The sequence below is a fragment of the Delphinapterus leucas genome, chromosome 16, assembly GCF_059928025.1.
Source record: "Delphinapterus leucas isolate spDelLeu-1000000601 "Yukka" chromosome 16, BTC_Dleu_Yukka2, whole genome shotgun sequence".
NCBI classification, from domain to species: Eukaryota; Metazoa; Chordata; class Mammalia; order Artiodactyla; family Monodontidae; genus Delphinapterus; species Delphinapterus leucas.
In genome coordinates, this window is record NC_143144.1 from 50,038,232 (window position 1) to 50,182,410 (window position 144,179).

The window sequence follows — 144,179 nt, forward strand, 5'->3', positions numbered from 1 at the left end:
CAATTCTAAAATTTTTTACAGGTTATCTAACACCAAACCTCCTCTGCCCAGTGCAGACACAGGGGCTGCTTACATGGTAGGAAAGAGACTGGTTAGAGAGTAGGAGAAAAACTCTTCTTGTTTGTTTGTTTTGTTTTGTTTTGTTTTGTGTTTGCTTGTTTGGTTGTTTTTTGCTTTTAGCTAGGTGGAGATCTTAAATGAGACATTGTTTTTCTAGGCTCTAGTTGAAAGGATTGGAAACAACATGTTCTGTGTTTCCTGCCAGTTCTAATATGCAATTTATAGAACAAGGTAGAGAAAATTTAGGAAAGCTAAAACAGTAACTGGGAATGAATAGCATTACAGGTGTTGTAGTTGGATGATGCAGGGGCTTTAGGCGCTTTATAGGGATGCTTATATGACTGGGTCATTGCACCATTGTTGGGTGAAAATTATTTTCTGAATGGAGAGTCTACATTCTGCTGAGAAGCTTTCAATCCATTTAGCCCTTGAAGCACACAACTCAGGGACTGGCTTGGCAGGAGCAGGGACTTTGGTCCGTTACAACTCTTTTTTCATCACTGGCTAAGAACTCACCTAACAATGTTGTCTGGGTAGCATGTGTTGCATTTCAAGTCATGATTAATGTGCCTCCAGTTGAGAAATTTCTGGTTTTCAAGTCATGATTAATCTGCCTCCAGTTGAGAAATTCCTGGTTGCAACATGTTCTGGGCTGTATCAAACAGACCATGCTCTATTGACCGCTGCCTCTGAAAGGAGCTGAAATCTATCTGAAGCTCCCAGGACTTGAAGACAGATGCCCGGAGACTTCAGAGATTGGGTAATGACTATTGATCTATTTGCAGAGTCTGGATCATGCTATTTCAGTGAGACATGGAAAATATTTGGAGGTACAGAACTTTAATTGTTTGTGAGGAACATCGTGTTTTGATAGCAAAACATAGCAAGAGTAGAATGTGACCACTCCAGATGGAGAAGATACACTGGAGAGTTTTCCAGGCATGTTAAGATGAGTTTTCCCTTTCAGAAAGCTGTAGTGGTTAACAAAGCAGACGTTGCTATTTTTGAATCTCAGTGAGAGGTGATATCACATATCGATACCTGGAAATACTAGTGAAAGATACTTTTAAGAATTTAAGAGATCTTTCTTTGGGATTGCATCTAGGACTTTGGGAAATAATATTTAAATAATGTTTTAAAAAATGTTTAGCGTTTTCAAAAAGCCCTTTATTTTCTCATTCCAATGGCCTTGAGCCTGAATATTCTTAGGAGCAAGGTCATCTGCAGGGAACTGTGGCAGGAATTGGCAGGAATCACTGTACTAAGTGATACGCCTGCTGATGGACCCTTATGATCTGTGAAGTACCTGCCGTTTCCTTCCCCCTGCTTCATAGTGAATAGCCTTGCTGAGTGTTGTGTGAAAAAGTGGTTCATATTAATGTTGATGTTATTTAAGAGTACATGCTCTTCCAGTCCTCATAATTGCAGACCTGCATTCAAGTCTAGGGAGATGAGGACGAGCCAACCTGATGGACTAATATGCCCCCGCCAAGACGTTGAGAGATCAAATGATTGTCCTTTAATTCTATATATCAAAGTCAAAAGGTTGTTATTTTTTGTTTGGTTGCTTTTACAATACACTTATTCTTTCTTTCTTTCTTTCTTTTTTATTTTATTTTTTTGCGGTACGCGGGTCTCTCACTGTTGTGGCCTCTTCCGTTGCGGAGCACAGACTCTGGACGCACAGGCTCAGCGGCCGTGGCTCACGGGCCTAGCCGCTCCACGGCATGTGGGATCCTCCCAGACCGGGGCACGAACCCATGTCCCCTGCATCGGAAGGCGGACTCTCAACCACTGCACCACCAGAGAAGCCCTTTTTTTTAAAATACTTATTCTTTATTTTCTCTTTCTAGAATTAAGAAAGAAGTTGTCACCAGATTTTCCTCATGTCTGAAAAAGGTATATAATCACATATATCAAATATATAGTCACTTTAGCACACAACACTTCAGGCAGGAAATATGATAGTGTGGAATTAAATTTGGGGATAGGAACATGATATTAAAGGAGTCATTTTACTATAAAGCAACTTGCTTTAATATTTCTTCATTGGCATATCTTATGTCTAAAAAGAAATTGAGGGAAATTTTATTTCCTCCACAGCTCCTCTTTTGCTATTTATTTTATATTAAAATTTTTAACGCAGCAATCTTTCAGAGGCTATTTTGCCAAGCAGAACAAGTGCTTCTTCCTTAATATTGTAGAAGAGCCATGAAAATTAGTGCCTTCTATATATTTGCTATTTATTTTTCTTTTCTCTTTTGTTTCTGTTCTTCCCCATTCACCCTGGTACTCCTTTGTCTTCTGATGCCTCTGGGCTTGGAGCACAGAGCAATAGCTCTGGACTCTAAAAAACCTCTCAGTGCTATTTGAAGATCCTATCACAGCTGCCTACTCCTTCTTCCTCTGACACAAAAATACTTAATCCTCAAATCTGAAATTTTCAGGCCTGGACATCTGATTGTGCAATCATGTCCTTTCTTTCACTTGTTCATAGCCTCATTAATCTTCCTGATTCATTAACTCTTTCACTCTGTGGGTGGGGGAATTCAGAAAACAGAGAAGTAATTTAAATCTAGATTCTGATTAACTTTGCTACCAATAGTTGTGTAACCTTGTGAGTCACTATACTTTGGTAACAGATGAGAATATCAGAGTTTTGTGAAGGATGCTGAGGTAAGGGCAAGACAGAATCTAAATTTTTGTAAACACTCTAATCAGTTTTAGATTAAAAGTGTCAGCTAGAAAGAGAAATTGTGTCAGAGGCCAAGATATTTTAAATGACAGACAGCAGGCTTCTGGCAAACCCAGTTATTTGTGTCACTGACAAAAATCTCATTATTAAGAAAAACTATGAGGAACTGCCAAAATGGTTATAACAAGGTAGAAATACTAAAACTTGTGGACTTTGCCCCATAAGCTTCTAGAGCCTTTATTCAGAGTTCACTGCATTTAAATTTACAGCTAATTATTTCTAAGTATTCTTATTTAGTGTAAGTATATTATTATGTTTTATATCATAAATATTCACTATAATAAATATTTTAGTATATTTTTATTGTGAGAATAATTCAAACTAATAAAGTCATTGAGGAAAATATGTAACCAAGAAGTAAATTAGTAGAAGGAAAATTGTTATTCCTACTATTTGGATATAAGCATTATCATTTTGCAGTAATTCTTCCAGTTTCTGAAGATCATACTTTTTTGATTTGCTTATTTGTTTGAGATATTCAAAAAATGAAATTGTAGTTGCTTAAAATTTGGTTTTACTACTATAGGCCCAAACAAATTTTGCAAAACTCTATAAATGTTTACATATTTTTAGGCTGATGTATGAAAAATTTTTATCATAATTCTAAATAGTTTCAAAGGATGTACTTTAAGGTACCTCACAAACATTGCCAGTTTAAATTGAAATTGTTATACAATTTAAAAAATATATTCAATAGAGTAGTTTTTTAATATCCAAGATTATCCATTGAAAAAAATATTTTAATTAATGGATTAAAATTTTATATCTTTTGCTTTCTTATTGAATTCATATTTCCATTCCACTTTTTTCTTACAGGTGTTTTATATATTTCCATAAATATATATTCTAGTGTCATTTATTTATATGCTTAAAAAGTCTTTTATTGATCAATTGATTTTTCTTCTCTGGAACTAAAAAGTGGATATACATTAAAATTTAAATTGTTTTCACTTCTTATAAGGTTGCATTTTTCTTTTAATTTTTTAATGATTTGTCTTTGTAATTTTTATTAGAATACAGTTGGTCAAAGGATCATAAATATATTAAAAGTTCAATGAATAATTATTAAGCATTAAAATCAAATTTTAGTAGCAATGAATCTCTTAATGACATGAATGAAACATTTTCTTTTAATTCATACACACAATGACAATTATTATTTATTCACAGATGACACAAAATTTAGAATCAGTTCTTTTCCATTTATTTGACAGATGTAAATTGCTGAAAAACCATGTTTACCTAATGCCATTCAGCTCTGAACTTTTTGAAGCTCTGTATCACAAATCACAGTGATGCATCTACAAAAATAATTTTTAATGATTTACCTCCTAACAACTCAAGTAGATCTTTTTTCAGTGTTTTGAAAGCAAAGAATTACAAACTACAAGATTTGCAGAGATAGTTGCTTTTGAAAAAGGATTGATACTTGATTAAACTCTCCTTTTCCCAATACCCATGTCAATATTGTGAAGTGTTCCTTTGTGAGGGGCCTCGGAATTTTTTACAACCTGGGACAATTCACCATAGTTAAGATTCAAAAGAGGAGAGAGTTTCACCTTACCTTTGTAAAGTAGAGTTAGAAAATGAAAACCTCCTTGAAGTTAGAAATCTCGGGCCATATGAATTTTAGGAGAGAATATATATGAGAGTAAAAGATCTAGAATTTGATTTTTAAAAAACTAGTTATGTGTGTATGTATTTGTGGAAAGTCTTTGCATACCCTAGCATGAAGACTAACCCTTCCTCCAAACAATAATTTTTTCCCCATTTAACATAATATTACAAGTTTGTTTTCATGTTATTATATAGTCTTCATATACATTTTAATGGCTTTATCTACAAAAGTTATTAACATAGTTTATTTAAGCAACACTTTATAACTAAAAATCTGTTTTTAATTTTTTATGATAAATAACAAGCATTAAAGTAATTTTATACAAAGGGCTCTCCTCCACATTCAAACTGAGAATTTATCCTCTTAGTATAAACTTATTGAGCAGAACCTCTGGGACATAAGATAAGGATGTTCTTAAAAACTCTGTAAATATAACAACACTGTTCTTAGTATTTTGGTGTTTTTTTTTTCTTAATTGTAACAATTTCTTCCTTAAATATTTTTAAAATAAATTTATTTATTTATTTTTGGCTGTGTTGGGTCTTTGTTGCTGCGTGCAGGCTTTCTCTAGTTGCGGCGAGCGGGGGCTACTCTTCCTTGTGGTGTGTGGGCATCTCATTGCAGTGGCTTCTCTTGTTGCAGAGCACAGGCTCTAGGTGCATGGGCTTCAATAGTTGTGGCACGTGGGCTCAGTAGTTGTGGCTTGTGGGCTCTAGAGTGCAGGCTTAGTAGTTGTGGCACACGGGCTTAGTTGCTCCGTGACATGTGGGATCTTCCGGACCAGGGCTCGAACCCGTGTCCACTGCATTGGCAGGAGGTTTCTTAAGCACCATGTCACCAGAGAAGTCCTTTTAATTCACTTTCATCACAGTGTATAATGAATAGAAAAAGAAATAAATATCAAACTAGAATTTCCCAAGTGTATTCTTTGGAAAATATGGGTCAAGTTATGTTTAATTGGTGTTATTCAAATGATAAAATTCTAAGAGCAAATAAAACTATGGAAGAGTAAATTAAATAAGTTAAACAGAGTCTTGATTGCAGGACCATATTGAGTCTTAATTATGATATTGTAATTTAAGACTCTCCAAGCAAGTCATGTATATAGCTTGTATATATACATATATATAGTCTAAAAAACATATATTTATGTCCAAATATTGTAATGTATGTTTTCCATGAGTTCTTTTTACAAATAGCATCTTATGAGAGTCATGTTTTATAGGAAAGCAATGTGAAATGCTTTAGAGTAATAAAGCAATATAGTCTGTGTAGATTACATATATATATATATATATAAACCTATAATAAATAAATCTATATTGATTTAGTCTGGGTTCTTGAAGATAAGGGTCTCCTCTTTAAGGACTAAAAGTCCCCTGGAATTTACGACGCCTTCTCTCTTCTTAGTCAAACATCCATATATACATTAGTGTGAATTAGCAGGAGGTCAATGTAGGATGCATTCATCAGGAAGCTATCCTAGAAACAGGTCAAAGAGATTAGAGGATTGTTGGAGTATCATTAAGTAGAAGTGCCTGAATCAGGTGGATTTACCCAACAATGATAATAAAATGATAATAAATATTGTGAGGCTCAGATCAGGCAGAGCAGGTAAACATGTTACAGAGTCCAAGCTCACTGCTCGCCACACGACAGGCCAATAAATCGGGAGCCAAGGTGTTGAGGCAAGGAACAGCGACTTTATTCAGAAAGCCAGGCATCTGAGAAGATGGTGGACTAGAGTCCTAGAGAACCATCTTACCAGGGTCTGGATGCTAGCTTCTTTTATAGAACAGAGATGGGGGAGGTGAGCAGGTAAAGTAAAAAGGCCATAAGTCTTGCATAATATCTCCTGGTTTCACCAGACTCAGGGAGGGGATGTGTTAATTTCTTCTTTCCTACAGCCATTCACAGGTGAGCAGGGTCAGGATGTTTCCCTGTGAGGTGAACAAAGGTAGTTTAGTTTAACATTCAGGCAGAGGGGGCAGGGTTCCCTGAGACAGGTCATTATGCATGCTTATAGCTATAGACAACATCCTTTCAGTGATTACAGTAACTTGCAACAAAAGCAACAGAAAGCAAAGGTTAAAGTAAAAGAAACAGATCCAGCATGGAGTCAGATTTGTTCTTCCCTATTACAAACACACGCCTAGAAAGCACAGGTAAGCACAGCCCTGGTGAGAAGTGCCTGAACAAAGTCTGTTTGGTTAGAACATGCTACTCTTTAGAAAACATAACACAGAGACACCTCTTGCCTGGGTGTGTCACCTTTCCACACCCAGATCCATTACACAGAAGAACAAAACAAAGGTAGCTGAATGGGCTTTATGTCATGGCTGCAAAATACAAAGTGTCATGACTAGTACACATTCTTGTTCCATCGCTGGGGACTAGACTTCAGCTCTTCCTATAAGCAGCACACAGCCCTCCTCCCTGCATCATTACAAGCCACACAAGCTCTCCAGCCTGCCCTTTTTAGAAGAGGGTCAGATCTGCTCTAACTCAGGGGTCCCAGGGTCACTTGCCAATGATTGTAACCCAGAGGCCTCAAGTATCAATCACTCAACAGATGTTGGAGCATCTAAATTGTAAATGTCTTGAAAGAAAAGACTAATTTTTTTAAATTGCCCTACTACCTTCCTGTAAGATACAGACCTGAACTAAGGTATTAATCAGCTCTCACTGTCAAAAAGAGAGTAGCAATGCAGTGGGGTAAAATGAAAGCAGGCAAGAAAGATATGATACAAAATAGTGAGTCAATTTGGGATAGTCTTTAAGATTAAATGATGTACTCATTCTCTCTTTCATCCATCTGTCTATTTGGCAAACATTTATAGGAAGTGTCGACTAAAAGATATATACACAACCTAAAAGTTGAGAGTTATGTTTTATTGAGTGGGCATACTGAGGACTTCAAGCCCAGGAGGCAGCTTCTCAAGTAACCCTGAGAAAACTGCTCCTAGGAGGCGAGGGGGGAGCTAGGATATATAGGAGTTTTGCAACAAAGAGCAGGTAGTAGGAACAAAAGAAACTGTTAATGAAAGAAAACTAGACCTCTCAAGTTAAGGAATTTAGAACGTTTCTATTTATGGGAAGATGCAAGAGTCTGGACTCACTGAAATCATTCCTTTGATATGCACCTCAGCTATCTGGGGCCAGTATCCTGTGTTTCCACATGCTGAGTTTCCTCAGGGCTCACTTTTGGAATGGCTGCAGTCTGATGCCTGCTAGATGGCAGGTATTCTTTGTTTCCTTCCTGAGTTCCCTCAGGACTCACCTGCTCGCCATTGAAGGGCTGCAGTCGCTGATGACTGTGACATCCTTTGTTTACTGACATGACAGGCAATATTTCATTTCTCAAAACCTTCATGTTGGGTCTCAGAGAGACAAAAGTGAGAATGAAACATTTTCTCCTCTCAAGGAATCCAGTCAGTCTGTCTTTCACAGGTTGGGAATGCACATGAATCCCTTGAAATGAGGGTTTAAAATGCAGATCCCTGGCCACACCCCCATAGATGCGCATCCGGTTTGGCTGGGGTGGGTTCTAAAAGTCTATATTGTTTTTAATGGTGATTATGATCGCTGTGGTGTATAGGCCACAGGTAACCCTAAATCAGGTGCTTAGCAGAGAACCCTAGCATGTCTATTCTGAATGGACTGAGTGGTTAAGAGCATAATGATTCAGAGCATTTCCTTTAGAGTCAGACAACCTGAGTTCAGATCCTGGCTCCATCACTACCTCTTTGACCTCAGGCAAATGACTTGAACTCAAGACCCGGTTTCATTTGAAATAAAATTGGAATAATATTTCTTATCCCTTGGGATTATTTTGAGAATAAAATGAGATAATCACAATCATGTCTGATACTTTACTTGGCACATAATAGGTGCTCAAAACAAGTTGTAATAGTAACAATAATTATTGTGGTGGTATTATCATCACTATCATATTATAATAGAGTTTCACCAGAATTTGGCTATATTAATCAATATTAGTTATATATAAATATATTACATTAATATAAAATTACATATGTACTACCTAATTCATATATAGTTAATCATATTAATTATGGTATAGATTAATTATATTAATACATATAGTCAACAGAGATTATGACTTGGATAAATCCAAGAGAGGAGCTCATGGAATTTTCTGTAACAGAAAAGTGAAGGCATAGTCTGAAAAATCCTTCCGTTTCCTACAGGGTGAGATTTGCCATCTCTCTTATATGTTAATTTGATATAAAAATCTATTCGAAATGTAGAATTGGAGCAATTTGACAAAGAAAGCAAAAAGAAAAAAAGGAAGTAGGGGAGGTGGCGTTGAAAGCACAGAGAAGAGAGAGAGGTGACTGTTCTGCTTTACAGAACCCCATAGTAGACATTCAGCGCTTCGTATCTGTGAGCTCCACATAGAAAATATTCAGAAAAATAATTCCAGAAAGTTCCAAAAAGCAAAACTTGAATTTTCCATGTGTTACAACTATTTACATCGCATTTATACTGTATTTACAAACATTTATATAGCATTTACATTGCATTATAATACTTACATATTATAAGTAATAAAGAGATAATTTAAAATATCAGAAGGTTGTGGATAGGTTATATACAAATACTATGACAATTACATAAGGGACTTGAGCATCTGTGGATTTTGGTTTCCATGGGGGAGGTAAGTGGGGGAGTTCTGGAACTCATCTCACCCGGATACCAAGAGAAGACTATGTGTATACACAATTCTTATTTGCCTGACCTAAGCAAACGCATGATCCTGTCATAAGGGCATTCGCTTTGGAGCTAAACTTACTTTGGCTTAAATTTTGTCTTTATCTCTTTCTAGAGGAAAATAAAACAGATTAGCAGGTAGTGTGTTTTCTAACATAATTTGAAGATCTTCATTTTATATAGTAGTTAATGGGAAGTATCCTGCAAAATGTCCCCCTCTGTTACTTTTGCAGTTGTTGTTTGCTTTTAAACTGAAGTAGTTTCAAAGCCAAATGAGGAAAAAAAAAAAAAAAGCCAAATGAGGAATACATGTCATCTTTTCACCCCATAATTTTCACAATTTTCTATTTGAAAAATAACTTCCTTCTTATGATAAAATAATACTGGATATAGAAAATTTAGAAAGTATGGAGAATCCTTTAAAAATGAGAACATAATCACCCAAATAGTTACCACCTAGATATAACCATAATTAAAATTTGATGCTTAGTCCTTTTTTTTCTCGTTATATTTTGTTATCAAAATGTATGTACAAGTTACATTGTTTTGCCCTTAATATTATATAATAGGAATTCACATGTCACACAAAAACATAATACTTGGTGGCTGAATAATTCCTTTCTTCTTTCCCCATAATTTATTTTATCAATGTCTTATTTTGGCAAATTTCACTATGTTAACATAGACAATAAGGGATAATTTTATAAATGATGCTTGTATATATATTTTTTCTTTTGGATAGACTTTTGGAAATAGAATTATACTGAGTGAGGGGTATAAATATTTTAAAATTCACAATGCATGTTAATAAATCTCTTTCCATTAAGGTTGTGCCAATGCTCACTCCCACCATCAGAAGAGTACTAATTTATCTGATAACTAGAGATATTAAATGTGCTTTGATTAATACATTTGCCATTACATTTTTCTGTGAATTATAAATCTCCTTTTGTTTGATTATCTATTGGAGATTTAATTGATGTTGGTTTCTTCGTTTCTTCTTTCCTCGTTTTTTTCTTTCGTTTTTTTCTTACTAAAAAGTCACCATTTCAGATTTTTCATGGGATGAGTCTTGAATAATTAAGTATATTACTTGTTAAGACACAACCTAGAAACATCTTTCTACTCCCTCTCTCAGTAGTGTTATAGAAAGATTACACTGAGTTTCACTTGTAGAATTCTCTTTGATGACAAATATATTAATATTTCCTTTCCCAGGCAGATTCCAAATGCGGCAGCTTTTAACAGCAACATGCTGGATGATGCTTCTTGGACCTATATATGGTAGTCAAAATGAAGGAAGCTCAACAAATCCAGAAGCTAATATGAATATTGTGAGTCACTCATTAAGGAAAAAGACTAAGAGAAGGAATTATTAAGCTATTGTCATTTTAGATGCAATTGGTATGCCTGTCTAGTTTTTAAAAATTCTAAACTGATTAAGTCTGTGTTTCCTCCCTTGTCCCTTGGCATAGCTACCTAACCAAAGAGTTGAAAGACCTGACCCAAATTGGGGCAGTAATACTCCCTTTGCTGGTAGTTTGAGCTACCATCTCATGGTGGTTTCCTGAAGAGAAGGTTCATGAATTCCTACTGATGATCTCTATGGAGTATACTTGAGCTCTTCCGGAGGCTCTTTCTAGAGCAGTTCCTTTAGTTTGTGAACTATATCCATGTACATTTTCAGTTTAGTAAGCCAGATTTTGTTTGGGTTGCTTATAAACAAAAGTGTCTTAACATGCAGGAATTCATACCAGAAGTGGACTGGAATGAAGTGAAACCGAACAGATCTAGGCAAAAAACAAAACCAAGACAAATGACAAATGTTTGCTAAATGCTTCATTCCAATGGAAATGTACAATTTCTTGTGTACATTGTGCACCCTGAAGTCCTCACCCATACCCAAGTTTGTATTAGAACTTTAAGAATGGAACTGTCGATGTTTTTTAGTTAGTGTCTCTTCTCGTTTCTCTCTCCTAAGTATCCAGCAGGTACTCCTAAGCTTCTACCACACTACTGAGCTCACATTCCATGAAAATATTTTCCTCCTCCTTCCACATTCACAGACACTTTCTTCCTCCCTGGTCTGGCTGCTTTTTGGCTATTCCCTAATGATAAGAAGAAGAATAAACATTTATAGAGCACTTACTGTGTGTATAATCATCACAACATATCTGTGAAGAGATACTATTATTATCATCTTTATTTTGCAGTTCAAGTAAATGAAGTACAAAGGAGTTAAGTAACTTGCCCAAAGCTGCATCGCTAATAAGAGGAAGAGCTGGAATTCAATGCCATACAGCTTGTCTCTATAGTCTGGGCTCTCATAACCAGTGCTTTATATAGCTGCACAATATGTGCACACCTCTTGTGAGCGCCCGGCCTGGGAAAATGCATAATCCTGTCATAAAAGCATATGCTTTTGTGCTAAACTAACTTTGACTTAAATTTTGTCTTTATCTCTTCCTAGTGTTCAGTCTTGGATAGATTATTATTCTCCCTGAAATTCAGTTTTCTCAACTTTAAATGGATATAATTCTATCTCAAAGACCTGTTATATGGATTAATAAAACAAGGGGTGTTAACCATCTTCTATGTGGAAGATGACCAATAAACGGTAGTTCCCCTCTTCCTTATATATCTGTGGATGAGGTATCTTCTGTTTTAACCCCTTTAGATCCACTCTCTAGTCTTTACACCTTTCTTTCTGCCCTGTAAGAACTAGGTCAGTTAAATTCCTTTGACCTTTGGTTTTCAGTTCAGTTCAGCCAATGGACATATTGAGCAGGAGATCAGAAGGTGGGAGAGGAGCGAGACCAGATGATTTACTGCCCTGGTTCCGTCCATAAGTCATCTTGGGCAAGTTGCCTCCCGCTGCTGAAGGTCACAGCCCCTCTCAATATGGCCCTCTTTACTTGACTTTCTCATTCAGGGTCTTGTAACCACTCTCTCCCATCTCCCTTCAGATCTAAGGTTGGTAACAACCCACTTGTTACTAGCCACAGGGTTCTGCACAATGCCGTATGGTTTCCTTCGTAAGATGAACATGCCATTTTCCATCAAACATTTGGAGAGTGAACTAGAGTGCATTAATAATACCAGGCCAAGAAAACCAGCATGTATGGAAACCCACCACCTTGCCTTATCCATGCCTTTGCATGCATCCTCCTTTTAAAACCCTCCTCAAGTTATCCTGATTTTCCTGCTACATTCTGTTCCAATACAGAGATGAACAGTAGGTTGTGACTTAAAGTACTATATTGAAATGTGGGTGTAAAAATCAAGAGATTACATCATGAGGTATACCTTTCCGTTTCCTCTTTTTAGAGCCAGATTATTTCCTACTGGGGTTATCCCTATGAAAAATATGACATTGTGACAAAAGATGGTTATATCCTCGGAATTTACAGGATTCCTCATGGAAGAGCATGTCCAAGAACAGGTGGGATTTATTTCATTAAGAAAGCAATAGTGCCTAAGGAGAGATTCCTGGATGCGATGATAGCAGCAGGGCAGCTTTTATTCTGAAATAGAGCCTATTCTCTCCCATAAGTGGAGGCAAATCATCACCACCACCTCTACTATTTCATTTGCGTAACACTTTGGAGTTTTTAAAGCATTTTCACATACACTATTTACTCTTTCCTTTCCTCCATCACTTTGTCCTCTTTCCAAACAAACACAGAAACAAACGAAAACTTGGTCTTACTCTAGAGATACCACTTTCCAGGCTTAAAAACCGAAACTCTAGGGTCATTTTGGTACTTTTCTCTCCCACAATTCCTATACACAGCCAATAACCAAGACCTATCAATTTTGCCTTCCAAACTTCTCTCTAATCTGAAAACTCTTAGCTTCAATATTGCTCAGGTCCAGGCTTCAACTTCACCATTATCTTGTGCTCCAGCTACTACAACAACTTTCTAACTGGGATTATTTCATTTGTAATTAGTTCTCTATGCAAGTCACTGGGATTTTATTTTTTAAAGTAAATCTAACCCTATTAGTTCTATACTTCAATGCAGTTAGAGCCATTTCTAGCTCCCTACAATATAGGTTGATATCTATAGAGAAGAGAGGAATCCACTTGGCAAGAACTGTTTGCTTTCTTCTCTCATTTCTTAGCTCCTTTTGTTCTTTGGAGCATTGTATAACCAAAATTTCCAATATCAGAAGGGTTAGATATTTAAAGAGACAATCTAGATTTTAAAAAAGAGAGAGAGGTGGAACAGTGCTGTTCACTTTATAGAACTGGCCATCCCCTAAAATAACTCCATTACCTTTGGAAATACTCACAAGAGCTTTGTTTCCACAAACTTTTATCTTATCAGTTCTGCCAGGTAGCTGCCAAAAGGCATGCGATGAAAGCTGTCTCTGCAATGAGAAGCTGCCTAAGGGCTCAGATTAGAAAGGGGCTATGGATTATGACAGCTCTTTGGCTGTAATTTAGCAGAATTAGTAACACCTCTTCTTTCTCTTTTTCCTCAAAAGATGGATTAATGGATATAAACTTTATCCTCACTTCCAGACGGCTGAGGCTTTCTGAGAGGCCAATCTAGCCTACTCAATCTCAGGAAACTGGTCTAGCTCCAAAGGTGACCTAAGGGAAAGTCCTTGGGTACCAGCACAGCATCACAGACCATTTATAAAAGACAGAAATATCCTAGTCACTCCTCTTTCTCTTCTCTATGTTTTCAGCACCACTTCCCTGTCTCCTTCTTTTTTTCTCTTTCTTTAGTCAAATTGTTCCAATTCTACTTGTGAGTAGGATTTTTACGTCAAATGAACAATTTTACCTTGTGTAAATTTCACTTAAAACCTTGCATTTTGCTTTCTGACAATGCAAATTAACTAGCATAATGCCGGGCATTCAGGAAACATTCAATAAATGGCATTTTTATTGTCTTTGTTATTATCTTGCAAAAAGCTTAGTTTTGTCACCAGATGCTTTTTGAGGAATAAAATGTCGTTAATGTGAATAACTGTAGAGCAAATATTTATTGTGTATTTTACTATGAATTTTGTGTATTTTAATTCTAATTTAATTCTTATAACTACACTATAAGATAGCAATTTTTATTATTCCCCATTACAAAATAAGTTAACTAAGGCACAAAGAGGTTAACATGTAGCGGAAGAGATTTTAAATCAGGGCAATCTGACTCCAGTAGCTGTATAACAATACAATACACTGCACATAATTCCGATTTCGCAAAGAGAAAAACAAGACACAGAGAAGATAAATAACTTGCCCAGCTTCAGAAGTAGTTCAAAACCCTAGAACCTCGGCTTGCCTGGTGCCAAATTTCATCTCTTAACTTTCCTTCTGTATTGCAGGGAGTCAGGAAAAAGAATTTTCTGGTAAGCACCAAGGAAGTTCATAGAAAAAACTCCTGTTACTTGTATTTTGCAGCTGCAAAGCCTGCTGTGTATCTGCAGCATGGCTTAATTGCATCTGCCAGTAACTGGATTTGCAACCTGCCCAACAACAGCTTGGCTTTCCTTCTGGCAGATGCTGGTTATGATGTATGGATGGGGAACAGCCGGGGAAACATCTGGTCCAGAAGACACGTGAAATTGTCAACCACATCACCAGAATACTGGGCCTTCAGGTAAGGAGAATACTACCAATGAATAAAGTGTGTACGCTGCTCATTTATATGGATGACTGCTCTTTGAATTTTCCCTTTCCGTCCAAATGCACACTATGGAATCTACAAGAAGGAAATGGACATTTCTTTTTCTACGCAGGTTTTCTTCACAAGCTCTGAAGAAATGCCCTTATTATTGCATCGAGAGTTGTTTTAAATACTCCACTTGGCGTGTGTGTATGTAAAGTATATACGCAAGAAAAAAAAAATCAAGATGTAAAGGTCAACTTTAGAAAGGTTAATTCCAGGACTATCATATTGTCAGTGTGCACCCCAGAAATTTACTTGGTACCCTTACTAAAGAGGAAAAATGAAACTGATCAAGAAATGGGACCAGAATCAAGGCTCTGGTTGAAAATCCTGGGAAACAGACATTCATGATAAGCCAAGATGAGCCAAGCCCTTTAGCATAGATGACACTCCAATTCACTGAGTAGTAAAGGAACTCTACCCTCCATAGGCCGGTGGTGCTGAAATCTGTCCCTGGAGCTGAGTTGCCAGCAGACCCTGTGGACACTGTCTTCCTTAGAAGTTAGGCCTGCTGAGTCACAGAGGCAAACCCCGCACCTGTAGTGGAGCTAAGAACCATTCCTTGAAGGTCACTAAAGCTGTTTGTTCCTTGGCCTCATTCCTGGAAGCCAATTTGCATTCCCTAATTCCACATTCCAGGGCAGTTGTGTCATGGCACAATTGCAAATAACATCATGATTCCCTAGATGAGTGTTTTCCCAACTACATACAGGAAAGAAGCACCTGAAGTGCTTGATAAATATGCAGATGACCAGGCCTCTTCCCTGGACATTTTGATTCAGTCTGTCTGGGCTGAAGTCTGCAAGTCTCTTTGTTTTATTCTGTTTTTAAAATAAGCATTCCAGGTAATTTTTCTTTTCAAGGGAGTTTGGTAAATCTGCTATAGAATTAAGTGAAAATCCTCTGGAGGCTTTTGCAAGTCAGATTTTTCTGATTTCAGTTTCTTAACAAAGTTATTCTTGCAATCAAGGTGATATCCTCAAAAGTTGCACAGACGCATGATATCACGTATTGATTCCAGTATTACATTTAACAAAAGCTAAACATCTAGGTCTGCAATGAATATGTTTAAGTATTGCAATCCTAAAAATGAGATGGGTTTTTTTTCCAATGTTGTTGTTCTTTTTCTTTGGCAGTTTGGATGAGATGGCTAAATATGACCTTCCAGCCACAATCAATTTTATCATAGAGAAAACTGGACAGGAGCGACTCTACTATGTGGGCCACTCCCAAGGCACCACCACTGGTGTGTTTGGGGCAGGTGTGATCTGAAAGTGTCAGGGGATCTTCTTCATATTCAAGAAAGGGGTCAGGATTTCTTCCCTCTGTGCAGTCTCTAGCTTGGGGACTCTGAGCTGGGAAACAATCTTGTCTGGCTGGCTTCTAAAGAGTAAATAAATAAAGTGTGGATGACTGAGGGATTTTCCCCCCAGGACTAAATCTGGAGATTGATGGATAAGCCTGAAAGAGAAACAATTATTTATTTATTCATTTGTGTACCCAACAACACTTGACAGACACCAGGTTAGATACTGGGGAACCAAAGATAAATAAATATGGTATGTATCTTTGCCTTAAAGAGCTCACAGTCTAGTGAGGGACACTAAAAAAAAAGCAGAGAATTACAAATCTCAGTGATTATATGTCACAACCAGTGTGACTTTTAGTCAGTTCCCAGTGGGTGCTGGGATAGGCTAGATGTGTGTGGGTGGGCTACGTTGGCAGTGCCATAAGGCACTCCATTCTCTTCACTGCTCTCTGTTCAGCTAGAGACCTTGACAATACCAACAGCATTTACACCAGTTATTTGAGAGCATTGTCATCCATATTTTACAAATGGCTGAACTTAGGAATCCTTTCTAATGGTGATAAAGCCAATTAGAAAGTGTGTGTATATATATATATATATATATAATCTAACCTTCAAAAGAATTATTCTATAAGGATTCTATTTTCCATATTTATATATAGAGAAAACTGAGACTTATACAGGGGAGGTTAAGTTGCCCAAGTTTTCACATAGCTAGCAAATGGGAAGCCAAAATTATAGCCCAGTTTTGTCTGATACCAAAGACTATCGTCAAGCTAGAATGGCCCTTGGAGTTTACCTAGACATGCCCCACACTGTATGTTATTTTTTTTTAATTTTTTAATTTTTTGCGGTACGCGGGCCTCTCACTGTTGTGGCCTCTCCCGTTGCGGAGCAACAGGCTCCGGACGCGCAAGCTCAGCGGCCATGGCTCACGGGCCCAGCCGCTCCGCGGCATGTGGGATCTTCCTGGACCGGGACACAAACCCGCGTCCCCTGCATCGGCAGGCGGACTCTCAACCACTGCGCCACCAGGGAAGCCCCCACACTGTATGTTTGAACCCTTTCTGCAACATTCTCTATAAGTAGATTTGCATCCTTCAGGGACAGGAAACTCACTTTATTCTGAATTAGCCAGTTCCACCTTCAGAAATTTAAAAATCCTTCCCTAAAAATGGCACTTACTCTGAGTTTCTTTGTTTTATTTTTTAAATATAACTACTTTTACTATCATTTAAAATGAATTAAGAATTGTTCTAAATCTATGAATTAGTATCTTCTTCCCTTTCAGCTTTCATAGCATTCTCTACTAATCCAGAGCTGGCTAAAAGGATTAAGATATTTTTTGCATTGGCTCCAGTCACCACTGTGAAATACACCCAAACTCCTATAAAAAAATTAACAACTCTTTCCAGAAAAGTAATCAAGGTATGTGACAACTTTCCCCCAAGTTTAAATCTGTAGTAACTAAAACTAGCCCTATTTCCATTGATTTCAAGAGAAGACAGCTTGAGACAAATAACATTTTACAAACATCTAGGAATGCTCGAGGCACACATGTAGGTTTCCTGATGATGTACAGTTTTGCCAACAGGGTTCAGGGTGCTCACTCTGCTGCCATTCTACCCTGCTGTCTTCATTTTTAACTTAGAGGCTTGTCTCTCATGTCATTCCTCAGTCACAGATACAGCAAGAGCTGATTTGATTGATTGATTGGTTTAATCTAGTAGGTTAAATTTCTCTCTGGTGCCCCCTAGTTTATCAGGGACAGTATAGTGTAGTAGTTGAGATCACAGCATGTGATTTTAGGGTGCCTGTGGGTAGAAATGAACTCAGGGTCTTCCTACTCCACTATTTTGCAGACTCCCCTCTGCACTAGTGCGTTTTAAATGTGACCTATTGTCTACACAGCAGTTCTACTTAGTGCATATTAATTTTCTATTTTATAGTTGAAGAAATTCAGGATAATAGAAATTAAATACTTTCCTAAGGTATAAGAGACAGAGTCTAGAATCAAACCAAGGCAACCCTGACTCCAAAGGCTTACCAATTTCCTATGGGGACTAGTTTTTTAGGGGAAGTCCCAAAAAACACTCCAAGTAAAAGATCTTGGGTTTTTCCCAAGCTTTTTGCTTGATGGTGTCTTAAATCGATCTTGCAGATGTTGTTTGGTGACAAGATGTTCTATCCTCACGTATTTTTTGACCGATTCATTGCCACCAAGGTGTGCAACCGGAAGATATTTCATCATATTTGCAGCAACTTTTTATTTACTTGGAGTGGATTTGACCCCAAAAACTTAAACATGGTACGTGTAAGTAGTCAGATCCAGGAAAGCAATTGTTTTGTTGCACAGAGGTAAGGAGAGTACATTCTAAATTGCATGGAAACCACATTTCAAAGTCTCCTTTTTGTCTCCTGGAATGTAGCTGGCATGTTTACGGCTTCCAACCAAAGCTGAGAGTCCACCTGCTTTAATGGGAGGATTTGAGAAGTCTCTGCCACTGAAAATTGTCACCAATTCTTGTTGGACAAAGTGCCACCATTAAAGAGTCCTTCACTTAGGCTATGGTTTTGAAATTTATCTTGCTATGCCTGAGCCCTATCTCAGACCTACTGACGTAGAATTTCAGGGAGTGAGCCCAGCCATCTAATTTTTAACCAATTTTCTACTTTCATAGGTGATTTGGACATAGTCATTTTGTGAACGACTTATGTCTTTTATCCAAAGGGGTAAAGGAATGGCTCTTCAATAACAGCTACAGACTCACCGTTCAAGTGATATGGAGAGGGATAATTGTTGGGGTTCTTATCAAGTCCTTTCCAACTTAACTGAGAGCCTTTCCTTTCTTAGCTACCTCTAACTGATCCGAAGGGTGGGAGGGAGAAAAAGACGAAGCTACTGTCCCCAGCTAGAGTGGAGACAGGTTTGAAACCAGGGGTGGGACAAAGTTGAAGTTGGTCTCCATCTGTCTCACAGACTTCTGCCTAGAGCCTTGCCTCCCTCAGTGGATAGTGGTGATTAATATTTTCCTTGATTTCAAGCAAGATTTATAAAAGGCTGTTTATGCAAAGCATGCCTTAGCCACTGCCTTTCACATGACTTTCTTACTTTCTCAATTTACTAGGGAAACCATGCTTGCCTTTCGCTTAGATGGAAGTGTACCGTGTAGAGCTAAGTAAAAAGACCTTTAAGCAAACTCAATAGAGACAATTTCAAAAAACACCCTCTCAACATGGCCTAAGAGTTTGCTAAAGAAAAACTTCACAAAATGACATCCTAGAACATTCGTGGGATGCCCTCATTGTACATTTATATAGTCAGATTGCCCATTTTCTCTCTCTGTTGTGGACTGGATTATAGAATATTACAGTGCCTGCAAGGATGTTTACTTTAGTGGAGCATAACCAGGGCTACATAAGTAGAGTTTGTAGAGCTTTCAAAAATTACACATGTCCAGAACTCAACCCTAGAGATTTTGGTATTGTTTCATAGGTTTGGGTAGCTCATAAGTAGTAGCTCATAAGTAGCTCTTCTTTGGTTAATATGTCTTTAGAGGGTATGGTACATGTTTATTCCTTGAGAGAGAGAGGAGAGAAAGAGAGAGAAAAAAATACTCAGATTTACTTGTGGTGTGATTATATGATTAGCCTTCAGGTAAGAATCTTTTTACTTTGCAGAGTCGCTTAGACGTTTATTTGTCACAAAGCCCTGCGGGAACATCTGTTCAGAATATGCTGCACTGGGCCCAGGTACATGCTCCCTGTTCCTGATATGACACACACATATCTCTGCAAGATCCCTGAGGAGCACTCCCAAGAGAGCTCACTGCAGGGTTTTGTAGGTTCTGCTACTGTCAGGTGGATGTTTCTGGAATCAGCATCAACTCATGTTGATTTCCTTTACTCCTGTCTATTCTCCATGTCCTCTGTATCTGGTGTTTGGGTTCCCAGGTGTTCTGACTAAATTCTGACCTTTAGATTACTCTGAATTGCCTTTTTTAGGAAAAGCTTGTGTTTCCTCTTTTGCGAAATCATTAGCTCTAATAGAGCTTTATATAACATGATACAGGCTATTCCAAAAAGATCTGTTTATCCTCTAATTGGGATATGGGCGATTTCAGAGTGTGGAAATATTGCTTAATTCAGAGGAAATTAAATGTTAGAGAGAGATTAAAATAGATTGTTTCTGTTTTTACTCTCAGTTTAAGGGTTATGGTTTTTTTTGTTACTATATTACTCAATACTTGGCAAGTCAAATTCTGTTGGTATAGCTTTCTGAGCCAAGTATGTATGAGTGTGTGTATGGGGGGAAAGGTCTTCCCAAAGTTTTAATATTTAATTACACATTTTGAGTTTTAAATACTTTAAAACATTTAATAGGGATCTGAGATCACTAGGAATTTGAATTTTAACCTACACCCTGATGAATTTGTTCCATGCTTTAAAGTTGAGAATCACTGCTATAGATAGTCTGAAATACTAGTTGAGGATTTCTGAAATTCTTTGAAGAGTTCCACGCCCAGAAGATAAGCCTTCAAGTTCCTACAGGAAGAAAGATATTCTGGACACAGAGCCTCCTACTGGTGAGGAGACAGGTAGACTCTGATAGGCATGCCTTTCCAGGAAATACAACTTCAATTTCACATTTATTGAGCACTTATTATGTGTCCTTGTTGTCCAAATATACGATTTAATTCTGTCTCATTCTTTCTTATGAATTCTCATAACAATCTTTCAATGAAGGCATTGATATTCCCATTCTACAGATGTCATAACCAACCCTTTACACATCTCACAGCTGACTCTTCTTAAAGATATCTCTTCTTCTTTGACAGAAAGTTCTCTTCAGAATAGAAATAACTGGGCGTGGGGAGATAAAACATTTGGTCATAAGTTATGTAGAGAGCTAAGGCACAGATGATGATGATATGAATAAAAAGAATGATTTCTTGACCATTCCAGGGGCCACATGCTTTTTATGCATGACCATATTTAATCTTCACAACCCTATAAGAAAAATGTTATTGTCATTTCCATTGCACAGATGAGACAGTAGGTTTAGAGAAGATACATATCTTGCCTGGATCACAGACTTAATAATCCATTAAGCTTGGATTCAAACAAGGTCTGTTTGATGCTAGAATCCAAGTTCCTAACTTGTACACTCTTTTGCCTCTCATTGCTGAAAACCTACAGAATTTCAACAGCTGCAGACTACTGCCTCTGTCAATATAAATCACAATGAGAACCATTTCAAACATAAAATCAGAACGAAATCAATGTCAAAAAAAAAATCTGAGATTCAAGTTAAGGGAAAAACTAAATCCTTGGAGTAGTCTGAGAATAATTTAATGAAGTGCTTGAGGTAAAGGTAAAAATTATCTGCCTCCTCAATCCAACATGGGTAGCAAATAACAGAAAAAGGATCCCCTAGAAGTATTAATGCTTCTACTCTAATACCTGAAGTCTAAAATTTAAAATGAAAACAGGTTACATACGCTGTCTCAGACACTCAGTCCATGGCCATATTACTGACAACATGGCGGGCTGCTTGGCTCTACAGACAGGAGACAGACAGACAGAGGCTATACCTCAGAAAGCCCTGAGGGTGTTCTTTGAGTGAGCATTCCTTTCAAAAGTAACAAAAATGTTTAAGAATAAGGAATATAATCATAATATCCTAGACCATCTGACAAGGATGATATGGCATAAAGTTTTTAAATAATAACAGCAGTCATTTTTTAATGTAGGAAATGTATAGTTGGTGCCTTTTAAAAATAAATATATATAAATTCCTGAAGCCAGGATATTCAAGAATCATTCAATTTAGCATCTTTCAAACATTTTCTATGTATACAACATTGTAATATTTAAAGCCCTCACTGCTTGAGGATTTTTGTTGGAAAAGTATAGAGGGGAAAAAAGGATTGTAAGTCAGTTCCATGAATTAGTATCAATTTTTATCATTTTTATTATTTGACTTATTAAACTTTATTGACTTTTAGCTCATGTGCTAAAGAGTGGGACACTATGTCAAACGATTTTGTAAATTTTTTGTTAACTGTCTTTAAATGTATGTTGTTTTCTTGCATCATTTTAATATGTTTGTTATTTTTATCTTATTATAGGCTGTTAATTCTGGTCAGTTCCAAGCTTTTGATTGGGGAAACCCTGATCAGAACATGAGGCACTTCCACCAGGTATAATATCAACAATGATGAAACAATTGCATACTGCAAATGAATTTAAAAAATAGTATCTACTCATCAAGCACCTACTAGGCCCCATTCACTATGCCAGATATTTTGTATAGATCAGATGTTGCTTATTGGGTTCTTACCATGTGCCATAACATTATTTTTGATCCTCAGAATGACCTTCCAAGGTAAATATCATTGTCTCTATTTTTCCAGAAGCTCAGAGAGTTTTAGGTAAATTGTCAAAATTATTTAGCTTATAAAGAACAAGAATATGACACAGGAGTTCCTGGGTCAAAAGTCCATTCTTCTTCCACTACACTTATTCCTTTTCAAAAAATAGAAATTCTCAGCACTTAATTAAGACCATATTTTAAAGAAAGAATTAAAGATACATAATTTTGTTTCTGGAGCATATTCTCTGGCTTCTTAACTGTCTCTCATTAAATGAACTAACATTTTCCTAATAATTCTTTGGGATGTCATTTACTAGTCATTTTATAAAAGTACATGAATTATTAGAGATATTCCAGACAGGAATATCACCTTTAGGGAGAAGCAGTCCTATCTGCCAGATAATGATATGTCAAAATATTTCTTGACATTATACACGAAAACTTTTGGAGCAAAAACTCTATATTAAAGCAAATAGATGTCGTTGTTATTATTATTTTTTCAGTATGTAAGGAAATCCAATGATGGCTTTGGCCTCTTGCTGATAGACTGAGCTTAAATTAAACAAATAGTCATCAAAGATACATGGGTTTTTCAAATCAAGGATATGGACGGAAATTTGGAAAATTTTAAAAAAGCAATTTCAGTGCCACCATAATAACTACAATAGTGAAAATGCATAATTTCAACTAGTGTGAAAAATCTGATTTTTCTCCTAAACTGCTACAGTTATACGTGTGTGGGGTGGTGTGTGCCCACACACACAAACTCACACACCGTGCCAAAGTACTATTTACTCTTGTAATTAACCAATTCCTTGTCCTAGCAAGAGTACATAGTTGCTTTAAGAAAAGCTTTTTAGATGATGACCTTACCCTATAAGACTCAAATACCTATTTGAATGAGAGTTGAATCACAAGTACTAACTTCGTCACTGTGCTTGCAGATTCTATCAAAATACATGGCCATTCAGGTTCAAATATGAATCTTTTGCTTGGAACTTTGGGGGAAAAAGAGAAAACCTAAAACAGACTGAGGGTGAACAATATACAAGTTTTAAACATCAGTAACTTTTGTCACAACTGTAAGTAAGAGCCCCATAAATTAGGCAGGTGTGATTACCAATATAATCACCAATCCTGTAAAACTAAGAAAGTAAAAAAATTATTTCTTGGCCAAAGGCCACCATATATCATTTGGATCTTGATCTTGATGTTCATTTTTGCTTTGCCATCTTCTGGGCTCCCCCATTCATTCTTAACAGGGTATTAAATTATTGCAGTAAATGTATTCTCATTTCAGAGGCCCCTGAGACCCACTTGTGCCTTAAAACTTGCTAATATTTTTGCCACTCTGTGCTGTGTTGTTTTTCTATTCTTTATGTCTCTCTATCCTTGCATTTGAATATTTATGCTTTGTATTATTCTGCTGAGAAAACTGTCAAGTCAGGAAGAGCATGCCTCTCTTTTCATCAGTTGCACTTTTGCACTGGGGCCTTGCACCAGGCTTTTCTGAGTTCACCCTTCCCTCGAGTGCACTACTGGTCAGTGCTAATCTGCACTCATTTCCTTCTTTGCCCTTCACATTGCCTTCTCATAGCTACACATTCCCATTTACCACTTGCTCCTAAGCCCAGGTCCAAGGCCTCCCAGTATTACAGGGTAGGGGAATTATACTTGATATATTTGGTAATGCAAAGACCCATCCAGTGACAGTGAAATGTGGAATGACTATACCAATGCGCTCTGCCTCACATCTCTCTACTAGGAGAACTCAAGGTGCAGAGTCACCGAGTCAGGGGTCTCCCCCAGGCACATTTCTAGTCCTCTTAGAAACATTTCCCGGCCAATGTTACTGTTTCCTAAGGATTTATAACCTGGTCCATGTTACCTTTCTTCCTAGTCTTGCTGTCAAAATTAACTAGGGTGTATTAATCTCCTTGGGCTACCATAAAAAATCCCATAGACTGAGTGGCTTAAACAACAGAAATGTATTTCTAAGAGTTCTGGAAGCTGGAAGTCCGAGATCAATGTGCCAGCACAGTCAGGTCCTAGTGAGGGCTCTCTTCCTGGACTGCAGAAAGCCACCTTCCTCATGTGTATCCACATAGCCTTTCCTCTATGTGGTTGACGAGAGAGAGAGACATTAATCTCTCTCTCTTCCCCTTCTTATAAGGCCACAAATCCTATTGGACTGGGACCCAAACCTTATGGCCTCATTTAACCTTAAATACTTCCTAAAAGCCTTGTCTCCAAATACAATCACTTTGGGGTTAGGGTTTCAACATATGAATTTGAGGGGAACACAATTTAGTCCATAGAATATGCAACTCTTTCCATTGTAAGTAGTAGAAATCAACTTTATTTTATATTTTAAAAAAATGTTTTAGTTTTACTGAAATAAAAGGTATAGTGGTAAATGCACAATAGCCAGGAACTTATATACCGTTCTCAGGCTCTCTCTTTCTCTCTCCCTCTCAGTCTCTTTCAATTCTGCTTGCATGTGCTGTTTCCATTCTTAGGCTATTTCCAAGATAGTAGTACAATGGTAACGGTGTGTACCTAGCTCATGAAGCTTTTTTTAACTGCAAACTCAAAGAAAATGGCAATATTTTCTCAATAGCTCTGGTAAAAAGTTCCTGAGAGAACTCTGACCCAATTTTAGTAATGTGCCCATTGCTCATACAATTGTACTGCGGCCAGAAGAATGAAGGACTAATTGACCAGGACTGATCACCCTGGACCACTCTGGAACTGGGGTTTTGGGATTTGTTGAATCAGCACAAGAAAGGTTGTGTTACCAGAAAGAAGGGAAACTTGCCAGGGGATTAGCATCATAGCCACTCTATTTCTCTGTAACGGGCTGGCTCCTTTTAAACATTATTTTCAAATGTCTTTTTTGTACATTAGTCTCAATGCCCCCTAAAGAGTCTTCTCAAGTGTTACTAACTCCCCTGAGCCCAGATTTCTGCATATAAGAAGGGGTATTTATATTTATTCTATCCAATATTTTGTTTGAAATTGATACACTCTCAACCCAAGTGCTACTAGAAAGATGGTCCCCCATAGAAATGAGAGCCTCTCTTACTCTGGGATCCTTTTCTTTTTTCCCAAAAGTGAAAATCAGGAATATAATGGTTGTCTTTTTTTAATCCACAATTCATATTATTGCACAAAAGTACTTTCAAATATTTTTAACATGTTAATGTTTATATATCATTAAGTATGTACTAATTGCACATTTTTAGCATTTGAAGAACTTGCTTAACAACTGACAGTTAACGTTACTTCTATAGTGTGGTTTTCTGTGAAAACTATTTTTCTCTCTCTTCAATTTTATTTAGCGTACACCTCCCCTATACAACGTTTCTAAGATGGAAGTTCCAACAGCAGTGTGGAGCGGTGGACAGGACCCTGTGGCTGATCTCAAAGATGTTGAGAATTTACTTCCTAAAATTACCAGGCTTATTTATTTCAAGTTGATTCCACACTACAATCATGTGGATTTTTACCTTGGACAAGATGCACCCTATGAAGTTTACCAAGACCTAATTAGATTGATGGAGGAATGTTTGCAAAATTAAATACACTTTCCTTTCTCTAAGGAAGCGGGTTTTTGTCATAAGAATATGGAGCACAGACCCTAAGGTGACCCCTCCAATAATTTTCACCTCCCAGTGTCCATGAATTTGTGTAATCCTCTCCCCTTGAGTGTGGGAGGGACCTGAGACTTGCTTCTAGACAAGAGAATTGGCAAAGGTGATGGGATGTCACCCACTGATTACATTCTATTATGTAAGAATCCATCTTAGCAGACCGGAGCAAGAGATTCTCCTTGTTGGCTTGAAAAGGCAAACAGATATGTTGAGGAAACCCACATGGGAAGGAACAGTGTGTGACTTCTAGGATCTGCAGGTGGCCTCCAGCTGATAACCTGCAAAAGATTGGGACTCTCAGTTATACACCTATGAGAAAATTAATTCTGCCTAAAACCTGGATGAGCTTGGAAGCCCATTCTTTCCTAGTAAATCCTCCAGTTGAGAAAGCAGCCTGTCTAACAGCTGGATTGCAGCCTGGTGAGACCCTGAACAGAGGACCTAGCTATGCCATGCTTGGACTACTGACCCATGGAAAGTGAGATAATAAATATATGTTGTTTTAAACCACTAAATTTGTGGTAATTTGTTATCCACAATGGTAATAAACTACTACAATTATTATTAATAATAAATTATTATTAATATCATTATTATTATTGTATCTCTGGTTAGAAGCTTGAAAAACCCAGCTTCTTATTTCCATTATTTCCCTGTGTCTTATTTCTCTTGTCATGATGAACTTCCTTGAATATTTCTTGTTTTGCAGATCGCTAATGCTCCATTCTCTCAGTGTTTTGTCTAAGAGTCAATTTTGCATTTCTTTCTTTCTTCCTTTCTTTCTCTTTTTTCTTTCTTTCTTTTTCTTTCTTTCTTCCTTTCTTCCTTCCTTTCTCTTTCTTTCTTTTTTCTTTCTTTCTTATTATTGTAGTAAGGACACAACGTGAGATTTACCCTCTTAATATATTTTTAAGTGGGTCCTCTACCCAGGGGTGCAGGCCTTGACTATACTGCATCTTCACCCCTCCTTCCTGTCTTGTTCCTTTTTTATATCTTTATTTGTGGAAAATATTTTCTGGTAGCTTTCAGGTCATTATCATTGACAGTTGTTCTATAAATAGTTGTATTTTGGTGTGCCCATGGGAAGCGTAGAGCTCAGGGTCTTCCTACTCTGCTATCTGGGTCACTCCCCCCTACAACATTATATTTCTTAATCAGGTAGGGTTTTCTTGTTTTTATTCCTACATCTTAAAAATATTCTATCTTAATTTATAATTTATTTTCAGTAGGAGTCTCAAGGTACATCACCATCATTCTCACCAATCAGATCAATTTAATACTTTTACATTGCTTTTGTATTTCATGTTCAGGAATCTGAACTAGCAGCTTCTAGAGAGGAGAACACTTTAACATGGAACCATTTTTCAGTTCCACTATAAGCCCACTTTGCACAGGACTTGGGGAGTCACAGTCTCCTTGGTGATAGGGTGTCTTTGTAATCCTTACCAGTCGTTGATATAAAAAAATTTACTCTGCACCTTTTGTGTGTTAGAGGCTGGAGATATCTGATGAAACAAGGAAAACATGGTTCTTACCCTTTAAATTTATATTGAGTTGAAAATATGCTGGGGAATTTCAATCCAACAGAGATGTAATAAAAATAACTAACATTATTTGGCACTGGTTAACTTGTTTAGCATTTATCAAAGGCAAGGCCAAAGCCATCTATTTCTGCCACATCTCTGTGATACAGGTACCATGTTTATCTTATTTTAAGGAATACCACTGATGCTCAGAAGACTTAAATACTAGCTAAGGTCAAATATTTAAGAATTATAATCAAATCTGGATCTTGAGCCCAGAGTTACCTGAGTCCAAATTCTAACTCTTGTTACTTCTTTGTTTTGTTCCCCTAAAGTTATAGATGAGGAAACCCAACGTAGATTGTCCTGGTTGGGCAAGGTCCTGCTTGTTAGAGAATTTCTGAGGCTCTGTACAGTGGGTAAGGCCAGAATTTAATACATTTTTATAGTAAACAGGGACACTAAAGCAAAATCACCAGAGCAACAGAAAGGAGTGGTTGAACCAGAAACAGGGACAGGGTATGAGATGGGTAATGTCAGGACAGAAGAGGAATGTGGGTGAGTATGTGAAACAGGCTACCCAAGTTGAGTCAAAACCAGGTTGGCCCAGAGCAAAGTCAGGTCTGGCAGCCTGGTTGCTATTTATCTGACAATCTGTTGATAGATGTGTTTTTATAGCTTTTCCATAGTCACAACACTTTAAGGAGCAGAGTCATGCATTTGACCCTACCCAATGTAATTCATATCAATGAAGCCCGTCCTGCAACACTGGAGAATTACCCAACCCTCAGCATAACAATCCTCCTTTCTATATTTAGTAGAATCAGAAATTTTGGAAAGTCACTATTCTTTGTAAGAAAAGGCCTTTCCTTTGTCTTCAGACCTGAGATTTCCTACATGAGGCTGAACATTTCACACTTTTTAAGTTCCATCCTCCAGATCTAGTCCTTTCAGCGTTGGTTCCAACCAATGCGTCCTGCACACCAATATGGTGTTAGATGGATACATTTGACTTAGTGAAATGAACTAGTTCTGTTAGCCCTTCCTTTAAAGGACATCAAGGATAATACAAATAGTTATAAAGATAATCATAACAAAAATCACTCTCATTTCTGAACCACTTCATGTTCTATTCAAAGTGCTTTCACAGCTGTAATTACCTTCCTTTTTATTTTTGAGAGGTAACAAGGAATGGCTATGTATAAATGCTCATGTTAGCATTAGCCATTGGAAGTTCCAGATCTAACTCCACAACTGATTAGCTATGTGACCCCGAAAAAATCATTTATCACTGATTCCAGCAATTTCCTTTTCTATAAAATGGTGACACTCTTTTCTGCCTACCCCATTTTCTGTCATGGAGACCAAAGATGTACATGAATCATATTTGCATAGCCCAGCACATGGGCCTTGAAGTCACACGGTTTAAGTTTGGCTCCTAGCTCCATTATTATCTTTATATCCATAGACAAGTTAATTAATCACTCTAATCCAAATTTTCCTATCTGTGAAATGGAGATAATGTTAGTACCTTTATTATTGAGTTGTTATGAGATAATGCATTAAAAAGATTTAACATAATGCCAGTTACATAGAAAGAGGTTAATGAATATTTTTATAAAATGCTATATAAAGATAACTGCTTGAAATTTTATTCATGAACAAATTCCCATATGGAAAAATAGTAACTTAATTTACATAGGAATTAAGTATTGCAAGACATTAAATGACATATGCAAAGTCATATTTAATCATAAGTCCTATTTTCTTGCCCTCTTGAGATTTTAATACATTTATCTGAATAACATTAAAAATAGAAATCATCTCTACCTATTATTTTGAAACACTTAACATTTGCCAGGCATTATACTACGTGCTTTCTATACATTATCTTGTTGGATTCTCCTAATAGTCCTGAAGATGAACTCCATGTGGCCTCCATTTTACACGTAAGAGACTGGATCTTTGAAAAGTTAATAACTTCCTGAAGTGGTAGACCCACTTTTTTTGGAGGTGGGGAATAACTCCAAAGCTGCATTACTATAGGGGCCAGTGCTGTTAGTTAACCATGATGCTATACTACTTCTCACAATGCAGTATTGCCAGAATATTAGTATTTGTTAGTCAATTATTCTCCATTTATTCACACAATCAGTTAAATAACCTCTAATATTTTATCCAATGATGTGATCAAAAAATAGTTGTTGAGTGGCTGGGAATGCCATCTTTGTCCTCCAGACACTTGATTGGGTCCTATGGAAACTGGAATACTTTTAAGACATGTAATTAATATATATTTGACTAAGACTCATTTCTCAAAATTTTCCTAGCGTACATAAATAAAGGGGCTGTAGAAGTGAGGGGGAGGGTATTAAATAAGATCTGAGCCTTGACAGGGGAATGCTGGCTGGCAGGGCACCTAAGGGCTTCACAGGGAGGCACCTCTTCGGTGACTATGGCATACCAGACTGGCCAATCCCAACACTTGACCTTGTCAGTGTCCTAGAAATAAATTGCACTTACACATGCTGAGTCATATAACTGAAGCTTACAGGAAGCTGCAAAGTATAAACCAAAGCATGTCTTTATAATTTACATTTAAAACTATAATTGTTAAGAGAACTATATCAATTTTTTTTGCCAAAATAGTTCATTCTTTCCCTTTAATAAAACACGTGGGAAGTTCTAGTATAAAAATGTTACTTGCTTGTGCAAGGGAATAAAACACAGAGGAAGTATGTTGTTTAACAAAAATCATCACCTACACAATCATTCAAGTACACTGAGCCTTTTTCCATGAGGAAATAACAGTGTAAGCACTTTACACGAATTATCTTATTTAATCTTAACAATAACTTTATAAAATGGTACCTTTCTTATCCCTACTGTATAGATTAAGGAATTGAAGTTTGGAGATATTGGGCCACTTGCCCCAAAATATCATTCTCTAATTCTGGAATCTTGACTTTAGATGCCAAACTCTTAATCTTTATGCTATAATGTTGTGAGTATTTATTATGAAGTAGCTAGGCATTCAGAACATGAAGAGTAATAAGGTAGACACTGTTCCTTCCCAAGTGGAACTTACAGACTAATGAAAAAGGCAGATATTCTACAGCTGCTTACTCACATAATGAAATCTTTAATTATAATTGTAATGAATCCACCAATAAGAAGACCACTCTCATCAAGGGGGACAGGGAATTATTCTTTGAGGAAATGAAATTTTGGCTGAGATCTGTAAAATCTGCCAGATGGGACTACAGGCAGGGGACTAGCTCAGGTGGCAAGGAGCTAGATTTACCAAAGGAAACTAAAGAAGCACAGGGAGCCAGGTTGGAAATGGGACGAGATGAGTTTGAAGAGGTAGAGCCTAGTTTTACACCTTCCTAGCCACTCACAGAATTTTGAATGTTAAGCCATTAAAGAATTTTAATCTCAAAAGCGCTTAAAACAGAATCAGATCTGTGATTTAAAATGATGACAGGGCTTCCCTGGTGGCGCCGTGGTTAAGAATCCGCCTGCCAATGCAGGGGACAAGGGTTCGAGCCCTGGTCCGGGAAGATCTCACATGCCGCGGAGCAACTAAGCCCGTGCGCCACAACTACTGAGCCTGCGCTCTAGGGCCCGCGAGCCACAACTACTGAGCCCACGTGCTGCAACTACTGAAGCCCGTGCGCCTAGAGCCCGTGCTCTGCAACAAGAGAAGCCGCTGCAACGAGAAGCCCGCACACAGCAAGGAAGAGTAGCCCCTGCTCGCCACAACCAGAGAAAGCCTGCGTACAGCACCAAAGACTCAACGCAGCCAAAATAAATAAATAAATAAATTAAAAAATATATATATAAAATAAAATAAAATGATGACAATAGGTACAATATGGAGAATGAATGAGGTGGTTGTGGGGAATCTAGTTGGAAGGTTGCAGTGGTCCAGCTAGTGATGAAGATAGCTTGGGCTATTATGTGGCTATTGAACTAACCATGAACAAATAGTTCAATATTGAGGAATCAGCGCTCTTTTGGGGACAATTTGTGTTGATACCTATGGTCTCAAAGCAAAATCTCTCAAGTAAGCTGCTATGTTACTTATACACATATGTATTTGTTGCTCTTTATTCAATCAACACTCTCAGAAGCATTAGATCCAGGAAGCTGTCGAACGTGTAACTGATTTTAAAAAATAACAATTATTTTGGTGACATTTTCTCTATTAGGAAATGTTAAATCATCAAAAAAAAACTTTTAAATAATAGTTTGGCATTTGTTATTGGATAGAGTCAGTGTAACAAGCCATCCTTCCAGGTTTAGCGACTTCAAGAACAGTGGTGGATATCATGCTTTTGATAAAGGACTATAGCTAAATAGTTGTGCATATGTCTTTTTGCTGGACAATAAGAACTCAAAGCTCATTTGGGGAGCAGAGGTCAAGCACTTGAGAAGGTACGTTTGATGGTTCAAATAGTAGGAAGTTTGATAGGCAGATATTCAATTCAGGTCAATCTATGATACAAAGTTATATATTTGGGATGAGTACTATATGAAACAATAAAGAATGTGGTTGAAGAAACATTTCAACAACAAAAAGAAAAAGCAGCATAAGGCTGAGAGCACACAGCTACACTCTCCAATACATGCCATTAGTTAGATGTGGCTATTTAGCACTTGAAATGTGGTTAATACTAATGGAGATGTGCTATCACTGTAACATAATATTCAGATTTCAAAGACTTAGTGCAAAAAAAAAGAATGGAAAATCTCTCATTAATAATGATATTGATTACATGTTAAAATGATAATATTTTGGATCTATTGGTTTAAAAGAAATAAAAATAGAATTAAATTTTATTTATAAAATGAATTATAAATAAAAATTTGATTTCATCTGTCCTTTATGCTTTAAAAAATGTGGCTGTAAGAAATTTTAAATTGTATATGTAGTTCACATTACATTTCTATTGAACAGCACTGGTATAGAGAAAAGAGTAAAGGTAATTATCCCCAAAGAAATCTGGTTATTTGTAGAAAATTTTAAATAATTCTGCATTTATAAGATTTTTAAATATATAGAGAAAATGAGAGAATATAGATTGTGTGAAAGATATCAGATTGTGCCATAGCACTTACCAAGTTTAAGGATAATTTGGAGACTGAACAGCAGAAAAATTATTATTGAGTAATAATCTGTTATTGTATTAGTGTGCAATGCAATTTATGAATAATAGTGGATTTATTCCAGATTAGTACGAAGCAAGATTGTTCATTCCTATGAATTTACTGTAAAATTTATTATGTAACTTGTATAAAATTTACTATATTTATATTAAATTACTATTAACTACTATATATTGATGTTAAGAAAAATGTCCTTTGAAACATAATTAAAAGGAAAGAGACCTAGTAGAATTTGCAGCCAAGCTGGCAGTGTCTCAAAGTAAAACATCTGACGTGAAGTAAATACTCAATAAATAATTAAGAATTGTTAGTAATAACTTTATCATATTCCTCAGTAACTAAGCAATATTCTCTGGACGCCTAGATTCATCCACTAATTCATTTATTTACTCAGCAAATTTTTGATGTTGATGGTGATTAGGAAAAGGATGAAACACAGATACTATGATATTAAAAGCCATTTACCCATTTTTCAGTAGTGCTGGGGGCATTTGAGGTGATTTAACTGTAATTTAACCAAATAAAAATTCAGGAAAGAAACAGGAGCATATATCAAAATAGCCAGTGTTACCTTTTTACATACTCTAATCATCATTTATTTACCTACATAAATTGATGAAACTATTAATATATATAAAACTAGATTCAATTGGAATTTTCGGTAAGCATTCTCTGTGTGTTTAAAAAGAAAATCTCTATTTGAATATACGTCCTACAGGAATTCAAATACAAAATGAGCTGTAGAGCATACCATACATAAACTGTGCACATTAAGTAAGCAGTTAAACCTACTTGGAGGAATGGATGGTATAAATTTCCTTCTATTCAGTTGTATTACCCTTCCTCTCCATTCTCACAAGCTTTGACTTTGGCCACCAATTAAGTTCTGATCCTGCCACTCCAGGACCTGGATGTCCTTAAAGACAACCTCCTGAACTTTTGGCTTTTGGTATTAACTTCTCTTTAAATGTAAGTGATCTTTCCTTTGAGCATTTTGGATTGTGACGGGTGTACACTGGATTAGCTTATTACTGCCTCTTTTCAAAAACCTTAATATTTCAGTCATTTATGACAGACAGAACTTTGTCATTTCTCTCTGTGCCTCTTTGTCATAGCCATACTGTGTTTGAAGGCGGGTGTAATAAAGTGGAGCTGAAATGGGGATTCATTGACACCAACCCTGAAGAGAACATGTTCTATACTCTAGTAGGTAATCTGAAAAACAAACATCATTTCTTATAGATATCATAAACACTGCCAACCTTGCTTTATGAGTAAACAAAATTTTTAAATGTAATTTAAAGTGCCTTTTCTAAAGCCAAAGTGTGCTAATCTATCATTTTACACACACATACACACACACTCACACACACACACACACACAAACACACCACTTATGGCTTTCTTGAGCCCTGTCTGAATTTTAGGATGCATAGTGGATTAGATAAATTATCTAGTGGGCAAGTGACAAGTTCCATGTTCCTGTTCATGCAAGGTATTTTACTCAGGGCAAAATCTGTCTCAAAGGTGTAAGATTTTAAATTATTTCTTTTCCAAAATTCTCCTTAGTTTCTATTTTGTTGGTTATAGCCTAATCTTTTTAACTTTACATTGTTTTCAAGGGGAAATTATGCCCCTTTTGATACAAAGTCATGTGTTAAGGAAAAGCAGTCTTTGGGGAGAAAGAAGCAAACTAGTAAACAAAAAAATGAGACATTATAATAGCAAATGTATTTTGAATTAGAGCATTGGAAAGAAAATAACAATCATTTTCATAAATAAGACACCAAGTTCAAAGATCTATGTTCAACAGTCTATTTTCAGCCATCTTGATAATGAACTGGGCAGCCACCATTAACAATTTGTGATATGATCCTTGGGTCAAGATATCAGAAATACCACAGGCCTTCTGAAAGGTTGTCCCTTAATCTACATTTTGCTCAAGATCCCTTTCCAGTTCTAATATCATCTAGTTTTATGAAAAAGAAAAAAAAGCAGGGAAAATTTGACCCTCTAGAGAATAGGAGTTATCATTTTACATTTTGCAGCACGAAGGAAGAAGTTTCAATGTCTTTTGTTTTAATTCATTTCAACATATTGAATACTTATTCAAATAGCAAGGTTACATAAGAAGAATGACGAAAGCATTTGGAAAAGACTAGCTTCATTTATTTGAGACAACTTTGTGTCTGTACAAGAAAACAGATTGAAAGAATTCTCCAGATTATTTAGATAAACCTCAAAGTTGAGTAAGAATATGAGAAGACAATGGTGTAGAAATTCTTCTGAGTTTTAAGCTAGTCTACAATCCATAAAGCCCTGAGAAGTTTAACTATAGTCATTCTATTTCCACATAAAGTCATGACAACAAAGCAACATTAATAATCTTCACATTGTGCTCCCTAGAACTCTCCAAAGAGTCCACTGAAATTTTCTTAGAAGGGATTGTTTTTAAAGTCCTCACCCATGAGAGGATCCAGGCAAGTCCACACCTCTCTGCCATTGACACATACCTTTGCGCATTGTCATTCAGGGCAAAGCGTGGTTCGTCTTTCATCAAAAAGACTGAATGAGTTTGGACTGGTACATAAGCTTTCCACCTATCCCAGCAAGCTGCATGCTTCCTTTCACTCCATATTTGTTTAATTGGCTCAAGTGGAACCGATCTTAGGATTTGGACATACATGAATGTTTGTTTTTGAAAGGGGTTGAGTCCAAACTAATAGAACTGAAACTTCTTCATGCTGGGTAGCAACTGACCCTTCTTCCCACTGGGAGATGAAAGAGATTCAGTTACTCCTTGGGCTTTACCGGCATAAAAAGTGAAGTAGAGGGCTTTCCCTGGTGGCGCAGTGGTTGAGAGTCCGCTTGCCGATGAAGGGGACGCGGATTCGTACCCCGGTCCAGGAGGATCCCACATGCCGCGGAGCGGCTGGGCCCGTGGGCCATGGCCGCTGAGCCTGCGCGTCTGGAGCCTGTGCTCTGCAATGGGAGAGGCCACAACAGTGAGAAGCCCGTGTACCGCAAAAAAATTGTGAAGTAGAAAATGGTGGCATTTCTGCCTCCATTATCCAGTATTTCTGGTGGAGCTTATGTTGCAGCAAAAAATAGAAATGAAGTTTTCCCTCTCCTGAGAACAAGGAAAATAAAGGGACCAGTGAACAGGCTAGAGAAGAAACATAAACTGGCCTGAGGTAATCAATCCTAGTTTTAACTGTTACTAATCTGTAGCGTCTGTAGTTAGATTTGTCCTTCACAAAGCTAACCTGTCACCTCCAATCCTGTGTAATTTAGGCAATTTACATTCTGCCCCTGGTATTTGCTCCCCCTGTAATCTCTTGTAGCAAATCACCCCTTGTAGCTGTTTGCATTTCAGAAAGGAGGTCTCAGACTGTTAACCCAGAGACTACCGGACCCAATTACTGGGTTGCCCGACTCCAGCAGTGACTGTTTTGAAATAATGCAAGAAGAAGAAGACTGCTAGACGTTCACCATTTTGATCCTTATCACTCACTTCGGACTGAGAACTTCCCTATAAGAATCCCTGTAATTCCACAGGAAAGGGGGGCACAGTTCTTGAGGTGCTAGCCTACTGTGTCTTCCCTTTGCCTGGCAAGGAAAATAAAAAGCCTCTTTATTTCTTATCCTCCAAATCTCTGTCTCCATATTTCTATTCGGCATCAGTGCACAGGGAGCCAGAATTCGTTGGCAACATTTAGAGCTAAAATGTCTTCATTCTCCTCAGGTCCCTTTGGCCTAAGGATTTTGTTTCCTCTGCTAGTTCCAAACCCTTTTTGGCCTCAAAAGTGAGTCAGGCTGGCCTCAACTTCTCAACGGAGTTATAATCAATCACTTTCCTGCACATTACATGGTTGACATCAGTAGTTTCACAAACATTGCTTCAGTTAACTCTCATAATGAACTCTGGTGTTGAGAAGATAGATATTGTTAACTCTGATTTTGTCTTAGGATACTGAGCACATACTTCCACTTTTGACACCTTGTTTTGAAAATGTGGCTGAACCCTCCCAACGGTGACAGATGCTCAGTGGAAACGTGGAGGATTTAGTCAAACTGGTTATTTGTCCCTCGGCGTGTGTCACTGTCCAGGGTTTCTTCACTTCCATGGGCTTCCTGTCTCTCATGTCTCTGGTTTCTATCTGCAATCGTATCTCATTCTTCATTTTGTCACATGCAAAAGTTCAGAAGTTCTTCATCACTAAGAGTCCTCAGGAACAAGAGAAGCTCACATAACTAGGTAAGACCAAAATGTATCACAATCGGGAGACGGGTTGGGAGTGGTAGCCAGGTGTAAGGGCTCTGTGCTGAGGCTGCCTTTGTTCCTGTCCTAGTTCTATCACCTCTCTGTTCTGTAACCTTGGGCAGATCTTTCATCTCTCTAAGCCTTTGTTAATTTCATTGACAAAAACGAGAATGATAACAGTAGCTGCTTTATGGCGTTTCTCTGAGGTTTAAATAACACAATGTGAAGCATTTAGAACAGTGTCTGACACAAGCTAAACCCTCAATAGTTATTAGTTTCTAAATGTTTTTAATTATATAACATTTACAAAAGTAAAATCATCTTCATCCAGATAGCAAATTTATGGAAAGCTATTTAACTTCAAAAGTAAATTCTGAATTTCTAGAAGTCTGTCATTAATTTGTTACAGTAAAGCCTCTCTGATGTTATTCTCTTGTTCGTTTTTAGATTTTAAAAATATAGTGAAAGCTCACACTGGGCTTAGTGCTTTGTGTGTCGCTTAATCCTCCCTACAGCCCTATAAGGTAAGTTACATTATTATCCTAATGCTACCAGCAAGAAAACCAGGAGACAAAGCTACTGAATAACTTACCCAAGGTCAGAAATCTTGTTCATGGTGAGGCTGGACTTCGAACACAGGCCATTGGACTGCAACTCCCCTATGATGAGTAATCTGCCTTGCGATTGTGGTCAGGCTGGTTTGAGGAGACATGCTTTTAAGCCGTGCCAAGGAAGAGACAATGGACATTTAAATGTGCCAAATTTGCCTTTGGGTGTCCACAAGAAAAATAATCACATCACTTAAAACTGATCATAAGCCTGTCTGTTTGAAGCTTCCTTGTTCATTGCTCTTGTTTTTTTGGTGGGTTGCTGGATGAGACTAGAGGATAACTCCACTTTTAGCTTTGCCATGGTATGGAAACTTGTCCTCTGAATCTTTATGTGTTCTGGCAACTCACAGGTGAGTAAAGATTTAAATTAATTGAAAAGCTTGGATTAAAATAAAACAAAAAATAAGTCTTCATACTAGATTGAATTCATTTCATTTCTGGAAGTGGACTATGTCAGGGCAATTTCTATGTGAAAAAAATAGATGAATAGTGCTCGGAGTTAGCTCACTGTATTTACTCCCTTCCACACTGTCTCAGCTTTCTCAGGATGTTAGTCAGGTTTTCATTAGGGGGCTATTTTAATTTCGTGAATCAACTTTGACATATGACATTAATCTGTGGTTATTAAATGTTTTACGCCAGGCATTCGCGTGATGTGGCTGTTTTTAACAACAACCTATTTGATTTGTGGAACTTTAAATGCCGGCGGATTCTTTAATTTGGAGAAAGAAGCAAATCCTGAAGTGTGGATGAATATTGTAAGTGATGGAAAGTTCCAAAGACCATCAAATAAAGCAGATTAATTGATTGTGAGATATTAAAATTCCTGTATGGCAGAAAAATCTCTGATAAGAAAACATAAAACATGGGTGATTTTTAACAGTTCTCCAAGAGTTAAGCTAGGTATATCTTCTTTTTTGGCTGAATAAGTAATACTTTCTAGGAATATAAAGCAGAATTATATTTTTTATAGATAACTTCCTCTTTTGAATTTACATTTTTAAGAATATTAAGAATTTCTATTTTAAGCCCTCTGGATCATATATATGACTGCCCTCTACTGGACTATGGTTTTATTATCTTTAAACCAAGAGGGGTCTCAAAAGACAATTGACACATATTTATGTATAACTTAATCACTTTGTCCTATACCTGAAACGAACACAACATTGTTAATCAACTATACTCCAATATAAAACAAAAAGTTAAAAAAAAGTGGTATATATATATATACACACACATACACACACACACACACACACACACAATGGAATTTTACTCAGCCATAAAAAAGAATAAAATAATGCCATTTGCAGCTACATTGATGGACATAGAGATTATCATACTAAGTGAAGTAAGTCAGAAAGAGAAGGACAAATACCATATGATGTCACTTATATGTGGAATCTAAAATATGACACAAATGAACTTATCTACAAAACAGAAACAAACTCACAGACGTAGAGAACAGACTTGTGGTTGCTGGGGGGTGGGGCAGGGGAGGGTTTGGGACTAGCAGATGCAAACTATTACATATAGAATGGATAAACAACAAGGTTCTATTGTCTAGCACAGGGAACTATATTCAATATCCTGTAATAAACCATAATGGAAAAGAATATGAAAAAGAATATATATAATACATATATGTGTGTGTATATATATATATAAAACTGAATTACTTTGCTATACACCAGAAACTAACACAACTTTGTAAATCAACTATACTTCATTCAAATATATATATGTATACTTTAAAAAAAAAGACAAATGACTTGAGAATATAGTTTTGTCAGAAGAGTGGGTCAATGCTAGATATTATCTCCAACCCCCCCAAAATTTACACTAGCAGACATTTTCTAATAGTCTACTTATTTTTCTATCAAGACTTTATGCAGTAAATTAATTTTACAGTTACCTGGGGCTACAGATTTCAGATAATTTACCCCAAAAAGCACACACTAGTTGCTTTTTTCTAGTTCCTTTCGATAACCGTTAGAGAAGATGTTTAGCTAACGCTCATATTTTTACTGGGCAGAGTGAAATCATCACCTACAATGGCTACCCCAGTGAGGAGTACGAAGTCACCACTCAAGATGGGTACATACTCAGTGTCAACAGAATTCCCCATGGACGAAGAGACAATAGGAGCACAGGTAGAAGATGTGTCTCTCCTGAGAAGGAGAATTGCATATGACTAAAGTTTATTGCTGGCTGTTCATTAAGACAATGACTGATTTATCAAAATTGGTTTGAATTTTGGATTAGTCTTTACATTGTTAACAGGGAGTCTCATTCTTTTCCAATTCTCTGAAGACAGGCAAGAACCTACAATTACAAAGAGCAAGACTGATCTTCTTGACTGCCGCCAGGCTTTCTTCTTAGGGAGTAAATGCAGAGGTGGAGCCTACATTTTGTTAGCTCATTACTGATTTCTCATGTGGAAAATTGCTGTATTCCGAATAGTGGATTTCCTCACTGTTGGAAAGAGATTGGCTGGGTTGTATGAAGCTGGCTGCAGGGTATCCCAAAAGAGTCTCTCCTGCCCCCTCTAGAATCAACAGACCTCCCTCTGCAGGATAAAAAAAACCCAATTAAATGACAGTGGCATTTCTGAAACTTTTTCCAGGAAGGAAAACTTTAACATTCATGTATGCTTTGACCTGACGAACAGACAGTTTATGCAATGAAAGAGCATGGGGTCACTAAGGCTCCATTCTAGAATGAGGAACGAGCCATGCAAAAGCAGATGAATTACACTCTTTAAAAGGGGAAATATAGGGCTTCCCTGGTGGTGCAGTGGTTGAGAGTCTGCCTGCCGATGCAGGGGACGCGGGTTCGTGCCCCGGTCCGGGAGGATCCTGCGTGCCGCCGAGCGGCTGGGACCGTGAGCCATGGCTGCTGAGCCTGTGCGTCCGGAGCCTGTGCTCCGCGGCGAGAGAGGCCACAGCAGTGACAGGTCCGCGTACCGCAAAAAAAAAAAAAGGGGGGGGTAAATATAACTGCCAAGTCCCTGAGGAGGGAGAGAGAAGAGCAAGCAAAATATCTGCAAAGGCCCAGTGGCCTTTACCTACCAAATCATTTACCACGAGATGATTCATGGTAAATGAGACCATTTACCATGAATCACCTCATCTCCCATCCACATTCAGAGGCAGCTAAAGTCATGTAGTTCAAGAATTCAAGAGTTTCACAATAAAAACTGCGAGTGGGACATGGGTAGGATTACTATCTAAAATATGAGATGCCCAGTTAAAGTTGAATTTCTGATAAACAGCAGATGAGTTTTTCGTGCAAATCTCACTTTACGACGTACTTATATGACAAAGTTATTCATTGTTAATCTGAAATTCAAGTTTAACAGGGCATCCTGGGTTGTTTTGTTTATCTTTGTTTTGGTTTTTGCTAAATCTTGCAATATTAGGCACGGCGAGGGGTGGGGTAGGAAGGTGCTGTGAAACATAAAAGGAGAAAACTTTTACAAGAAAGGCTTTACTTAAGGAGGGAGAATTTGGGGAAGATTTGGAGTTAAAAGACATTTATTAGGTGTATCTTTCTAAATGCTTTAAATGAATTAAATGAATTAAACCTCCCAGAAACCCTATGAAGTTGGCACTATTAAGAGTTACCATTTTGCAGATCATGAAACTGAGGTAAAACAGGTTATGTAATAGGCTCCAAGTCACACAATGGCAAATGACAGAACCAGAATTCAAACCCAGAAAGCCGGACTCCAGAGCCTGTGCTCTTAACTACTAAGTTATAGAATCTTCCATCCTGGTTCTTTTCCTCAGAAACTTGAGAGTTCACAAGAGGGCGCTGAGCTGATTTTACTGCCATAGTTTTCAAATACTCTTCAGGGGGCAGAGGCTGGGGGTTTGACTGGAAGTTTGGTGAGGAAATAGTCATTGTACATTTATGCTCACCTGCCCCTCCTCCTGGAGGAGGCATAAGACTCCATCAAACATGAGCATCTTCATGTCTCTGTAAGTTAAGCCCAGGAGATATGTAAAAGTGAATACATAGTGCAGAGCAGTTACAAGCACACGCTTTGGCACGAAGCAGAACCAGGCTTGAGTCCTACCCATGTACCTTATTAGCTGAATGACCCCTTAGGAAAGTTACTTAACTACCTTAAGTCTCCACATGTATAAAATGAGGATCCTCAAAGTAGGACCTACTTTATAGAGTTATTGTAAGAATTTAATAAGCTCATGCATGTCAACCAATCAGCATAACACCAGGTACAAAGTATGTGCTCAAAAAACTTGTTATGTGATTATAGCACTCTACACTAATGACAAGGGGAAAAGTGAATGCTGTTTTTGGTTTTTGCTTTTCCCAGTGTGTGTGTGTGTGTGTGTGTGTGTGTGTGTGTGTGTTTCTATCATGTTCCCGAGATGCTCTATTTATTATAAATTTCTCTCTCTTCCTTCCTCCCTCCTTCCAGGTGCCCAGCCAGTTGTATACTTGCAGCATGCTCTGTTTGCAGACAGTGCCTCCTGGCTTGAGAATTACTCCAATGGCAGCCTTGGATTCCTTCTAGCAGATGCAGGTTACGATGTATGGATGGGAAACAGTCGGGGCAACACTTGGTCAAGGAGACACAAAACACTCTCAGTGAATGAAGAGGAATTCTGGGCCTTTAGGTAAACTATATCTATGAAAGTTCATGAAGGCAATTTGAGACAAGTCCTTTAAATATAATAGTGTGGGTGGTATTAACAATAATGTATGATACTTGGAGTCACACAGCTCCTTGTAATTTCTATTAACATCTCGAAGGAAATAAATAGCAAGAAGCTCTGATTTCCATTGATTCTCCCACAAGCGAATTATATCATTTCAACAGGGTCATTTTAACATACAATTCTATCCAATACTATACATTATAAGTATGTCCCAAGGGACAGCTTAGGAAATTCCTGTGACCAAAGTATGCACTCATTCAACCAATGTTTATTGAGTGCCTACTCTATGCACTGTTCTAGGCCCTGAGCATTCAAGAGTGAACAAAGTCTCTGCCCTCATGAAGCTTATGTTTATCCTAGTGATGCTATTACAAGTTTTTTCTCTTGGACAGCCAATCAGTTTTGCAAAGAAGATGTGTATCAGTGCCATATTTTACCTACAGAAACTGTGGTTGAGAATGTATAGAATACCATTTTCAGGAAAACAAAACCTTGTTAACCTTGTTAATAGGCAATAGAAAAGAATCTTTTGATGTGCTGACTGCTTCTTTTAATGGAAGTGCTTTCTGCTGTCACCAAAGGACAGGCTGATGCCAACAGTGGACCTCCTTTCTCAGGCTTAAACTCCCTGTTGGTTTAAAGCCTGCTGCTAGAGCAAAACCGCATTAATGAAATATTCAGTACCCACTGACAAGTTGGAAGGAAAGAAAGAATAGATGAAATTGTTAGGGTCAGACCTTTTGCCCCAGGACAAGAATTGGGAAATATTTTGTGTGGTTGGTCCTTGGCTGGGAGCTTGGAGCTTATTTACTATAAGGCATCACAACCATTCTCTTATACTGGTGAGTACCAATCTATATTTCCTCTCATGTTCTTCTAATAAGCAGGCCCTTAGTTCCTGAGGTACCTAATTCTACTATATGTTATTTAGGCCTTTTTTGTTCTCTTGCATTAATGTTGGTCGAACTGGTACTATAGGATTTTGGTATATATTGAATATATCTCTATATGGACAGAAATATTAATAATAGTAACATCTGACTGAGTGTCTAATAGCAGCCAGAGTCATTCCTTTAATACTATCCAACCCCTATAGCAGCCCTGCCGTATAGTATTGTCATGTTCATTTCACAGATAAGGAAACTTAAGCTCAGAGCATTTAAGTAACTTATGAAAAGTTACTCAGCTAGTACATGGTAGAATCATGATTTACAACCAGTTCTGTTTCCAAAGCCGGGTATTAAGTGGCCCTAAGAGTCTTGAAGTTCCCTGGCAGAGACTGAAGTAGAGGCATGCAAACTAGGTAGGGAAAGGACAGCAAAAGAAATGCAAGAGAAGGGAACGAAAAGGAAGAATGACAAGATTAAACTTCAGATAATGTAGTTTACACAAGTCTCAAAATCATTCCTGTTATTAGAAAGTAACACATATAAGTGCAGCAAAGAAAAGCTACAATAGCCTATATGTAACTGAATAAATAATGAAATACAAACCATGTAAGTGGACAGCACAGAATTCTGTGTGTAAAAAATAAACAAGCAAGTGCTCTGAGTTTTGAACTTAGTTGGGAATATTTATAAGTCCCTGTTTTATTTTTCAGCTTTGATGAAATGGCCAAATATGATCTCCCAGGAATAATAGACTTCATTGTAAACAAAACTGGTCAAGAGAAGTTGTATTTCATTGGACATTCACTTGGTACTACAATAGGTATGTTTACAAGGGTCAACACTTTACAAGGGTCAGAACCATGCAAAAGTTCACCATTGAACTGGAACAGAGTAACTGTTTTACATTTACAGTGTCCTTAATTCTCTGTCCTGTGTTGGGCACATAACCCTAGTTCCCTAAGTGCCTGTGAACCTGAATTCCAGAGACTGTGAGTATGTAGGATGAGCCTTTCATCTATTTCCGGTCACCGCAACACATTTGTAATGGTGACGTAATTTCCCAGGAATAATGTGTGCTCAAAATCCAAACAGGTATTTCCAAAGGGTAAGTCTCTAGATCACCTCCAAGCTGAAAAAGTAAAGCCAAATGCCGTGAAATATCCTTGAAGAACGTTAACTATGCATCAATCATACCTTCCTCACAACCTACATGGAATTTTAAAAAATAAAAAAGAGAGGCTTATACTCATATTTGAACAAATTGAAAAGATATGGTAACATTTTGTTTGTGAATCAGACCACATAAGCTTACTACAGGAAATCAACTGGGCTTATCCATTTAGTGTATGATTTAATATTTATGGAGTAGCAATTAATTGTAAGCACTATATAGATTTTTTTTAAAGTCCAGGAAATGTACTTTGAATGTGTGGTTCCTAGATTTTTTTCTAAGAAATCAATAGTCTAGCTCCACATAAAAATTTAAAGGAACCCATACTATTAAAAATATAAATTTGTTAGTCATCTTCCACTAAAGTTTCCAGTTTTAAGAGACTGGGTTATATGAAAATGCAGTATTTTAGTTTGGGTGAAACTGTGCAAGAGACAATAAATATTCCTACAGTAGTCTCATTATCACCATTATCATCAAGAGCAAATCGGTGTTTACCAGCGCTTTGTACTGATAGGCAGCTTACAAATTTAGACTAGGCAGTGAACATGAGAGCAAATACACTAAAAGAGGACCAAAGAACTAATAAGGGGACCCCACCCCCCAAAAAACTGTCACTAACAGGAAAATAATTACACCATAATAGCTAACACTTAGGAGCCTTTACTATGTTTAGGGTCCTCTGTTCAGGACCTTTCCTACAATCTCTCTGTCTAAGCTTCAGAAAAATCCTACAATTATTATTTCCATCTCATAGAAAAGGAAGCAGAAGTTCAAAGAAGTTAAGTGGCTCTTTCAAGGTCTCTTAATACATAAGAGGTGGCACATTAATTCAAATCAAGTCACTTTGCCTTCACCGACAGGGTGCTTGGGCGCTGTGGAGAAACTGCAGGGAGAAGGACGACTTGAGTGGCGTTTAGAAAAGTGGAGAGGACTTAGATATGCTCTCATATCTGATTAGCAGAGAAAACAGTAAATTTCATCATTAGGGCCCTGCGTTGCATTTAGGGCATGACATTTTTCAGTGAGCACCGTTTGCCTTTTGAGCAGAGACATTTTTGTTATGTGGGAAGGACCCACTCTTCATAGGACATTTAACAAGCCAGGTCCTAGCCCCTTAAATAACTGTTGGGCTCCCCAGTCAGTATGACCATCAAAAACTCACCTCCAGGGCTTCCCTGGTGGCCCAGTGGTTGAGAGTCCGCCTGCCGATGCAGGGAACACGGGTTCGTGCCCCGGTCTGGGAAGATCCCACATGCCGTGGAGCGGCTGGGCCCGTGAGCCATGGCCGCTGAGCCTGCGCTCCGCAACGGGAGAGGCCACAGCAGGGAGAGGCCCGCGTACCGCAAAAAATCAAAAAACAAAAAACAGAAAACTCACCTCCACACATTTCTAGACATCTTCTGGGGGAACAATTATGCCTGTTTCAGTCTTTGTATCAATTACTCAGCCAGTTCCTTTTCTGGCTAAGACAGTTTCAATATTTCAACAAGAAGTTCAGAAGAAAAAAACCCCTGCTATGGCTACGTATACACACACACACACACACACACACACACACACACACACACAGTGGAGGGGGGCCCAGGAAAGTACCTCGGGGATCCCAAACACGGAGATCCTCCACATAGCCTTTCCTGTGTGAGGCTGACCCCCACCCTCATCCTCACAGCGCTAGATATGGATGCAATGCTATTCCTGAACAGTCAGAGCAAATGGAGACATATGGTCCTTACTGGGACCATGGTGGACTGAGGGAAATCCCGTCCCCTTTCGGATGCAGGGAAGATTCCAGAGGTTTTGGTAGGCATCCAATGAAGCACTGAGAGCAATGAAATCTCATCAACTGTGAGAAAGAAAAACTGTGGAATAACTGGACGATAGTGCAGAGAGCTGATTGATTCACCTCCCACAAACTGCTTACTTCTAGAGGCTCTGTGACTCACTCTGACATCTCAGAGTTGGTGGTAAAGTGACAATATTGCCAGCACTTACCCCACGCTTGGGGAGTGAAGGTGTCCCCAGTTTACTTGGCAGGAGTTGCTTCAGCAACTTATCCTTCACTTTCCCCAACCCAGTTAAATTGTCCAGAATAAGAGAAAAATGGAGACTTGAGAGCAGAGAGGGCTGAAAGCAGATTAACTCTGCAGGATAACTTAGAAGAGTTTCCCAATTCATCTCCAAGATGAGTGCAGTAAAAGGATAAAAATGACAAAGCAGAGTCCCACTTTTGTTAGTAGAAACATTGCCTAAATACTTCTAATTTTTACAAGATTTTCTTGTCTCCTGTTCTCTCAGGGTTTGCAGCCTTTGCCACCATGCCTGAACTGGCACAAAGAATCAAAATGAATTTTGCCTTGAGTCCTGTGATCTCATTCAAATACCCCACGAGCATTTTTACCAGTTTTTTCCTACTTTCAAGTTCCTCAGTCAAGGTAGGCTCTTCCTTGTGCCAAAAAGTATATGAGGATCTCCTTTTGGATGATAGATCCTTATTATTTTAAAATCTATTATGAAACAAAAGTAGCACATTTAGACGAAATCTGTAGAAACCAGACTCTGGGATCATGTGCTTGGAGTGTATGTGTCCTTGTGTGTGTTTGTCTATGCCACAATGTCTACAGCTCCCATATGCAATTCACTATACTCAGTTATTAACAGACCTGAGTATAAATCAGAATTTCTAACTGAGCTGACTGCCGTGTCAGTTTAAGATCTACTCACAAGTTTCCTTGTTCCATTCTTATTCCCCTGGGCATGTCAATGAATTCACAGTGCCCAAATGGAAGACATTTTCCAAGTCACATGGGATCACTGATATCCCTGACTTTGATGTTAGAAAAGCCTGAATAATATAACCCTTCCCATATGGGAGCTTGCTCTAATTTACTAAAGCTAAGATTCCAAAGAGTAAATGTCTTACAGCTGAATTATTCATTCAAGTATTTATTGGTTATTTTCCAATGGTTGGAAAAGTAGTTTGATGGTCAATTGTGAGTTTGGGATTTTATTCTTTGAAAGTTTTTTTCTGTTTGCTTTTTGTTTCTCTAAAAAGGTCATTGCCACAATGAACACAGTATTTTATCAAGATTGCCCCTCAAATTTGGAGAGAAGGATAGAATAAATTTTGACCAAAATGAAGTCAAGGAGACCAATTAGGGTATCACAATAACTCATATATATAGTGAGGTCCTGGTCTGAGGTGAAGAGGTAGAAATGGGAAAAAAAGTATTTGTGAGCTAACACAAGGAAGAACTTCCATGAGGCCTAATGATTGCTTTGATAGTAGTTTTTTGGTATTGTTTAGTAAGCTCAAGTGATATAACTTCCCTTTTTTGTCATTGATAGTTCTATTTTAAAGTGTGCTGACATCAGTTAGTTTTGGATGTTTACTACATTTGGGCAGAGTTGAGCAGACAAACTAGTTGAATTAAATTCAGAGATAGACACATCTATTTCTAAATACACCAGTTTTGCATGTGTGGCTTTTCCTACATAGGTCGGGTCTGAGGCACATATTGTCCCTGACTTATCTCAGTTTCTTATCCTCTACTGTCAAACTTCCCGCCACTTTAAGTCCCATTCTCTGGCCCACCCACCATTTCATAATATCCATTGCCCCTAGAAGCTCCAGTCCTCCCATCAGAGATGCCCACCCAAGCTTGCTTTTCCAAAAGCCCTAGAAGTTTTAACTATGCTGCCTCCCAAGACATCATTTTTTTTTTCTGTCCAGTGGCACCCTCCCTTCAGTACTCCATCCTCTACCTTTCAGCATAAAAGCTGGCTACTCTGGAACACTACCAGAAACATGATGTGTACACGGGTAGTAGGGAAAAACCCTTCTTTTCCTTCCTATTCAAGGCAATATTTGACCTTAAGGAGAAACTGCTTTACCTTTCTTGCCATTTAATGAGAAATATAGGCAATCGCTGATTGGACAGAATGTGGGAGAGCTTCACTGTGGAGAAATTAGCTAATTTGAGGTTGAGGGTCCTTACTGCAGTCTCCTTGTAAATTATGTTTGATGATACTAGCTGGGTGGAGACCGATTCATAAATAGTCACTTTTCCTGAATGACTTGGTCTCCTTGACCAAAACAGCAAATAAATATAAAAATATAAGTAGAGCCCCGAGAATTCTCATTCCTGGGATGAAGGGAATGTGAAGAAGTCTGAAAATGGTCCTCAAAAGAATAATTATTTTTTATTTTTACAGAGGATTTTTGGTACCAAAGGTTTCTTTTTAGAAGATAAAACAGGGAAGTCATCTTCTACCAAAATCTGCAACAATAAAATATTATGGGTGATATGTATTGAATTTATGTCTTTATGGGCCGGATTCAACATGAAAAATGTGAACATGGTATGTATAATGATTCTGGGGCCATTCTATGCTTTTAGAAATTCCAGCTTTTCTTTGATTGATTTTGATGTATCTATTATACTACATAAATTAATCTGGTATTCTAAACTTAAGGTCAGAGATTATGCATAGAAGATTAGATATTCAATGGACCATGAATGTGAAGACTGAGGAAGACAATAGGCAGCTTCATCTTTTCATACCTGGTCAAATTTAAGAAAATAGTTGTTCCACACTAGGTAGTGGTTTCACGTGTTCACAATCAGCTACCACTTACTACAGTCAACTTGATTTTATTTCAGTACAACACAGTGCATTAAAAAATAAAATAAAATCCTAGAAAAGAAGTACATACAAGCATTAAATTTATTCCATGTATGCCTTCACTTGTTGGGTGAATTTAACCTCAAATAAAATTCATCATTTAACTTGGAACATAAAGACAGAATGGAATGGAGTGTAATCCCTTTCCTATGAAAGAGCAGAAGTCCTGTTTCATCAACTCCTTGATTCCTGTTGCTGAGAATTCAAGGAGGACGAGGAGTTCAGACTACAGACCAGTGTGGTTGAGTAGTTATCTCTGTCATATTCCAAATGGCAGCCAGTGAGACTGTTACAGTGAAGCTAGTTCCAAAATAGCTTTTCTTGGCCAGCCACCCTATCCCCATTCTTTAAGAGGATAAGTTGTGTTAGACCAAAAACCTTGAGGGACAATTGTTCAAAGCCTGCTTCTTCAAAAGTAAAGATTTTTAATCGTTTCCTTGATTTGTTCCATTATATTCTAAGACGTACAATTATCAGTACTATTTTATGTCTACAATTTTCATCTCTATTATATTTATGAAGACTAAAGTACAGTACACATGGAAGTGATTGATTTTTAGCTTTTTTTTTGTAGTATTTTATTTTATCCTTACAAGAGCACAGCAAACTGTAGTATGATTTTTAGCATGTCCATTTAATAGATGAAAATACAGAAACTCAGAGATGATAAATAACTTGCCCAAAGTCACAAAGCTTATCATTAACAAAGTTAGGTCCTGAACTCCAGGATTTTTGATCTATTGATCTGTGATCATCACATCTGTACACACACACACCCCAGCCCCCCACACACACATGCGCACAGAGTACCTTTCTTGGTTGCTTTGCTCCGTGATGTCCATTGTTGCTTCTGCCTCAAAATAAGCAAATTATCCTACAGCTTCAGAGCTGATGCAAGTTTGCTCTCAAGCAGCCCATGCCACCAGTCAGCCCATGGTTCACCCACATTCAAGTGCCTGACATGAATTTATAATTATCTAGATGATTCTTCCTTGCCACTTTCAAAACCGCAATATTTGTTTATTAGTTCTTAGCATAATTATGATCTGCTTCTGAAAGGCATAGTTTTTTCATTGGGTGGTTAATGCTGTAATAAGTGTCCTTTTTCCTTCAGAGCCGAATGGATGTGTATATGTCCCATGCTCCCACTGGATCGTCAATACAGAACATCCTGCATATAAAACAGGTAGGGTCTTTGTCATGGAAAACTATTCCCTTAATTTTCTTTATATATGAAAGGACAGAGTTAGCATGTCTGTTCTAAGAAACTTAGCAGCTGTCTTCCTTTTTGCCCTTGTCACACTCTTTATGGTTTGATTTCCCTGGATTTTAAGAGAAAGAACAAGGGATGGGGCAGACCAAGTAGGTGACATAAATGAACCCCATCTTAAATCAGAGCTTGTAAAATAGGCCCTGAGCTGAAACAAAAGGTAAACTGGGAGAGCCTCAGAACTGAGCCTTCCCCAGAGAGAGAAATACCTGAGATTTGATTTCCCTTTAATGAGGCTTGGTTTTCCACTAGCTTTTCCTTCAAACCAAGGAGATCATTGCATCACTTTCTGTCGACCTTGTTTTTCATACTGGTAAAATTTATTTATATCTTTCTGCTCATCCCGAAGCCTTATTTTCTTCCCAGCGTACAGTGCTTTTCTAAGGTTTGCTGTTAACAATCATGATTCTTACTGTGAATATTACTTTTCTATAAAACATTTAATTCAGCTTTACGGATCTGATGAATTCAGAGCTTATGACTGGGGAAGTGAAGCAGAGAACATGCATCATTACAATCAGGTGAGCTATTCAGAGTGACCCCAGGAGGGTGGATTTGAAAACTTCCAATGATAAATTATTTGAGAGTAAAAAGAATCCTAGCTGACAATTGGCCTCATTCACATTGGTTGATAGATTTTTTTTTCAAGTCTAGTTTTAATATGTATTCATTTCAGAAAATCTAGAAATAAAAGAATTATATACTAAGGGAGTTAAGTCATTTATAATCCCTCCACCCAGAGATAATTATAGTAGATGTATCAATATTTTATTACATTTATTCCAATCTCGACATCACTGCTTTTCCACAACTTTCAATCTTGCTTTTCTATTTACAGTCATAGCAAAACGTAACCAATGTTACTGAGGGGTTTTTTTAACATTATTTTTAATGGCTGCATAATAATGAACATTGCTTTATAAAAATCTATAAAAATTTACAGAGTAAATGAATACACGCTTCTTGATAGCAACAGAAGAAAATTAGGATTACACGTAAAAGTTAAGAGAATTTTCCACCCATGCAGTGTTGAATCTTAAGGCAACTTTTTCCCTCTAACTTTATACACCAAAATTTATAGACTCATTTAGCCTTCCTATACTTTTAATCAATCCTGTTGCCACCTTCCTTTCTCTAAGTCAGGGGCTGGGCTTCTCAGTATGAACTAAGCACATTTTTCTGATGTTTTCCCAGACTGACATATTTAAGGCTATTAGTGCAAACATAGATTGATGAAATTGTTTCTGAACATCAAATCAGTCAATCAGACCAATTTCTCAGTAATGGATTGAATTATTAGAGAAATGATTCTACTAGGCCTTAAGACAAAGAGAGCTATATATAATTTTATTATTATTTTTAATCAGCTTAAGGTGTGATTTACATACGGTAAAATTCACTAATTTTATGTGTCTAACTCAGTGAGTTTTGAAAAATATATTCATTCATGTAGCCACATCACAAGCAAGATATTGAATATTTTCATTACCCGCAAAGGTTTTTTCCTGCTCCTCAGACAATGTATATTTACAAATGCATATATTTGCAAATGCTTAGAAAAAGGCCAGAAAATAAACAGCAAATGTTAAAGTGATAACTTTCAAAAAGGGGAAGAAAGGAAGAGTGAAGTGGTTAGACATGAAAGAGAAAAGGAGGCTCTCATTTTGGATTTTACATACATTTGTCTTTTTTCATTATTGTAATGAGCATGTTACATATTGTTTACATTTACAAGAAAATAAAACAAAACACACACACACACACGTAAGACCATTATTGTCAAGTTCAGCTTTATTGAGGTAAAACTGACCAAAAAATATTTAAGATTGAAGTGTACAACATGATGACAAGTATTGAGAGTGTAAATGTCCTCAGAATTTGCACACAGTTAGCTAGCTGGTCCTACCCTACTCCAGGCCAATCCTGTTTTATTTGTTTGTAATTTTAGATCATTGGAAGTCAATTTTCATTACATTCAGAAGTATCAACAGTTTGTCTTATCCTTAAGTTCCCAGCACAATCTCTGTGTCCACTCTATGTTTTTTTAAGAATAAGAGGATTAACCCATGTAAGCCTCATGACAGTAGGAATTTCCTTCTCTTTTGTTCACCAGTATTGTCTCACCTGACTTACTGGCCCCTTAATACTTACTTCTTGCACGAATGAAATTTGTTAACTTCCCTCTAATCCACCTTAAAATCTCTGTCTTCTTGATTCTCTCCTTCCTTTCACTCTCAGAAAATGAAGGTCCTCTTATTATGCAAGTTATCCTGATCTTGTGCCCTCGACCCCATCTCTTCTCATATCTTCTTACTGGCTTCTCTTATTATCTTAAATGAACTCCTATCCCTTATGAAAAACAAATAAAAAACCTTCCCTCAACCCATCAATTCTATCAAGTCATCCTACCATCACTCTGTTTTTATCAACATTTTTTAATATTTAAAAGGGAAGTGGAGAAGTATCTCCACTTCTCCACTCACTCCTGAACCCTGGAAAATGTCGTTTTGGTCTTCATCTTCTTATTATAGCTACTCTATTTAAAGTTGCTTGTGGCTTTTAATTGCCAAATATAATTGCCTATTCTCACCTATATCTTGTGTTAGTTACCACAGTCTCCTTGCAACTCACCCCCCTGATTTGGACTTCCGTAATATAACCATATAACCATCTCTGATTTTTTTCCTTCCCCTTTTGATTGCTCCCTTTGTCCTCTGACTGGCTACTGTCTGTCCCCCACTGCTCTCAAATTGTCAGAATTCCTCCAAAATTCTTCAAATCTCTCTCCCCTTTGTCTTTGGAGAACTTAGCCATCCCTATGGCTTCAGTTACCCCCTTATGTGGGTCGTCCAAACTGCTTGTCTAGATTTTGTTCAGGACCCATTTCCAACCTATTTCTTCTTCAAGTCATCCCACAAACTGATGCCTATGCAATCATGCTAAGACAGAGCTCTGAGAAATGACCTTGCCTTGTCTTCAAAACTTCTGAAAGATGCCCAGCTGCTTCAGCCTTTCATTTAGACCTTGACTGTCTCCAATCGTATACCCTACAGTATTCCCTTACATATTTTCTTTTCTGAGTACACTGGACAGCTTGCCATTCCTGACCATGGCATACATGCTATTCCTGCCTGCTGGAAAGGCCTGCCACCTACATCCTTGTCTGTAAAATCCAACCATTCCTCAAGAGTCATTTCAAATGACTGCTCTTTATATGAAGCCCCAGTTGGAAATAATTTCTTCTTTGTCTTCAAAGAAGACAAATGTTTTACAGCATTGAATATACCCTACTTTGTTTACAAAAGTTTATTTAGCCATCTTGCCTTGTTCCTTCACACTCCTTGAATATAGAGCCCATTGCATGCTTTCTTCCTGTGGTCATAGTAAATATTCAGTAGTCTCTATTTATTTGAAGTCAGTTGTTTCTCTGAGGAGCTTCCTCTCATGAATGTACTTTCTCTCTCTTCCATAGAGTCGTCCCCCACTATATGACCTGACTGCCATGAAAGTGCCTACTGCTATTTGGGTTGGTGGAAGTGATGTCCTTGTAACACCCCAGGATGTAACCAGGGTACTCCCCCAAATCAGGAATCTCCATTACTTCAACCTATTGCCAGATTGGAACCACTTTGATTTCATCTGGGGCCTCGATGCTGCACAACGGGTGTACAGTAAAATCATAGATCTGATGAAGTCATTTCCCTGACTGCAATACATCTACTCCTCAGTTAAAAGTTGCTTCCAAGCCCATAAGAGGCTTTGGGCAAAACACTAATCAGCAGTGAGGTCTACTCCAGCATCCTTCACCTTGTTGCTGTCGCTGAGGTGTTCCCTTATCACAGCATCCCAGCTAGGAAGTGTTTGTATTGTGCTGCTCTTTCGGAAATGTCCGCATCTGAAATCTTAGCATCTTCCCCTCAGTCAGGGCTAGGTCTATTTTTAAATCTAAGCCCTAGTGAACTCTTCTCTGCTAACTGTACACTTCAGGGAGGAGTTAAAAGAGGCCTTTCTCTTTCTTATTTCAAATATATATAGTGGTTTCATGCAAATGATACTCACTCCCCATCCCCTTTTTCAAAGGATTGAATATAAGCATAGGAGTGCTGGCCTAGATAAACCTTGTCAAGGGAGTCATTTGGCAATATGTTTTGGGTGGCTGTGATCTTGTGGCTTTCTTGAAATCACAATTAGGGCAATAGTCATATGGTCATCTATAGACAAGCTATGAAACAAGGCTGACCCACATCAAGCATGAAAAAATTAGCAGAATGGAAAAATAACCAAATTAAAGTATTCCAGGAGTTTGTTTTACTGTTACAAGCTAGGGGGAAAACTAACTCTTAGTAAACATATGACTCAACTGGAAGGAGTGGAAGGATGTGGCTGTAATAGATTAGCCTACTAGTTATGAACATTTAAGAGGCATTGGACAGCGGTTGATATGTTTACAGAGAGAAAAGAAGGCATTGGTTAATGTAAGAATCTGGTTAAGTGGGGGTCAGTTAAGAGAGCTCCTATGGGATTTGTCTTATTCAACTACTGCTACAACAATGCTTTGTAATAAACAACTCAGTGGCTTACAACAGCAAAAGTTTATTTTTTTATGCTCACAAGTCCACAGTCTGGCTGGTGTGGCTCTATTTTACACTGAAATCACCTGGGCTTGGCTCAAAGCTGTGGGTTGGGTCCAGGTCTGCTCTCCATCTTCTCTTCATTCTGGAACTAGCAGCTCTCGGGGTTATGTTCTTTGCATGACAGATGCCAAGAGCACAAAAGGGCTAGCTAGATCACACTAGCATATTTGAACCTCTGCTTGTTCACATGCCTTTGGCCAATTCAGATCACATGACCAAGCCTTACCTCAGTGGGGTAGAATAGTCTGCTTCACCAGCAGTGTGAAGCTGCAAACCACGTGGCAGAGGGTGTGGATAGATATACAATGCTATTATACAGGAGTGCAGAACTGGGGAAGATACTCCATTCTACCATATATAGGCATAAAATTCAAAAGACAAAAATAGGGAATACAATAAAAAGTAAGTCTTCCTCTTTCTCCCAACTCTTGTCATACACTCTCCACTTCAAAGACACATAACTCTTACCAATATTTTGTGTATCCTTCTACAGACTATGCCATGCATATTCTAATGGGTCCACAGATACCCATTTAGTTTTTTCTCCTATATGTACCGTACTATTCATACTTTTCCACGTCTTGCTTTGATCGCTTAGTATATCTTGGAGATCATTCCCCATCAGTTCATATGGAACACTATTAAAGGTTACATGGAAATTCCTTATTAACAGAGATTAAGATGAATTAGGATTTTTTGTAATTACACACAGTGTTGTAGAAAATATTGTACAGACATCAGTTTATACTTTATACAAATATCATTTATACCTAGAGGATAAATTATCTTTGAACCAGTTAATTCTGGTTCAAAGAGCATGTAGAATTTTAATTTTGGATGAAAATACTTTTTAACTTCGTTGGTTGACATGAAATCGCAAATCATAGCTGTTAGGGTGGCTATTACCATTAAAACAAAAGACAACTAGTGTTGACAAAGAAGTGGAGAAATTGGAACCCTTGTACATTGTTAGTGGGAATATAAAATGGTGCAGTCTCTATAGAAAGCAGTATGGAGGTTCCTCGGAAAGTTAAAGATAGAACTACTTTATAATCCAGCAATCCCACTTCTGGGCATTTATCCAGAAGAAATGAAATCAGGATATCAGAGAGGTATCAGTACTCTCACGTTCAATGCAGCACTATTCACAATAGCCAATGTAGAGAAGCAAACTAAATGTCCATCGACAGATGGAAGGATTAAAAAATGTGATTGATAGATATAAACATAGATATAGACATAGATATAGATGTAGATATAGATATCTCACAATGGAATTTTATTCAGCTTTCAAAAAGAAGGATATCCTGTCATATTCAATAACATCGATGAAGCATGAGGACTTTATGCTAAGTGAAATAAGGCGGTCACAGAAAGACAGCTACTGCATGATTCCACATACATGAGGTAGCTAAAATAGTTAAACTCATAGATGCTGGGACCAGAATGGTGATTGCCAGGAGCTGGGGGTAGGGGACAATGGGGAGTTATTAATCACAGGTATAAAGCTGCAGTTTGCCATATGAATAAGTGTAGAGAGCCGCTGTACATTGTGCCTATGGGTAAGAATACTGTATTGTGTACTTAAAAAACATGTTAGGAGGGTAAATTTCATGTTAAATGTTCTCACCACAAAAAAAAATTATTAAGCTTTATATTTATAATGTGTGCATTTTTCCTCTTATATATATTTGCATAAAATTTTTTTTTAAATTTAAGCTTTTCTACTTTAAATCAATAAGCTGAGAAATATAGAAGAATGCCCCACTCTTACCAATACTACTGCTTTTTTACATACTTTATACTTTAGCTCTGCATATGATAGCAAGTATATTGACGATTATAGGTCAGAGTGAGAGTTTACTCTTGGTTAAGAGTTCTACCTAAAATATCTCTTTTAAAACTTATAACCCCATGAGATAGTACTATGGTATGGTCGTCTTTACAGATGAGAAAACTGAGACACAAAGAAAACTGAGGCATAAAAGTCAATTTGCCTAAGGTTGTGTAAGTGAAGGAGTCATGGTTTTAACCCAGGAAGTCTGACATCCCAAAACCCACACTGCAGCATATACTTGTACAACTGGGCTCAAATGGTATATGGAACACCATAGAGATCATACTTGCATTACTCTAGACTAAAATTACTTGGAAAATTAAGGCAGGAGACGGAAAAATGGTTTTTTATTTTTAAATTTTTTGTTTTGCAAACTCTAACTTTCAAACTGAGATGAGTGGATAGAAGTACCATATGATCTAGCAATCCTACTTCTGGGTAAGTATGCAAAGAAAATGAAATCACTACCTTGAAGGAATATCTGTACACTCACGTTCATTGCAGCATTCTTTGCAATAGCCAAGACCTGAAACAACCTAAGTGTCTATTGACTATGACACTTAGGTAATGAGAACGTGATATATGTATGTATGCATATATACACACACACATACATACATATATGTGCATATATGTATATACAATGGAATAATATACAGCCTTTTTGGAAATCCTTCCATTTGTGACGACATGGATGGACCTTGAGGACACTATACTAAGTGAAATAAGTCAGACTGAGAAAGACAAATACTGTATGACCTCACTTATGTGTGAAATCTAAAAACATCAAACCCGTAGAAACAGAGAGTAGAATGGTGGTTGCCAGGGGCTGAGGGGTGGCAGGAATGGGGAGATGTTGATCAAAGGGTACAAACTTTCAATTATAAGATGAACAAGTTCTGAGGATCTAATGTACAGCATGGACGGTGACTATCGTTAACAACACTGTGTTGCGCACTTGAAAGTTGATATGAGAGCAGAGCTTTAATGTTCTCGCTGTAGCAACAAAATGGTAATTGCGTGAGGTGAGGGATGTGTTAGCTAACCTTATTTGTGGTAAACGTTTCACAATATATAGGCGTATCAAATCATCCCAATGCATACCTCAAACTTACACAATGTTAAATGTCAACTGTATCTCAATAAAGCTGGTAAAAAATTGAGATGAGTGTAAGATTTCCAGGCAAGTCAATCATAACACATTTTCGTTATTTTATCCGAAATATCAGTATCCTTACAAGTAGGCACAGAGTCTAGCAATCCACCACGGATGAGGAATTTGGCTACAGACTTTGTAATACAAATTTATGGAAATTTTGGCAACGGTTCTCCTTTTTGTCTTAACCTTGCATTTAGGCGAAGCAAGAAACTCATGCTCACAACCCCCGTAACAGGCTCATTATATTACTATAGTTTCCCAAGCTTAAACATCTCATTGATATTTTTTAATGGAACAGGTAAGTGATAACATTAATTTCAATCAATGCAAATTCATGTCAAATGTAAATTCTTTGGTGAATTTCTTTCAGGAAGCGTAATCAGTCTCAGAGAGGTGAAACCAGACTAAAATAGTGGCTTTCTGAGGCTCATTAATCCAGAAGCTAGGAAGATGTTTGACCATCAAGGGCCTTGCTCAGCTCCAACCGCTTCCCCATTCTCCTCCCATGGGAAGCTTACCCACATCTTCCAAGGTCTGGCCAAAGCACCACCATATCTGAAAAGTTTTTCCTGAACCTCATGCTCCAAAATTAATAGTGCCTCTTAATAAATCTTTTTTGTTATGTTCCAGGATTATCTCATGGAAGAGTTTTGTGTAAATCTATCCTTCTAATAAATTTTAGGAAGAGGACAGGAGTGACGTCTTTCATATCTTTTAACTTTTTAAAAACTTTTTATTTTGAAATGATATAGATTGATGGGAAATTGCAAAAATAGTATAGAGAGGTGCCACGTACTCTTCACTGTTTCCCCCAAAGGTAATATCTTATATAACTATAGCATACTCTCAAAGCCATGAAACTGACCTTGATACAATCCAGAGTCTATTCAGACTTCACCAGTTTTATATGCACTCGTGTGCACGTGTGCGTGCGAGCGTGTGTGTGGGTGTGTACAGTTCAGTGTAATCTTATGTGTAGGCTGTGTAACCACTATTGCAATTAAGACATAGAACTGTCCATTACCACAAAAATTTCCCTCATGCTATCCATTTATAGTCAACAACCACTCCCATCACCCCCCATCCCTCCTTGAACCTAACCCCTGGCAACCACTAATCTGTTCTCCATCTCTATATTGTTGTATAAATGGAATCATGCAATATGTGACCTTTTGATGTTGGCTTTTTCTCCCAAAGCAATGCCTTTGAGATCCATCCAAATTGTTAACCTGTATGTTTGTTCCTTTTTATTGCTGAGTAATATCACAGTATGGATCGGCTATGGTTTATTTAACCATTCACCCACTGGAGTACCTCTGAGTTGTTTCCAAGTTTTAGCTTTATGTTTTAACTTTTCATTGCTTTCAGCAAGGGGACTTGAAAACAGAAAGCACTCAATTAGGATTCATTAATTTGAATTAATTCCTAGTCTCACCCAAAGCTGAATTCTGTGCTGATACCATCTCTAACATGTATACGGACCTAGGGGGAAATGTCAGTTCTCTAAAAGCTTCCATTGACTTACTACACCATTCTCCACTCATATTTTAATCTGACATTTAGAGATTACAAGATATTGATGTGGTTCTTATTACATTTTAGAGTTCTAATGTGATTTAAGTGCTTTGGGGTAGAGTGAAAACAGATTGCTGGTATTCTTGATAGGTTAAGAAATACTTTCCGTAGCCAGTGTCAAGGTGTGACAGGGTTTTAGTCCCATCAGAACTTCAGTCACTTTTTAAAAAAAAAGAAACAAAAATTTCATCAGCATCATCACATCTCCCATAGAGCCAATCCAAATCCAAACAATAATGAAAACAATATTGTGCAATCATTAAAAACATTATATAAAGTATAAATAAAAGCACCAATAATTTTTTTGTGTGCCAACTGCTCTCCTAACCAAACCAGTCAACTGAGCTGAGAAAGTTAATTTATTTGGAATACTATGCATCCTCAGTAAGCTTCATCAAAATTAGCACTTTAAAAAAAAAAACCTTCCACACGCTGCCACTTCCTCCTCCCCCAAGAAAAGATTCCTGGAAGCTCCGCTATAGGTAATGAATACCTGGTCCCAGGCTGTCAAAGCGTGTCATCAACAGTGTGGGATGCAGAAGCTCTGCACATAGGAAACAGAAGCCAGCAAATCAGCATTGGGGTGGAGCAAAGGGGAAATTACTAACTACATACTGTACAAGACTTATCATAAGGCTATGTGGTGATAAGTTTTACGTTTATAGTTATAATGAAACAATACTATTCATACTATAAAAATAATATACATGTATGATGGAGAATTAGGAAATGCAAATGTTATTAAAATTGTTTAATACTAGGTAATTTCTTTAAATAGATTTGGGGGGGCATGACATTGGTGTAATGTGTATCCGTATATCCAGTTATTTAAGGTTTGAAAGGCAAATACAGAAAATTACAAGTTCTTAAAAAACTATTCTTTTACTGAAAAGATTTAGTTTTTCTAAGTAAGCAAAGATCTGATAACGACAGTGTGAAGTACAGGAAGTATTTAATAAGACATAGAATCTTTGCTTCTTAGGCAGATTACGTAAAAGGCAAAGAAAAAACTTTTATAAGCTTTTAATAACAGAAGACCCATAATCTAAGATATCTTATGATTTTAACAAAGAGGAAATTAAACTCTAGTTTTGTATCAGCACATTATGAGCAAGTCTGGCAAGGTACTCAGGAAACTTTTCTAATACTGAGGATGACATCAAGGGAAAACCTAAAGTGTTGGCAATGATGAAGCCGCCACCTCAAATGCCTCCTGGGGAAATTCCTGGTAAAGTCCCTGAAGAAAAATTGTCTTCACGATGAAGAGTTCCTTGATCCTCCCCATTCTCCCTCTATTCCATTTTCACCCATCCCCTCTACCTTCAAGCTGAAGGGGTCATCTCCCTGTCTAAACTCTGTAGTTCTTTATTGCTCCTTGTCCTATGGACCTGGCCCTTTGCTACCTTATGTTGCCCTGATTTATAATCATCCACCAGAGCGAGACCACCTGCATGCAGGGACTTTCCTTTACCCCTCAGAAAGACTTTCAAGGAGATTTGCACTGATCCGATGCCCAATGCATGATATCCCACAGATTTTCCGTTGTTGATTTGCATTCTTCATGAATGAGAAGGAAGGTTTTTTTCCCTGTCTTGCTGACTCACCCTCTACCATCTACAGAACCAACTGTCAACAGAGGCAGAAAGGAAATTTTGTCAGTTCACCAGAGGAGGCCTTATGCAAAACAAAGTGAGGGACAGAGTCATCCCTGGATTCCCTGATTCTTCCCTAATTTTAAGTAGGGTGGTGTTCTACTAAAGCAATATTTCCCAAACTTTAGTCACTCACATTCCTCATTCACAATGTCTGCCCCATCTGTATGCCACCTATAATACTGCTTATTTAAAAGTCTCAAAATCAATTTGCGTATTTAATTAAATAACTTTTTAAAAGAAACTTTCTACAGTTACTGAAAATGGGAGGAAAAAGTATTATTTGCCAAAATTTGAGGATAACCATAAACATAAAAACAATAAAAGGGAGATAATTAATAATAAATTAGATGACTAGTCAGGACGCTTGAGTTTCAGAACTGCCTTCTTTTTGTTAAATATGTGCTCTTTGTTTGAAAGAGAGATTAGCGAGTGCTAGAAACAAAGACATAAACCAAAGTTAGACTTTCTTCTTGATGCACTCAAAAGATTGAAATAAATTTGAGAGGAAGACTATGGTAGGATGAATAATGACCCCCGCAAAGATGCCCATGTCCTAATCCCAGAAACCTGTGAATATGTTACCTTACACGGCAAGAGAGACTTTACAGACGTGATTAAGTTAGGGTACTCGAGGTGGGGAGTTTATTCTGGGTTATCTGCATGTGTCCAATGTCATCACAAAGGTCCTTATAAGAGGGAGACAAGAAGGTCAAAGTTAGAAAAAGGAAATATGACAATGGAACAAGCAGAAGTTGACATGATACACTAGGAGCCACGGAATGCAGGCAGCCTCTAGAAGCCAGAAAAGGTAAGGAAACAGATTTTCCCCTGAAGTCTCCAGGAAGAATGCGGCCCTATCAACCTCCTGATCTTAGATTTCTAACCTTCAGAACTGTAAGAGAATAAACTTATATGATTGTGAGCCACTAGGTTTGTGGTCATTTGTTACAGCAGCAGCAGAAAACTAATATAGAGACTAACTCTCACATCATGTGATTCAACATTATTTAATACCATGCACATGTACCAGTTAAAATCTTCCATAGCCCCAGCGGTGTATACCTACTCTTGGGAAACACTGCCTAATGAACTCCACTAGGGCATCAGGGAAAATGGTAGCCACAGATTAAAGCAACTGTAGAAGAATTTAGGCCTGAGGCAGTGAAGCTGGTTACTAAAATGGTAGCTGATTATAGGGGAAGCTCTGTGTGGTAGGTGTCCTGCTTCATCCTCTGCTTTGGCCTCCCTTTTTACTGTAGCACCTGAGCCTGAGCAGACAGCATTCCTGAATCAGCCTTCCTTCAATGAATGGACTCTGTAATGACATAGGTCTAGCTAGAGTTCCTTCTGCTCCTAAATTACACTGCCTTTCTCTTAGATTAAAATAGGCTTGGGAATATTTTCTCAAGTTAAAAAAAAAAACAACACTTACTGTGTTTTTGTACCATTGTAAAAGTAAAATTGTTTATTACAGACATTTTTAAACATAGAGAAAAGCTAACAAAGAAAATAATAACTAACCAGTAACTTCAGCCCCCAGAGAAAACTACTTGATTAGTATTTTGATAGATTTTTCTCTGGTCTCATTTCTACTCATGTCTGCTTATAACTTAAAAAATATTCAATAAATACTATGTAGTAGCCTTCATTTTCCCCATTAAAACATATTATGAATACTTTTGTATTAGCTATAATACACGTCTGCAATATTTTTGTAATGACGGAAGAGTATTGTGTCGTAAGGATCAAGTAGAATTTCTGTAACCATTTCATTCACATGGCTATTTATGCTGTTTCCAACTTTTCACCCTCTTCCTTATAAATATTTTTGTTCACTATTGATGGTCCTTAGAAAAAAATTTCTGAATCAAGAATACTTAAATTTTTTATACATATTGCCAAATTTCCCATCAGAGAGTTATAAAAATTAACATTGAAAAAGAATGTTTTTTTTAAAGAGAATTAAATGCATGTCTGAGTAAATAAAAGAGAGGAAAATAAGTGATAACCTTTTGGGAGAAAAGAGTAAGAAGAATATTTCATATTTTATATGATAAGCAAGGGAATATGCTTGCCTGTTTCTTGACTTGACCATCTACTGGAGAAAGAAGAGATGCTCTGGAAATGGAGTGACTTCTTAAAGGGGAAAAAAATAAGTAAGGAAATTTTTTAAGCGTATTTAGATGAATTTATAAACACCTCTAGAATCAGTGTTTTCAGGTTACAGAAAGGTATAGCAGGTGGACAATCCCCATTATGGCAAAATGTGGAAGGTCTTTTCAAGGCCATTGCCTATTTCAGAAAAGTCTTGTGGAAGGTACACACTCAACCAATAATAGATTTGATGATTTAATCAATACAATCAAATTGTGTAGACAAAGTAAATTTCTGCTTTAGCTGTGTACACAAGTTATCAGTTGGAGAACTTCCAAATTCCTCACTTGCTAGGTGCTGTCAAGGGAAAGCCCATGGCATCCACAGCAGCCTAGCCCATCCAGGCAGCTTCGCCTAGACCTCACATGGCAAACTTTATCCACTCAAGAGCATGGTCTGTTGTCGGGATCACCCATTCCAGGTTCCATATCCATTAAAATATGAGGTAGAAAATTTCCAAGTAAACCTTGTTTTCAGTCTTCTCCACCTCAAGCCAAATTGAACAGAACCCCAATAGTAAGGACAACAACAATAAATAACAGCAACATATTAGGTAGCTTCTGGATGCCAGACATCACTCTGTGTACCTCACACATATTTCACTTAAGCTTTACAACAATGCTGCAAGGAGGTGTTATTATTATTAACTTATAGGTAAGAAGAGAGAAAATCAGAAAATTGTCCAAGGGTCCACAGCTGGTGAGAAGCAGAGTTGGGATTTGGACCCAGGTCTGTCGGATTCCACTACAGTTAATTGTCCCTTCCAGGTGGGACTGCCTGCTAGGTGTCCCTGTGAATTGAGGCCTCAGTTGGTATTTCCAGGCTACATAACTAAACCTACACATTCTCACACTTACCCCTTTAATGACCCTGGGAAAAAAATTTTAAAGAAACTCCGTGACAGCTAGAGTCTTTTATAATCCTCAATTGTACCATCCTTTATTAGGTATATTATAGGTTTTAAAGAGCAGGAAAAAATTGTTTTTCTTCTATATCTTTAAGGGCATTGTTTTAAAATTGTAAAGTTTCTAGAATTTTCATTGTTTGTTTTGATCTATTTTATTTGGTCTGTATCAATGTGATTAATTATCGGCTGCATATTCCCTGTTGGAGAGATATACTAGACACATCACAGACAATCAAATAAACATTTCAGGGCAGGAGCCCTTGGGGAGAATCTTTGGAAATCATACAACATGTTAGTAACAGAGTGAGGTAGGCGATCAGCTGCTATGTTCTGGGAACAAAGAGAGTCTCAAAATCAAGAATGCTCTTGCACTGCTGGTGGGAATGTAAATTGATACAGCCACTATGGAGAACAGTATGGAGGTTCCTTTAAAAACTAAAAATGGAAGTACCATATGACCCAGCAATCCCACTACTGCGTATATACTCTGAGAAAACCATGATTCAAAAATACACATGTACCCCAATGTTCATTGCAGCACTATTTACAATAGCCAGGATAGGGAAGCAACCTAAATGTCCATCAACAGATGAATGGATAAAGAAAATGTGGTGTATATATACAATGGGATATTACTCAGCCATAAAAGGAGTGAAATTGGGTCATTTGTAGAGATGTGGATGGACCTAGAGTCTGTCATACAGAGTGAAGTAACTCATAGAGAAAAATAAGCATCGTATATTAATGCATATATGTGGAATCTAGAAAAATGGTACAGAAGAACCTATCTGTAGGGCAGAAATAAAGACGCAGACGTAGAGAACGGGCATGCAAACACAGTGCGGGAAGGGGAGGGTGGGATAAATTGGGAGATTAGGAGTGACATATATATACTACCATGTGTAAAATAGATAGCTAGTGGGAACATGCTGTATAGCATAGGGAGCTCAGCTCTGTGCTCTGTGATGATCTAGATGGGTGGGGTGGGGGGATGCAGGGAGGGAGGTCCAAGAGGGAGGGGATATATGTATACATATAGCTCATTCACCTCAGTGTACAGCAAAAACTAACACAACACTGTAAAGCAATTATACTCCAATAAAAAAAAAAAAAAGAAAGAATGCATAGAAAGGAGAGGCAACCTCTGAATACAGAGACACTTACATCTAATGACTTTACAGGGGGACAGTGGCTGTTGCTAGGACATCCCATGAATGCTAGTGAGGTGATAGAAGGGGCCTTTATTTATCCTGTTTCCTCTCGAGACCTTCTCTCTGTTTTTACTCCCCATGCCGCTTCCTTTCCTTAGCTTCCATCATGCTGAAGCTGGTCTTACACATTTGGGAAAGTTGTTTCCCACTCCTGGGCCTGTTTTACCTGTGAAATAAACTAGTTGATCTGTTAGGTGTTTGTTAATCTCATTGTGCTTTATTCCTATAAATGTGATTGCTTTAAAAACCAGGGCAGATGAAAGCAGAGCTGAACACCAAGTACTTCCACACCCCAGCAGCCAGGGAAATTCCAGCGCCTGCCACTTTAGTGTCTTTTCATGACCCTTTCTATGGTTTAGCTCCCCTCTCCCTTCGTAAGGATCTACAGTGCTTCATGCTACTCTCTGTCTGACCCCAGACCTTAAATTTGGATCCACCCAAGCCTGATTCATCTATCAGGTACCCCTGGACTAAAATAATTCCAGCCATTTCTCTACTGCCTACATCAAAATTTTCAAAATCTCAAACGGTGACAATATAAGTAGAGACCCTGCTTCAGTTGCTTTAGGGTGGGAACTGAAATCAGCGTCATCAGTCAGATGATTCTCAGTCTGATTTTCTTGCATATGAGAGGTAAAATCAAGTCTGAAAACTTCTTCCCGACCTGGTCCAGTAAAAGCCAGTGCTTTGAAATGAACACACAGTTGATATATGTATTTGTCATCCAGAGGATAAAACACTGTGTTCTACAGTTGGTGAGCGTAAAATATTTTAGTTATGAGACTAGGGAGCATCGCGTAGAAAAGACAAGGAGGAGAGGTCACATTTTTTTCTCAACTGCAAAACAGACAGCTTCTAAATCATGAAAACAAGCTCATATGCAAAACAACTCTAAGAGGATTTGTCAACGGATACAAAAAAAGCAATAATTTTAAATACTGATTTTAAAAATATGTTCACATACCTTTTCTAAGTAGAATTATTTTTCAGATTTATATTCATATACTGTGATGACTCTAGGCCAAGGTTTCTCAACCTCAGCATTACTGACATTTGGGGTTGGGAAATTCTTTGATTTGCAGTCCATCCTGTGCATTGTAGGATGCTTAGCAGCATCCCTGGCCTCTAACACTAGATGCCAGTAACATTCCTATAGTGATGACATCCAAAAATGTCTCCACACATTGCCGAAACTCCCCTGGGAGATGAACCCACTCCCAGCTGAGAAGAATTGCTCTAGGAAAATCTTGTAAGCTCAGAGGCTTCAGGATTTTGTAGCATAAGATGAAAGTGTAAAGGTGGCTTTCATAGCAGTGGAATCAGAAAAGACTATATAGTAAGTGATACTGGTAAAATGAAATAACTACTTATAAAAAATAACTCAGATTCAATACCTACCCATACTAAAAATAAATTTCAAATGGTCCAGAGTTCTAAATGAAAAATATTGTAGAAATATTGAAAAGAATATAAACTATATTTGTATAACCTTGGAGTAGAGAAAAACTGTCTTAAAACTCAGAAAATCCAGAAACCCAAAATGAAAACCTCAAGAGACTTAACTCATAACATTTTAACACTTCCGTATGATGAAGTAATAACTAAAGAAAGGCACCACAATCAAAAAGTTTAAAAGAGAAAATATTTGCAATATGTATAACAAACCGTGATCAATATTCATAAAAAATTAAAAGCCCAGACCAGTTTTTTTAAAAACACAGAGAAAACAAGCTAATAATTTGCAAAGGCAATTCATAAAAGAAAATCAAATAGCCAAAATATTTTAAAAGTCTCAATTTCATTATAACTTAAGAAAATGCAAACTAAAATTACAATGAGATGTCTTGATCCCATCATATTGGCAAAATTAGAAAGATTTATGAAGTGCAGAATTGATGAAGGGAGATGTGGAGAAACAATCATGTTCATGCCCTATTAGGAGAACTTACATTCGTTTGGTCTTTTGGAGGCAACTTAGCAGTAGCTATGAAAATGTAGATGGCATACTTTACAGTATAGATTTACATCTATAAATCTTTTCTATAAAAATACTCTCATGTGTGCTCACTATATATATATATATATATATACATACAAGGGTAGTTGCTATGGTATTATTCGTAATAACGAAACATTGCAAACAAGCTAAAAGCCATCAACAAGGAATATTTGATCCATCATCATATCTTGATACATACAATGTGGCTTTATGCAGTAGTTACATAGAATGAGATAGTTTAAAATATTGAAATGGAAAGGACTTTTTATATGAAAGAGACTTTCAAAGCTGTATATAAATATGTAAATATATGCATATTTATGTAAATAATGTTATCTGTATCAGTATGCATAATTATGTATATATGTAAACTTATAAAAAGTGTCATAAAGGACACACATCACACTATCAATGGGAATTAATTCCAAGAAGAAAAGTAGGAGGTACATCTCATTCTATGTGTTTCACAGTGTTTGAAGTTTCACCCCAAATATGTATTCTACATGCTATGTAATTTTTTAAGAAAAGTGGTAAAGTCGAACTAAATGATTTCAGAAGTGTATGATTTGGGCTCTAACAAACTATGACTTAATCCTGGTTTAGAACTAAATCTGAAAACTTAAGCCACCAAGCTTGTGTCCATATCACAGGACCCTTTAAGAAGAAAAGACAAAGGGAAAGGAAAGACAGTTCTTTAAGCACCCACTATGTGCTTATTCCATTTGCATACATTTTCCCATTTATCCTGATAACATCTCATTTTTACTGAGACTCTGAGAGGTTAAGTGGTTTAACAAAACTCACAGGGCCAGGAAGGGGCGGAGTCAGGATTCACACCTGGACCAGTCTGTGGGGCATATGATTGCTGCTTTCTACATCAGAGGTTTCATAGTTTCACTAGTTGATGAAGACACTCTGGCTTACCTTACAAAAGTCAGATCAAAGCACAGAGGGTCATGACTCCACAAGAGCCAGTGTGCGCACAGTTGGGCTGGTTCTTTCTCTCTCCCCAGTCCCCACCATGATGTGTGTGTCTGCAATCGGTGCCCGATCCCTAGCTGCTGGACCTGAAGGCACTACTGAGGGTCCCAAGAACACTTGCAGTCACTGTGAGCCCTGTAGCACTCACCAAGGACCACACAGCTGTCGACGCTGTGGATCCCAGCAATCTGAGCCCACGAGACATCACTCCCTGGTGCCACCACACACTCCTGCACTTGGTGCCCTGCACAACTAGACCTGAGGCCATAGCACACTTCAGCATGCCCCATCCACAGGTAAAAGTCTTCCTTTACCACAGTCAGACCATAAAGTCTGGAAGAGATGACTGTGTCTCCAAATACAGACACCTACACAAGGATCACGAAGGATGAGGAATACAGTAAACCTACAGGAACTGGCCCCAGAGAAATGGAGAACCAGGAATTGTTCAACGAAGAATTATAAACAATTGTTCTAAAGATACTCAGCTACAGGAGAACACAAACAATTTGATGGTATCAGGAAAATACAAGAACAAGATGAGAAGTTCAACAAAGAGATAGAAAACATATAAAGAGCCAAACAGAAATTTTGGAGCTGAAGAATACAATGACTGGTACTGAATAATAGAGAATTTCAAAGGCAGACTGAAACAAACAAAACAATGAATCAATGAGCACGAAGACAGATCAATTGAAATTATTCAGTCAGAGGAACAGAAAACAAAAGATAAAGAAAAGGAACAAAGAGAGTCTATAGGACTTACAGGATAAATTAATGGAAACAATGTACACATCACTAGAGTCCCAGAAGGAGAAGGAGAAATTCCCAAATCTGGGGAGCAATTTGGACATCCAAGTTCATGAAGCTAATAGTTTGCCCCAAAATATCAATTCAAAATGACTTTCTCCAAGATACGTTATAATAAAACTGTAACAAGAAAAACGATAGGGGCTTCCCTGGTGGCACAGTGGTTGAGAGTCTGCCTGCAGATGCAGGGGACACGGGTTCGTGCCCCGGTCTGGGAGAATCCCACATGCGGCGAAACGGCTGCCCCCGCCATGGCCGCTGAGCCTGCGCATCTGGAGCCTGTGCTCTGCAACGGGAGAGGCCACAACAGTGAGAGGCCCACGTACTGCAAAAAAAAAAAAAAAGAAAAGAAAGAAAAACGATAGAAAAACTCAATGGAACACTGAATTAGCTTTTTGAGTAGATAATCAAAATTGACAAACTGTTAGCTAGACTATGAAAAAAAAGAGAGAGGACGCAAATAAATAAAACTAGAAATTAGAAAAAGGCAACATTACAACTGATACCACAGAAATACAAAGGATCACATGAAACTACTATGAACAATTGCGTGCCAACAAATTGGATAACCTAGAAGAAAGGGATAAATTCCCAGAAACATCATGATGTTAATGGACCAGTACCGTATATTCTTGAATTTTCTAGAACTTCATAAGGTGATAAGTTTAGATATGAATATTTGTGTTTTTAGAAACCAACTCACCTACAAAGGTTATACCTTCTATAATACCAGCAACCTCAACATTGTGCCGTGGTTATTTTAAAATCCTGTAGTTTTCCTTGTCCTTCAGCATAAACATAAGTACATTCTGTTGTCTTATTTTTCAATAATCTTTAAAATGTTTTCCCAAAGATCTAAATTTTTTAAATTTAACTACAACTTATTTTAGAGATTAATAACTTTATTTTAAGACAAAACAATTTATATTTAAAAAAAAGAATCATCACATGTTGATTACTGCCGCTGAGAGATATTGATTGGTGTCAAGATGACAATCATATATTTTTAGGCATGTCTAACAAACTGGGAGGGCTGATAAACCAAGAGAGCATTTGCCTGATGGCCCTGAGTCTCTTGTGAGATAATTCATATTGAGAGAAGGAGTAGGGCATCCGTTTGTACAAAAGTTTTGGTCATTTGATCATAGAGTGATTCTGACGAGAGCACTGACTTGGACCTTCAGGCAGATTCCACGGCACAGTCTTCACTGGACTTGAGGTTTTGGATTATAGAACCTGAAAGAATTGTTTTAATAAAGCTCAATTCAACCTCGGGGGAAAGCAGCACTTGAGAGCCCTTTAACCTGCAACCCAAATAGCAAAGAGGGATTCACTCCCAGTTTTGCTTTTTTTTTTATACTCTTGTGTTACTGGTGTGTGTGTGGAGGTCGGGGTGTCCTGTTTTGTTTAACTGATTCAATTTTTTATAATTTTTACACACAGTACATCTATAGGTAATGATCCTCTATTCACTTTTTTCTTAGCTTTTCCTTAATCTCTCTCCTATTTGACCCGTCCCTTTTTATGTAATTTTGATATTTAACTGATTTATAGATAGTGCTCATTAGGGGAGATGTATTTTCTTAGTTTCAAGGTGTCAGGGTACTTCAGATCCTCCTTTGTGTATTGAGATGGCAAAAAAACCATTTTAAAATATCACAGCGTTCCTTGATAGAAACCTCTAAAGATAAATCTCTCAAGATAATTCCAAGTTGGAGGTCACACTGGCACATTTGGATCCCCTGTTCTCTATAATGATAATTTCCACAAGCTGTGGGTTGCTCAGGTGTTGAGGGCATTGTTAAAATTCTGCAGTGTGGAAGAGCTATACTTATTTCATATTTGTTCAAAATGTAGCTCTTTGAGCTGGACCTTGCATGTCACTTTCTTGCTTCCAAAATGACAGTTGTGAGCTCATAAAGTCACCCAAGAATTTGATAGCCAAATTGAACTCTATTTTCTCTACATTTGCTTGTATGCAAGGAGGGCACAGTTTCTAAAGGCTATAAAAGAGGCCGTGTTGAAGGGAAGTAGTCCTACTATCAAAAACCTAGGAGTTTTTCAGAACTAATCAGTTTTTTGGCATCAATTCTTTCATTAATAAGTCTATACAGTATTCACATGTATATTATGTGAGAGTTGACCTTACCTGAATATATTGGAACAATGTGAGATTACATGTCCCAAATTTATAATGAAATTATTGAGAATTGTTTTGAATTTTAAACCCAGAGAGAACTTTTAAAGAGACAATTCACAGAAACTGATGTAATTGCTTTCGATCGTAGGTGAGCCTTTGTCCTTGAATGCGGAACATGGAAATGTTACATTTTATTCAAATGCGTTAATAATATTCAATGATGAATTAAAACACCTGGATTTTAGTTATGGCCTTGCCACAGTCTAGCTAGGTAATGTTGGGCAAGGCTTTTTAACATATCTTCCCAAATGAAAATGAAAGGGCAGAATGAGATTTTCTTTCCTTCTGGCTATATAACTTTTTTTTAAAATTGAAGTATAGTTCATTTACAATGTTGTGTTAGTTTTAAGTATATAGTAAAGTGATTCAATTATATATATAATGTATATGTATATACACACACACACACATCTATGTATATTATACATGTACTCTTTTCCGGACTCTTTTCCATTATACGTTATTACAAGATAGTCAGTACAGCTCCCTGTGCTATACAGTAGGTCCTTGTCATTTACCTATTTTATATATAGTAGTGTGTATATGTCTGGCTGATTAATGTTTTAAAATCCTAAAATGTCAACACTGGGAGCCCAAGTTCTTTTCCAAAATTTTATTTTGCATAACTTCGGAGTGAGCTCAGTGGGTGCTGAGGACCTGGGGCTCTGCCAAGTGTTGGGCAAATGCTTCCTCTGCTCTCCTAAAGTAGGTCAGATCGCTACTCCTTAGCACACATCAGATCACTAGTGGTGGGAATGTTGAGACTGCTCCAGATTAGAGCTGCAAGCTCACCTCATGACATCTATGCAGGCGGCCCAGAGTGGGTGAGGCTTGAGAGTGTGGGCGGCTGTCTACACACAGACTCACCGTTCCTGTTCTGGCTTCACCTCCTTCACCAACCCACATTCCGAAAGTCTCTCAATTAGTGTGGCTGCTGGTAGCTCAGTTCTGAAGAGCTGATGTAAAAGTAAAGAAATATTTTACTTTAAATAGTATTTTTTCTTAAATTCTAACACATTCTTTACTTAAAATGACAATAACTATTCTCCTGGCCTGCTTAAATATTAGTAGGCTAAGGAATTGCTCACATGGCCACATAGTTGATTGAATTGGGGCATTTAGTTCATGAAAATAACTAGGCTGCAACTCCTTTTAGTTATTGCAGATGACTTAATGACCGGGTATCCATCAAAGTAATCTCTCAGCAGTTAACTAGTGATTACAAACCCAAATCAAACGTTTCATGTCTATTTAGCTGAGCTACCTAGAAATGGCCTAAACATGGAAGATTCATTTTCTTCCAATCACTGTTCTTACCCATAACTAAAAATAGAAAATGTCCTAAAATTTTTGACATTCTTGATAAGTAAAAATGCTTATCACTACATTGACCTTCAGCCAAAGGTCAGTGATCATTGAAGCCCCAGACTGTGACTCTAAAGGGTCATAAAGTTTTCTGCAGACTTCATACCTTTCTACCTATAAAAGATAGATAAGAACTAGAAAAAGTTCATTTGTAACCTTTTTTTCAGATTCTACATATAAGCAATATCATGTGATATTTGTACCTATTTACAAAACAGAAACAGAGTTACAATTTTCTACAGGTGTAAAAAATAAATTTATGGTTACCAGGGGATAAAGGGGGGAGATAAATTGGAAGATTGGGATTGACATATACACACTACTGTATATAAAATAGATAATTAATAAGGACCTACTGTATAGCACAGGGAACTCTACTCAATACTCCATAATGGCCTATATGGGAAAAGGATCTAAAAAAGGGTGGATATATGTATACATATAACAGATTCACTTTGCTGAACACCTGAAACTGATACCACATTGTAAATCAACTATACTCCAAGAAAACAAATTTTTTTTAAAGAACTAGGAAAAAAAGAAAATGATGCTTCCTATGGTGCATATTACCTGATGATGAACAGGGATTTTATGAGTTGTATCACATCACATAACACCAGGTTGCGTCAAAGAAAGTTCTTTCTACACACCAAGTTGTTTGAGGGAGTGGGCGGAGCCAGATAGTATTGGGACATCCTGGATGTTGTTTCCATTCTACTTTATGTTCTTTTGTTCCTGTCAACCAAACTTGTTTACCTTGCTTCGGAATTTGGAGAAGAAATTACAGCTGGAAAATATATGAAAGAGTTTTTAAACCTACAGATTCTTCTGACTTTAGAATCAGTTGTTATATTACCAAGAACAGATAAATGCAGATGTTGGACCATGTCAAAAATCTTGTCAAGAGAGTGGATTGTTTCACACAGAAACGAGATGTGGCTTCTGATTCTGGTGGCGCATTTGTTCCAGAGAAATGTGAATTCAGGACATATGCCAACTAAAGCTGTGGACCCGGAAGCATTCATGAATGTTGTAAGTTGGGATTTTCCATACTTGGGGGGAAACAAAGTACCTTACATGTTATTGTTTGTCTCTGTATTATCTGCATTATATATTATATTTATATGTGGTGGTGATTTCTGCTAGTAGAACATAGTTGTAAATCAACATATTGTACTGGAAAGAACACTAAGTTGGGTGTGGGTAAACATGGGTTCATCTTCAACAATTTCAGTAAACTTAGGCAAATGACTTAATCACTTTGAGCTTCAAACACAGTTTAACTTTTTCTTGAATTCTTAGGCTCATTCCAGGAGCAGTTAAATCATTGCAGTATCTTGGGTCAAGCTCAGACCCATGATTATTTCCACGTTGTCTGTGCTTTCTGTTCTTTTTCTACTTCTTCCAACATTAGAAAGATGTTAGGCCTCCTTTCATACTCTCAGGACAGTCACCTCTAGTAACACCCTGTGCCACCCTAATCTATTTAATCCTGGTTTGAGCTGGTAACTCTGTGGTCTAAAAGTAAAAGGACCCCTATGAATGCTAGAGGGGTCCTCCTATGAGTAAACTTCATGAATGAAGTGAAATTTCTAGGTATCTCAGAGAATACTTTTTGGCTTACTTTCACATTCTTAGTTGAATTTTAACAATGTCCACCATATAGTAATATTTATCCTATAGCAGACATTGTGATGAAAGCTGTAGAGATACTGTTTGATTTTATCTCTCTCTTTTTTTTTTTTTTTGATCATCTCAATAGGTCAGAAAAAGCTTTTGATTTTATCTTCACTGCCCTATTCCATAGATAGGACCATACTCATTTTTCCAATCAAGGAACTGAGATTAAAGAGGTTAAACAACTCAAATCAGGCCACACCCCTGGTAGGTGGTAGAGCTAGAATTTAAATCCGGGTCTGCCAGAACACAAAGCTCATAATTGTGACAACTATGCAATAAACGCTCCCAGGGAAGGAGAGGCTACCTCCAGCTGGGTGAGGTGATTGTGTGCAATGTTCATGCTCCATACGTTTATCATAGATTTAGCATGCTTTTATACAGATTTAAGACCTTGTTTACAGAAGCCTCCTTGAATGAATTCTAAAACTCTGACAGGCTATAGAAATATTCTGAATCTACATGAATGCCAAATATCAGGTTTCTTTTGACCATTCCAACTATTGACTGTCTTTTGATGGTTTGTCCAGATACTTAGCAAATTGGTGTAGATCCTTAAGGGTCATCCTTCTGGCCCTGAGAAGTTCCCATACAAATTCCTCTAGGTCGTTAAGTGAAGGGGATCTGTTTAGTTGTAGGTAGAGCCAATCTCCCTGGGCCTCACCCACTGGGTGTGGCCAGCACTTACACACTGTTTGGGCTTCAGGAGCTCTAAGACTAAAATCCAATGAATTGGACTCTGCTATTTAGCAGTCATACATGGAGAGGCAAAGTAAGATAGAAAATTCTTGTAATCTCTCATATAAATTAAATGAAGTAGAATAAAAAGTGCTTCAGAGCCTGAATGGGTTTGATTCTGAGTACTAATATATATGGATATAATTTATTCTGTATTTTGGTATACAACTGTCCTCATTCAGGTATTTTTCTAGCTAGTGTTAGTTGAGCACCTATTTGGCCCTGATACTGTGTTATGCACTGAGGTTACAGAGAGATCGAAGTGCCCTGATTTCATGGAGTTTACAATCCAGCAGAGAAGACAGACACTCAATTCCTAATCACTCAAAACTAATCACAAGAGAAGTGAAATCAAAGGAGAAAACATAAAATAGGGGGACTTAGGGAATTTAGGAAAGTTTTTCTGAAGAAAGGTTTCTTAACCTGAATTCTGAAAGGTGAATAGGAGTTACTTGAAAGGGAGGGTGGGGGTGATTTTTAATATAGTAGTAGCTAATGCTCCTTGAGTCCCTACTATGTGCCAGCCAATCTTGTTACTGTCATATGTGCATTATCTTTTTACATTCTTTGCAATAATCCCAAGGAGTATAAACCACTGGTATACCTAATTTACAGACGAATAAACTGAGGAATAGGGACAAGTTAACTAAATTTCCTAAGATCACACAGTTAGTTTATGCATTAGTGTGAGAGCCAGGATTTAAAAACCCAAGCAGTGGGACCCCAGGGCCTTTCTCTTAACTATTATGCCCTTTTGTCTTGTATACTACACTGGACATTTAGCTTTCTCCTCCTTTGTTCCTTTAAAAGCAGCAGCTAATAGAAATAATTCCCTCCTTCTCTAAGTAACTACAGTAGGTAGAAACTGAGGATACTGAGGAGATCTCAGCAGCTTTATATATATATATATATATATATATATATAATTTATTATTATTATTTTTTTTATGGTACATGGGCCTCTCACTGTTGTGGCCTCTCCCGTTGCGGAGCACAGGCTCCGGATGCACAGGCTCAGAGGCCATGGCTCACAGGCCCAGCCGCTCCTCGGCGTGTGGGATCTTCCCGGACCGGGGCACGAACTCATGTTCCCTGCATTGGCAGGCGGACTCTCACCCACTGTACCACCAGGGAAGACCAGCAGCTTTATATTTTACAAAGAGTTTCTGTATGTAACAACTGTATGGAGTAGGGGTCCTTAACCAGGAGTCCATGTATAGGAAACAGGAAATCTGAAACCCCTGAAAGTATATGGTGTGTCCATGTGTATATCCATTTCTATATTTTCCTCAAATTCACTGAGGGATCCTTAACCTAAAAGTGTTAAGAACTACAGTCAACCCTCCATATCCGTGGATGCGGAATTCGCCAATACGGAGGACTGACATACTACCCCATTTTATGTAAGGGACTTGACCATCCTCAGATGTTGGTATCTATGGGGTGTCTTGGAACCAATTCCTCACAGATACTGAGGAATGACTCTACTGCTCTTGAGTCTGTGGTTTTAGAGCTGAAAAGAACCTTAGGGAATACATGGACCAGGGGTTCTCATAAGCTGTCCTGTCCCACTGGCTGCACTGGAATTCCCTGATTCCTAACCCGAAGTGGGCCCAGGAATATTTATGTTTAAGTGTCCCAGATGTTTCTGACACACCCAGGTTTTGGAATCAGTGTTCTTTTCCAGTGGTTCTCAAATATTAGAGTGCATCAGAATTTTCTAAGGAGCTTGTTAAGACACAAATTGCTGGGCCCCAGCCCCAGAGTTCCCAATTCAATAGGTTTGAGTGGAGACTGACCATTCGCTATTGTTACCAAGTGCCCAAGTGATGCTATGCTCTCGGTCCAGAGCCCACATTAAGAACTACCCTTCTAGTTCAATCTCTACATTAAAGATAAAGAAAATGAGCACTGGAGAAGGTTTGCTAATTTTTTTTACAATAACATAATTAGCTGGTGAAAAGCAAGGAATTACCTTATAATCATTGAGAACATAACCATACAGAACTGAACTCAAAAAAAAATTGTGTTTTTTCCATAGAGTGAAATCATCCAACATAAAGGTTATCCCTGTGAGGAGTATGAAGTTGCAACAGAAGATGGGTATATCCTTTCTGTTAACAGGATTCCTCAGGGCCTAGTGCAACTTAAGAAGACAGGTATGGTTCACCCTACGTTACCCCAACATAGCAATCCTTCCTACATTAAACACTTCCTTGTGATTTGAGTGTGTAGAGGGAGCCTGGGCTCTTGGTACAGACTGGGCCCATTGTTCCAGCCAAAAGATGCCTTCAGCTACATCACCGTCCCCATCACCACTGCCCTATCCCCAATTATTTCAAATAAACATAGTGTTTGCTTTTCAAAAAACACCTTCAAGAAAAGTTCATTTCTTGATCCCTTCTAGTATTTAATTCATTCCCCAAACCCCTCCAATATAGATATTCTAGAATATCCACTGATGATCTCTTAAGCAGATGACGCCAACCCTTCCTTGCTCATGAAGAATGCAGACTCTGCCATGGCATCTGACGCCCACCCTAGCACACTCTATATTCCCCATCCAGACAGCCCTTTGAATATTTAAGACATTGCCCAGCTTTTCACTAAAGTCTTTTAAAGAATTGGGCACTATGTGTACATTTAAAACTTTTGGTACATGTTTCCATATAATCCTTTTTTTTTTCCTGTATGGGATTTTTGGCTATTGTTGGCTTTTAAGAAATTCACCTTCATTACTATTAAAGTGTAATAGTACACTATTGCCCATCCTTCATCTCTATTTGGCTCTATTCCTTTTAATACTCTAGCTCTATGTTTATAGCAGCAACTACATTATCTGTCATGTGTACAGATAATGTAATTCTTTATTGCTTTCTTTCTGTATGCCAGGTACAGTGCTAAGTGCTTTATTTGTGTTAGTCTCATATAAGTTTCACAATAATACTGAGAAACTGCCACTCACAGAAGTTAAGTAACTTGCCCAGAGAGTCTTTGCTAGTCCTTGCTAGTATGCTGCAAAATCTGCACTCAAATTAAGATTTGTCAGCCAGTGTAGCCCATGCTCTTACCTAGGACCAGAAAATGCTGGGTGAATGCTATTGGGCTTTGGTATAAAGAAGCTGCAGGGTTCTATTTTATTCCAATTTATATTTGTGCAGCTTTTTGAAAACCAGCTATTTTTACACCAGCTGAACAGCCATGCCTTATATATGTCCAGCATGCCCTTATCTCAGTGCCTTTGAACTTGCAGTTCTCCTTTTGCACCACTGTTTCATCAGATATCCACGCAGTTTGCCTTGGCCCCTCTTTCAGGCCTTCTCTTTCCCATTCTTCCTTCGACCACCCTATTCAAAATTGTAAGCCCTTGCCAACTACTGAAATTTAGCCCCTAATCCTGCTTAATTTTCCTTATAGCACCACTGATATGATAGATATTTGCTTGTTTGTTTATTATCTGTCTCTCCCAACCAGAATGTAAACTCAGAAGGCACAGAAAATTTATCGATTTTGTTCAAGGCTATAAAAAGTACCTAAAAGAGTGCCAAGCACATTGCAGGTGCCAATAAATATATGTGGAATGAATGAATGAATTTTATATAAGTACATGTATAGCCTGGAGACACAGAGAGAACTTTCTCACTAAGCTCCACAAATCGGAAGACTGTGGCAGTTCATAAGCTTAGGGGTCACCTGCAGCGCCTATTCATGGAAGGAGTTTTGTTTTCTCACGTCCTGTTTATTTAGACTGTTCACTCATTGCCCAGGCGATTGGAGTTCAAGATATCAGCCTTTAAGGTCCAGTCGGTGCCGAATACTCCCCTCTAGTGTCTGATGTTGTTCTTGCAGCACCCGTTGGCCTCTTTAAGGAAGAAATCTCCCAGCCATGAAGGAAAAAAAGATTTCTAACCATCTCTTCAAAAAGAGGGCCAATGTTTTCTTTTTTTGTAACATCTTTGTCTGGTTTTGGTATCAGGGTGATGGGGGCCTCGTAGAATGAGTTTGGGAGTGTTCCTCCCTCTGCAATATTTTGGAAGAGTTTGAGAAGGATGGGTGTTAGCTCTTCTCTAAATGTTTGATAGAATTTGCCTGTGAAGCCATCTGGTCCTGGGCTTTTGTTTGTTGGAAGATTTTTAATCACAGTTTCAATTTCAGTGCTGGTGATTGGTCTGTTTATATTTTCTATTTCTTCCTGGTTCAGTCTTGGAAGGTTGTGCTTTTCTAAGAATTTGTCCATTTCTTCCAGGTTGTCCATTTTATTGGCATAGAGTTGCTTGTAGTAATCTCTCATGACCCTTTGTATTTCTGCAGTGTCAGTTGTTACTTCTCCTTTTTCATTTCTAATTCTGTTGATTTGAGTCTTTTCCCTTTTTTTCTTGATGAATCTGGCTAATGGTTTATCAATTTTGTTTATCTTCTCAAAGAACCAGCTTTTAGTTTTATTGATCTTTGCTATAATTTCCTTCATTTCTTTTTCATTTATTTCTGATCTGATTTTTATTATTTCTTTTCTTCTGCTGACTTTGGGGGTTTTTTTTTGCTCTTCTTTCTCTAATTGCTTTAGGTATAAGGTTAGGTTGTTTACTTGAGATTTTTCTTGTTTCTTGAGGTAGGATTGTATTGCTATAAACTTCCCTCTTAGAACTGCTTTTGCTACATTCCATAGGATTTGGGTCGTCGTGTTTCCATTGTCATCTGTTTCTAGGTATTTTTTGATTTCCTCTTTGATTTCTTCAGTGATCTCTTGGTTATTTAGTAGCATAATTTTTAGCCTCCATGTGTTTGTATTTTTTACAGTTTTTTTTCCTGTTATTGATAGCTACTGTCATGGCATTGTGGTTGGAAAAAATGCTTGATACAATTTGAATTTTCTTAAATTTACCGAGGCTTGATTTGTGACCCAAGATATGATCTATCCTGGAGAATGTTCCATGAGCACTTAAGAAGAAATTGAATTCTGTCATTTTTGGATGGAATGTACTATAAATATCAATTAAGTCCATCTTGTTTAATGTGTCCTTTAAAGCTTGTGTTTCCTTATTTATTTTCATTTTGGATGATCTGTCCATTGGTGTAAGTGAGGTGTTAAAGTCTCCTACTATGATTGTGTTACTGTCGATTCCCCTTTTATGGCTGTTAGCATTTGCCTTATGTATTGAGGTGTTCCTATGTTGGGTGCATAAATATTTACATTTGCTATATCTTCTTCTTGGATTGATCCCTTGATCATTACATAGTGTCTTTCTTTGTCTCTTGTAATAGTCTTTATTTTAAAGTCTATTTCATCTGATATGGGAATTGCTACTCCAGCTTTCTACATGCCAATATCACTGATGAACATAGATACAAAAATCCTCAACAAAATACTAGCAAACAGAATCCAACAGCACATTAAAAGGATCATACATCATGATCAAGTGGGGTTTCTCCCAGGAATGCAAGGATTCTTCAATATATGCAAATCAATCAATGTGATACACCATATTAACAAAGTGAAGGATAAAAACCATATATCATCTCAATAAATGCAGAAAAAGCTTTTGACAAAATTCAGTACCCATTTATGATAAAAACTCTCCAAAAGTAGGCGTAAAGGGAACTTACCTCAGCATGATAAAGGCCATATCTGACAAACCCACAGCCAACATCGTTCTCAGTGGTGAAAAACTGAAACACTTTCCACTAAGATCAGGAACAAGACATGGCTGCCCACTCTCACCACTGTTATTCAACATAGTTTTGGAGGTTTTAGCCACAGCAATCAGAGAATAAAAAGAAATAAAGGGAATCCAAATGGGAAAAGAAGAAGTAAAGCTGTCACTGTTTGCAGATGACATGATACTATACATAGAGAATCCTAAAGACTCTACCAGAAAACTACTAGACCTAATCAATGAATTTGGTAAAGTAGCAGGATACAAAATTAATGCAGAGAAATCTCTTGCATTCCTATACACTAATGATGAAAAATCTGAAAGAGAAATTAAGGAAACACTCCCATTTACTATTGCAACAACAAAAAAAAAATACCTACCTACTGAAGGAGACAAAAGACCTGTATGCAGAAAACTATAAGACACTGATGAAAGAAATTAAAGAAGATAGAAACAGATGGATAGATATACCATATTCTTGGATTTGAAGAATCAACATTGTGAAAATGACTATACTTCCCAAAGCAATCTACAGTTTCAACTCAATCCCTATCAAACTACCAATGGCATTTTTCACAGAACTAGAACAAAAAATTTCACAATTTGTATGGAAACACAAAAGACCATGAATAACCAAAGCAATTGAGAAAGAAAAACAGAGCTGGAGGAATCAGGCTCCCTGACTTCAGACCATACTGTGAAGCTACAGTAATCAAGACAGTATGGTACTAGTACAAAAACAGAAATACAGATCAGTGGATCAAGATAGAAAGCCCAGAGAAAAACCCACATACATATGGTCACCTTATCTTTGATAAAGGAGGCAAGAATATACAATGGAGAAAAGGCAGCCATTTCAATAAGTGGTGCTGGAAAAACTGGACAGCTACATGTAAAAGAATGAAATTAGAATACTCCCTAACACCATACACAAAAATAAACTCAAAATGGATTAAAGACCTAAATGTAAGGCCAGACACTATAAAACTCTTAGAGGAAAACATAGGCAGAACACTCTATGACATAAATCAGAGCAAGATTCTTTTTGACCCACCTCCTAGAGAAATGGAAATACAGACAAAAATAAACAAATGGGACCTAATGAAACTTAAAAGCTTTTGCACAGCAAAGGAAATCATAAAGAAGAATAAAAGACAACCCCCAGAATGGGAGAGAATATTTGCAAAAAAAGCAACTGACAAAGGATTAATCTCCAAAATATACAAGCAGCTCATGCAGCTCCATATCAAAAAACAAACAACCCAATCCAAAAATGGGAAGAAGACCTAAATAGACATTTCTCCAAAGAAGACATACAGATGGCCAACAAATACGTGAAAAGATGCTCAACATCACTAATCATTGGAGATATGCAAGTCAAAACTACAATGAGGTATCACCTCACACAGGTCAGAATGGCCATCATCAAAAAATCTACAAACAATAAATGCTGGAGAGGGTGTGGAGAAAAGGGAACCCTCTTGCACTGCTGGTAGGAATGTAAATTGATACAGCCACTATGGAGAACAGTACGGAGGTTCCTTAAAAAACTAAAAATAGAACTACCATATGACCCAGAAATCCCACTACTGGGCATACACCCTGAGAAAACCATAATTCAAAAAGAGTCATGGGGCTTCCCTGGTGGTGCAGTGGTTGAGAGTCCGCCTGCCGATGCAGGGGACATGGGTTCGTGCCCCGGTCTGGGAAGATCCCACATGCCGCGGAGCAACTAGGCCCATGAGCCATGGCTGCTGAGCCTGCACGTCTGGAGCCTGTGCTGCACAATGGAAGAGGCCACAACAGTGAGAGGCCCGTGTACCACAAAAAAAAAAAAAAAAAAAAGAGTCATGTACCACAGTGTTCATTGCAGCACTATTTACAATAGCCAGGACATGGAAGCAACCTAAGTGTCCATCAACAGATGAATGGATAAAGAAGATGCTCACATACATACAATGGAATATTACTCAGCCATAAAAAGAAACGAACTTGAGTTTTATGTAGTGAGGTGGATGGACCTAGAGACTTTCGTACAGAGTGAAGTAAATCAGAAAGAGAAAAACAAATACCATATGCTAACACATATATATGGAATCTAAAAAAAAAAGGTTCTAAAGAACCTAGGGGTGGGACGGGAATAAAGACACAGATGTAGAGAATGGACTTGAGGGCATGGGAAAGGGCAAGTGTAAGCTGGCACGAAGTGAGAGAGTGACATGGACATATATATACTACCAAATGTAAACTAGATAGCTAGTGGGAAGCAGCCACATAGCACAGGGAGATCAGCTCGGTGCTTTGTGACCACTTAGAGGGGTGGGATAGGGAGGGTTGGAGGAAGACGCAAGAGGGAGGGGATATGGGGATATATGTATAGCTGATTCACTCTGTTATATAGCAGGAACTAACACAACATTGTAAAGCAATTATACTCCAATAAAGATGTTAAAAAAAAAAGAGGGCCAGTGAAATTCATCCTGAAAACAACTGAAAGATGTCTATAAGCTTGTGACAAAAGACTTTTTAGGTACTTGTCTGGTGTCGCAGTGGTTAAGAATCCTCCTGCCAATGCAGGGGACATGGGTTTGAGCTCTGGTCCTGGAAGATCCCACATGCCGCGGAGCAACTAAGCCCATGCGCCACAACTACTGAGCCTGTGCTCTAGAGCCTGTGAGTCACAGCTACTGAGCCTGCGAGCCACAACTACTGAAGCCCTTGCGCCTAGAGCCCGTGATCTGCAACAAGAGAAGCCACCGCAGTTTGAAGCCTGCACGTCACAACAAAGAGTAGTCCCAACTCGCCGCAACTAGAGAAAGCCCATGTGCGGCAATGAAGACTCAACACAGCCAAAAACAAAATAAATAATTTAAAAAAAAAATAATACTTTTTAAACTTTTATTTTATCAGGTTGGCTTGTGGGTCCTTTTCACATGAGGGCCTGTAATCATCAAACCATTACATATATATACATATATATATACACACACATATATATGTATACACTCAAACACATATATATGTATATATATGGTAATATTAACATATATACACAGATATATGTATATATGTGGTAATATATATACACACACATATATATACACATATCTGTGTATATATGGCAATATTAATAATTATATATAATATATGTTTATTTATTATTAATATAGCAAATATATAATATATTAAATATATTTGTGTATATATGTATTTTTATAAGTGTGTATATATGTGTGTATATTAACAGTATGTCAATAAGTATATATACTCTATAATACTATATAATATATATTAATTTTGTATTGTATATTAATTTTATGTTAATAGAAATGTTATATAGTATATATTATTTATATTGTAACATTAATATATACACGTATATTCATGTATAATTCTATAATATATAAATAATATATTAATATATAATAACATAATTTCTTTTTATTAATATATAGTAGCTATGATTATTATATATAATTATCTTAATCATTATATTATACTACCTCCTGGGGCACTTCCAATTTTCTCTGATCCCAGACATGTCTAGTAATAATAATAACTACACAAAAGCACCAATAGAGGCCAAACTTTATTGATTCTTTCTCTGTGCCAGGCATTGTGCCATCTGCTTCTTTTTTTTTTGAATTTTATTATTTTTTATACAGCAGGTTCTTATTACTTATCTATCTTATACATGTTAGTGTATATACATCAATCCCAATATCCCAATTCATCCCACCACCACCACCACCACCACTCCCACCCCCGCTTCCCCCCTTGGTGTCCATACATTGTGCCATCTGCTTCTTGTGTATTATTTTATTTAATCATAACAAAAATACTATTTTTTTCACGAGGCAATCAAGGCACAGAAAGGTTAAGTAACTGGCCCAGATAATCAAGCTAGCAAGCAGATGAATCAAGATTCGAACACAGGTTTGTCTAACTTGAAATCTTTCGCACCTTAAGGGATAACGAGAAAGGCATAGAATATTTCACGCTGTTGAAATTCACTTCTTTGTAGGTCCCAGGCCTGTGGTGTTACTGCAGCATGGCCTGCTTGGAGATGCTAGCAGCTGGATTTCCAACCTGCCCAACAACAGCCTGGGCTTCATTCTGGCAGATGCGGGTTTTGATGTGTGGCTAGGGAACAGCAGGGGAAACACCTGGTCTCGGAAACACAAGACCCTCTCCGTAGACCAAGATGAGTTCTGGGCTTTCAGGTATATGAAAATCTTGAGAGTGGAGGTGGACATGGATGTCTTTGGGAGAACTGGGTAAAGAATTATGGCTTCTGATAAAAAGAAATGAAATTGAGCTATTTGTAGTGAGGTGGATAGACCTAGAGTCTGTCATACAGAGTGAAGTAAGTCAGAAGGAGAAAGACAAATACCATATGCTAACACATATATATGGAATCTAAGAAAAAAGAAAGAATGTCGTGAAGAACCTAGGGGTAAGACGGGAATAAAGACACAGACCTACTAGAGCATGGACTTGAGGATATGGGGAGGGGGAAGTGTAAGCTGGGACAAAGTGAGAGAGTGGCACGGACATATATACACTACCAAACGTAAAATAGATAGCTAGTGGGAAGCAGCCGCATAGCACAGGGAGATCAGCTCGATGCTTTGTGACCACCTAGAGGGGTGGGATAGGGAGGTGGGAGGGAGGGAGATGCAAGAGGGAGGAGATATGGGGATATATGTATATGTATAACTGATTCACTTTGTTATAAAGCAGAAACTAACACACCATTGTAAAGCAATTATACTCCAATAAAGATGTTAAAAAAAAAAGAATTATGGCTTCTGGTATGTAGATACTTTACTTTGGTTGGCTCATCAGTATCCCAACATAATATCTCCCAATTGGCTTAACTGACTAGTGATTCTTTGGATTATGTAAATTGGGTTCCCCAAGTAGAAGGCTAGTCTGGTGAATGGGATGAGAATAGTGGTTGGTGTTAGGTGATTGAGACTGGAATGGGAGAAGTGTAGGTTCCTTTCCTTTCAGATGAATATCCTGGGACTAACTCTTCCCTGAGTGATGACAAGGAAAGGACTAGTACCCCCAGAAGGAGACGAGGCCAGGCAGTATTAAAAATATACGAGGAACTAATAAGCCTTAGGGACCATCAATTTGATTAACACATCTCTCACACTCTTACAAAAGTTTTTTAGTGTTTTTATTTAAATTAACTATTGATATTCAACTTTCTCTTTATCCATTTCACCAGAGAAAGACCCCTGCAGCATCTTTAATACTTTTCATCTAAAGAATCTGAATGGCCCTGTGCTGTTCTGCTAATAGAATAAGAGGACACCTCCACCAGCAGGTGGAGCTTATGCTTACTAAATGTTCATTAAGATGGTTATTTCTCTATGATAATACCTAGAGAAAACAACAGTCTGCTAACAGCCTGTGACCCCAGAGGCACCCATGCATCACAGGTTTGAAACAAGTCCATTCTGAGTCTTGTAAGGGGCACAGTAACAAGCTGATGGGGTCAACAATTCAAGGCATTGTTTGTAAACCACGGGGGCTGCTTTTGTTTGTTCTGATTATAATTTTTCATATAACTTTGTCTTTTCCCCTTGTAGTTATGATGAGATGGCTAGGTTTGACCTTCCTGCAGTCATAGACTTTATTTTGCAGAAAACGGGCCAGGAAAATATCTATTATGTCGGCTATTCACAGGGTACCACCATGGGTAGGTTCCAAAAAAATCAGGTTTGTATACTCAGAAGAAATGTGAGCAAATGGCGCACAGCCAAGCCTGGGATCAGGCATCGCACACTTCTCTCTGATCTGGCCCTCTCCGCTTCAGGGTCACGGGATTCTAGTTTCTCTCTGCCCACCCTTCTCCACAACCTGCAAATATCAGCTTAAACAGAGAGTATACAGGCTCTTTTGAAATAGACACATAGTATTTCAAATATAGTGGGCATGCCCTGGCTGTATATGATAGCCTTTTCCTCCCAAAGGCTCCAAAGAGATTGTCCCTTTGTAATTGGGAGAATTAGTCTCTATTTTACAGGTATAGAAACCTATACCTAGACTTAACCAGTGTCCCATACCTAGTCTATGGCAGAAATAAGAGTTGGAATCCAGTTCATTAGACAACTTGTCCACTAGATTATGTTCCAATTTGGGTTCCGGAAAAGTTAGAGATCCAGAAAAACAAGCAAAACTCTGCTATCTCAACACCCATTACGTTACAGAACGTGCTTCTTATCAATAAACAAGACTATTTCTTTAACTCTCGATTTCTCTCACTGTAAAGATTTATTAAAAATACCCCGAAGGGGCTTCCCTGGTGGCGCAGTGGTTGAGAATCCGCCTGCTGATGCAGGGGACACGGGTTCGTGCCCCGGTCCGGGAAGATCCCACATGCTGCGGAGCGGCTGGGCCCGTGAGCCATGGCCGCTGGGCCTGCGCGTCCGGAGCCTGTGCTCCGCAACGGGAGAGGCCACAACAGTGAGAGGCCCGCGTACTGCAAAAAAAAAAATACCCCCAAGAATCTGAGAATTAAACAAGAACCGAGAAAGTCTCCTGCAAAGTGTCTAACATATAGTTACCTCTCAAAGTCCATGTTATTGGACTCACTAATTTAATTTAATAATTCACTGAGAACCTAGTACTGGGCAACAAGTATCTAAATGTCAGAGGGAACACAGAGCATTTGTTGCTGCTGTTGCTTTTCCCTGTCAAGGAACTTATAATTTCACAGGAGAGCTAAAACACAGTCACATGTAATTGCTGAAATATCTTGATAAAAGTAAAATAAACACTTTATTAGTTCTAGGATATTCAATATCCATGCTGACATATTTCTCTTTTGCAGGCTTTATTGCATTTTCCACCATGCCAGAGCTGGCTCAGAAAATAAGAATGTATTTTGCTTTAGCACCCATAGCTACTGTTAAACATGCAAAAAGCCCTGGGGCCAAATTTTTGTTGCTGCCAGATGTGATGATCAAGGTGTGTGACTCCTCAGAAAATTCCTTGTCTATGCACAAGAGTTTTCCAACCCATTTGCTAAGACATACACTTTTACATTAGAGACACTTCTTTTGACTGTAATGTAATGACTATTCCATTTCATATTTTTACAGGGATTGTTTGGTAAAAAAGAATTTCTCTACCAGACCAGATTTCTCAGACTGTTTGTTATTTACCTTTGCGGCCAGGTGATTATTGATCAGATCTGTAGCAACATCATGTTACTCCTGGGAGGATTTAACACGAACAACATGAACATGGTAAGTGAGAGCCTAGTGAATTCTCACTGTCCCAAAGCAAAGTGAGGAGTTATTAGTCTCACTCCTTGAGGGTGAGCTAATGCCAGGGAAGACTTAGAGAAACGATACTTCAAGAAACTCCGTTTTCTTCAAATCGTAATAATATGTGGAAAATGCTTCAACATGGTCTGAGTCAAGGTTAACACAAGGGCATGACTACACATTAACTTCATAGATTAAAGATCGAAGAGGTCTGAAAGCAGCTTTACTACAGTGAATCAACAGATGCAAAAAAATATGATTAGAACCCAGAAGTCAAAAGAGAAAACTGCCATGCGTCACCTACTTTTTCTTTCTACCCGGGTGCTTCCAGTTTGTAGCTTAAGTCCTGTGATAGGCTGTCTGGGAGTTTCGGTTTGGCTAAGGCATAGCTACGACTTGGTGAGTGTGACAGTGGGTTCCCCAGGAAGCATACTGTGAGATGGAGATTCATGTGCAGAATGATTTGGGGTTAGGTCCTTGGGATAACATCTAGAGAAGGGAAGGAAACAGGATTTGGTGGACTAAAAAAAAGTCCAGCTGTGATGCAGTCCCAGTGGGAATCTCAGTTGATCCTCTAGGGACCTGTGAAAATGGGATGACCTTTCAGAATTGTCCCAAGTTAGCATCAGAGGGCTGGGTCTTTATACCCCCATATCAACTAGTCATTTAATGCAGACAACACCAGTAATCGGGAGATATTGGGCAGAGCAGCTCTCTGCAGAGGGAGGAATACCCCCAAGGACACCAGACAGCGAGGGAGCTATCTGCCAACAGCTGGAGGAGCATGTTTTTAATTCCTGAGGATTTTTTTTTAATTAATGATACGATTAATAGCTACCTTTTGATAAGCATTTTATTATATGCCAGGCTGTTAGTCCCCGTAACAACCCTATGACACAGGTATTATCAATATTCCCACTTTATAGATTAGACTTAGTGGATTAAGTAATGTTCCCAATTTCACCTAAAAGTTATATAGCAAAGGTGAGATTTGAATACAGGCCCAGCTCCTGAGCCTTCATCTTTAATTACTCTAAGGAAGTTTTTTAAAAGACGAAGTCAAGATGTCTAATGAGAAGCTTTTCTCTGATGAAGAATATAGGATACATTTAGTGGCATTTTTTTACTTATGTGCATGTGTATATTCCTGTTTCATAGATAACTGCTGATACTTTAATGATGTTCCCATTTCTTAGTCTGATAACCTGTAGATTTGGTCTTGACAAGGTGCACATCTTGTGAGTTTTTCCACGTCCCACAAACTACTCATGCTTTATTACAGAGCCGAGCAAATGTATATGTCGCTCACACACCTGCTGGAACATCTGTGCAAAATATCCTGCACTGGAGCCAGGTAAGGATGCTGAATTTGTGGTCTTTGTTAAGGGTCTTTGTGCAGTTTGCCTGGAATAGTTAGAGGAGGCCCTTTGGACAGCCCAGGGGTTATTTCACATTTATTCCAAGATGACTTGTGATTCTGTCAACGCTTTTTCAACTGTGAAATTGATCTAGAACACTGAAACTTTTCAGGATATGGGAGGAAAGGATTGGCCCTAGGACATCTCTAGTGGACCTTAAAAGTGTGAATTCAGATGGTTCAAGTGAGACCTTTCTCAGTCTTTAGCCATCTCAAAGATGAGGCTGGAGATCACGTTTCCACATTCTCCTTTCGACTCTTCCAGCAAGACAGTGTGGCCAAGTAGTCATAAAAATGCAAATGTGGACCTAATTACCCAAGGAGATTTTCACAGGAGTCCTTTGTGCCGCAGATTTCACCTGAGGTCACAGGAGGGAATGTCCTGATTACCAGTCACAGGAACTGTCTCTAGGCGCTGTGTGGTGGGTTCCTTCAGAATTAGTTCAAGGACAATGTGACTGCTAATTATTCTTTCACATGTGATGAAGCACTGAACCTAATATTGCTCATTATAGATGATACTATAGAGTGACCCCAATTGGCTGTGGAAATAAGAATGTACATAGGACAGAGAGCTAAGCATCACTAACCTTAGATTCTCGCCTACTAAAACTACAACTTTGTTAAAAAAAGAAGTGGGAGACTTTTAACTCGAGCAAAAAGTTTTCATAGTGATGATGACACCTATGAATCATAAATATTGGTCCTATCTGTTTTTCTAACAACTTAGAACCTAGTCAAATTTTTCTTCAAATGTCATTGTTATGTTTTAGTACGTGTGTGAAAGAGAGAGAAAGAGACAGAGAGAGAGAGAGAGAGAGAGACACACACACACAGAGAGAGAGAGAGAGAGAGAGATTTTATAATCAAAACCAAACAAGAATTCTACACTGGATTAAATGTTGGTCATCTTCTCCCAGAATCACCACGTTGCACAATTCTAGGGGTTGCTCTCCTATTGTAGCCTACAGAGTTGTGCAGGATATCCCCCTACATAGACTACAATGGGGATACACTTTTTGGAGTTGTATAATATGGTGGTCAAGTATTTCTATAGCACATTTTTCTCCCTGAAAGGACCTTATTCTTGCCTTTACACTCTCCCGAAGATTATCCTAAAGTTGAACCGTAGAGCAGCCTCAGCCTTTGTTCTCTGCTTCCCTCACAATTGCAGACTTGGTAGCACATTTTCACCTCTCCTCCCACCGTTATCCCGTGACACATTTGAATGTCTTGTAAATTTTTGTTTCCTTTTAGGCAGTGAATTCTGGGGAACTTCAGGCATTTGACTGGGGTAGTGAGACCAAGAATCTGGAAAAAGGAAATCAGGTAACAAAAGCAAATACCATCTGCTGAAAATATATCCTTTTGAAATGTGTGAGAGGGAAGTTATACTGGCCGTTTATTCTAGAAATAGGAATAAAATACAAGAATTCAAGTAGAATGGAATACTACTCAGGCATAAAAAAGAATGAACTAATGCCATTTGCAGCAACATGGATGGACAATAGAGATTATCATACTAAGTGAAGTACGTCAGAAAGAGAAAGACAAACACCATATGATATCACTTATATGTGGAATCTAAAATATGACACAAATGAACTTATCTATGAAACAGACTCACAGACATAGAGAAGAGACTTGTAGTTGCCAAGGGGGGAAGGGGATGGGGGAGGGATAGATTGGGAGTTTGGGATTAGCAGATGCAAACTATTATATATAGCATGGATAAACAACGTGTCCTACTATACAGCACAGGGAATACAATGGAAAAGAATATGAAAAAGAAAGAATTCAAGTAAAAAGTAATTAGTTCTGGTTCGACTTCATTTGAAAATGGAAAAGTTCAAAGCTTAGCCAAGAGACTTTTTTTTTTTTTGGCTGTGTTGGGTCTTTGTTGCTCTTCGAGGGCTTTCTCTAGTTGAGATGAGCAGGAGCTACTCTTTGTTGCGGTGCGTGGGCTTCTCACTGCGGTGGCTTCTCTTGTTGCGGATCACGGGCTCTAGGTGCGCAGGCTCAGTAGTTGTGGTGGGCAGGCTCAGCAGTTGTGGTGCACGGGCTTAGTTGCTCCACGGCATGTGGGATCTTCCCGGACCAGGGCTTGAACCTGTGTCCCCTGCCTTAGCAGGCAGATTCCCAACCACTGAGCTGCCAGGGAAGCCCAGCTAAGAGACTTTTAAGGGTTAAAGAGAACCACTTTTATAATGCAGTAGGAGAACTTTTTTGATGAGGCTGCCTCCATGAACAAGGCACAGGGCTTCTTAGGAGCAAGATGCGTAGACTTAGTGAAGGGAAGGGTGTAGTCTGTGGTGGCTGCTAGAGGATATTTCAAGATTAAAAACAACAAAAACAACAGAAGAAAACCACAGATGCGGATGGCAGGGGTGAGGTTGGCTCATGGTACAGTAAAAAGAGTATTAATGACAAGTGAGAATTACTCTATTAGTTTTGCCTCTGCACTACAAATTTGTATGATCATGGCTAGGCTGCTTTGATTCTTCAGGGCTCAATCTCTTTCTCTTTAAAATAAAAATTACTGGACTAGATTACATGTAAGAGTTCTCCCTGGTCACACTTTTAATGAATCTGTAATTTGCAAGTGAAAAATATAAAACAATATTACCCAAGAAAATCTATGTGTGTAATCAATGTTGTGGAATAAAATTTAAAACAAAAGTTATGGAGAATTAGAAATGAGTATTAAACTTTTCTAAGCATAAAACCTTCACTGAAGATTATTGGTTAGCTTGTGTGAGAATGTAAGCAAATATTGACTACACACATAAAGCTCGAGGGAGCAGAAAACACACACAGGCTAATCTTTGAGAGTCTCATATCACACTTAACATCCACTTCTGTAGATGTACTTCTGTATATCTAGATATAAAAGTCTCAGAAATTGGACAGACCACTGTCATGCCCCTGAATAGCAAACCCTCAATCACAGGTACCAGCTACATTTTTAAGATCCTTCTTCATTGTTTCCTAAAATATATCTTTAGAGAAAGCATCTTAGCTCCAAGATAAGATTTAATTTATTAACATTTAAGGTCATGAGTTAGAGAGAAAGTGACTTGTGCAGAGCAGGTGCCAGAAAATGGTCATGGAAAGAAAGAGAAAACACACATGCAAAAAGGTGTCATAGACTCACAGAGCCTTAGAGCTACACCTGACATTCAGTTCAGTCTTTTCACCTGTTAGATGAGAAAAACATATTACAGGCTCCATCGAATATTCCAACCTTTCGTATCTAAGTTACTCTATAAAAAACTTCGTATCTAAGTTACTCTACTCTGACCACCAAATTCCAGTATATGTGTGTGGAGGGGAGTTTCTCCACATGAACAAGCAATTCTCCAACACCAGGTGGGTGACTTAGAGTTTAACTCAATTCTGACACTGTCTACCCAGAGATAACATCAGATTCCACAGGTTGAGGGCTCAGGCCCACAGGACTATCCTCCAGTTCGGATGCCAATCGCAAGCCCAGGCTGTCACCTGTGTGTCTGACCCACTGGCTATAATTCAGAGGTTCCCATGACCCCCTTCTCAGGCTGAGGTTTGATTAATTTGCTAGATTGGCTCAGAGGAACACTTTACTTACTAGATTATTGGTTTATTATAAAAGGATATAACTCAGGATCAGCCAGATAAAAGAGATGCACTGAGCAAGGGAAGGGGAGCAGAGCTTCCATGTCTTCTCCATGGGGCCACTCTCCCCACATTTGCACGTGTTCACCAACCTGGAGGCTCTGAACCCTGTCCTTCTGGGGTTTTGTGAGAGGTCCAACTGGTTAAATCATTGGCCACTGGCGATTGAACTCAATCTCCAGCCCATCTCCCCTCTCCAGAGGTCATGAATGGGACTGAAATTTCCAACTCTCTAATCACTTGCTTGGCTCCACTTCTGGAGCTCAGCCCCCATCCTGTTCAAAAAATCACCTCATTAACGTTACAAAACACACCTTTATGGCTCCTGTCACTTAGGAAACTCCAAGGGTTATTAGGAGCTCTGTACCACAAATGTGGATGAAGACCACATACATATGTCTTATTATAACTCACAGTATCAGATGCTATAACTTCAAATTCTTAAAAGCCACAAAGAGAAACAAGGACTGCCGGGATTGGAACCCCGGCTTCCAGGTGGATTTTCTGAGTGAGAAGTGGACCTCGACATGTCTGTTGAAAGTTCTGAGTGTTGGTTAACCTCAAGGGCTCTCAGTCAGCCAACTTGATCTAGCAGATCTGTTTGAATAAGGGAAGTTCTCAAGAATTAGGAATCCTAGATAACCTTCTTTGGGTGATGTGGGACTGGACTCCGAATCTAATTTTTATCTCCTCTTGATCCAACTCCCTGAGTTCCAGTGCCATTGACTTCCCCATGTTTCTGGAGACACAGTCAAGCTGGGTGTGCCCCAAGGGCTTTCTGTTAGGACAGAAAACCCCTGTGAACACCCAAGTCCTTTTCAGTAGGTTCCATCCTCTTGCCTTTCTCTGTAGAGTATCTCCAAATCTGGCCTCATGAAACTTTGTGAAATTATCTTTGAAAAAGATAGGAGCGTTAACTTTTAAAAGGCACTTTGTGTGTTAAATATTTATTAATAGGAAGGAAAAGAATTGAACATGTAACGCCTAAAGTGCTAGGCAATTGAGATGTTTTCTCATTTAATCTAGTAAATTATTTCAGATATCATCCCCATTTCGCAGATGAAGAAACTGAGGTTCAGTGAGGCTAAGTCAATTTTTTTCCTTCAAGTAGAGGTTGGAGCAGAAACTCTTAATGCAGTTCTATATGGCTTTAGTGCCCACGCACCTTTCATTACAACACAAGGCATATTTACTGTGTTTATTAGAAAAGTAAATTATGAGTCTGGAAGTCCAAATGTTACCTACAGTTAAAAACTATTCCTTTATTCTAGACAGCTCCTGCAAGGTACAAAGTTAGAGACATGACGGTCCCTACAGCAATGTGGACTGGGGGTCAGGACTGGCTTTCAAATCCAGAAGACGTGAGAATACTGCTCTCCGAGGCGACCAACATCATCTACCATAAGAACATTCCTGAATGGGCTCACGTGGATTTCATCTGGGGTCTGGATGCTCCTCACCGTATGTACAATGAAATAATACATCTGATGAAGCAGGAAGACACAAGTATTTCCTAGGGAACTGTCAGTGTCAGCTTGTGAAGCATCTGATAATGACAAGTCTTAGGAAAAACCTCATGAAAGATGGGGCCGGCGTACATGAATGGAGGACCTTAAAGATTTCCAGCATTGGAAACCTACCATATTAGTAGAAGGGAAGGCAGAAATACAGTATACATTCCTTTAGATTTTCTACATTTGGCACTAAAACTGGCATTTAATATTTTCAATTAATTAAATTACTCATTGGGTGAACATACTTTTCATGTGCTATTATGTGTTCTGCCATCTTGAAGGGTAGGTTTTACCTGACAGCTAGAAATTATCTAGACATTCTTTATGTCATTCAGGTAAATTTCCTTAAAACATTTATTTTTTTGTCTACGAGCCACATTTTTGGAACAATAAAATAAAATGACAAATTGGGGTCACAGATCTTAAATCTCTGGATTGTTGTTGAATTTGACAAAATAAGCTAGATGTTTTCACCTTATTGTTACAGATACATAACACTACCTCAGGAAGCCAAGCTGCTTTAACCAAAAAAGAAAAAGAAGGGACTTCCCTGGCAGTGCAGTGGTTAAGATTTTGCCTTCCAATGCCACGGGTGCGGGTTCATTCCCTGGCCGGGGAGCTAAGCTCCCGCATGCCTCGCAGCCAAGAAACTGAAGCATTAATCAGAAACAGTATTGTAACAAATTCAATAAAGACTTTAAAAATGGTCCACATGAAAAAAAAAAATCTTTAAAAAAAAAAGAAAAAGAAAAATCAATGTACAAATAGAGATGAAAAGGCCAAGTTTTGTAGTTGAGTGTCAGAGAAGATAATTTTGTAGGGTATTTTGAGTTTTCTAATTAATGCAATATGCATTGCGTAAAGCATGCATGTGTATTTCAGTACCTAGGTTCTAGTCCAAGCTTGTTTGAGAGTTTACAGCTTGCCGCTAGGAGAACTTCTGGTTTCAAATGTCTGGCCCAGGTTTCTGCCTTCAAAAATTAAATGCTGGGAAGAAAGTTTTAAAATGTCATGAGCATAATAAAACATTATGCTTTGATCTTGACAAAGGTACTATTAGACAATCACCCAACTCATTTATAAATCTGGATTTATTTCTTTAGAAAATTGTCCAATTTTCACACAGTTTCAAAGACAACACTTATAAATTACATGGCATGGTAATTTTGCAAAACTCTGACACCAAATTGAAGGTATACTGGCAATGTGTTGAAAGTATACTGATGTGTGACGTTTCACTTGCTTTTTCTTTCAATCCTCAGTCACCTGATAACTCAGTTCAATGCGAATGGATCTTAAATAATGTAGAAAGAGATGTTTAAGGGCTTCAGAATCTATATCTACATACAATTACTTCCCTCACAAAATATGTGCCTTAAGACACTGTGCATAGTTCAATAAATATTCCTGGATTTGATTTTTATTAGACCTTTGTTCTGTTCAAGGACGGTAAATCTTTCATTCTTAGACTGTATTTGTTACCACATGGTGTGGCTTAGTCCATGTCTAAAAATATTCATGATTCAGTCTTGCTTTGCAAAATTCAGTCTGTTTTTTAAAAAAATAATAAATTTATTTATTTATTTTTGGCTGCGTTGGGCCTTTGTTGCTGTGCGCAGGCTTTCTCTAGCTGCAGCGAGCGGGGCCTACTCTTCCTTGCAGTGCGCAGACTTCTCACTGAGGTGGCTTCTCTTGTTGCGGAGCACGGGCTCTAGGCGTACGGGCTTCAGTAGTTGTGGCTCGCGGGCTCTAGAGCGCAGGCTCAGTAGTTGTGGCGCACCGACTTAGTTGCTCCACGGCATGTGGGATCTTCCAGACCAGGGCTCGAACCTGTGTCCCCTGACTTGGCAGGCGGATTCTTAACCACTGCGCCACCCGGGAAGCCCTCAGTCTTTTTTTTTTTTTTTTTTTTTTGTAGTACGCGGGCCTCTCGCTGTTGTGGCCTCTCCCGTTGCAGAGCACAGGCTCCGGACGCGCAGGCTCAGCGGCCATGGCTCACGGGCCCAGCCGCTCTGCGGCATGTTGGATCTTCCCAGACCGGGGCACGAACCCGTGTTCCCTGCATCGGCAGGCAGACTCTCAACCACTGCGCCACCAGGGAAGCCCCCTCAGTCATTTTTAAATGTGCTTATTTCTGCTCTGTGTCACTGACAAAGGACTTGAGAGAGATATATTGATATTCACAATCTCTCCTCTAGAAGTATAATCCAGACACTACCTCATCATATAGCTCTATTTCTTGTAAAGAATTACTTTATACAAATAATTTACAGTAATAGTTTTAATTTTATGAATAAAAAATAAACAGTACTAACAAGATTAGTAACTACTTTGCATTCACAAGAGAATCATAAAGCTATTTTTCAATAAACAACTTGACAGTTACATAATGTTTTTCAAAATCAAGATGGCTGTTATTTGTAAATTGATAGCAAAACATCTAGAGGTATGCTGGTACACTGGCTCCTTGGAAAGGAAAACAAGGCTCTGACTTGTAGCATTTGCCAATATCTGTGGTGACAACTGATAGACGATTTTGTTGAAGCTGGAATATTTATATACGAATCTCTAAACCGGCACACATACGCACACCATTCTATACAGATGTGCATGCTTTGAGTCTTCCTCAAAGGAGCCTCAGAAGAACAGTTTTTCTCCTGGGGCAGGATATGGATGGGACAGCCTCTTTATAAGAGCAACACAACTGAAAACAGATAACATGGATAACGCTGATCCTCTCCTTTAGGAGAGACTGAGTTTGAAACATCACCCTTTTTTGACTGCAGTGGAGAATCCGACAGCTTTAGTGTTTCCTCTAGAAGGATTTTGACCACAGTGAGCTCCACTGAGCAAAAAAAAACATTAGAAATACAAAGCTCTTCCAAAACATTACCCATGGCAACCATAGTTATCCTCATACCATGGTGACCTCCAGATTGAGTGGTCCACAGACCAACAGTCCAAGATGGAAATAGAATCCAGTCCTTTTTGTACTTCTTCATATGTGGTCATAATGATTATGACGCTTTCCTTAGCAGTAATTCAATCTGGGAAAATTTTAATCTCTGTGCAATATCCAGGGAACTCTCACCATGCTGAGGAGAAAAAGAAATCACAGCTATTTATCTCCAAGAAAGTCAAATGTCAATGCAATGACAATGTCATCCTATTAATGCTAGAACCGAATGACAGACAATGTTGACTGTCATTCCGTTCTAGCATTAATAGGATAATTTGATTCCTTAATGAGGACAATTGATTTGCTCTTAACAACTTCAGAGACAATTAATTTATGTCAACACAAAGCCAAAGTTAGAAGGTTATGATGATAGAAGAACCTCAGACCATGGTCCAAAGATCCTTACCTTGTTCTTTATCATGGGGTCTGCATGGGCTGCAAGGAGCAGAGGGATGAGAGTCTGGTTTTTCATTTCGCAGGCATAATGTAGCGCAGTGCAGCCATACTGAAACACAAAGGATCGACATCAGTTGGAATCCTTACACACTGCAGCATATGGCTTCTTTAGCAAGCACTTTTCATATTTTGTAATGTACAGCTAAGCCAAACAAACAGTCTGAAAACCATCTTTGTGGAACTATTTCATGCAAGTAAACTTCTGAGAGAAGAAAATGAGTGCAAAGGTTTGGGGCCAAAGGTGAAGACAAAACCTTATAAACAGGGAGAAGTTAGCCGATGGTACTGCTGTTGTCACTGTTCTTACTGCCATTTGGATTTCTCTTTGACCTTTGTCCTTATCTTTCCTTAGTTTACAGATGGGGCCCTTCTCACCAGTGGGTTGGGATCTTGGCTGAGGCAGCAGCTGTTAGGATTCATTGAGCACTTACTATGTGCCAGGCACTCTGCCCAACACTTCACATAATGATCCCTATAAGACTGCCAACAAACACATGAAAGGATGCTCAACATCATTAATCATTAGAGAAATGCAAATCAAAACTACAGTGAGGTATCACCTCACACCGGTCAAAATGGCCATCATTAAAAAATCTACAAACAATAAATGCTGGAGAGGGTGTGGAGAAAAGGGAACCCTCTTGCACTGTTGGTGGGAATGTAAATTGATTCAGCCACTATGGAGAACAGTATGGAGGTTCCTTAAAAAACTAAAAATAGAATTACCATATGACCCAGTAATCCCACTACTGGGCATATACCCTGAGGAAACCATAATTCAAAAAGAGTCATGTACCAAAATGTTCACTGCAGCTCTATTTACAATACCCAGGACATGGAAGCAACCTAAGTGTCCATCGACAGATGAATGGATAAAGAAGATGTGGCACATATATACAGTGGAATATTACTCAGCCATAAAAAGAAACGAAATTGAGTTATTTGTAGTGAGGTGGATGGACCTAGAGTCTGTCATACAGAGTGAAGTAAGTCAGAAAGAGAAAAACAAATACCGTATGATCCCTATAAGTAAGGACTAGTGATGTTCCCATTTTACAGATGAGGAAACCGAGAGTCCAGTATGTTTAAAACTTGCCAAAACTCACATAGGTAAAAAGTGGCAAGCCTAGGTTTACACATAGGCATTCTGACTCCAGCTTAACTACTGACGGTGGAATTTTGTAATCAGAGCCTGCATTTTTCTTAACTCCCCACCAGTGGTGGGGCAGTTCTTTTAAAAATATTCTATATTCAATAAAAATGTTATTCCCATGAGTTCAGTGACAGAATATAAACAATATCAAGGTTGCCTGACGCAGTAAAAAGGAAAGAAGGAAGGAGGGGAAGGAAGCAGAAACTAAATGTACAAGTGTTTCGGAAAATAAAGCGAGCAACTTTATAGTTGACAAGTACACTACCCACAAATACCATTTGCAATGTTATTTCAAAGTGACTAAAAATATAAACTTACACAATCTGTAGCATTAACTTCGGCACCAGCGTTAAGTAGCATTCGTACAAGAGACTCATTCTGCTTTGTCTTTGATACCTATGGCAAACAGCAAGCACAAGAACAAGAGAGGTTTATTTACAAACATTGTCTCCCTCTTACGTCTGGACTATTCCAATCAATAGGCTTCATTTTAATCCCAACACCCCTACGTGTCTATGCATCTTTCTTAAACTCTTCCCCACCTCCTCACTGCTCTTTAATATTAATTATATAAAGTCATGGTTGTCAGAGTGTGGCCCTGGAGTAACAGTATCAGCACCTTGGGACCTAAAAATGCAAAATCTGGGGCCCTACCCCACTCCTGCCAAATCCTACTGAGGATGGAGTCCAGTGGCCGGTCTTTCCCTTCCTTGGTCAAAACCCTTCTATCATCCCATTGCTCCGGGGGCTAAAGCAAAGTCTTCAGCCTGTGACAAGGTGCCATATATTTTTCCCTCTGCTTATGGCCCCAGCCATCTCACCCACAGCCCCGGCTCACCTTGGCCTTGGTTAGTCTTTCATTCCCACCAGGCTCCCCCATGCCATAGAAGAGCTGCCCTGAATGTTTCTTCTGCTAGAAGCCTCCTCTCTCCTCTTTGCCTGGTAAGTTCATCTTTAATATCTCAGCCCAGGCCCCTCTCCCTCCAGGAGGCTGTCCCTAACCTACCTGTCCAGGCGACATCCCTCTCCTCTGGGCTCTCCTAACACTGACCGCCTCTCTCTACCAACTACCTCATAGGAACTTCACATGTATTCTGTCACTATTGGATTAATGACTTATTCTTCACAATAGAGGAATAAGTGGCACAGTAGTTAAGAATCCGCCTGCCAGTGCAGGGGACACGGGTTGGAGCCCTGATCCAGGAAGATCCCACATGCCGCGGAACAACTAAGCCCGTGAGCTACTGAGCCTGCGCTCTAGAGCCCGCAAGCCACAACTACTGAAGCCCGAGCGCCTAGAGCCCATGCTCCGCAACAAGAGAAGCCACTGCAGTGAGAAGCCCACGCACCTCAGTGAAGAGAAGACCCCACTCAGCGCAACTAGAGAAAGCCCGCGTGCAGCAGCGAAGACCAATGCAGCCATATAAATAAATAGATAAATAAATAGATAGATAAATAAATAAATTTTAAAGAAACGAAAGAAATAGTAGGGAGGGGATTCTTTTTAATATTCAGGATTTTTGCTTTTCCTTCAGAAGATTCTTAAACAAATTTAATTTATTTTTCCTAATAAACATTGCACAGATGATTTTACCATTGACTGATTTACCGGGCTACCTTTCTTCTTGCTTTACTTCAGTCATAGCATTGCATGTATGTTAGAGATGCCATTTGTAGAATACAAACGAAGAGCTTACTTTGTTACTTTTTATTTACACCTCACCAACTTGGCAAAATTTAATGACTCATGCTGTCGATCTCTTACTCATTTGTACTCATTTATCTTTTGCTCCCACGAGTGTTGTGCTCACCATGAGGAAATAGCCAATAAGCAGGACAGGCATTAAGAGGATAATGAGTAGATAATCAAAGAAGGTAAATCTTTTCTTCACAGCATAATGCAGGCAGGTTCTCTGTTTCTAAAAAATTAAGAAAACGACTATTTATTAATAAATATTGTTTTAAATTGCATATTTTTAGATTACCCTATCAAAAAATTTAGTCCACACTTTTTATTTTTGTGGTATCCATGGCATCTCTTTCTGTGGAATAAATCTAATTAATAAACCCAGAATTCCATTGACCAGAATATTGAACACAGTACAGTCTAAAGGAAAAGTTGGGCCATAGAAAGACAAGTGAAATGTACATTTTACAAATCATCAAAAGACAGATTCTCACATTCATTTTGGTTTGGGGAAAAAAATACATGGAGATATAAACATAGGACAATTTAGTATGAAAACCTATAGTTACTCCTTAATCATCTGTGGTACACAATTATTCATTTTGTGGTTTGTTTATAGGAAAATTTTAACCACATGGCAATTTTTCCATGTTCCTACATGAACACAAGCAGTGCCGGACGAATGGAAATAACTCAATTTAATTCTTCAAATACATGAATAATTATCAGGTGACAGATTTAAGCTTCTAGGAATTGCGGGGGTTATAAAACCTCAGGGCCTCATAATCAAAGCAAAGGTAGACCGAAACACGCACAAATAAGTGTAATGCAAAACAAGCTATGGTGACTGGAATTCCAACCAAATCAATGAGAAGAGAGGAAAGTCAGGAAGAAAAGAGAAGTTCATTTCTACTCTTCTTAAATAAGAATATTTTTGTTTTTCTAATGGTATCTGTGTTCTCTGTAAAAATTTTGTAAACTAGACAAGAGTATAAGGATAGAATTTAAAATCACCCATTATCCAACAGCCCAGAGTTAACTGTTGATAGTTTGCTGTATCTTCTTCCGGTCTTTAAAATGCATATATGTGGAATTTTTCAGTGTAGGATCATACTGCACATGCAAAATTATACCTGCTTTTTTTTTTCAATTAACATGTAGAATATGTGCATTTTCCTATGCCATTTAATATTTTTAAACATGTAACTGTTATGGCTGCACTGTTTACCGTTCTATGGAGCTGTTCGAATTTATTTAGCCAAACCCTACCTGTTGAACATTTCAAGTAATTTTAACTTTTCATTTTCACAAATAACATTGCTTGAATCCTCATGTATAAAGCTTTGTCAACATTTCTAAATGTGTCCTTAGCATAAGTTTCAAAAGATAGAATTCCTGGCATACAAGGAAGGCATTGATGCCCCTCACACTGTACTGCTAAATTGTGCTCTGGTAAAATGATAATGATTTAAACTTCCTTCCTGATCAGCATTAGATTTTCTGTCTTAATCCTGGTCAATCTGGCACACCAAAACAAACAACACAACAAAAAGATATCTCTATGTTTTAGTTTAATTTGCTTTCCATACAATCCATCACTCTGTTAGGCATGTATGTACATCTGTACCAACACCAGAGCTTTTTGTTTGCTTGCTTTTAAGGTCTCTGTTTAGTACTTCTAACTAAAGATAACTCAAGTATAGATTTAAGAAACGGGAAAGCACCAATTCAGATTATTAATGTACAAGGATTAGTATTGGGGGAAATGGAAAAGATTAAACCTTTAAAAACCATTGAAAATATTTTTTAAATGGACAGTTGCAAACCAAACACTTCTCATAAAATCTCTGCTAAGGTATCCACTGAAGTCCTTCCCAGGATTTCCATAAGCAGCCTGGCTCAGGTTCTCTGCAAAACAGAGATAAGCATGCCTCCTCAGCCCTGTCCCTGTGTTGACAAACATCTCCCTCCCTCAGCTTCCTAACCAGCAAGTCTCCTGAGAGGGCACAAACCCAGAGACATCTGTCTTGGCCACCCCATCTCACCACAAGGCCAGACACCTGGTTCTTCAGCTGAGTGCTGGGGCAATCATGTCACACTCCACTAAGCAGCCTATCTGTTAGATTAACACAGCCGTGACTTGCTTTTAAACGCAACCCACAAAAAATAGGAAGCACAAACAAGAAAATCCAGTAGTGGACTTCCCTGGTGGCACAGTGGTTAAGAATCCGCCTGCCAGTGCAGGGGACACGGGTTTGAGCCCTGGTCCAGGAAGATCCCACATGCCACGAAGCAACTAAGCCCGTGCGCCACAACTACTGAGCCTGCGCTCTAGAGCCCATGAGCCACAGCTACTGAGCCCACGTACCACAACTAGTGAAGCCCGCAGGCCTAGAGCCCACGCTCTGCAACAAGAGAAGCCACCGCAATGAGAAGCCTGTGCACCACAACGAAGAATAGCCCCTCCTGGTGGCAACTAGAGAAAGCCCGCGGACAGCAATGAAGACCCAATGCAGCCAATAAATAAATAAATAAATAAAATTTTAAAAATAAAAAAATTAAAAGAAAGTCCAGTAGTGATCCATTTTCTGATAATATATTATTACTCCCAATGAGCTAGACTTTAAACTGACTTGGAAGGGAGAAGTGGGGCCCTACAGGCTATTTTCCCTCATTGAATGTACTTGAGTGGGTACAGGGCATTCATAATTATTACGAAGAGTGACCTTTTATATTTACTAAGTGTACTTTAAATGTTGCCTTTACTATGATGCAGATACTGGATGTTCCCATGGGGTTCTGAAAGGATGTGCACGGCATGTCCTGCTCTTCCTTAGTTCTGAAGACTCCAAGTCAGCTAATAATACATATGTAAGTATATTCTTCATGCCTTTCTGTCTGGTTTCAAGTAGCCTCTGGTTCGTGAGCATATTTGTTCCTGGCAAATTTCTCACTGAAATTCTTTTATTCCACAAGCAAATTATAGGACCTTCTGGAGATCAGAACATTGACAGAGTAGGTAAAAATCTAACTAATGAAATAGCACCACCAGGTCAATACTTGTTTTCCAGGAAATCTTTCCTTTTATTTCTGCAATAGTGAGGAAGAGGAGTAGGGAGAGAGGAAGGGCAAAGAAAAGCATGGGGGGGGAGGAGGAAAAGAAAGGAAGAAGCTCTATCCAGACAAATGAGTGAACCATTTTTTTTTTTTTTAGAAATACAAGGACATAATCAGACATGAAACCCACAAAATATGCCGGTTCATTGACCTATGTTTTATTTTACTTTTTAGCCTGGTAATATGGCCTCAGTCTCTCTAAAGTAAGGCCCCCCAAAACTGTTGGTATTAGGAGCTACAAACAATAAGCAAATGACATCCACTGCTTCCATTGGTGCGAGGAGAAAGGAACTACCATGGTCATGGCCTCACCCGGTTTTTGAGGTTCACATCAGCGTTTCTTCTGAGAAGGAAGGAAACGATTCTCAGGTGCCCTCGCCTGCAAGCGCAGATCAGGGGGGTGTCTCCATTAAAGCCATCTTGAACGTTGATACAGTTGCCGTCTTCCCTCACCCACTGCCACACTTGACCCAAGTCATTCTGATAGGCCGCCTGGCAGATGGGCTGAGGAGAGGAAAACAAAAGCAGGTTTTGAAATATAGGAATAATTAAACCACACCAAGAAAAAATAATCACCCGACACCTTAAAATCCCATGTTTCCAAATTGTAATCTACCGCTTTGTTGATGAGATTTGGGGTCTCAGTTATGTCTAGCCATAAGTCTAGAACAAGGGTAGGGCCACCAGGGACCCCTTACTATTCCCTAAATTGCCTGGCACACAGGAATGTTCATTGAATGGACGAATTAGTGAAAAGATGGATGCAATATTGCCAACTCAGTAAGGAAAGTGTGTGTTGAGTTCATGGATAAATGATGCCTGTCAGAAAAGCAGGTTTCTACTCAAGATAAAATCTGCATATCGGAGGAGTTTAGTAATGGGACACTAAGTAATGGGACAAAGACGCGTGGCCCCCTGTACTCAAGGAAATCAGCACAGTGGGAAAGAGCTATTTTAGACAAATAACATACAAATAACGCATTATGCAATTAGCTGCAACTAGATGCTTTTTATTTTAGAAAGCATTATAAGGAATTTTGCAAAGCACGATGGGAGTTTAACAGCAAGATCTGAGCAGACATCATCTTGCCTACTTTCCCTCTCTTCTCTCCCTCTGGACTTTTTTTTCGGTACGCGGGCCTCTCACTGTTGTGGTCTCGCCCATTGCGGAGCACAGGCTCCAGATGCGCAGGCTCAGCGGCCATGGCTCACAGGCCCAGCCGCTCCGCGGCATGTGGGATCTTCTCGGACCGGGGCACGAACCCATGTTCCCTGCATCGGGAGGCGGACTCTCAACCACTGCATCACCAGGGAAGCCCTGGACTTCTCTCTTTTTTCCAATATCTCATGTTTAGTTTCTTCTACTGGGGCCTCTGCCCTTACTCTACAAAACAAACAAACAAACAAAAAACCAAAAAAACAGCCACTTTTTGACTTCTCTCTTCACCTGGCTAACTGCTAGCTCATCCTTCATGTCAAAACTTATTTTCATTTTATCTGTCTTTCCTGAGTCCAGCATTCCTTCACAGCAACTGACAAAACTATACCTCTTTTCTTAATTATTTATAATTGTGTGTTGAAAGCTACTGTGAATGAGGAGGGGTTGAGGCCACAGTGAGTGAGGGAAAGCACTGAAGTTTCAGGCTATAAATTCCACATGAATAGAGGCTACTTCACTCCATTCACTGCCATAGCCCCAGCATATATATAACACAGTACTGGGCACATGGTAGGCACACATTAAATAGTTTCAGATTGATTTTAATTAGACAGTATACAAAAGCACTTAGAATACCTGGCACATGAATGATGCTCAGTTTATGGAGGTTATTATAATTGCTTATTAAGTATTAATTAAATTAATTAGCAATATCTGCCAAGTGGTAAAGAAGTGATGGTCAGAGCGGTTGCAGGAGAAATCAGAAAAAGACATGGTCCAGATGCAAAGGAGGCAAAGTTTTTTTAAAAAGTTAGAAAATTAAATTAAATTACTAGACATCACATAGTGTTTTGTTGCATGAGGTAAAAGCAGCTGAAAAGGTTCTATGCTGTTATAAACGCTGTCTCCACTAGGGGGCAGCTCAGGGTCATGAAAGCACTGACAACATAAATCTATAATCCGAGGGGACGGGAAAAAGTCTGTTAGAATTAGCTCTATGGAAAAATCTACTTCATTTTTTAAAAAATTTCACATACACCAATGAAAATTTGCCACTGATGACTACTACTCACGGGCTAGCACTTGGGAACTGATGGTCTTCTACGCAGAACTTGAAAACTGGTGGCTATAGAGTTAATTTTTCTGCTAAAAAGTAAAATGCCTTCCTGGCTCACTTAGACATCACATACAAATTGTTAATTCTTCTTTTCCTAGCATTTTAATTTACAGTATTTCAAAAGCTGGAGTTTTTCATGTAGTGATCTGGCTTTCCAGATTCTCTTAAAAAATTGAAAGATTTGGCAACACTGGGCCCACATGCACACAGGACACCTCACAAAGCTCGCTCTGCTCGGGCGCCTCAAAATCTTCCCTGAGAGTTAAGCATAAAGAGGAAAGGAAAAGTGGAGAGTTTTCCTGCAAGAGTCGCACGGGGTCTTGGAGTGTTTCTCAATCCCATTTGAGCAATATTACTTGCAATATTAACCTGACCTTATTTTTCCATCTTTCTTAGGCTGCCTATTTCCTAGACACACAGTTTCTGTGCTTAGCAATACCTGCTAAAAAAAAGTTTAAAAGTTTCCAGAAGGAAGATAGAGTTAAGAGAATCAAGTGCAAGTTAAGATTGCTGGATTTGATCACTAATGACCATTCAGAGATGAATTTCATACAGTGTCAGACAAAAGGCAGAATACAGGGGCCTGGGTTCGCGGTCTATGAAGAATTGGAGTGTGATCAGAGAGGAGTTCGTGGTAAGTTTGGTAGTGAAAGCTAAGCGGGAGCTGGTGAGTACCCAGAGGGGTGTAGCAGCGTCCAGCCAAAGTTCTGCACATTTATAGGCGAAGTGGTGGCTTCAAGTGGTTATAAATACAGGCACTGGAAACAAACTTTCTGGTTCCAATCTCAACTCTGCCACGGAACGGTTATGTTATTTGGACAACTTACTTAAACAATTTGTGCTCAGTTTCTTTCTCCATTTAATAATCACATCTTCTTTATCAGATTACAGAAAGGATTAAGCGTGACTGTATAGATGAAGCACATAACTCAGGTCTGACTCATAATAAACCCTCAATTAATGTAAGCTACTCTTACAGTTATTTTTAAAAAACATAGCAGCCAGTGAAGATGGGCAGAGGTGGTTATCAAATAAATAATTACTGAAAGAGAATGAAGAGATGATAGGATAGTGAACAAAAGTCGGAAGAATTAACCTTACTAAACAATGACAGTTTGGTTCTAAAGCCAAAGCAAGGGAGGAAAGATAAATATTCAGGATAGAGAGAACTTTACATTAGCTGAATTTTTTGCCAGAAAGTCTGAGGTTTGATCTTCATGCCTTATGCTAACATGTATTTATCATCAATAAATAGATAGACATAGATATTCAATAAACAGCAATTATGTTTAAATACATGAATGGGTTAATGATGTAGGGGAGCAAAATTTGCCACCCCAAAATGTGCCTCTTTGGCATGAGGATTAATTTAGGCTGATTATTTTTAAGAAACTGAAGACTCAGAAAGTCTTTTTACCTCTCCCTCAGCTGCCTAAAGAATTTAGATAAAAGATTCTCTGACATAAATCATACCAATGTTTTCTTAGGTCAGTCTCCCAAGGCAATAGAAATAAAAACAAAAATAAACAAATGAGACCTAATCAAATTTACAAGCTTTTGCACAGCAGAGGAAACCATTATAAAAAAAAAAGAAAGAGCCTACAGAATGGGAGAAAATATTTGCAAATGATGCAACTGACAAGGGCTTAATCTCCAAAATATACAAACAGCTCATACGACTCAACAGCAAAAAAACAAACAACCCAATTGAAAAATGGGCAGAAGACCTTAATATACATTTCTCCAAAGAAGACATACAGATGGCCAGTGGACACATGAAAAGATGCTCAACATCACTAATTACTGGGGGAGGGATAAATTGGGAGATTGGGATTGACATATACACACTACTATATATAAAATAGGTAACTAATAAGAACATACTGTATAGCACAGGGAACTCTACTCAATAGTCTGTGATGACCTATATGGGAATAGAATCTAAAAATGAGTGGATATACGTATATGTATAACTGACTCATTTCGCTGTACAGCAGAAACTAACACAACATTGTAAATCAACTATACTTCAATAAAAATTAATTTTTAAAAATCACTAATTATCAGAGAAATGCAAATCAAAACTACAATGAGGTACCACCTCACACCGGTCAGAATGGCCATCATTAAATAGTCTACAAATAGGGACTTCCCCTGTGGTCCAGTGGCTAAGACTCTGAGCTCCCAATGCAGGGGGCCTGGGTTCGATCCCTGGTCAGAGAACTACATCCTGCATGCCGAAACTAAGAGTTCGCATGCCGCAACTAAAGATCTCACATGCCGCAACTAAAAGATCCTGCATGCGGCAACGAAGATCCTGCGTGCTGCAGCTAAGGCCCGGCTCAGCCAAATAAATAAATAAAATTGTTTTGAAAAGTCTACAAATAGCAAATGCTGGAGAGGGTGTGGAGAAAAGGGAACCCTCCTACACTGTTGGTGGGAATGTAAGTTGGTGCAGCCACTATGAAGAACAGTATGGAGGTTCCTCAGAAAACTAAAAATAGAACTACCATATGATCCAGCAATCCCACTCCTGGGCATATACCTGGACAAAACTATAATTCAAAAAGATACACACACCCCTATGTTCATAGCAGCACTATTCACAACAGCCAAAACGTGGAAACAACCTAAATGTCCATCGACAGATGAATGGATAAAGAAGGCATGATACATACATACAGTAGAATACTACTCAGCCATTAAAACAGAACAAAATACTGCCATTTGTAGCAACATGGATGCAACTAGAGATTATCATACTCAGTGAAGTAAGTCAGAAAGAGGAAGACAAATACCATATGATATCACTTATATGTGGAATCTAAAATATGGCACAAATGAACCTGTCTACAAAACAGAAACAGACTCACAGACTGTTGGTTGAGATCAGACTGTGATTGCCAAGGGGCAGTGGGGGAGGAGAGGGATGGACTGGGAAATTGGGGTTTGTAGATGCAAACTATCACATTTAGAATGAATAAACAACAAGGTCCTACTGTAGAGCACAGGGAACTATATCCAATCTCCTGGAATAAACCATAATGGAAAAGAATATTAAAGATAAGAATGTCTACATGTGTAAAACTGAGTCACTTTGCTGTACAGCAGAGACTGGCACAACACTGCAAATCAACTCTACTTCAATTTAAAAAAAAGCGGGGGTGAGGGGGCCCTGTTCTGGAATAGAGCTTTCAGCAGAGATCTCTGCAAAGAGCATGGGGGAAGCCCAGCAGGGCCTAAAGATCAGAGTCCACTGTGTGTCCCATTGTCTCTGCAGGCCCAGCAAACATTTATTTACCAAACATCTGCTTTTTCACCTTTTGTGAATTACCTTCCCCCCCTTCAAAGTCCCAAATCACTACCCCCAACACCCTCTCCGTCTTTAGCTGAAGATGGTATTTAACGTGAGGGTTTCAGCCATTTTGGTGAGTTATTCAGTTTTCCTGGGTCTCTCCCAAGTATACATGTTATTAAACTTCTGTTTGATTTTCTCCTATTAATCTTTCTCATGTCCATTTAATTCATAGACCAGCCAGGAGAAGAGGAAAGGTACGTGCCTGGCTTTCAAAATAGCTGATAACTGGATGCTAGAGGCCCACCCCAGTCCCACTTTGTATCTCCCTTTTCCAGGGCCTAAAATTTAAGTGCCTCTGGGGAGCACAAGACACGTTTAGTTTGTTGATGATTAACTAAACTATTCTGTATGGGTTATTTAACATAACCGTGTTTTACACTGCTCCAAGTAAAATAGGTATCACAGCTGGAAAAATATTTGACATTATTTTAGTACCATGGAGGAATCTGAGCTGCTTGCACTGTAATAGAGGTCTTGAAAAGCAAAGTTTCCCCACCATCCCCACTTTCAATATTGCTTCCCCTGAAATATAGTGGATCCTCCCTAATTGTCAGTCTAAAGAAAGAGACTTTGGAACTCTGCCTTGATAAGTTGCTTATTAACCATCTCCATGCTGAAGCTCCCCGCATTTAAAATGTTCCCTGGGCTTCCCTGGTGGCGCAGTGGTTGAGAGTCCGCCTGCTGGTGCAGGGGACACGGGTTCGTGCCCTGGTCCGGGAAGCTCCCACATGCTGTGGAGCGGCTGGGCCCGTGAGCCATGGCCGCTGAGCCTGCGCGTCCGGAGCCTGTGCTCTGCAACGGGAGAGGCCACAACAGTGAGAGGCCCGCGTACCGCAAAAATTAATTAATTAAAAAAACAATAAAATGTCCCCTAACAATTTCTGAGGAGAATCTGTGGTTTTTGATGCAACACGGTTCGGATAGTGTACAAGATAAACGTGTACACTAATGAAATATCTTCCCAGAAAAGGCAAGAAGATGTCTTCTTCCTCTTCAACTTAGGAAATCTTAGGGAATGATAATGAAGGCTTTATTTTATTCACACAATAAATCTCAAGCCTTTCCTTCTGATGACTCATTTCTTCACATACTGTGATTTAAATTTCTTAGTAAATTCTTTCTTTCAGATAAATAAAAAAGGCACAGGAATTTTTTTTTTTTGGTCTTGGGTCCACTTAGCCTTTATGTGACATCAAGGACAGTCCCAGCAGTGGCTGGATTATGAGGATAGTAACAGTGAAGGGGAAATCAAGGAAGGACACACATTTATCTATTTTCTATTCCTTCTCCAACAAGGTCTTTTTGAGAACATGATGTCTTCACGGCCAGGAAGTTAAAGAAGCTTCGTTACTACACTTGAGGCCTGAGAAGCTCTGAGGCCAAGGCAGGGCAAGAAAGTCTTTGCCTCCAATCATGAGGAGAAAGGGTGGAGGAAGGGTGGGTTCCAGCTGCTTGATCTAGCAAATCGGAGGCCCTGATATCTCCCTACTACCTCAGACCCCACCAAAGACGCAAATGCAGGGCTTTGAGGAAGCAGTTAGTGTCACTCTCACCGCCTCCTGGCCTCCAGGACTTTCTGCCAAACAATGGCTGCCCAAGGGTGGGGATGACCATGTTAAACTGACATTATTTAGAATTACTGGAGCACCGTGATGACAAAAAGCAAATCTACCTGTAGTCAGTAATATTAGTCTCTAAATTCGGAATAGACAATAAAACTTCTTATTGCCTGTACCTAGATGAACTGCTTTCACCCATACCTTTCATATACCACTCAGTTATTCCAACTGGCCCAACTTCCCATGCTTCAGGTTCTCCATACATACCCCCCTTGTCCAGAACACTCTCCCCAAGATTCCCAAGACTAGATTCGTATTCCTCAGAGTTCAGCTCGAAGGTCATTACCTCACTGGGGCCTTTCAGCTCAAATCTAATTACATATATACACCCCTCTTATATACTCTCTCTTTATCCTGTTGCTTCCTTGATTTCTCTTTCACTACTTACAATTATTTTTTTTTAATTTGTGTATTCATTTTACATTGGTAGCTCCAAGAGTTCAAGATCTACTCTTACTCATTTATCACTAAGTACCAGGAGCTAGCATGTGCCTGGAATATAGTATGTGATCAATAAATATTGTTGATTAAATAAACGGATGACTGAGTGAATGAATAAATATTTACAAATGTTTAGTGATGGTTTCTGTTCATACATTGAAGTTATCATTTCCTTTTTAAAATGTGATTATCACTTGTAAAATACTTAAAATATACAAGGAAAGAATCAAGAAATCAATTGGGATAGAAGCTATTTGGTGCTCTTTTTAAAATATACAATGCCAGGGCTTCCCTGGTGGTGCAGTGGTTAAGAATCCGCCTGCCAATGCAGGGGACACGGGTTCGAGCCCTGGTCTGGGAAGATCCCACATGCTGCAGAGCAGCTAAGCCCACAAGCCACAACTACTGAGCCTGCGGGCCACAACTACTGAAGCCTGCGCACCTAGAGCCCATGCTCCGCAACAGGAGAGGCCACCGCAATGAGAAGCCTGCACACCAAAGTGCAGAGTGGCCCCCGCTCGCCGCAACTAGAGAAAGCCTGTGCACAGCAATGAAGACCCAACACAGCCAAAAATAAATAAAATAAAATAATTTTTTTAAATAAATAAATAAATAAATATACAATGCCAAAATCTTGAAAGGATTCAATACACAAACTAAGTAGATAGAGATTGTGAGGGGGGCATTTTTTTCAATTGCCTTTGCCTTTCCTTTTCCCTTATCATGGAAGGACACAATGCTTCATGCTGAACCCAATCTCACCCAACTATCCTGTTTTATATATCAAAACTGTGACCAGAAAAGGTTAAGTGATTTACCCCAACTGCCCCGAGTTTCTGGCACAATAGGGACTAAATTCTAGGCTTCCTGGGTTTCCAGTCCAATGGCCTTCCCATTCATTGCATCTCTATTCTTGTTCCCCCTGAGTTCTCCTCCTCGATGGTACCAGCTCTCCCAAAAAGCCCTGCTCAGCCTAAATTGCTTTCTCTGGACACTGTATATTTCAATATGATCCCCTTCTTCTTTAAACCATATGCTCTTTTTCTATGGTAACATCTTCCTGTCTGAAAAACAGATATATTCCTACATTAATATTAAGATTTTGTGTATGTGTGTGTGTGGGTACCACTGTTCATAGGTAACTTTAACATTAGACTTTCCCCAAGTTTAAAGGGATACATGATTGTAATATAATTTTCTAGATATTCCTTTTAAGGCCTTGTTTCCCCAGCTGACAAGGACAAGAGCCTGGAGAAGATTCTATAGATCTCCTAAGCACAAATTCTTGAGCTCTTTAAGTTCTTATACAACTTCCTTCTTTCTAATTTTTGTAATACTTTGCAGTGCGCAACACTTCTCTACAGGGTGGGAGTAAAATGTACCTCATTGGAACCTGGATTTAGTTTACCCTATTCTTCTAACAAAGGGGAAAGGACAATAGTGTAACTTCGTGGGGAAGAGCGCTGGCAGAGGAGCAGAGCGGTTAAGACCGGCTTATTTATGGAGGGAGACATGCCTGTTGAGAGTGCTTTAGGGAAAGAACTTAGCATGTTCATCAGGACATGAGCACAATTTCCCTGAATGTACACAGGTCTCTAGCCAGTAAGTACTTTTCAGCTGCATAACTCTAGGCCAGTTCCTGAAACTATCTTGGCCTCAGTTTTTTCACTTGTAAAATAAGGATATTCATAGTGACTCTCTTATATGGTTCGGTGAGTATTAAATGAGTTAATACACTTAAAATGTTTAGAACACAGCCAGGCACATAATAAAGGCCTAATTAAATACTTGTTATTATTGTAAATAGTATGAACAGGTATGTGTGATAAGGGTTTAAATCAGCGGTCCCCAACCTTTTTGGCACCAGGGACCCGTTTCATGGAAGACAATTTTTCCATGGACCAGGGGAGGGGGGGGTGTTTTCTGGATGATTCAAGTACATTACATTTATTGTGCACTTTATTTCTATTATTATTACATTGTAATATATAATGAAGTAATCATACAATTCACCATAATGCAGAGTCAGTGGGAGCCCTGAACTTGTTTTCCTACAACTAGATGGTCCCATCTGGGGGTGATGGGAGACAGTGACACCCGAAGCCTGTTGCTTATGTCCAGCCTGCTCCGTAAGATGCAGCTTAATTGTCACTTGCCACTCACAGATAGGGTTTTGATATGAGTCTGCAAACAATTGATTTATTATGGTCTCTGTGCAGTCAAACCTCTCTGCTAATGATAATCTGTATTTGCAGCTACTCCCCAGCACTAGCTTCACCTCCGAACATCAAGTGTTAGATTCTCATAAGGAGTGCGCAGCCTAGATCTCTCACATGTGCAGTTCACAGTGGGGTTCGTGCTCCTATGAGAATCTAATGCCACCGCTGATCTGACAGGAGGCGAAGCTCAGGCAGTGACGCGAGTGATGGGGAGCGGCTGTAAATACAGAAGAAGCTTCGCTCGCTCGCCTGCCTGCCCGCCGCTCACCTCCTGCTGTGCAGCCTGGTTCTTAACAGGAGTTGGGGATCCCTGGTTTAAATGAATCAGCCCTGTTTAAAAGTCTGGCCTGCATAGCTGGGGGTGATCAATCCAAGCTTAGTTCTCTCACTGAGCTCTAAGCATATCCTCTACTGCAGAGGTTAGGACCCACTCTGGGACACCACCTCATTCTCCCCTTCTTTCTTACACATATATTAGAAACAACCTAAATGTCCATCGATGAACACATGGATAAAGAAGATGTGGTACATATACACAATGGAATATTATTCAGCTATAGAAGGAACAAAATTTTACCATTTGCAAAAACAAAGATGGACCTTAAGGGTATTATGTTAAGTGAAGTAAGTCAGACAGAAAAAGATAAATACCACATGCTCTCACTTTTATGTGGAATCTAAACAACAACAATTAAAAACGACAAACAAACAAGCACACACACACACACATACACACACACACACACAAAAACACACACGAAAACACATGAATATAGGGACTAGATTGGTGGTTGCCTGAGACAGGGCAGCAGGTCGGAGGTGTGAGAAATGGGTGAAGGGGGTCAAAAGGTGCAAATTTCTAGTTATAAAATAAATAAGTCATTGGGATGTAATGTACAGCATGGTGACTGTAGTTAATAATACTGCGCTGCATGTTTGAAAGCATCTAGGAATGTGGATCTTGAAAGTTATCATCAAAAAAAAAAAATTTGTGGGCCTCCCTGATAGCGCAGTGGTTGGGAGTCCGCCTGCCGATGCAGGGGACACGGGTTTGTGCCCCGGTCCAGGAGGATCCCACATGCCGTGGAGCGGCTGGGCCCGTGAGCCATGGCCGCTGAGCCTGCGCGTCCAGAGCCTGTGCTCCACAACGGGAGAGGCCACAACAGTGAGAGGCCCGCGTACCACACACACACACACACAAAATTTGTAATTATGTGTGATGACAGATGTTAATGGATTTATTGTGGTGATCATTTTGCAGTATATACAAATATTGAATCATTCCTTTGTACACCTGAAACTAATATAATGTTATGTCAATTATACCTCAATAAATATATATATATGCTATATATATAATAGCATAACTATTAGCAATGCAAGGCTCCAGAGGGTAGCAGACTGCATCCCAATCTACACCTCTTAGTGTAACAGTTATTTTGAGCTAAAGGCAATTGAGAAGAAGCAGATACAAAGAATGTTCTCTGCCCTCCCCCTCCTTAGCTAAAAGCAGGACATAAATATGTGAAGGTGTTGCCCCTTCTCTGTCTACCAGGAAGGACAAAATTACCTTTGTCAGCCCAGAGAAGTCACCAAAGTAATCTACAGAGTAACATTTCTAACTAGCCCTTGTCTTCCGTTAGCTCCCCTACATATTTGCCTTCCCTCAATTTGCTGCCTTAGAAACTCAAAGTACTTTTCCTTTGTCTTGCCACTCCTCTAAAAATTTATTTTTCTTTTGTTAAGATGCTATGTGAGCCCAAGTTCTAAGTACCTCTTTGAGTTACTCAAAGTAGTATCACTTGTGATACTGAGTTGCATGGAAACACAATTTATCCCAACACTACTTAAGACTATTGAGAAATAAAATATTGCCTGTCATATCAGTAAACAAAGGATGTCACAGTCATCAGCGATTGCAGTCACCACCAGCCACCAAAGGTGAGTCGGTGAGCCCCGAGGGAATTTAGGAAGGAAATAAAGAATACCTGCCATCTAGCAGCCATCAGACTGCAGCCACTCCAAAGGTGAGCCCTGTGGAAACTCAGGATATGAAAACACAGGATCCTGGCCCCATATAGCTGAGGTGTATATCAAAGGAGTGATTTTAGTGAGTCCAGACTCTTGCATCTTCCCATACATAGAAAAGCACTAAATTCCTTAACTTGACTTATCTAGTTTTCTTTTATTAACAGTAACTTTTTCTTCCTACTACCTGCCCTTTGTTGCAAAACTCCTATCTGTCCTAGTTCACCCTCGCCTCCTTGGAGCAGTTTTCTCAGGGTTATTTGAGATGCTGCCTCCCGGGCTTGAAGTCCTCAGTGTGTCCGCTGAATAAAACATAACTCTCAATTTTTAGGTTGTGCATATATTATTTTAGTTGACACTATCTTTGATTCAGTGTTAATTATGAGCTTTGAATAATTACTTATGAGCTTCTAGGTAAGTTAGGGTCTTTTAGGGGTGTGTGTATACGTGTGTGCGTGTGTGTGTGATTGTTGTATTTGCTTTCAAATATCATAGTAGATTCCACATTGCTTTGTCCTCAATATATCTGAAAAGTGAAAAGTTCATTCCACTTCTGGGGATATTCTCACTGATACTTATAAGTATCAACGCCTTGCCTTGACTCAACCACTTGCCAAATCCACACCCCATCAACAAACAATTACACGCAAAGACTTCCTTAAGTAATTATTTCCAGGACCTAGACTGTAGACTACAGTCTGGCTTCACACAGCATGGTCCAGGGCCAGCAGCATATTGCAGAGCTGAAATGCATTATCTTATGCCCCACCCAGACCTATAGAATAATAATCTGTGTTTGAACAAGATCTTTGAGTGATCTGTGTGCACATTTAAATCTGAAAAGCACTAGCCGAGAGCAGTGTTTCTCTCCCGGGGGTGGTAAACTGATCACCTACCTCAGAATCACTTGGGAGGCTCCCCTAAAAAGCAGGTTTCTGAACCGTACCTCAAACTGAGTGAAACAGACTCTCTGGGGTAGGGGCCCTTGAAACTGCATTTTCAACAAGTTCCACTTCCTGGCGCTTAGGCAATCTAGGGCTTAAGAAAGGCCAGAGGGGCTTCCCGGGGCTTCCCTGGCGGCGCAGTGGTTGCGAGTCCGCCTGCCGATGCAGGGGACACGGGTTCGTGCCCCGGTCTGGGAAGATCCCACATGCTGCGGAGCGGCTGGGCCCGTGAGCCATGGCCGCTGAGCCTGCGCGTCCGGAGCCTGTGCTCTGCAACGGGAGAGGCCACAGCAGTGAGGGGCCCGCGTACCGCAAAAAAAAAAAAAAAGAAAGGCCAGAGTAGCATTTTAGAACATTACATGTGTTGACATTTTCATATATGTGAGTTTTCACTAGCCTAAAGTCACTGGGCAAGACATATCTAGAAACATAAACTAATCAAAGAAAAGTTGACTACAGAAAGACACACACACACCCCTGGCATTAGACATAACTGCCAACACTGAGAAACTGCCTTTAGTATTAGAAGAAGCACCCAGAGAGGTTCTGTTGAGCATCTGCAATGAAATGCAGACCGACCGGTTATTTGTGTCAGAGACGAAAGGGAGCAAATCATGAATAATAACGTCATTACACCTCTTGGACTCTTGTTGAAACATCACTCTCTTGTACTCCTTTGAAACGTTGTTAAAAATCTATTTGATTCTAATAGGTTACTCTCAATACAGGAAAAAGCATTTCTGTATCCATCAGCTGTGAAAAGAAAAAACTCAAAATATCAAAACTACATTCTGTTTTTATCCTTCTTCTATACAGGGATAGACTTTATTAGTAATTGCTAGAGGTGAAAATCTCCTTTCAAATATCAAGCGGAAAGGCATTACTCTATACACACATTTCCATAAAAGAGCCAGGCTATCTTTAGTCTGTTCAGAAAATCCAGTTGAAGACAATTTTTACTTGTCCTCTAGATGTTTGACATCAGAAAACACAACTCCATTAACTCCCTTTTCATAAATTTCATTTTACAGATCCAGATTACCCCCTCAAACATCTGGACATCATGACATGTATACTATATGGCTCTCTACAAGCTACTATCTAGCTAAAGTTTTAGGATTGCAAAATAATTTGCCTTAAAATATTAAAATATCAAAAAGACTAGCACACTGGACTTTGTTTTGACTTAATGCTCTTACAGAAAGTTAGACAGACGAAAAGGAGACATTAATAGGGATAGGAAATTCCATTTGAAAAGCATGAGCGATTTTTAACATCTTGGGAATCTTATTTCCAGAGAGGTTACATACCTCAGAGTATAGGATTCCCATGCTGGTCCTTCACAGACTTATTTCACAGCTTCTTGAATCTTCTGGAGGTATTTCCAATTAACATCAAAATCCTTCCCAGTCAAGAGAAAGGTCCCTAGAAGCCCAGGTCGGTGGCAAGTCCTTTCTTTCCACACCTGTGAGTGTTCTTCCAGCCACCTACACAGCAACACACCTTCCAGAGAGCCCAACCCAATGAAACAAGGGCATTAGTTTACTGTGTAATGAATCACCCAAGTTGCGCATCATCTAATGTTACAACCCCGAGGAACCGGTTTCTGAGTCATACCTACTCTGCCAGTGGTGACATGTGGAAAAAAAGGAAGCAAAGACGAGGGGGGAAGAAAAGTTCTCACACCGGCAGAAAGGACTCAGGGCTCAAAACAGGATATTGTGTTTAGGACATTTCCTAATTGAAATCTGGTTTTCAGTGGCTATTGACAAAGGCTAAGTGCAAACAAACTCACTTGTTAGAACCATATATGTCTGCATAGGACTTGACCTTCATGAAAAATAATCTTTAAAACTGATGGATTATTGCTATCTTTATGCACACATAAGTATTTATTATTCCTTGATATTTTTTATTAATATAGACTAATTAAAATAATAAAGTCAATTTATGAGCTATAGTATTTTATATATATAAATGTGCTCATAATCACATTCAAGCGCATCTTTGAGTAAAGTTTGATCAACTCAAATTAAAAAAACCTAAACTTGGGCTTCCCTGGCGGCGCAGTGGTTGCGAGTCCGCCTGCCGATGCAGGGGACGCGGGTTCGTGCCCCCGTCCGGGAAGATCCCACATGCCGCGGAGCGGCTGGGCCCGTGAGCCATGGCCGCTGAGCCTGCGCGTCCGGAGCCTGTGCTCCGCAACGGGAGAGGCCACAGTGGTGAGAGGCCTGCGTACCGAAAAAAAAAAAACAAAAAAATCCTAAACTTAAAAAAAAAAAACAAACCTAAACTTTTTGAAATATCAGTCCCATTTACATTCTAGTGAATTCAATTATACTAAAAGGTTTAAATTACACTTATAGTATTACCATATTTGATTTTCCTTTATAAGCACTTTAATTCTGAGCCTAGAGTAATATTTTCCCAGCTAAACAATCTTGTAAATCTAATAAACTAAACTTACTCTAATATAATAAATATTAAGTCATCCTAAACATTCTAATACTGTTTTCAAATTTAGTCAATTTATAACATTCCATTTTAAAATCATAAGTCTAAAATCAATTATTCTATTATACATCAATTACTCTCTTATACATTTTAAATGGAAACACCAGGCCACTTGTGTGCTAACGTGCTAACATGCCAAGTCTCTTAAACATCCAAGATATTTTATATACCAAATATGATACCAAATATTCACACATTTTCTCTGAACTTAACACAATCACAGCAAAGTGCTAAACTTTCCCAGAATTAAAACACCCATACACACACCCATGAGAGAAGGCGTTCAACCATCCCAAGCAAACTGATGTGATCAGTTAAGGTTCTTTGTGGCCAAGATTTGGTGCCAGGATCCAAGGCCTGAGCCTATATATATATATATATATATATATATATATATATATATATATATATATATATATATATATATATATATATATGACTTAGCTTTGGGGCCAACCTCCCAGGAGTTTTAAGAATTAGCTAATTCTTCTGTTGGAGACGGAAGCCTGCAATACCCACTAAGATTGCAGCTGACTTCCTCTTTGGCTTAGTTTCATTTTGCATTTCTTTATTTCCTAAGACATTTAAGTGTCTTTCCCACTGACTTAAATCCTTCACTCTCTTATGCAAATCTCTCGTAATCCCCTTTAGCTTTCTTTGTAACCTCTTCTAACTAATTTGTAGTTTCTGCAAACTCTTTTCACCCTAACTGAACTCAAAAGTCTTTAGGGAACTCCCTGTCAGTCCAGTGGTTAGGACTCTGTGCTACCACTGCAGGGGACACGGGTTCAATCCCTGGTCAGGAAACTAAAATCCCACCTGCCATGTGGTGAGGCCAAAAAAAAATAAAAGTCTTCTCTAATTTCTTATCAGGACCGCAACTCCTCTATTTGGATTCTGCATCTCTCCCTTGACTGCATCTCTCCCTTGAAGGTGTAAGGGATCAGGACAAGCTTCCCCAAAATGTGCCACTTTGGCATGAGGATTATTTTGAACTAAAGGCAATCAAGATCCTGTGGGTTCAAGGGAAACTACTGCCCCTCCCTTAACTACCTAGAAGAACTTAAGTTGAGGGTTTTTCCCGGGAAAAATGTTATTACTGGAGGTAAATTTTATCTAAGTGGCCCAATTAATATGGCAGGGCAAATATTTAATTACTAAACATGTCCTCTTTTTATTATTATCCCATGAATGAACTTCCTATCCTTGGAAGCCCCAGGCCCCTGTCCCATTCCCTAGCTCAGGATGGCACACATACCTTATTTTACTTTTCTGTCACTGAACCTCTCATGTATGTTGGGTTCCTATATGTACAAAATTTAATCTGATTTTTTCCTGTTAATCTGTCTTCTGTCAATTTAATTCTTAGACCAACCAGAAGAACCTAGATGGGTAGAGGAAAGGTTTTTTTCCTTCCTGACAAAGGGTAGCAGAATGTGTCACCCTAAAATATGTCTTTTTAGCATAAGGATTATTTTGAATTGATTATTCTTGAAAAACTGCAGATCTCTGAAAGCAGTAGAATTTACCCTTTTGTAAGGGAGATTTACATTTATGAGGGAATTCTCCATTTGTAAAAGTGTCTCCCTCACCGTACCAGGAAGAAAAGGATGACTTCTGGAAATTTATCAGTGGAGAAGGCAATGACTTAAATCTGCATAACACCCTTACCCTTGTTTTCTGTGCTTTTCTTGGTCACCTCCCATAACTGCCCCTCCCCCAACATCTTCTTTTCTCTTTAGCTGAAGGAGGTATTTAAGGTGGTGGCTTGGATATCTCCAAGAGTTTTCCTGGGTCTCTCCCATGTGTACATGAGGTGTACATGTTATTAAACTTCTGTTTGATTTCCTCTTGTTAATCTGTCTTTATTACAGGTGGATTCTCAGCCATAGAACCTAGAAGGGTGGAGGGAAAATTCTTTTTCCTGCCCTACAGTCTGGTTCTAAAGGCACAATACTTATTATAATTGTGAAAGATGAAATGTTTGAATGGATGGATGACACTAAAAACAAAGTAATAAAAAAGCAGTTGATTCATTGCAAGTGGCGAAACACTTGTCTCTAGGCCAGTGAACATTGACCAGGGATGATTTTTTTCCCCAGGTAAGACTGCCAGATCTAGCAAATAAAAATACAGGGCACTCTCTGGAGACATTTTTGGTTGTCACAACCAGGTGTGGGCATGATACTGGCATCTAGCAGATGGATGCCCGGGATGCTGCTAAACGTCCTACAGTGTACAGGGCAGCCTCTCACAGACAAGAATTATCCTGCCCAAAGTAGTGCTAAGGTAGAAAAAACCTCTTCTAGGCCAACAGGAGAATTAAAGGTGAAGAAAGAGGACTTGGATCACTTATACTGTGAGAATGGAATATAGTCATAGAGGAGGAAAGAAAACCTTTTTCTTCCTACCTTTCTAGGTTCTTGCTGGGGTTCAACAAAAGACAGACCAACAAGAGAACAGCAAAGGGAAGTTTGTTAGCATATATATCTTATATATACATGAGAGAAACTCAGGGGATGTGGAACTCCAAGAAGTGTTTAGAATTTACGACTAGATACCATCTTAGGCTAAAGGAAAGGTGTTTGGGGCTTCTGGGGAAGGTTGGAAGGGGAGCGGAGGCAAGTTATGGAGAGGTGGCAGGAAAAGTGAGGTAAACAAGGGTTGAATAATAAAGTTTGTCAGGCAGATTTAAGTCAGTGCCCCCTTTATTGCTACAAGTTGTTCAGTGTCTTCTACTAATGTCAATTTCCTTTATAGATATAAATTTCCTTTACGAAAGGAAAACTTGTACCCTGTTTTTAAATCTTGTCTTGCATCTGCTGGTTCTCAATGGCCTTTGGCTCAAAAAAATAATCCATATGCCAAAGAGGCGTATTTGGGGTTAGCGTGTTCTCATACCCCTCATGGTGAAACACCGTCCTAATGAGGTCTGAGAAACAGATAATTTTTTAAAATTGTTTAAGGTTCACTAGATGGCAAACTGAGCCATAATCACAAAAACAGAAGAGAAAAAGTTCTAGGAAATGATTTTCACACATGAACATCTATCAAGAAATAATATATGAGTTAGACACTACAGGCTTAAAATTAAAGATGTCCATTTCCTATGGCTGTGTTTATAGCCAACCCCAGCTGACCAGCACGTAACTCCCTGTGAGGAAGAAGAGGCTCCTTCAAGGTGTAAACCCAAAGATGACCCCCAAGAGAGGTTCAGTAGAGCACACCTAGGGATCTTAACTCACCACATTGTCTAATGGCTCCCACTAGAAGCACCTATTAAAGGAGTGTCATGATCAGAATTTCATTTACATAATAAAGCCAACACTCTGGCCATTGTGTGGAGAGTGGATTTGAGGCAGACAAGAGAGAAAACAGCAAGACCAATTAGGAGGCTACTGCATTAGGTCAACTGAGAGATTATGGTACCAAACAAAGGTAGAAGAGCAGCAGTGGGGATGGAGAGAAAAGGAGGAACTCTGAAGGACGTAGGGTGCCACGTCAGCAAACCCAAACTTACATAACTTTCGTGTCCTTGTAAATGCTCTGCTTGACCAGAAACACAGTATTTCCAGCCAGTCAGTCCTCAAACACCAAGAATCTGTTCTGATATCCTTGTTTTAAACAAGGTCAGATATGCAACCCCAGGGTAATCAATTTAAGCCAAATACATTTTCCTTATGCCCTAATTGACCTGGTAGCCTTATGAAGAGCTCTCCAACCTCCTAACCAATCATGCCCTATTTCTGTGTTGCTGCTTCTAACAACCTATACAACTCACTCCTGCCCAAACATCCTTGGAAAGAGTACTCCACTGCTTCTGAGGCACCGTACTCCTCCTATCGTTGATTGTTTCCCCTTAAATAAAGGACATAAAACTAAACGGTTTTATTTTCGTCCTTTGACAGCTACTATCTCCTGGCACCAAACACACTTGTTTATATTTTGTTCTGTGATGCTGACACTAGCTCTCTGTGGACTCTATTTCTTTTCTCCCCACTGACCTCATGTTAGGTTCTCCCAATAGGGAGCCCTCAAGGGAGACTACAGGCTAAGGAAGGAGAAAGAGAGCCGCTCATTCCATGTTTGCTGATCCTATCAGTTTAAGCCCAGCAATAGTTTTTCACCCTAGAAACAGCCATTGGTCCAACTTTTTTTTTTTAATATTTTGGCCCAGTTGCACGCTGCATGTGGAATCTCAGTTCTCCGATCAGGGATGGAACCCGTGCCCCCTGCAGTGGAAGCGTGGAGTCTTAACCACTGGACCGCCAGGGAAGTCCCTTGGTCCAGTTTCGTTTCACATTCCCTGAACCGGCCTAATCATCCCCCCAGAGACCCCAGCACCAGCTGTCTCCCCTCCCACTGCCAACTTGATGCAACTCCTCTGCTGAGCTCCTGCAGCATTAGCGACAGCCAGACAGTGGCCCCTCTTCAAGCCTGGGTCCCAAGAATTTCAGGGTCCTTCCCCCAAGTTCCTAAATTCTGATAACCCCAACCTCTGCTCTCTGTTTCTCCAGTCCAAGAAGTGCTGGCTGCCCCCTGCAATCCTCTCTCCGTTACCTCGGGGTTATCTCTTTCCCTTTTCAACCTTCCAACACCCACTTAACTGAGTCCTTATATTAAATCTTTCTGTTGAAATAACTAGTGTGGTTTTCCTTACTGGACCCTGGCTGATATAATATTCTAGAGATGTTTAGACATTAGAAATAGCAGGAATTCTTACTGTGACATAAGATACATAGGAAATAGCATATCAAGGATGACGTGCATGTTTGCTCCTTGGGAAATCTGGTAGATTTTGATACCTTTCACTGAAAGTCAAAACACTGGAAGAGGAGTCAGATTAAGGAAGGGCTGGGGAGAGATGATTTGTTCCAGTTTGCATAAGTTGTGAGTAAGGGACACAAGTGTAGCACAGGTAAGGAGAGATATCCAAAAGTAAGTTTGTTATGTGGTTTCAGAACTTTGGAGTAAGAGTTGTTCTAGAGATAAAGATTTTGAGAATTATTAGTATATCAACCAGTAGTTTTCAGTGTAATAAACGAGAGAGTTTAGATACCTTATTTTAGACTTTTTTTCTCATCTACAGCCTGTATAAATTCCTCGGTTGTATAGGGTTATTTCTTCTTTAAATAACGCAAGGACATTGGCTTTTCATTTGAGCACCTTTTTAATGCTAAGAATCGCTATTTAATCACATAAGTACTTTTGCTAATCAGAATGTTTGTGTTTCTGAGTTTTATGCGTTGGAGCCCTGCCATCTCATTCTGTAATTCTCTCTTGTTCTGTCAGTGCTTTTTATATCATTTGTTCACTTAAAATTAAGTCCAGGATTCAGAAGCCAAACAGCAGTAATACTTCTTGTTTTGTACTAATATAGGGTTTTTACTTCAAGAATTAAAAAATCTTGTCAGATTTGAAATCACTTTTGAATTTTCCAGTAAATACAGAAATTTATGGTAATGGAGAAGGAAATGGGGTCAGCCAACCCTTAAAATAAAAAAAAATACCGGCACTGCAAGTTTAAATTTAAAATAGGTTATTTAACGGTTTAGCTCTTACGCAATGATTAATTCCACAGTGTGTTCTGTTTCTGTGTCATCCTTTACCATGTGCTTACAGAATTAGTTATTATCATGTGCTTTAATGGAAACACAAAGAGTAAATATCATGCTCGTGGTCCCATAGTCATTGGAATGCTGAGATTTTTGTTTCTTAATTTTGTTAGATAATTTAACATATCTGAGACAAGAGAGTTAATTTTTATTTCTTGATAAAAACAGAAAATAAAACTAGGAAGTAAATATATTACTGACAAATCCTGTTACACTGGATGGCTGTTTCAAGATACAGCCACCTACTTCTGCAAACTTTCCACTATTTCTCCACTGACTCAAGAATCTGCTGGATGACTTAAATTGTAAGTCTCTTTCAATTTCACAGCAAAGCCAGTTTCACAGTATGAGACAAGGTATACACTTCAGGGTGTGAGTTTACTACTCTGACCCACGATGAAGAATGTAGCCCACTTTACCGTGTGACCTATAATTTTCTTTTATTCCTGACGTCTTTCGGGGCTTAAAAAAGAGATGATTTATGTCTACTCCCTTATGAGATCCTAATGTTCATTGGATTAGATTCAACTCCAAGCCTATGAAATGCAGTCTCAAGTTTTTATGGGATTTTCTTTGGTTGGCTCTAGTTTATAATAAAGTGTTTTTCTGGTATATACCCTTCCAATCTTCTTCCTATGGAAATGTACACTTTATTTATTTATTTATTTGAAAAAAATGAGATTTTTGGCATGATTTTTTTGCATCTTATGTTTGCCCTTCAACAGTACATATTGACACCCTTCCATGTTACTAAATAGTCTTTAATATCATTTTTAGTGACTACCTAGCATTTCCTTGATATCAAAGATAACAGCTCTCATTTATTTAGCACTTACCATGGATTGAGCCCACTGCCAGCTACTTATCATATATTGTCCAGTTCAATCCCTGTAGTAATCCCTTGAGATAATAATAAAAAATAATGGCTAGCCTTTATTGAGTGCTTACTGGGCAGATCTCAAGAACCTCATCCACCTTACCTCACTCAGTGCTCTTTTACAATAACCCTATGAGGTTAGTAGTATTATCACCATTTTTACTGATGAGGGAACTAAGACTTTGAGAGGTAGGGTTACCTGCTCAAAGCCAGCAGCCGGCAAGTGGCTGAGCATCGCCAAAAGCCTTCCCTTGAGCTACTGTGCACTCCTGCTACCTCTAAGAGACTGTAGTGCATTTGATCTTAACGTGCTTTAGACCTCAGAGGCAAGTAGACTTCTTACCGTTATGACAGTTTTTTGGTTTCCAGATGTTTGTGAGCAAACATCTGTTCAGTTCCCCAGACACCACTAGACCACAGAAACTCCATATTGCCTTGTCATGAGCTTGGATTCCCTGAACTTTTAAGAATCCAACTCGGGGACTTCCCTCGTGGCTCAGTGCTTAAGAATCTGCCTGCCAATGCAGGGGACACCGGTTCGAGCCCTAGTCAGGGAAGACCCCACACGCCGCGGAGCAACTAAGCCTGTGTGCCACAACTACTGAGCCCGCGCGCCAAGAGCCCGTGCTCTGCAACAAGAGAAGCCACCGCAATGAGAAGCCCGTGTACCGCAAGGAAGGGCAGCCCCCGCTCGCTGCAACTAGAGAAAGCCCACGCGCAGCGATGAAGACCCAATGCAGCCAGAAATAAACAAATTAAATTAAAAAAAAAAGAATCCAACTCAACCAGCTATTGTCCTGTTGCATTTCAACACAGGCCTTATTAACTCTGACCAAATAAATGCCAGAGAAGAGAAATCCACAACTCTTAGAATGTTCCCCTCTCAGAGCAGGCCCTCCTGACATGAGCTCTGAGGCTAACAGCCTCATTTGCAGGTGGTCAAACAGAAGGCTGAATTAGCTAGGAGCTAGGGTCAGGTTTCCTGTACAATTTCCTAGCCCCTCGTCTCACGGCTCCTCTTCTCCCTGTAGCTTCTTGTCACATAGGGCAGGTGAGAAATGTCTATTGGTTCACTTCTGCCTCCTGCATGACTGAGCACATCTTGGAGCCCAACAGTTGGCAGCCCCTAACACTCAGACGAGAGAATGGGGAAATGCAGCCAACACAGCTGGATAGTCTGGTGAGCTCACACAGCAGGCACTTCTATGGGCTTCCAACCCCTAAGGACAGTGCTGGACCTTGGCTTGGACTGTGGTATGAAATGTTAGGACACCAGATTTCCAATTCCTGCTCTGATTTTCTATGTGAATTTGAACATACTTAGACTTCACTTTCCTCATCTGTGAAGTGAAGGGGCTAGACAAGATTATTTCTCAAGTCTCTGAGTTCAGAGTTGTTTAAGTTTATGCCGAAATGGTGTCCTAACTAAATATTTCAAAAATGAGAGATGCTGTGGCATAATTGAAATGAACTCGGGCTTTGGGATCTAAGCAAGAGAGGTTCTATTCCTGGCTTTGTTACTAAAAGGCTGATGACTTCAGACAACTTTTCTGACTACTGGTTTCTTCATCAGAGAATTGAAAAGGTAATCATCAAAATTAAACGAGTTAATGATTAGAAGTGTCTGAACCATAGCAAACGTAGGAAATTGTAAAGGCAGTCATCAATTCCTGTGCACACATATTGCTCTTCCCATCAATATGGGACAACCCTGTGATTTGTTTGACTAACAGGATGTGACAGAAGGGATGCTATGCCGATTCTGTACCTAGGCCAGTTTATTTTTCACCTTCCCTTGGGATCTAGCCATGTTTAAAAAACGTAGGCTAGGGCTTCCCTGGTGGCGCAGTGGTTCAGAGTCCGCCTGCCAATGCAGGGGACACGCTTTCGTGCCCTGGTCCGGGAAGATCCCACATGCCGTGGAGCGGCTGGGCCCGTGAACCATGGCCGCTGAGCCTGCGCGTCCAGAGCCTGTGCTCCTCAACGGGAGAGGCCACAACAGTGAGAGGCCCGTGTACTGCAAAAAAAAAACAAAAAAAACCCCAACAACATAGGCTAGACTACCACATGATGGGGGGCCGCAGAGAGAATCCCACCCAACCTCCGGTGGCTTCGGCTACCCAGCTGAGGCACCAGACATTTGAGTGACAGTATCTTGGATGTTCCAGTGCCAGGAGCTCCCAGCTGAATGCAACCACATGAGTGATCCCAGTAAACACAATGTGAGATAAAGGCACCTCCTAGCAGAGCTCAGCCAACTCTCAGAATCATGAGATAAGTTTTTTTGATTCACTAAGTAAATTTTGGAGTGGTTTGTTACACTGTAAGAGATAACTGAAACAATGAACACAACAGTTCATAACTGATATGAATATTAGTTAATATGTTTTGATCTCTAATTCTTCGCTACTTTGTTTTCACTGGAAATTCATGTTTTTTAAGCTGACTGCTTCCACTGATTAGTATCCTCTGTCCTCCCACTTTTCCCCTTATAATCAGACTACATAACATCGGAATATGACTGCAGTGTGTATAGTCAGAGTTTCTCCATAGAAAGAATTTCCCCTGGAAACAAAGGGAGAATCCAAGATGGCAAAATGCACTTAATATGAGCTCTCTGGACTCCAGAAGAGGATAGGCCTGGCTTGATTTAGAAGAAACCAGTTTGGGGCAGGGTAACTCATTGACCCTAAATGTTCCTTCCAGCTCCTGATTCTCTGATTCCTTACGTCAAGAGCTGTGTTAGTCATACGGTGTAGCCAGAATATTAGATGCTGGGTCAGATATGCTTGTTGGAATGACTGGTGATACATTTGCATCAAAAATATCAGGGATCAAAAGATTGAGGAAAACATTTGGACTCCTCTTTTGATAAATCTTACCTCCCCCCAACCTCCTTTCATCTCTGGGTTCAGTAGCTCTTTTTGCATCTTGCCATCGGTAGAGCCTTACAGTGACATGAAGTTAGTGTGATCACCGAATGGAGTGCATCTCTTTTCAGTAGTAAAAGTTAAGAGCACATGCTCTGGACTCAGAGATGGATCGACTTGCTCAAAAAACCTTCATATTACTTTTATTTATTTAGTCAATAAATATATATTGATTACCTGCCATGTGCAAGGCGCTATTTTATTTTAATAAATTTATTTATCTATTTTTGGCTTCATTGGGTCTTTGTTGCTGCGCCTGGGTTTTCTCTAGTTGCGATGAGCAGGGGCTATTCTTCGTTGCGGTGCGCAGGCTTCTCACTGCGGTGTCCTCTCTTGTTGTAGAGCACGAGCTCTAGGCACGTGGGCTTCAGTAGTTGTGGCACGGGGGCTCAGTAGTTGTGGCTCACGGGCTCCAGAGCACAGGCTCAGTAGTTGTGGCGCATGGGCTTCGTTGCTCCATGGCATGTGGGGATCTTCCCGGACCAGGGCTCGAACCCACGTCCCCTGCATTAGCAGGCGGATTCTTAACTACTGCGCCATCAGGGAAGTCCCAAGGCACTATTTTAAATGCTCAAAACCAGTAGCAGAAAAGAATGATAATTTCTCTGGCCTCATGGAATTTATTCCTCTATTTCTTCACCTGTAAAATGGAGGTTTTAATAGTTTGTACCTCAGAGGGTTGCTCTGGGATTAATAAAACATTATGTATATAAATAACATTTACCTACATTCCATCCAAAATTCTGTTAACGACTCAAAGACATATGATGATCCAAGATGGAAGATTCTATACAGCTTCAGAGCTTGATGTCCCTCAAAGTTTAGCCCTAGTGCAGGTGGGAGTATAAATTGCTATAGCCCCTCTGTAAAATTGTTTGGAATTATTTATTAAAATTCTGCACATGACTATCCCATGACCAGTAAATGCTACTCTTAGGTATATACTTAAGCAAAATGTAAGTAACAAAGACATACAAAGATGTTCAAGCAGCATTATTTATAATAGACAAAAGTTGGACTCAACCCAAATTCCATCAACTGTAGAATGGATAAATAAAATTTGATATGGTAATATAATGGAATACTACACAGCAATAAAAACGAACAGACTATTGTTACATGCAAAAACATGGATAAATCACACAAATATAATGTTGAACAAAGAAGTCAGACACAAAAGTGTATATACTTATAATTCCATTTTTATAAAATTCAAAAGAGCAAGCTAATATATGATGTCAGGATCAGGGTAGTGTTTACCTTTGGGGAAGAGAAAGGGAGTAATTTGGAAGGCACTTGAGAGAATTTCTGGGGTATTTGCAATGTTCTATTTCTTGATCTGGGTTATGATTTCACAGATATATTTGCTTTAGGATAATTAATTGAGCTTATGACCTGCACATGTTTCTGTATGTATGCTACTCTAAAATTAAAAATAAAACTCACATACATACACCAAGGTCAAAGCTTCTACATGATAAAGGGACTTAACGAATATGATCTTCTAGGACCCTCTCCCCCAGTGCTGCTTGCCCACTCCTAGCAACTCGCTGTTCTCTTAGAGAATCTTCCCATCTTCAGTCTTGCCTCTTTCCTTGTTATCCCAAGTGGTGCTGACTGGCTTCCACCTATGGTTCTGGCAGGCCTTGGTCACCTGTAACTTGCCTCATCCTAGCCCTGAATAATCCATGGCTCCATAGGAAACCATCTTATTTGAGATATATGAAAGGAAACACTGGAATTTGGCCATATCTCTCTTCTTCTCTTGGAAGGATTCTGGTGTATCCCGGCTTGCCTTTCTATGAACAAGTCATAAAACAAACAAAAACAAAACAAAAAATCCCCCAAATCATCCAAAACAGTTTGAAGAAAGCAGAAGTATCATTACCACTTAGAGTGCCATCTGGTGTATTTTTTGCCATGTGTCATAAACATCACTGCCAAGAGCCATGGAATTTAAAGCTATTAAATATTATATATTTAATATTATAGACCTCTTTCTTTAGATCTAACCATTGACAGAGTCCTAAGAATTCCTGCTATGTATCAATTTGAGAAATATAGAATAACTACTGATGTAGTGAACACTTGTCTGTACTTTTTCCTGTGTTCCTAAAAGCTAGGTTTGGAGACTTTCCCACTGTGAAAACTATAGAAAAACAAATATTGGATTTCCTGGACTCCTGTTCACCTCAGACATGGGCATATGACCTAGGGTCCACTGATTAGAAGCAACTGTCACCTGAGCTTAGAATTGGAAGTTTGGAAGAGAAAAAAGGCTGAGACTGCCATTTCCATTCTAGTGGTGGCCTACAGTTCCTTAAGACAGCAATGGGAGTAATTCTGGCAGCAAGGTGCAAAAACTGATGGGTATGAGGTTTTGCCCTACTTTGATAGGTTCACGTGCCACAGTTGGGTGGATGCTAGTAGAAGACACTAAACCCTTGGTCAAAGACAAAGGACTCTATTAATCATGGCACATCAAGCTGGATGAATATTAGCATATGCACTTGATCCTAATTTTCATGGGAGCAATGCAAATGGGCCAGATAGATGCCTGGACACGCAGTGGTTGTGTTACAGGAGAAGAACCTGGATCTTTTATAATGGGCAGTGAGCATGTCTACTCTTTGCTCTGGAGGGAAATACTATCTCTTCTAAGGCTTCTGCTGTGCAAACATCCTTGAAAGATAATCTGAAACGAAGGCAACCAGTGCCTCTGCTTGCAAGACACGCAGAAATGCAAGACGCCAATGAAGAAGTGTCTTCTAACACTTCAAGGACCAGTGTTGATGGAACTGGGGGTGTTAACTGCAGTGACTCAGATGAACAGTGGTGTCGGTGGTACCTTTACCAGACCAGTTCCGCAGCCTTATTTTCAGCACTGGCCCAGGCTGCACTGTCTCCAAATCTGATTCTTGGACCCATCTGGGGTTAGTGAGCTCTGGCCAATATTTTCTGCTTGATTTCTTTCACTCATACCTATCAATGCTGACTGATATATTAAAGAAGTGGTGAGAAAATGCCTATACATAACCATTTCTTGTCCTTTATTTTGGTTGGTTCATTTAGTCTCTTAGGTGTTGGGTAAATCTGCCTTCTCATCCCCCAAAGCAGGTATAAGCTCTCTTCTCGGTCCAGAGTCTTAAAGCAAAAAGGAAGTGGTATCTGTATCACCTCAAGATCCTGGACCTGAGTCAAAATCCCCGGATAATACCGTTTCTGAAGGTGTTGGATCTCTGGCCTGCAAATTGCTAGAACCCTAGAGATTTTGTCTGAATCAAGAATATAGAGAAACTCAGCTTCATGAGGGCCATTGATGAGTTTTTTCAATTGTTCTCTTTCTCCACAGCAATGCTCCCTCGGATAGTGTTTCATGGTTCTTGCAAGATGTAATTTTTGTTTATTGATTGTTGGATAATGGTCTTAGTTTTAATATTTCTTGATCTGCTGAGAATCATTAAAAAAAAGACAACTTAGGCTAGAAGGTTTACTTCTCAAACAGTTCACAATTTGATATTGACTTTCTTATCTAAAAAAGTTATTCAAAGTTTCACTATTGTCTTGATAGTGAAAAATACTTTTCTAACAGTTTTCCAAGAAGGATTGTATATATTGCATCATCTTCCCTCCAAGACCAGCTACTTTGATTATGTTCCAACTCTACATTTCAAATTAATTAAATGTCACATAATACTCCCTCTTAATTTAAGGAATCATGGACTGATAGAGAAGGAAGGGGCCTTAGAAGTCATCTTCTGGTTTACTGCTTAATTTTAAAAGAAGGAGGGAATCCTACCTGCTATAAATTTTAATACTCTTTCTATTTCTTTTAAAAACATACCATTTGGTATATTTCATTTGAAGCAATAAAGTAATACTTGCTTATTTTTTTTAGTTGGAAAATAAAGAAACCAGTTTTTTAAAAGTCACCCAGAGAAAATTCATTATCAGCGTCTACATGCATTTTTCCCAAGCTCTTTAGTTCTCCCTGTATGTATATTTTCACACACCTTAAATTACAATGTGTATTTCATTTACATCTTGGTTATTTTTCCACTAGTTCACATCACTTTTTTCTTTTTTCTTAAAGTGCCAGTGCTTCTTAAAGATGTCCTACCTTTTTGCCCAAATGATGAGGAAAGTTAACAGTTTTATGAAACAGTTTTCAGATATTAAGTTGCTTTCTAATTTATTTTTTCATGTTATATACATAGTCTGTTGTTAAAATAATCTCTTCCCAAAAGTAATTTTGAATTGAAGGGCTTCTTTAGGTTTAAATGGGATGGTAAACAGTAGAGTGTACGTGGCTATGATAAAATGTAAAGGTAGATTTATGTGCCCTGATGTAAGTGAAGACTGTGCTGGTTCTTTCTAAACCAACATGGGCACTTATGTGTCCTGGAACTATATGACCCCGAAGAAGAGAAAAGAATGTGGGAATTACTGCTGGGAAATGGAACAGCTGTGCAAGATCAGGATAACAGATGTCATTGAAAAGTGTGGTCAGAACAAGCTAAATAACATTATTAATAATGGTAATAATGTTATTTTATATTGGCTGAGAGTTTGCTATACACTAGGAACCATACCTTAAAGGCACTGTCTTACTTAATCATCACACAAACATCAAAGTAGATATTATTATCATTACTATTTTAGAGACCTGAAAATTGAGACATAGAGAGGTTCAGTAACTTATCTAAGGGTGAAGAGTTTGTAAGTGACAGAACCAGGACTCTTGAAGCATCTCTCTTGGTGCTAGGCATTTAGAAGTCATCCAGTAGGGCTTCCCTGGTGGCGCAGTGGTTAAGAATCCGCCTGCCAATGCAGGGGACATGGGTTTGAGCCCTGGTCCGGTATGACCCCACATGCCGCGGAGCAACTAAGCCTGTGTGCCACAACTACTGAGCCTGCGCTCTAGATCCTGCGAGCCACAACTACTGAGCCTGCACTCTAGATCCCACGAGCCACAACTACTGAAGCCCACGCGACTAGAGAGAAGCCCGTGCTCCGCAACAAGAGAAGCCACCGAAATGAGAAGGCTGCGCACCGCAGTGAAGAGTAGCCCTTGCTCACTGCAACTAGAGAAAGCCTGCACGCAGCAACGAAGACCCAACGCAGCCAAAAATAAATAAAAATAAAATAAATATAACATTAAAAAAATATATTAAAAAAAGTCATCCAGTAATGATCTGTTGAGCTGACATAGTTGGATGTAAACATTATATTTTAGGAATATATTTAAAGATGTAGGGGGAATTCCAGTGGTTAGGACTCTGTGCTTTCACTGCCATGGGCCTGGGTTTGATCCCTGGTCGGGGAACTAAGATCCCTCAAGCCATGTGGCACTGCCAAAAAAAACATAGATGTGGGAAAATGTTCACAATACGTTAAGAAGAAAAGGTTATTTAAAATACTCTAATGTATATTCTAATACTAATTTGGTAAAATAAGTATATAGAGTGATATATGGAGTGTATATATGCACATACACGTGTGCGTGTGTGTATAGATGAATCTGAGAACAAATACAACAATGTGTTCGTTTTTTCTGGGTCGTTAGATCACCGATGATTTTTATTTTCCTCTTTGAGGTCTCTATTTTAGAAATAGTCTAGTTTTATAATAATAAAAAGCAAATCGTGTGCAGTTTGCCTCAAAATGTTGGTTGAGTAATTGGTTAAATGGTATATTAGTCAAAGTTTCCCAGAGAGATGGAATCAATGAGGTAAATATAGAGATATGTATATAGAGAGATGTATTATGGAGAGGGTTTGCTCCCACTGTTATGGAGGCTGAGAAGTCCCATGATATGCCATCTGTAAGCTACAGGCCCAGGAATGCTGATGGTGTAGTTCCAGTCTAAGCTCAAAGGCCTAAGAACTGGGATCACCCACCTGTTTGAGGGCGGGAGAAGGTGAACGTACCATTTCAAACAGAGGGAGCAATTTTGCCCTTCCACTGCCTTTTTGTTCTCTTCATGCTCTCTTTGAATTGGATAATGCCCACTTACATTGGTGAAGGTGATCTTCTTTACTCAAGATACCAATTCAAATGTCATCTCTTCCAGAAACATCCTCGCAGACACATCCAGAAATAATGTTTTCCCAACTATCTGAGCGTCTCTAAGCCTCGTCAACTTAACACATAACATTAGCCATCACAAATTGTATCCTACCAAGCCCGGGGTAAGAGGGGAGGAATGTGTTATCATCATAAACAGGCCAGTAGGCAAGCAGATGTGGGTACCAAGGGTATCTAAGCCAAGCCTCAGAGTCTCATCCTAGATTTACTCTATAAAGCACCCACTGGGAGTTCTTAGTTTAAGACAGGGCCTCAGGGGCATAGCCTAGATACCCTCAGCAGAAGACTTACTGGAGGCCTTAGCTTTTATAAAACCTTCCGATCAACCAGGTCTGTCTCCTGAAACAAAGGCTTTATCCCAGCCTCACCCTCCACCCTCAACCCCTCTGGCAGCTTCAGATATCCCTGTCCTTCAGTGACAGATTTTCTTTTCCATTACCAGGAAGACAAAAAAAAAAAAAAAAAGAGGAAAGAACATATTGGGGATAAATCCAAAGTTTTCCATCTTACTCTCAGATGCTTACCTCCAAGCCCTCTCCTCTCCAAACCATTTTTTTTTTCTTTTTTTTTGGCCACTCTGCTTGGCTTGCGGGACCTTATTTCCCCAAGCAGGGATCGAACCTGGCCCCGTCAGTGAAAGCACCGAGTCCTAACCACTGGACCGCCAGGGAATTCCTTCCAAACCGTCTTGAACAGAGTGGCCCGATTCCCCTTTCAAACTGGTTTTTCACACTGGTGTGTTTAGTGAGAGAGATGTATTTCCTTAATACCTTTAAAAAATTTATTATTATACTTGTAATAGGTGTTCTTGGCAGAAATATTGAAAAAATAGAAAAGTCATACAATTAAAAAAACTACAAAAAAAGAAGAAACTAAAAATCACATATAAATCCATCCCCTGTCATCCAAGAGCTTCCAGAATTCAAATCATTCTCTAGGCACTAACACAATGCTAGAGTAGTTATTCCTATTGCAACAGCTTCCTTAGGCTAAGTCTATACCGATTTTAATCAAGTTAAATCAGATCTTAATGAAACATCTGCTGACAGATGCATTTTGTCTCCTTAGTCTAGCCTGCATTGCAGATATCTCTTTTGGGCTCAGATATCAGGGCTGAAAGAGTATCCAAATGCTTACAAGTAGAGCACACCACTTTCCAGGAAAGTAAGCTTAGATATTTGCATGCTAAATGGCCTGTAGGTAAATAGGCAGACTCTGTGCCCCCAACCCTCAGACCCCACTCCATACACACACTATTCTGTGGCTAAAGAACTTGCAGGATGGCTCAGGGATGTCTCTCCATCTGACTCCGCCCATCTGACTGCCCTGCTAACCGGGACTCCTCTTTCACTACCAACTGTATTGGTGACTATTTATTGAGGGCCCACAGGGTGCTGATCACTGTGCTAAGTACTTTACTACAACAGCTCAGTGAATAGTTACAAACTCCCTTTGAAGTATATTATTATCCCTGTTTTATAGATGAGGAAACTAACATTCAGAGAAGTTAATTCACCGGCTCAAAGGTCACACAGCTGCAAAGTGGCAGCATTAAGATTCAAACCCAGGTCTGCTGACTCCAAAGCCATTTCTCTTAATCATTGCAGTAAATGTCCTCACCTTTTGCAGACATGGTCCATGTTCATGGTTCTGATGATCCAAGTACGGAGGAAAATGCTGAACCAAGATTGTGTAAAGGGTCTTCCACTCAAACCTTAACTCCTTAAAGATCCCACCTGGAAACCTAAAATTGAGCACTCAGGGGTCAGTAATTACTGCATGGCTGACGTCTGTTCCTATCTCCCTGAAGCGCCTCTACCTGATGGGATGTTAAATCAAAGAACTTTGTTTTGGGATGAATACCACATGCCTTCGACCCTATACTTTTCTTTTCATCCTTTCCTTCTGCCACAGATGACTTGCATGTGACAAGAATACATGTTCATATATGTTCTCAATTTTCCACTCTCTTCTTGGACTTGGAGAGGTAGCAGGAGGTGGTGAGAGGCTTCTTGCTTATAGGTTAATTCCTGGTCTCTCCTTGTAGGGAATCTGAATAATGTGAGAATAAGTCATTGGAAAGAGTCTAGGAAGCTATGTAGATTTCACAATAAAGACAAGGGGCTTGGAGTAGAAAAGGAACACAACAAAAACCTTGGAGTAACTGCCATTTACAAGATACTAAATAATGAGGGAAAAAAACCCATTTAGCCTCATGAAAACAAGTCCTTTGGCATCTTTGGGTCACACAGCAAAGTTTTAACTTGCTATCTAAAGCCTGGATGCTGAATGGATGTTTCTTTGAATACAAGAGTGTGCTAAGAAAGAGTTCCAAGGCAGTAGAACATGGGAAGTTTTGTTCTCTTGTTCTGAAAACAAGTCCTCACGCCTGCATTACTGATCCCATCCTTCAGGATCTTACTGTCTTCATTAACTCTTTCCATATTCCACAGTCTTCTATCTTCCTTTTGCCACCTGGTCTTTCCCTCTGCTTCCCTGCCTGGAGGAAGAAGCTACTAGGCTCTTGTTACCCCCTGATTACCAATCTAGTCCTTGCTTTCCTTTGGGGTAACTGGTGCACAGCTGGCTCCCCATTCCTTTCCCAATACCCCCTCTTCACTTCCCTGTAACATGGTGGATGTGTCCACCCCTCTTCTGAAAATGTACTCTTCACGACCAGTGACATAAACAGGAAAATCCAATTGCCTTCTTTCAGACTTTGTTCTCCTTGCCATCTCTGCAGCATGTGGCCCTGTTCACCACCCCTTACTTCTTGAGATCCTCTGTCCCTGTGGTTCAGAGTGCCAGTTCTCATCATGGCTGCATCACTCCATATTCTCACCTGGAAATAAAGAAGGTGATGATATGACCTACCTTGCTGGGTTGTGTGGATAAAGTGAGGTGATGTAAGCAAATCACTCAGCACAGGGCCTGGCTCAGAGAAGGGCCAGTAAAGGGTGGCGGTTTTGTAATTAATATTCCCCACACTCAGTTACGCCTGGCTCTCTTCTAAGATTGCCCTTTTCTGGCTCTTCTTCCTTCCGCAGCCCAGTACATGTGGACATTTGTTAAGGTTCAATCCGTGGTGCCCAGGCCTTCCCCATTCATCCTTGAGGCTTTCATCCATTTTCTGGCTTTTACTTATTACCACTCAGCAAATGTCCTCCAAATCTACACGTTAAGGTTAACTTCCCAGGATTACTAGGCATTTCCACTTGACTGCTCTTCATCATCTCCAACACATCACTGTCTCATATAGCCTATATTATTGCTTGATTTTTTTTCTAGCAATAATAATGTGAAAAATAATAAAGGGAAATCTCACAAAAATTGAATTGAGGGGCCAGAAGAGCGAGCTCTCCCACACATACCACTTGCCATCAATACAGATTCCAACAGGAACTTCCCTGGTGGTGCAGTGGTTAAGGCTCCGTGCTCCCAATGCAGGGGACCCAGGTTTGATCCCTGGTCAGGGAACTAGATTCCACATGTATGTCTCGACTAAGAGTTTTCATGCCACAACTAATGAGCCCACGTGCTGCAACTAAGGAGCCTGCCGCCACTAAGGTCCAGTGCAAATAAATAAATATTTTTTAAAAAATACAGATTCCAACAGAAAGAGGCGTACCTTGCGCCTCTGGCGGGAAAAGACACTACTTTACTACCACCAGCAGGAGGAAGGAAAATTTTCTCCTTGCCTGGTAATAGCTCAGCTAATGAGAGACTGTCACAACTCAGCCAATGAAAAGCCACTGTACTTTGAACTCCTCCCAGTCTCTTCCACTGGACTTTTGTTTTGTTTTGTTTTGTTTTTGCGGTACGCGGGCCTCTCACTCTTGTGGCCTATCCCGTTGCGGAGCACAGGCTCCGGACGCGCAGGCTCAGCGGCCATGGCTCACAGGCCCAGCCGCTCCGCGGCATGTGGGATCTTCCCGGACCAGGGCACGAACCCGTGTCCCCTGCATTGGCAGGCGGACTCTCAACCACTGCGCCAACAGGGAAGCCCTGGACTTCTTTTTTTATAACAGCCCCTCCCACCTTCCCAGTCTCCTCTATAAAAGTAGAGTTTCCTCTCTTTTGCTTCATCAGACTTGCATGTGGTTTGCCATAGTTGCATGTCCTGAATTGCAATTCTTTGCTGCTCCCAAGTAAACCCGTTTTGCCATAAAAATAACTGGCTATTTTATTGCTTTAGGTTAACAATAGCACCATTCTTTTTGTAGTCCAGGCTTCAAAACCTCCTTCAACCCCTTCCTGCCTTACACATAGTGCTAGATGCTTTAAAGATATGATTTTATTTACTCTTCATAAGAATTCCATTGGGACTTCCCTGGCTGTCCAGTGATTAAGACTTCGTGCTTCCACTGCAGGGGGCGTGGGTTCAATCCCTGGTCTGGGAACTAAGATCCCACATGCCTTGTGGTGCAGCCAAAAAAGAAAAAAAAAAACTATTGTATTTACCCATCAAGAAACTGAGGCTTAGAGAAATTAACCAACTTGCCTTTGATTACAATTTGTCCAACTAAAAGTACCCATTTTTTGTGCTCAACTACCCTGCCACTTCATATCCAATTTCACAAATTCATTTATCCTTTATACTATGTAACAGATACCCATTTGTTTCTATGTGGCATTTGAGTTCCACTTTAATTCTGACCCTTATTGTCATATGTTTTGCAGATTTTCAGTCTTCTGTCCTCCACACTTTTACTCTTTTTTTTTTTTTTTTTTTTGCGGTACGCGGGCCTCTCACTGTTGTGGCCTCTCCCGTTTTTTTGCGGTACGCGGGCCTCTCACTGTTGTGGCCTCTCCCGTTGCGGAGCAACAGGGCTCTGGACGCGCAGGCTCAGCGGCCATGGCTCACGGGCCTAGCCGCTCCGCGGCATGTGGGATCTTCCCGGACCGGGGCACGAACCCATGTCCCCTGCATCGGCAGGCGGACTCTCAACCACTGCGCCACCAGGAAAGCCCCCTCCACACTTTTAGATTGTACCCCTTCTAGAAGCATAACCCTTTACCCTCTGGCCTCACATATGGCCTTCTGGTTTCACAGGGTTAAGAGAACCAATTGACATCACGTCTGGGAAAGGAATGTACAGTCGGTAAAGGTAAAATCTAACAACACTAGCTAGTGGCGAGCTAACCACGTTTCCTGACTGTAATGGAACAGACTCAAGACTCGGCTGTGGTGCTGCAGTCTACAGTGACCTTGACAAGTCGACGTCACTTTCACTATCTCAGTTTCCTCCTCTGTGAAGTAAGAAAGTTGGACTAGGTGATATCTGTGGTAACTTCTGATTCTCAAATTTGAAAACTCTGCTTCTTCAGGAAAATGTACCCTATTTTCCACCTCAAAGAACGATAAAGATCTTTCTGAGTAAAAAAACTTGACTAAGTCAAAGAAAGGCAATAACAACAACCTCAGAATTTCTCCCTTCACTTTTTGGAGGGCAGAGTGTGTTTTGTGTTTATTCGAGTCTCTGAAAACATAATGGATTATGACAGAGTGACCTGTGATGGCAAAGTTTGACATTTAGTCAGAGAAACTGAATAAATGAGTGTATAACAATGACAGAGTCATGATTATTTTGTGCCTTGGAGTCAAAGAACCCTGCAGGTTTTATGAGACTTGTATGAAACTATGTGGCTTCATTCAAGGTCTATCTTGGACTTACTTCAAATGGCAAATAGGTTGCTAGCAACTGAATTGGGTCTCCCCAAATGTGACTCAATATGACCGTACTTAAAGACAGGGCTTTTAGGGAGTGATTAAGGTTAAATAAGGTCATAATTGTAGGGTCCTAATCCTACAGGACTGGTGGTCTTATAAGAAGAGGAAGAGAGAGAGAGATCTCTTTCTCCCCTCTACCCCCATGAGGACACAGTGAGAAGGTGGGTGTCTGCAAGCCAGGAAGAGAGCTCTCACCAGGAACCCAGTCGGCCAGAACCTTGATATGAACTTCTCAGTTCCCAGAACTATGAGAAGAAGTTCTGTTGTTAAGCCACCCAGTCTGTGGTATTTTGTCACAGCAGCCCGAGCAGACAAAGATATTAGTGTTTATCTACATTATGAGCCTAAGCTTTAAGCCCAGCAGCACATGCCTAAATGTATATTTAGAGATCTGCTATTTTTACTATTTGTCCTTGGAAAAGGTCATGTCTTTGCTTACATAGCAATAGATAAGTTTAATAGTTGTATTTTAGGAAGGTATTATTCAGTCCAGTGAAAACTCCAGTGGGCACATTTTTCTATAAACAGAAGGTACTCTTTTTCTGTTGACCAAAGACATTTTAAATTTAAATAACAAGTACAGTGCTATCTTGTGTGTTTTGCACTGTTTCTGCTCAAACCTACTGAATAGCTGTTAAATAATAGTCAAAGCTTACCACAGAGGGATTTCTATTGCATGAAGTAGCCCCAGGGGAGATGTGACCATCACAGTATATGTTTTGACAGTGAGGGTGAGGGTCAGATGCTTTTCGACCACCTCCTTCCCGCTCTCCCTCCACCTGTCTGCCCCTCCCCACACATCCTTTTTATCTGTAAGTCAGCCTGCAAAAAAAGGTCTTTAGAAAAAGATCTATTGCTCCAAACACTACTACTATTTGTTCCGCATTTATCAATATCTTATGTACCTAAATCCAAGAGATTAAATAATGTCAGCTGAAGAGAGAATTCACATTTTCATCAAATGTCTGTCTGGATGTTGAAATGTTAAATAGTAGTAAGCCTTATATCTGTAAAGCACATTGTAATTTCCAAAATGCTTTCCTATTTATCAGCTTCATAACTACCTTAAGAGCTTCCCAGCTACCTTTGTAACATGGCCAACCTTCCCATGTTTTGATGGAAACACTAGGCTCAGTGGGATGAGGTTCCAGGAATTCTGAAACCTCACCTCATATCCAGTATGCTGGATATGAGAACATAATGGACATAGAATTCTCCAAGCCTAAGTAATTAACGGGAAGAGAGCAGCAAAATAAATCTCAGGAGTGGAAAAGGTCAAACGTGCCTGCAGCTTCCATTTTTGAAGCAGTTGCTTCCTGCATTTGCTGACACAGGCTAGTTGCCACAGTTATAATTCCTCAACGAGGTTTGAGGAAAAAATAGGTTATTCAGAGCTTATTAGTTCCTTAATGGCACAGATTAGTGGTTTTTGCAAACTTTTCAGTCTCAGGATTCTATACAGTCTTTTTCTTTTATTATTATTATTATTATTTTTTGTGGTACGCGGGGCTCTCACTGTTGTGGCCTCTCCCGTTGCGGAGCACAGGCTCCGGACGCGCAGGCTCAGCGGCCATGGCTCACGGGCCCCGCCGCTCCGCGGCATGTGGGATCCTCCCTGACCGGGGCATGAACCCGCGTCCCCTGCATCGGCAGGCGGACTCTCAACCACTGCGCCACCAGGGAAGCCCCCAGTCTTTTTCTTTTAAATTTATTTTTTATTGAAGTATAGTTGATTTACAGTGTTGTGTTAGTTTCAGGTGTGCACCTATACAGTCTTAATCTTAAAAACTATCACGGACTCTAGAGAGCTTTCATTTAAGTGAGTTATATCTATCCATTTTTTACTATACTAGAAAATAATATAGAGAAACTTAAAATATTTATCAATCTATTAAAAATAATAAACTGATTACACGTTAAACTAAACATCTCATTTTCATTACAATATAATGATATTTTTCCCAGACACAACAAAAACTAGTGAGAAAATTGGCACTGTTTTATATTATTACAAATCTCTTTCACATCTGGCTTCATAAGAGATGACTGGATTCTCACACTTGCACCTGCATTCTAGCTGTGGCGACATCATCCACGTAGCTCTGGAAAAGTCCACTGCAAACTCATGAGAGAATGAAAAAAAAAGTCAAAGAATGGATTTGCGTTTTCATGAAAACAGTTTTGACCTTGCTGAGTAGACTGGATAGTTTTGACTGTCTGAAAAGATTTCAAGGGTCACTTCCATACTTTGAGAATTATTGGTATAAACAAAAGCAAACCCCAGAGTTTTAAGAACACATGTTTTAAAGAATATAGTAATTTCTGAGGTACATGCTTTTAAGTACACAACCTATGAGATGAATTTTTCTTCTAATAGAATGAGTTGGGTATTTTAATTCATTTTTCCCCTTGATTTTAAAGATAATCCAGAGCTAGGAAATTCTAAATCTGTGAAACAAAGAACAAGAACTCCAGTCCATCTGGTCTCAGCAAGGACCTCCTGTAAGGGTGATTATTTCCCCAAGGAGCACCATTTTATGTGCAAACACCAAACTATTACAGGAGGGCACAAATTAATTTCAGTTTCTCAATCAATGTAAATTCAACACTGCCCACTTTCTCCTTGTACTGTCAGTTCCAACAAATAAGATTCTCTTAGGATGTCGACTCATGGGGAGAATAAAGACTACTCCAAACTCGTGGACTTTTGGGTGCCCCAAGGAGAGTGGCAGACCTCCATGTGATGGCCAATCAGAGGCAAGAGGTTGCCTCTTTTTCTTGAATACCAGCACCCTGTGCTCATCCAGCTTCTCTGAACAGATCTATCTCTGATGTTGTGGAATGGGAGAAAAATCTGAGTGCCAACTCCCTGTTACTTATACAGTGAGAAAGGTATTAATGTTTTGCCACTTATCACATTTGGGAAATACTCAAATGCAGCATTACTTAATAAAGCAATTTAGAATGTAATGTCCTGTTTCTATATGTACCATCAACTAAACAAAAGACAGGGGAGTCCCTTAATTCATCACTCTTCTTTGTGAAATAGTGTGTCCTTCATTTTTTCCTCTCTCTCTGCTTTATTCCTACCTTTGTCCTTTTCTCAAACATTTATTATATACCTGTTTTGAATGAAGCACTGTGATAGATACGACCTTATATTTTTCTGGCTTCCAATATTGTTTATTTTTAATTATTAAATCTTTTTTTCCTTAAATAAGATGAAATCATGCCCTTTATAGGAAATTTAAATTACAGTAAAGTATAAAGAAGGCAA

At 39.0% G+C, this 144,179-nt stretch overlaps 4 protein-coding genes and 2 long non-coding RNA genes across 28 annotated transcripts; 3 read left to right on the forward strand and 3 right to left on the reverse strand.

Moving 5' to 3' along the window:
- Positions 1–661: 661 nt before the first annotated feature.
- Positions 662–38,074, forward strand: LIPK (lipase family member K). 14 transcript variants are annotated; one of them, XM_089897888.1, is made up of 12 exons: positions 662–820; positions 1,914–1,959; positions 10,390–10,501; positions 12,495–12,609; positions 14,581–14,779; positions 15,985–16,094; positions 17,449–17,585; positions 18,319–18,465; positions 19,839–19,910; positions 22,289–22,360; positions 25,875–37,139; positions 37,593–38,074. In XM_089897888.1, exons 3-11 carry the CDS (start codon positions 10,397–10,399, stop codon positions 26,112–26,114), a joined length of 1,197 nt encoding a protein of 398 aa, XP_089754014.1. In that variant the 5' UTR covers positions 662–820; positions 1,914–1,959; positions 10,390–10,396; the 3' UTR covers positions 26,115–37,139; positions 37,593–38,074. The 14 variants fall into 14 exon arrangements, with proteins under 14 accessions (XP_089754014.1, XP_089754015.1, XP_089754005.1 ...); XM_089897879.1 differs by lacking the exon at positions 1,914–1,959 and having other exon boundaries at positions 663–890; positions 10,386–10,501; positions 25,875–36,075; positions 36,226–37,139; XM_089897881.1 differs by lacking the exon at positions 1,914–1,959 and having other exon boundaries at positions 663–890; positions 10,386–10,501; positions 25,875–36,075; positions 36,243–37,139.
- LOC149747282 (uncharacterized) lies at positions 14,679–38,140 on the reverse strand. Its single transcript, XR_016388112.1, has 2 exons — positions 37,738–38,140; positions 14,679–35,863 (listed from the first exon to the last, which is right to left on the reverse strand). It is a non-coding gene; the product is annotated as an uncharacterized LOC149747282 (long non-coding RNA).
- LIPN (lipase family member N) lies at positions 37,048–54,520 on the forward strand. Of its 3 annotated transcripts, XM_089897890.1 has the most exons (11): positions 37,125–37,139; positions 37,593–37,669; positions 38,399–38,514; positions 39,795–39,912; positions 42,207–42,405; positions 44,048–44,157; positions 46,807–46,943; positions 48,724–48,870; positions 50,309–50,380; positions 50,914–50,985; positions 53,937–54,520. In XM_089897890.1, exons 3-11 carry the CDS (start codon positions 38,410–38,412, stop codon positions 54,168–54,170), a joined length of 1,194 nt encoding a protein of 397 aa, XP_089754016.1. In that variant the 5' UTR covers positions 37,125–37,139; positions 37,593–37,669; positions 38,399–38,409; the 3' UTR covers positions 54,171–54,520. The 3 variants fall into 3 exon arrangements, with proteins under 3 accessions (XP_089754017.1, XP_089754016.1, XP_022425124.2); XM_089897891.1 differs by lacking the exon at positions 37,593–37,669 and having other exon boundaries at positions 37,048–37,139; XM_022569416.3 differs by lacking the exons at positions 37,125–37,139; positions 37,593–37,669 and adding an exon at positions 38,015–38,106.
- Positions 54,521–58,523: 4,003 nt separating this feature from the next.
- Positions 58,524–73,767, reverse strand: LOC149747283 (uncharacterized). The gene is made up of 2 exons (XR_016388113.1): positions 60,163–73,767; positions 58,524–59,828 (listed from the first exon to the last, which is right to left on the reverse strand). It is a non-coding gene; the product is annotated as an uncharacterized LOC149747283 (long non-coding RNA).
- On the forward strand, positions 71,887–95,598 carry LIPM (lipase family member M). 4 transcript variants are annotated; one of them, XM_089897874.1, is made up of 9 exons: positions 71,887–73,983; positions 77,408–77,525; positions 85,045–85,243; positions 86,624–86,733; positions 87,868–88,004; positions 88,214–88,285; positions 89,589–89,660; positions 90,981–91,052; positions 94,649–95,598. In XM_089897874.1, exons 1-9 carry the CDS (start codon positions 73,750–73,752, stop codon positions 94,892–94,894), a joined length of 1,260 nt encoding a protein of 419 aa, XP_089754000.1. In that variant the 5' UTR covers positions 71,887–73,749; the 3' UTR covers positions 94,895–95,598. The 4 variants fall into 4 exon arrangements, with proteins under 4 accessions (XP_089754000.1, XP_022425268.3, XP_089754001.1 ...); XM_022569560.3 differs by having other exon boundaries at positions 71,899–73,983; positions 88,139–88,285; XM_089897875.1 differs by having other exon boundaries at positions 73,549–73,983; positions 88,139–88,285; positions 94,653–94,776.
- On the reverse strand, positions 95,228–118,709 carry ANKRD22 (ankyrin repeat domain 22). Of its 5 annotated transcripts, XR_016388111.1 has the most exons (7): positions 118,459–118,687; positions 104,576–104,767; positions 101,271–101,378; positions 99,778–99,855; positions 98,257–98,355; positions 97,812–97,986; positions 95,228–96,185 (listed from the first exon to the last, which is right to left on the reverse strand). XR_016388111.1 is itself a non-coding variant. In XM_022569413.3 (6 exons), the coding sequence occupies exons 1-6, from the start codon at positions 118,477–118,479 to the stop codon at positions 97,909–97,911; spliced, it is 576 nt and encodes a 191-aa protein (XP_022425121.1). In that variant the 5' UTR covers positions 118,480–118,687; the 3' UTR covers positions 97,155–97,908. The 5 variants fall into 5 exon arrangements, 4 of the variants coding, with proteins under 4 accessions (XP_022425121.1, XP_022425122.1, XP_089754018.1 ...); XM_022569413.3 differs by lacking the exon at positions 95,228–96,185 and having other exon boundaries at positions 97,155–97,986; XM_022569414.3 differs by lacking the exons at positions 95,228–96,185; positions 101,271–101,378 and having other exon boundaries at positions 97,155–97,986; positions 118,459–118,691.
- Between the last annotated feature and the right edge of the window lie 25,470 nt (positions 118,710–144,179).

Coding starts and splice junctions, on each gene's coding strand:
- LIPK (XM_089897877.1), top strand. CDS start 797: ATGCCCGGAGACTTCAGAGATTGGGTAATGACTATTGATCTATTTGCA. Junction 891..10,385: donor GACATGGAAAATATTTGGAG/GTACAGAACTTT, acceptor TTCCTTTCCCAG/GCAGATTCCAAATGCGGCAG. Junction 19,911..22,288: donor ATATGCTGCACTGGGCCCAG/GTACATGCTCCC, acceptor ATCTTATTATAG/GCTGTTAATTCTGGTCAGTT.
- ANKRD22 (XM_089897892.1), bottom strand. CDS start 118,479: ATGGGAATCCTATACTCTGAG. Junction 99,856..101,270: donor TTATTGGCTATTTCCTCATG/GTGAGCACAACA, acceptor TGTTTGCCATAG/GTATCAAAGACAAAGCAGAA. Junction 98,713..99,777: donor AAGTTAATGCTACAGATTGT/GTAAGTTTATAT, acceptor GAATCCTAACAG/CTGCTGCCTCAGCCAAGATC.
- LIPN (XM_022569416.3), top strand. CDS start 38,061: ATGGAAACTTGTCCTCTGAATCTTTATGTGTTCTGGCAACTCACAG. Junction 42,406..44,047: donor GAGGAATTCTGGGCCTTTAG/GTAAACTATATC, acceptor TTTATTTTTCAG/CTTTGATGAAATGGCCAAAT. Junction 50,381..50,913: donor ACATCCTGCATATAAAACAG/GTAGGGTCTTTG, acceptor CATTTAATTCAG/CTTTACGGATCTGATGAATT.
- LIPM (XM_022569560.3), top strand. CDS start 73,750: ATGAAAGAGTTTTTAAACCTACAGATTCTTCTGACTTTAGAATCAGTT. Junction 85,244..86,623: donor GATGAGTTCTGGGCTTTCAG/GTATATGAAAAT, acceptor TTCCCCTTGTAG/TTATGATGAGATGGCTAGGT. Junction 88,005..88,138: donor TGCCAGATGTGATGATCAAG/GTGTGTGACTCC, acceptor ATATTTTTACAG/GGATTGTTTGGTAAAAAAGA.